The sequence below is a fragment of the Pleurodeles waltl genome, chromosome 1_2 (assembly GCF_031143425.1).
Source record: "Pleurodeles waltl isolate 20211129_DDA chromosome 1_2, aPleWal1.hap1.20221129, whole genome shotgun sequence".
Classification (NCBI taxonomy): Eukaryota; Metazoa; Chordata; class Amphibia; order Caudata; family Salamandridae; genus Pleurodeles; species Pleurodeles waltl.
In genome coordinates this window covers 1028719717-1028863895 of record NC_090437.1, presented here as the reverse complement: position 1 = coordinate 1028863895, position 144179 = coordinate 1028719717, and positions in this window count along the sequence as shown.

Below are 144179 nucleotides of genomic sequence, written 5' to 3'. Positions count from 1 at the left end.
GTTTCGACATCATGTCTGACTATATTCCACCATTTAACTTTCAAATTCCAAAGTCCTATCGAACTGCAGCGAGACAAAAAAATATATACAATATACCTTGTTAAGGTACTGACCTACACATGGGTGCCTAGAGATTTGTCCAGGGTTTGCTTCCCTGACAATATTGTCCCAGCTATTCATCATACTCATGATCAGTTTTCCCATCAACAAAGACTGCCCTGTGATATCTCTGAAACAAACTGCTTTTTCCTCCACCCGCTTTCCCAAGGATGAGATGGGGAAACTTATACATGAGGCTTAAATTACTGGCCAAGCACTAGAAGAGGTGGCAAATCTCACCACAATCTTTTGGAACGTATTTCTGATCAGTTCAATGCACAAACAACTGCCAATCAATTTACAGATTGGCTTTGGATGTCATCCTGGCTGTCAATCGTGGTGCATGTGCAATTGTGGCTTTGAATGTGGTACATTTCTCTTGAATACCTCACTCAGTATCCATGAACAGATAGATTTTATTAGAGATGGTGTTAGTGAAATAAATACTTGGTCTAGGTATGTTTGAGGGATAGAGAATTCATTTTTTAACATAATCCTTTTAGTATACATTCTATTGGTGACCATTTATATTTCCATAAAATTATCCCTGTGCACTACCAGCCAGTGCAATACTTAGGGGGTGATTCTGACCGCGGCGGACGGCGGTCGCCGCCCGCCAAGCGGTTCCCGCCGAAAGACCGCTCCGCGGTCAAAAGACCGCGGCGGTCATTCTGGCTTTCCCACTGGGCTGGCGGGCGACCGCCGAAAGTCCGCCCGCCAGCCCAGCGGGAAACACCCTTCCCACGAGGACGCCGGCTCAGAATGGAGCCGGCGGAGTGGGAAGGTGCGACGGGTGCAGTTGCACCCGTCGCGAATTTCAGTGTCTGCAAAGCAGACACTGAAATTCTTCATGGGGCCCTCTTACGGGGGCCCCTGCAGTGCCCATGCCATTGGCATGGGCACTGCAGGGGCCCCCAGGGGCCCCGCAGCACCCCCTACCGCCATCCTGTTCCTGGCGGGAGACCCGCCAGGAACAGGATGGCGGTAGGGGATGTCAGAATCCCCATGGCGGCGGAGCGCGCTCCGCCGCCATGGAGGATTCTCAAGGGCAGCGGGAAGTCGGCGGTACACCGCCGACTTTCCGTTTCTGGCCGCGGCTGAACCGCCGCGGTCAGAATGCCCAGCGGTGCACCGCCAGCCTGTTGGCGGTGCTACCGCCGACCTCCGCCATGGCGGTAATTACCGCCATGGTCAGAATGACCCCCTTAATGTCTTAATTGAAATAGGTATTGTTCCAACTTTCAAATTCCAAAGTCCTATCGAACTGCAGCGAGACAAAAAAATATATACAAAATACCTTGTTAAGGTACTCACCTACACATGGGTGCATAGAGATTTGTCCAGGGTTTGCTTCCCTGACAATATTGTCCCAGCTATTCATCATACTCATGATCAGTTTCACCATCAACAAAGACTGCCCTGTGATATCTCGGAAACAAACTGCTTTTTCCTCCACCCTCTTTCCCAAGGATGGGATGGGGAAAGTTATACATGAGGCTTAAATTACTGGCCAAGCACTAGAAGAGTTGGCAAATCTCACCACAATCTTTTGGAACTTATTTCTGATCAGTTCAATGCACAAACAACTGCCAATCAATTTACAGATTGGCTTTGGATGTCATCCTGGCTGTCAATCGTGGTGCATATGCGATTGTGGGCTTTGAATGTGGTACGTTTCTTGAATACCTCACTCAGTATCCATGAACAGATAGATTTTATTAGAGATGGTGTTAGTGAAATAAATATTTGGTCTAGGCATGTTTGAGGGATAGAGAATTCATTTTTAACATAATCCTTTTACTATACACTATATTGGTGACCAATTATATTTCCATAAAATTATCCCTGTGCACTACCAGCCAGTGCAATACTTGGGTAGTCATTACAACCCTGGCGGACCGTGTTAAAGCTGCGGTAATACCGCAAACAGGCCGGCGGACAAAAAAAGGGAATTATGACCGTGGCGGAAACCGCCAACATAGACAGCCACTTTAACACTCCGACCGCCACGGCGGTACAGACAAGCAGCGCGGCGGTCACCGCCAACAGACAGGCGGGAGACAATGTACCGCCCACAGCATCACAACAAGCCAATCCGCCACCTTTTCCGGGGCGGATTCACCGTGGATAAAAACACGGCCGAAACAGCTTTTGCAATGGGAAAACGCTCACCTTAACACACTCCACGAGGAAGGAGGCCACCATGGAGCCCGAACTACAAATACTCCCTGCGCTTGTCTTCCTGCTCCTCTACGATCACCAGCAACGTAGGCGCCGAAGACAACGGTGAGTACTGCACCTACGACATAGGGGAAGGGGGAGGCAAAAGTCAGGGGGACACACATGCAACATCCCCACCCCCAACCCGAACCTCACCCACTACAACACACACACCAATGCATTTCCAAACAGCACAGTAACAACCCACAACCCCCCCTGAAGAATGCAAAGACAAAAGGAAATCAGTTCAAACATTGTAATGTATCAAAATACAGTAACCAAATATATACAGATATATATAAACATTCGAAAATCATACATCACGAGTAGTACTGCAGGTATGCACATATCAATGTCCGTGGACCACTGGGCCCAAAATGCATGGGCGAGGCCCACACTAGATACCTGTCCACAAACGGAGAGAACACTGCAGGGGCATCAGATAGAAATACAACAGGCACCTCAGGGGGAAGGGAAGGGGGGGCACCTCAGCCGGATTACAGCACCACGCCAGATCCACGACGGGGCTCCATGCCCATTGATGTATCCTAGGGAGTGCAAAGCCACAGTCTCTCAAGTCTCTACAGTGGGTGGTTTGCCCACTGTACCATCCTGGGGAGTGCAAAGCCACAGTCTCTCAAGTCTCTACAGTGGGTGGTTTGCCCACTGTACCATCCTGGGGAGTGCAAAGCCACAGTCTCTCAAGTCTCTCCAGTGGGTGGTTTGCCCACTGCTTTATCCTGGGGAGTGCAAAGCCACAGTCTCTCAAGTCTCTCCAGTGGGTGGGATGCCCACTGCTTTATTCTGGGGAGTGCAAAGCCACAGTCTCTCAAGTCTCTCCAGTGGGTGGTTTGCCCACTGCTTTATCCTGGGGAGTGCAAAGCCACAGTCTCTCAAGTCTCTCCAGTGGGTGGGATGCCCACTGCTGCATCCTGGGGAGTGCAAAGCCACAGTCTCTCAAGTGGATGCAGGTCTCCACTGGTTTTGGAGGGGGACTGGTGCCCAGAGTGCTTCATCCTGTGAAGGACAGACAGAGTGGATGCAAGTCTCCACTGGTTCTGGAGGGGGACTGGTGCCCAGAGTACTTCATCCTGTGAAGGACAGACAGAGTGGATGCAGGTCTCCACTGGTTCTGGAGGGGGACTGGTGCCCAGAGTGCTTCATCCTGTGAAAGACAGACAGAGTGGATGCAAGTCTCCACTGGTTCTGAAGGGGGACTGGTGCCCAGAGGGCATCACGCTCCCAGTGACGGTCCCAGTTACGTCACTGTCCCAGCTGCACATGGACTAACGATGCTTGATTTGGGGGGTTTTGTCCTGTTCAGCAGTGCTTGCCTTTGCTGTCTCTGGCCTGTTCAGCGGTCTTCACCATGGCGGTCTTTGCCCAGTTCAGCGGTGCTTGCCTTTGCTGTCTCTGACCTGTTCAGCGGTGCTTTGCCATGGCGGTCTTTGCCCTGTTCAGCGGCGCTTTGCCCTGTTCAGCGGTGCTTTGCCCTGTTCAGCGGTCTTCACCATGGCGGTCTTTGCCCTGTTCAGCGGTGCTTTGCCATGGCGGTCTTTGCCCTGTTCTGCGGTGCTTTGCCATGGCGGTCTTTCCCTGTTCAGCGGTGCTTGGCTTTGCTGACTCTGACCTGTTCAGCAGTGCTTTGCCATGGCGGTCTTTGACCTGTTCAGCGGTGCTTTGCCATGGCGGTCTTTGCCCTGTTCAGCGGTGCTCCGTGTCACACTGGCTGCCCTGGTGGCCGGTGCACTCCACACACCTTTAACACGCACCACTGGTACCAGACTTTTTTTGGCTGACGTGCTACTATGGGACCTATGAATTGGAGGGGTGGAGGTGGTGGGAAAGAGGTCAACGTTGCTGAGGAAGAGTTTCTGACGAACACTGGGATGGGAAGCTGGAGGGGGTCTGGGAGTGGAGGAAGAGGAGGTGGTTGTAGGAGGTGTAACTTTAGGTGATTTGGGTACAGGTGCAGGTACTGGAGGCTGTCGTGAGGTGGATGGATGTTGGGTGTGTGGGTTCCCGCGTTTGTGTACATTGGGAGGGGGCGTCACAGACACACTGGGAGTGGACACAGGGGACGTGTAAATGGTAGTGGGGGTGGTGAGTGCAGGTGAGCGGGGTGTGGTGCTGGGTGTTCTGGTGCGAGTCCTAGTGCCTGTAGATGTAGTGCATGCAGGTGAGCGTGTAGACGACACTGGGAGGGAGGAGGGAGATGACGAGGAGGGGGACACAGTGGAGGCAGTGGATGTTGCTGTGTCTGTATGTGGGTGATGCTTGTGTGAGTGCCTGTGGGTTGTGTGGTGCTTATGTTTGCCTGAGCTACTTTTGTGTGTTGAGGTGTGTGCATGCTTGTCTGATGGTGTGCTTGGGATAGGCTGGAGTACAGGGGACTGGGTCTGGGTGGAGGAAGTTGGAGGGGGGAGGCTAGACACAGGGACAATGGCTGCCATCAGTGCTGAGGCCAGAGATTGCAGGGTTCGATGAAGGGCAGCCTGACCAGAATGAATGCCCTCCAGGAATGCATTACCGTGTTGCAACTCCCTTTCTACACCCTGGATGGCATCCACAATGGTAGACTGCCCAACAGTGAGTGACCTGAGGAGGTCAATGGCCTCCTTACTGAGGGCAGCAGGGGTGACTGGGGCAGGGGCTGAGGTGCCTGGGGCGAAGGTGATGCCCACCCTCCTGGGTGAGTGGGCACGGAGCGAAGGCTGAGGGGCTGCTGGGAGGGCGGTGCTGGTAGGGGGGTGGCGGCTGTATACCTATAGAAGTGGGGGGGGCACAGATGGTGCCGCCACCACAAGGGAGCTCCCATCGGTGGACGAGTCCGTGTCGCTGTTTGGTGATCCGGTGACCGACGTGAAGCTCCCCTCACCGTCAGTCCCACTGGTGTATTCAGAGTCTGTAGTGTGGCCCTCCATGGCCATGTGGGATGCAGCTCCCTCGTGCTCCGGTGCCACTGTACCTCCGCCTGATGATGCTGATGCACAAAAGAACAGGGAGACCACAAAAAGGGGGGGGGACGACAGAAGAAAGACAGGTTGAGTGCATGGCTTACCGCTACCGTTGGCGGACAATACAGACACAGCAGCCCCCTGCACTACGCCGTGCTCTTGGCCTCTACAGATGCAATTCCTGGGATCTGGCCTACATGGCTATGGTGGACATCTGCACACATAGATGACACAGGGGCATGTATACCTGTACTTGGCACTCTACAGAGGTGGGGTGGAGTGCCACATGGCCTGCATTACGGAGGGGCCTAGCCTGCGTAACTCGCCCGGGCCTAGGGAAACCCACAGCCCTCTTCCCCCACCCAGACCCCTCCACTGCACGCAAAGTCCGCAGAATGAGAGTGTACTCACCCCCTTGTGTCTACTGTGATGCCCTCAAGCACCCATCCAACTCCAGGTAGGCCACCGCCAGGATCTGGAACATCAGGGGGGTCATGGTGCGACGGGTACCCCTCCCACGTTGGGAGGCCATCCCCAGCTGAGCCTCCGCTGTCTTCTTGCTCCAGCAACGAATGTCCTCCCATCTTTTACGGCAGTGGGTGCCCCATCTCTGGTGGACCCCCAGGGTCCGGACGTCCTTGGCGATGGCACGCCAAATGTCCTTCTTCTGGTGGGCGCTGACCTACATGACATGTACAGGGGAAGAAGAGAAGTCATTACCAACTGCACCGTTGAAGTGAGTGGCCCCCATCCCTACCCTTGCCATGTGGCACATGCATTCACAGTCCTTCATGGTCGCTGAACTCTGCCCCCTTCCTACTGACATCCAGCCCTCTCCACCCAGCATAGCCCATACAACGTGCTCCCTGTGTACTTACCTGTTGGTCTGGAGGACCGCAGAGTAGCGTGTACTGGGGGAGGACCCCGTCGACTATCTTCTCCAACTCCTGAGCAGTGAAGGCAGGGGCCCTTTCCCCAGATGCAGCAGCCATTGTCTCTTCCAAACCGAGGTCACAGCAGCACTTGTAGTGTAGGTCCTCTCCTGTCGAAGATCAGGTATCGAGTGATTGAACAGATAGAAAATGGCGGTGACGTCCGCGGCGGTGCGTATCACCGCCGGCGCACTTCATCATTGGCTCCTGGGACCCATAGGGTCCAATGTTAACCAATGCAGCATTGCGCCGCGGTCTAAGGCCGCCTACCGCAACGGTGTACAACGCCAGCGCAGATACCTCACATCCCATTGGCCCACTTTAGAGGTCAGGCAGCCCCCATTTCAGGGACCCACATGGCTTCATTTACTACTGCGTCACACATACCTAGGCCTACACTCAACACACATACAGGAAGAGTTTTGTATTTGGTGTCGTGTTCTGTGTAGCTGTGGGTACATACCTGGGAATTTGTTGACTCTGTGGTCGCTGTTATCCTTCTTAGGCACCGTTAGCTGGAACATTTGAGGAGATGGCGGAATCCTCCGGTGTACCGACCGCTGGTGGACCTGTTAACAATGGAGGAGCGACATTTGATCATCACCTACAGGTTTGACCGTGCCACAATCCAGGAACTGTGTACCCACCCAGTTAGAGCCAGACCTGATCTCACCAATCCGCCATCCCACAGGAATACCCCCTGAAGTGCAGGTGCTATCAGTGCTCCATTTCCTTGCAAGTGGATCATTTCAAACAACTGTGGCCATGGCATCAGGGATGTCCCAGCCTATGTTATCCAACGTGTTGTCCAGAGTGTTGTCTGCCCTGCTGAAACACGTAAGGAGCTACATCGTTTTCCCTCAGGTGGAGGATTTGGCTACAGTGAAAAGTGACGTCTATGCCTTGGGACATATCCCCAACATCATAGGTGCTATTGATGGCACCCATGTAGCTCTGGTCCCCCCACGCAGGAGTGAACAGGTGTACAGGAACCGGAAGAGTTATCATTCGATGAATGTGCAGATGGTATGTTTGGCTGACCAGTACATCTCGCAGGTAAATGCTATGTTCCCTGGCTTTGTGCATGACGCCTACATCCTGCGGAGTAGCAGCATCCCGTATGTGATGGGTCAACTTCAGAGGCACTGGGTATGGCTATTAGGGGACTCTGGTTACCCCAACCTGTCATGGATATTGACCCCAGTGAGGAATCCCAGGACCAGGGCAGAGGAACGCTACAATGAGGCCCATGGGCGGACTAGGAGGGTGATCGAACGCACCTTCGGCCTCCTGAAGGCCAGGTTCAGGTGCCTCCATATGACAGATGGTTCCCTATTCTACTCACCAAGGAAGGTGTGCCAGATCATCATCGCCTGCTCGATGCTTTACAATCTTGCTTTGCGACGCCAGGTGCCTTTTCTGCAGGAGGATGGTCCAGATGACGGTGTTGTGGCAGCTGTGGAGCCTGTGGAGCCTGTGGACAGTGATGAGGAGGAAGCTGAGGAAGAAGACATAGACAACAGAGAGTCAGTCATACAGCAATATTTCCAGTGACACACAGGTGAGAACAATTATTTTACTATTACATTCACTTTCACACTCCTACCTCTATCCTGTCTGTCAATTAGTAGCAGTATTTGGTAACTAAGTTGTACATTTCCATTACGGTTTCACAGGTGTGGTTACCAACGTGTGTCATCTGCTTGCATCCTTCATGGACTTGTGATGTGGGACATAGGTATGTTGGCATTACATTTGAAAACGCATTTTGTCACTGTCATTGCTATTACACATTTTCAAAATCACAGACTGACTCCAGATTGTTTTGTGGTTCAAGGGTGTTTATTGAAGTGCTAATTATTGGAGGGGGTGGCAAAATGGTGATGGGTGATGGTGGAGGAATGTCCATGGCAGATGCCAGTCTATTAGTCACACAGGTGCACTGCCCATATGGACATAGGAAGTGGAGCTGGGGCAGTTCCAATCGGGACAGGGTAACAAAGTGAGACAGTGGGAGGACAATCAGGGTGGTCTAATTTCCTGGCGGGGGTCTTGCCATCTTGCTCTGTCCTGTTCCTGGATCTCAGGGACCGCTTGCGGGGTGGTTGTCCGTCTGCAGGGGGTGGGGTGCTGGTGTGGTGGTCCTGTGGCGAGGCGTCCTGTCCACTAGCGCCGGCGGAGGTGGTGGGCAGTTCATCGTCCATGCTAGTGTCAGGGGCCCCTTGGAGTGCCACGGTGTCCCTCATGGTCTTTTGTATGTCCTTCAGCACCCCTACGATGGTGCCCAGGGCGGAGCTGATGGTTCTGAGCTCCTCCCTGAACCCCAAATACTGTTCGTCCTGCAGGAGCTGGGTCTCCTGAAACTTGGCCAGGACTGTAGCCATCGTCTCCTGGGAGTGGTGGTATGCTCCCATGATGGAGGAGAGGGCCTCGTGGACGGTGGGTTCCCTTGGCCTGTCTGCCCCCTGTCGCACAGCAGCCCTCCCAGTTCCCCTGTGTTCCTGTGCCTCTGTCCCATGGACCGTGTGCCCACTACCACTGCCCCCAGGTCCCGGTTGTTGTTGAGGTGGTGGGTTACCCTGGGTTCCCTGTAGTGGTGGACACACCGCTGATTGACGTGTCCTGGGTACGGAGGTATGGGCCCGCTGGGTGGGTGCTGTGCTGGTGTTACCAGAGGGTGGAAGGTCAGTGTTGGGCTGTGCCTGTGCAAGGGGAACCGACTGTCCCGAGGCCCACGATGGTCCGGGCTGGTCATCTGGATCCAGTTGACCAGAGCTGCTGTCATCACTGTGGGCCTCTTCTGTGGGTGGAGTGGAGATGTCTGGACCCTCCTGTGTGGTGACGTTACGTAGTGGTCCTGCAGGGGTATAAGAGCATGATTATTGCATGTGTGTGTGTCATGGTGTGCAATGGGTGGGTGTGCGTGTACCCCAGTGCAAGCATTCCTGTGTGGGGGCTTGTATGATGATGGTTGGGGGGTTGTTATGGGTATGTGCAGTGAGCATGCTTTAGTGCTGGGCTCCCATGCTTAGTTGTGTCATGCAGGGCTTGGTGTTGGGATGGGTGGTTTGTGTTATTAGTACATTAGTGAGGAGTTGGAGTGATATGGGAGGGGGTGAGGGTGGGGGTGTGTGATAGCATGCAGGTAGGGTGGGGGATATGATAGTTAAGAATTGACTTACCAGTGTCCATTCCTCCACCGACTCCACCGAGGCCCTCTGGATGCATGATGGTCAAGACCTGCTCCTCCCATGTTGTTAGTTGTGGGGGAGGAGGTGGGGGTCTGCCGCCAGTCCGCTGAATCGCGATGTTGTGCCTGGAGACCACTGAACGCACCTTCCCCCTTAGGTTGTTCCACCTCTTCCTCATGTCCTCCCGATTTCTTGGATGCTGTCCCACAGTGTTGACCCTGTCGACGATTCTTCGCCATAGCTCCATCTTCCTGGCTATGGAGGTGTGCTGCACCTGTGCTCCAAATAGCTGTGGCTCTACCCGTAAGATTTCCTCCACCGTGACCCTGAGCTCCTCCTCGGAGAACCTGGGGTGTCTTTGGCATGACATGGGGTGGTGTAGGTGATGTGTGGGGTGGTGTATGTGTTGATGAGTGTGGTGATGTGTGGTGGTGTGGGGTGTTTTGAGCGTGGATGTTGTATGGGTGATGGTGTTGTGTGCCTCTGTGTGGTGGGGTTGTCTATTGCTGTAGTCTCTGTCTGTTGCCTTCGCCTCTGATTTTGAGTCGTAGGGGTTTGTAGGTGATGTGGGTGTGTGTTTTATATTGTGTTGCGTGTGTGGGAGTGTTGTTTGTATGTGTATCAGGTGTGTGTATTTTGAATTGTCCAATGTGGCGGTGTTTTTGAGATGTGTGTCTATTTTGAGCGCAGCGGTGTGTACCGCCAATGGAATACCGCGGTTGAAAGACGGCCACGAGGATTCGTGGGTCGTGATAGCATGGGCGTGTTTCTGTTGGTGTGACGGTGGAGGTTTTGTTTTCGCCAGTTTATCACTGATCTTTGTTGTGGCGGACTTGTGTGGGTGCCTGAATTTCGGAGGATTACGTGCTGTGGGTCATAATAGCTGTGGCGGAATTCCGCGGCGGTGTATTGACGGTCTTCTGCACGGCGGTAAGCGCCTTTCACGGCCAATGTTGTAATGACCCCCTTAATGTCTTCATTGAAATAGGAATTGTTCTCAAGGACCACAAAGTCAGCTACACCAGAAACCAATGCTGGGCATAGACAACACTGGCATGTGCAAGCCGATGATAAATTTATATTTTAAGATAAAGCTGATGAAAAAGAGAGACTACCTACAGCTGAATGAATTTATCAAAGAGCATGGCCTCTTCATGATGTTTTAAACAGTTTCTGTTTTCATCCCTGGATGGATTTAGCACTGACCAGTACAGAGGATGGCCACAAACAGATCTTCAGATCCTGTTAGATATGTCTGAAGCTTTCAACATAATACATCACTCAATTTTCAGTCTCAGTAGTTTATTTGCTCCCCATGGCATTGGTCTGGTTCTTCTTGTTTCTCTTGGAACAAGACCTAATCATATCCCTTCCCTTGCTTCTTTCCTTTGCTCACCTTTCCTTTTCATGGATTCCACAAGACTGCCTCCTTATGACTTTACCGGTTACAAATTTGCTGCTAGCACCCAGATAATCAGGGAACTATATGAATGGTCAGCTGGAGGTGCCTTAGTGTTAAGATTGTTCGAAGGAGGTGAATCCACTGAGAGTCCCAGTCTCCTCACCTCTCTCCAGAAAGATGTTCTAATGAAGCAATACTTTTGATGGAGATGAGAGGGGAAAAGGGGGAAGGGAAAGAGACACAGGAGTCAGTTGTCAGCTTAAGTACACTCAATCACAGGATCTTCGTACACTATCTTATGAATCCTGGGTAGCACAGCATGCAAAAAGTAGTAACATGATGAGAAGGAAGAATACTGGTAAGCAAAAAGTTATATAATCAAAGATAGGGGTACTGGTGAGTTATATCTACAATATGAGAAAGATGGAAGTCATGACTGACCAAGTTGCAAGGTGGATGTCGCTTTGATAAGCTCTTACACCAACCTGAACTGCTAGAGGATCCTAGGATGCAGAAAAGTCTTAGCAAGGTGCAACCAGTACTAATCACAAACAAACACGTAAGCAGACAGAGACCACTGCTTTCCTAACTAGAGGACCTGAGGGAACTGAAAAGTAGGCAAACCAAAGTGATGGCAAGTCAGGCTAAGTGACAAACTAGACGAAAGTCGAGAAGTCATACAACTAACTGAATCATTTTTGTGTGCCTTGGTACAGGGCTCAGGGGCTCATATAATTACTCTGCCTATTTCAACAAGGATGTGAACACCTAACCCAGAAGTGCTAGTTAGCAGTCCAGTCTAACCTCCCAGCTCCCACTGTCCAATCTTCCAAAGACTCCAACTTCTTCCCTTGTGTCTGTGTGTGGATCAATAAGGGAAGTGTAACAGTGTTTAGGTGTTCTGTGCTTCCTACCATGAGTCCTAACACTTAGAGCTTGGACCCTGTTCTATTATGGTTTATGATTGGATGACTCAGAACTACCTAAATGTGAACACCTGAGACAGTATTAGCAACAAGACGTGTACCTGCATTTTGCATCCTCTGGTATTACATGAGGGACCCTAGATGCTTAAGCAGCCCCTTCTGTAATACTGATAGCGGTGGCACACATGTACCACCAGCGCTATCTTCAGAGGGTGTTCCCTCATTTGCATAGACGTGTAACCCCATGCAAATGAGGGACTCATTTTGACTCTGCTCCCATTCTGTATTATGTACACGGCACAGACGTAAAAATATGCCCTTAAGAGGCACATTGACGTGTCTCACAAAAAGATTGCACACTGTCAGTATGCCCACTGAGGGCAGCCCTGTGGAGGGGAGAAAGTGGGTCCCATAGACCTCCCAGACATCCCCATCAAGGTAGGTGCAGTGCGTGACAGTCTGCACAGAGAAATACCGAGGGGCAGATTTAAGAGCCCCTAGTGTCACCTTAGTGCTACCATATCATAATTGTTTTTACGGCAAGGCGGCGCTAAAGTGCCATTTTCCTCACACCATATTTGTAAATATGGCACAATGTATGCATTGCACCACTTTGTTTACATGTGCGCCACATTATGCCTTTGCCAGGCATTATGTATGCAAGAGGGCATTCCCCCGTTTGGGGGGTGCTGAAAAATGGGGCAAGAAAATATAAGAGATTTCCTTGCACCATTTTCTTTGTCATTTTTAATGCCTGCTCAGAGCAAGCGTTAAAAGGTTAAAAGGGGGAATACCATTATTTATAATGGGCACCCATATACTCTGCAGGAGTAGCAGCAACATTTAGCTACTACTCCTGCAGAGTACATCGATAGGGTAAAAAAAATGACGCTATTGCTCCCTACCCTGCACCAGGGCGTGCTGTATTTTAAATACAGCTCACAAATGGTGGCAGTAGGGGGGCGCTAAGGGGCGTAAGGAAAGTGATGCAGCTCTAGGTGCAGTGCCACTTTTCTTAAATCTGCCCCTGAGTTTCTTTGAAGCCGCTGCTCAATATTTCTCGAAATGCGCTGCCACCAGGGTAGCATAAGTTTGCAGCTGCACTGAGGGCAGCCTATTCATAATAATAGGGCGCAGTGTTCCTGTTTGCACCTGGGGAACCTGCTCAAGGGTAATACAGCCCAGAAAATGGAAGTCCTTACCTGCAGCAATTTGCCACTTTTGCAAAGAACACTTGTTTCTCCTATGACCTTGACTCCTCACTTAGTCTGACAAACTTACTGAGGAACTTGAGAGTCATCATTAACTCATGTCTCACTTTAACACCCAAAGTCAGTGCTGTGGCAAAATTGTCTTTGGATTCTGCAAACTCTATCCTGACTCCAAAATATTTTCAGTTTTTTTAATTTTTTTATAAAGCACTACTAACCCCCATTTGGTGACCGTTGAGAGCTTTGTGTTTGTGTACATTTTAGAAGGAGAGATAAATATTATCTGGTGAGGTACTAGTCAACCATCCTTCAGTGTAAGAGGCTAGTCCACCATCATTTACAATCACAAAAAGATGATAAAGTCCTCAAGGAGCAAGAGCCGTAATAACCTAAGTAGAGGGATGGGTCACATTTAAGCCTCTAACTGGGCAGTACATATGCAATAGTTTACTGTGGAGATAGAATGATTAGATAACGTCGCAGATTGGATGAGGCTCAGCCGCCTAAAGCTGAACTCTGAAAAAACTGAAGTCCTCATCCTCGGCAACACCCCGTCCGCCTGGGACGACTCCTGGTGGCCCACGGCCCTCGGCACCGCACCGACCCCCGCAGACCACGCCCGCAACCTCGGCTTCATTTTGGACCCCCTTCTCACCATGACCAAGCAAGTCAACGCCGTGTCCTCCGCCTGCTTCCTCACCCTCCGCATGCTCCGCAAGATCTTCCGCTGGATCCCCGCCGACACCAGAAAAACCGTGACCCACGCCCTCGTCACGAGCCGCCTGGACTACGGCAACACCCTCTACGCTGGGACCACCGCCAAACTCCAAAATCGCCTGCAACGCATTCAAAACGCCTCAGCCCGCCTCATCCTCGACGTACCCCGCAACAGCCACATCTCCGCACACCTGAGACACCTGCATTGGCTCCCAGTCAGCAAAAGGATCACCTTCCGACTTCTCACCCACGCACACAAAGCCCTCCACGACAAGGGACCGGAATACCTCAACAGACGGCTCAACTTCTACGTCCCCACCCGCCCCCTCCGCTCCTCTGGCCTCGCACTCGCCGCCGTCCCTCGCATCCGACGCTCCACGGCGGGTGGGAGATCTTTCTCCTTCCTGGCGGCCAAGACCTGGAACTCCCTCCCCACCAGCCTCAGGACCACCCAGGACCACTCCGCTTTCCGGAGACTCCTAAAGACCTGGCTGTTCGAGCAGCGATAACCACCCCCTTTGTCCCTAGCGCCTTGAGACCCGCACGGGTGAGTAGCGCGCTTTATAAATGCTAATGATTTGATGATTTGATTTGATAAATGCTAGGTTGAAGAGGTGTGTTTTGGAGATTTTATGAATCTGGGGTGATCCTTTACAGTCTCAGATGAAGAAGCAGGGAGTAGCTGTAGGAAAGTACCATCTTGCCTGGCATGTTACCCCCATATTTCACTGTATATATGTTATTTTAGTTGTATGTGTCACTGGGACCCTGCCAGCCAGGGCCCCAGTGCTCATAAGTGTGCCCTGTATGTGTTACCTGTGGTATGACTAACTGTCTCACTGAGGCTCTGCTAATCAGAACCTCAGTGGTTATGCTCTCTCATTTCTTTCCAAATTGTCACTAACAGGCTAGTGACCAATTTTACCAATTCATATTGGCTTACTGGAACACCCTTATAATTCCCTAGTATATGGTACTAAGGTACCCAGGGTATTGGGGTTCCAGGAGATCCCTATGGGCTGCAGCATTTCTTTTGCCACCCATAGGGAGCTCTGACAATTCTTACACAGGCCTGCCACTGCAGCCTGAGTGAAATAACGTCCACGTTATTTCACAGCCATTTTTCACTGCACTTAAGTAACTTATAAGTCACCTATATGTCTAACCTTTACCTGGTAAAGGTTGGGTGCTAAGTTACTTAGTGTGTGGGCACCCTGGCACTAGCCAAGGTGCCCCCACATTGTTCAGGGCCAATTCCCCGGACTTTGTGAGTGCGGGGACACCATTACACGCGTGCACTACATATAGGTCACTACCTATGTGTAGCTTCACAATGGTAACTCCGAATATGGCCATGTAACATGTCTATGATCATGGAATTGCCCCCTCTGTGCCATCCTGGCATTGTTGGCACAATCCCATGATCCCACGGGTCTCTAGCACAGACCCGGGTACTGCCAAACTGCCTTTTCAGGGGTTTCACTGCAGCTGCTGCTGCTGCCAACCCCTCAGACAGGTTTCTGCCCTCCTGGGGTCCAGCCAGGCTTGGCCCAGGAAGGCAGAACAAAGGACTTCCTCAGAGAGAGGGTGTTACACCCTCTCCCTTTGGAATAAGGTGTTAAGGCAGGGGAGGAGTACCCTCCCCCAGCCTCTGGAAATGCTTTCATGGGCACAGATGGTGCCCATTTCTGCATAAGCCAGTCTACACCGGTTCAGGGACCCCTCAGCCCTGCTCTGGCGCGAAACTGGACAAAGGAAAGGGGAGTGACCACTCCCCTGACTTGCACCGCCCCTGGGAGGTGCCCAGAGCTCCTCCAGTGTGCTCCAGACCTCTGCCATCTTGGAAACAGAGGTGCTGCTGGCACACTGGACTGCTCTGAGTGGCCAGGGCCAGCAGGTGACGTCAGAGACTCCTTCTGATAGGCTCCTTCAGGTGTTGCTAGCCTATCCTCTCTCCTAAGTAGCCAAACCCTCTTTTCTGGCTATTTAGGATCTCTTCTTTGGGGAATTCCTTAGATAACGAATGCAAGAGCTCATCAGAGTTCCTCTGCATCTCCCTCTTACCTTCTGCCAAGGAATCGACTGCTGACCGCGCTGGAAGCCTGCAAAACTGCAACAAAGTAGCAACGACGACTACTGCGACACTGTAACGCTGATCCAGCCGCCTTCTCGACTGTTTTCCTGGTGGTGCAAGCTGTGGGGGTAGTCTGCCTCCTCTCTGCACTAGAAGCTCCGAAGAAATCTCCCGTGGGTCGACGGAATCTTCCCCCTGCAACCGCAGGCACCAAAGAACTGCATCACCGGTCCTCTGGGTCTCCTCTCAGCACAACGAGCGAGGTCCCTTGAACTCAGCAACTCTGTCCAAGTGACTGCCACAGTCCAGTGACTCTTCAGTCCAAGTTTGGTGGAGGTAAGTCCTTGCCTCCCCACGCCAGACTGCATTACTGGGAACCGCGTGTTTTGCAGCTACTCCGGCTCCTGTGCACTCCATGAAGATTTCCTTTGTGCACAGCCAAGCCTGGGTCCACGGCACTCTAACCTGCATTGCACGACCTCCTGAGTTGTCCTCCGGCGGTGTGGGACTCTCTTGTGCAACTTCAGGTGAGCACTGTTTCACTCCACTTTGTAGTGCCTGTTCTGGCACTTCTGCGGGTGCTGCCTGCTTCTGAGAGAGCTCCTTGTCTTGCTGGGCGCCCCCTCTGTCCCCTGACGTAATTGGCGACATCCTGGTCCCTCCTGGGCCACAGCAGCATCCAAAAACCCTAACCACGAGCTTTGCAGCTAGCAAGGCTTGTTTGCGGTCTTTCTGCGGGAAAACACTTCTGCACAACTCTTCACGATGTGGGACATCCATCCTCCAAAGGGGAAGCTTCTAGCCCTTGTCGTTCATGCAGAATCCTCAGCTTCTACTGTCCAGTAGCAGCTTCTTTGCACCCACAGCTGGCATTTCCTGGGCATCTGCCCACTCTCGACTTGATCGTGACTTTTGGACCTGGTCCCCTTGTTCCACAGGTGCCCTCGTCTGGAAATCCATCGTTGTTGCATTGCTGGTTTTGGTCTTTCCTGCAGAATTCCCCTATCACGACTTCTGTGCTCTTTGGGGAACTTAAGTGCACTTTGCACTCACTTTTCAGGGTCTTGGGGTGGGCTATTTTTCTAACCCTCACTGTTTTCTTACAGTCCCAGCGACCCTCTACAAGGTCACATAGGTTTGGGGTCCATTCGTGGTTCGCATTCCACTTTTGGAGTATATGGTTTGTGTTGCCCCTATCCCTATGTGTCCCCATTGCATCCTATTGTAACTATACATTGTTTGCACTGTTTTCTAATACTATACTGCATATTTTTGGTATTGTGTACATATATCTTGTGTATATTTGCTATCCTCATACTGAGGGTACTCACTGAGATACTTTTGGCATATTGTCATAAAAATAAAGTACCTTTATTTTTAGTATATTTGTGTATTGTGTATTCTTATGATATTGTGCATATGACACCAGTGGTACTGTAGGAGCTTCACTTGTCTCCTAGTTCAGCCTAAGCTGCTCTGCTAAGCTACCATTTTCTATTAGCCTAAGCTGCTAGACACCCCTATACACTAATAAGGGATACCTGGGCCTGGTGCAAGGTGTAAGTACCCCTTGGTACTCACTACAAGCCAGTTCAGCCTCCTAGAGTAGCAAAGGGAGGAGCCCTGGATATTAAAGGACCAACCCATGTACCTTCCAGGACTAAACAGTTGGATCAACAGTATGCACTTGTTGGCACTCCAGAGGTTATTGATGAGTTGGTAATGAACAAACTGTATTTTCTAGGTACTTCATTGCAGGGGTATGTAGTGGTTTATGTACAAGGCAAAATGTTTTCAAGGACTCTTTTCTTTGGTATTTAGACAAAATATCAGTGTCAAGAATATTGAGGAAAAGTTTCTGTAGGCAAGCAAAGTTTTTCTATATATGTATCTCCACATATATGTACCCTGACAACATATATATCTTCAAGGTACATAGATGTGGAAGTACGCATGTGGAAATAACCATAGTAAATTCATACTCATCTGTTTGCTTTTACATTCTCAGTATTTTGGTCCTCGATATTTTTGACATGATATTCCATCCACACAATTTTTTTGCTTCCCATATTCTGTCAGTGATCCCTTTTGTTTTAGTCCTAGTCAATGACAGAATCTAATTGCAGGGACAATTTGGTTGTGTTGTTTTAGGACAAACAAAAAGTGAGCTGAATAGTTTTGAACCATCTGGAGCTTTGTGACAAATGTGTGTAGTGTTGTGGTATAAACGTTGTTGTGTGTTTTCATTAAAAGGAGGAGATGAATTGTGACAAAGCTGTGCCTCTGATTCTAGTGACTTAGGCCCTCATTATGAACACGGCGGTAAACACTGCACCGCCGGCGGTGGCAGTAACAACCGCCAACAAACGTGCAGTCCGTACTGCCAAATAATGAACAACTGAAACACAGGCATCCTGAAAACCACTCACCGCCAGCAGAGGAGTGCCGACAAGGACGACAGAGCCTGCCCACAAGCTGACGGAAAGGCCCTACCCGCCCATCAAATAATGAACCACTAGAACGCCGTTAGTACCTGGGCGGGAACCACCGCCACGCAAAGCCAGGCAAAAACAAACCAAACATAAGGAACACTCACTGGAGGCTCACACAACACACCGAAGCAGACATGGATAGAGAGCTGCAGATCATGCCAGCCCTGCTCCTTGCCATATACCTCCACGACCGAGACCGCCGACGAAGATGACGACGGAAAGTACCGCAACCTACTACACAAGGGAAGAAGGGGCTCAGTCACATACCCACCCACTCCACCCACCCTGCAACACTCCCACAACCCTTCACAGGAGCACAAGCCATACACCTCACGGCAACGGGTACTTACCCGACACAAGGCAAATCCAACCTGCCCAAATTACATACATGTGCCCCACAAACAATGAAATGAAAGACCACGGCTCCAGAGTGTGCCTCCTACAACACAGGCCTCATATTAACCTTTATTATGCTCGCTGAGCAACCGAAGTGGATATAAGGCCAATGACCAGTCCTTATGAAGACCAGTCCGAAGGGCCACAATGGCCCCAGCCTGACTCCCACAAGTGCTACGGTACTCCACCTCATAGGGGCAACAATGGGGCATCCAGGCACCTCAGGGAACAGGGGCTGGGGGTTTTGGGGGTGGGGATTTACATCGGGGTGGGGCTTAGATTTTCGTTCAGAAGGTGCAGGGTGTTTGAGTTTGGACTTGGAAGGTGGGAGAGTGTGCTTTGACCGGGTGGTGGCAGATGGAACAGGTTCAGCACGGGGCTTCTTCCTCTCTGGGGAAGGGGCACGGGAATGTAAAGGGCGGACAGGGGCGGACTGTGACGTGGAAGGAGTGGACAGGGCAAGGAGGTGTGCACGTTTAGGGACAAGACGGGGTGGGCCAGTGGGTTGGACACGGAGAGGAAAAGTTTCTTAGGTGCAATTGGAGTGGACCTGGAGGAAGGCGTGGGAGTGGAGGTAGAGGGAGTGGTCGTAAGTGGTGTAGGTGTGCGTGATGTGGGTTATGCTGAGGTGTGGTGGATGTGTGATGGGTGGGTGTTTTGGTGCGTTTGAGTGTCTTGGAAGGAGGGGGGTGGACACAGTGGGACAAGACAGGCTGCCAGTGTGAATGGATGCTGTCTGGGTGTCTGCAAGTCTGATGAGTGTGCTGCCTGTGTCAACTAAAGCAGTTGTGGTGAGTGCAGTTGTGGTGTCTGCGGTGCATGAATGGATGTGTGCTATTGTGGTGACTGCAGGAATAGGGTCAGCAACAGTGAATGAAGGTGAAGTGCCTGGGGGTGTGCATGTACTGGGGACAGACAGGGAAGCAGAAGAGGTGGACACACTGGGGGACGTGGATGTTGTTATGTGTGCATTTGTATGTTGGCTGTGTGTATGCTTGTGGTGGGAGGTGTGGTGCTTGTGTTTAGAAGTGTGCTTCTTGTGGGTTGAGGTGTGTGCCTGCATGTCAGAATGTGTGCTTTGGACTGGTGAAGGGAAAGGGGTAGAAGGGGTAGAGGAGGTTGGAGGGGGGACGGAATGACCAGGGACCCTGGCTGCCGTCCAAGAGGAGGCCAGAGTCTGAAAAGATTTCTGTAGGCCAGACACGGCACAGTGAATGCCATCCAGATAGGCATTGGTCTGCTGCATCTCAGATGCTAGCCCCTGGATGGCATTGACGATGGTTGTCTGCCTTACAGAGATGGTTCTTAGGAGGTCAATAGCCTGCTTCGTGTGGGCAGCAGGGCTGACTGGGGCAGGGGAAGAGGTGCCTCCGGTGAAGGAGACACCCACCCTTCTGGGTGAGCAGGCATGGGCAACTCGGTGGGGAGCAACTGGGAGGGCGGTGATGGTATGGGGGTTGGCAGAACATGACACAGTTGGGGTGGGCCCACTAGGGTCCACCACCACCAGGGAGCTCCCATCGGAGGAGGTATCGGAGTCACTACCTCCAGTGGTAGTTGCCTCCCCCATGGTACTCCCCTCGCCCTCCAACCCACTTGTCCCCTTGGAGTCAGACGACTCTGCCGCCAAGGATCCGTGGGCCGCTGCATCCCTACTCGCCGGTGCCTCAGCTCCCTCGCCATATGATGCTGATGTACACTAACAACACAAGAGAACAGGGATGGGGGGACAAAACAGGAGAGATTTTGTAAATAGCTGAATGGAGGTACAATAGTGGTTCACACATACACCCACCCAGAAAACCCTCCAACAGCCAGGGACACACAGAAATGTAACACAGAGGTCAGACACTGGCCAATCATATACAGATGGCTATACGTCCACTCTGGGATGGACAGTTCAAACTGACTAACAGCAGACACACACGCAGCATGACAGGAACCCTAGACCATCCAGTGTCAGGGGTGCACACATGTATGCAGCCAACACCAACCACTACACACATCCATGGCCCCCAATCCTCGTACTCACCTGTACCTCTGGGGGTCTGTAGAGCTTGGTGTACAGGGGCAGGACCCCGCCCACAAGCCTCTCCGATTCCTCTTGGGTGAAGGCTGGGGCCCTTTCCCCTGCACCACGTGCCACTTCCATGACCAGAGGCAGGACACAGCAGTACACTCAGTGGAGTACCTGCTTGCACGAGATCAGGGAGTCAAGTGAAGTTGGGGTGACGAGTTTGCGTACGCTCCGCAGCGGTGTGCACCATCACCGTTGGCAGCGATCATGATACACTAGGATTCCCCATTGACATCCATGTTAACCAATGAATTTGCGCATGGCGGTAAACACTGCCTTACGCTGTTACGTCAACCGCTAGTGGTATGAGGTCACTTCCACAGCGACAGTTCTGGATTACAGGGGGCAGACAGTTTGCCCAAAACTACGCATTTGTAAAACTCTCATCGGCACAATGAAGGTCCTATTGTTCCCCAAACACCTATAGGCATGTGACAATTAACATTACCTCAACTGACCAGCCCTGATCTATCATTGTGGTCATGTTGCTGTGATGTCACACACACTATGCATTAGTGTCGATGACAATCATGCCAGCAGTGCTGAATGAATAACAATGTGTACAGATGTATGTGTGTTCATCAAACGTGTTTTCAACTCCTCCTAGGTAGAGACCCTTGTGGCGAGGAAGGGCCCCATCGGTGTACATACCACTTGTTGATTTGCAGACCATGGTGGAGCGTCACATCACTATCAATTACAGACTCACTCGTGCAACTATTCTTGAACTTTGTGCATTACTGGATCATGCACTGACACCGGCAAATCGTAATCAGCTTGCCATCCCTACTGAAGTGCAGGTGCTCTCTGCACTCCATCACCTGGCTACGGGCTCATTTCAAGTGACAGTGGGTTGGTGCAGGTTTTTCACAGCCAATATTTAGCATTATACTGTCAAGATTCCTGAATGCATTTGTACGACACCTGCAGTCCTATGTGAGGTTTCCCCAAAGTGCTGACCTCCCTGCCATCAAGTCAGACTTCTATGCCTTTGCCAACATACCCCATGTGATAGGTGCCATTGATGGCACCCACATAGCTATCATCCCCCCAAGAGTCAGCGAACAGGTGTACAGAAACAGGAAGAACTTTCATTCAATGAACATTCAATTGGTGTGTACTGCAGACCAGTACATCACACATGTGAATGCCATGTTCCCTGGTTCAGTCCATGATTCATTTGTGCTGAGGAACAGTAGTGTGCCACACAAGATGGAACAATTACAAGAGGACAGAGGGCGGATCATAGGTAGGTGTTTCTGTCACTTATTGCCACCTAGCAGACAGCCAGGCTGTCTGCCTCTGAGGCCTGTCAATGAAAGTTCTGTTTTTCACCTTTTTCTAGGTGATTCTGGCTATCCCAACTTGCGTTGGCTCCTGACACCAGTGAGGAATCCTGGAACAGATGCAGAGAGGAATTACAATGAGGCCCATGGACATACTAGGAGGGTGATAGAGCGCCCAGTAGGTCTCCTGAAGGCTAGATTCCGTTGTCTACATATCTCTGGCGGTTCCCTGGCCTATGGGCCTAAAAAGGTGTGTAGAATAGTGGTGGCCTGCTGCATGCTGCACAACGTGGCGGTGAGAAATTCTATCCCCTTCTTGGAGGAGAAGGGTGCTGTATATCCAGACCAGCTTCCTCAGAGAGGGGATGAGAGTGATGGTGATGATGAGGAGGGGGAAGATGTGAATTCCAGGACCCAACTGATGCAACTCTACTTCCAGTAACTGTGTGGGACAATTGGATGAGATTGGTGTCTGTGCATCATACTGTCAGTGTGCCTTGTCATCTAGGGTGGTGTTGGGTCAATACTAATTGCCACTGTGACCAGGTCTGCATAGGACAGATTACAATTTAGTCTAATATTTCAACACATATGTAGGCACAACAACATGTAAGGCGTGTGGTGCTTTTCATGCTAGTCAGATACCAATAAAGGATTTATCAACCAGTTGCATCCATACTTCACTTTATTCAAACTTAATGACAGGGGACATTGTAACAGGTGAAAAGGTGTTTCATTTGGTGCAGGGATTAAATTGTGCAGATTACAGTGATGGGAGTGGGCTACTAGTGGTTGTCCAATATGGCAACATGCTTGCAGCATTGTTGGCAGTAGTGGTAGGTCCATCCATGCTTACATGAGTTTGTAGGATTTGTAGCACTGTTTGGTGGTTGATTAAGTGGGACACTTGGAGGACAGTTCCTGTGCCATATCTTGGCCTGAGGGTCCATTTGGGCGCCTGTTGTTGGCCTGTAGGGGTTGAGAAGGATGTCCCATGTGTGTCTTCAGAGGGTGATACATGTGAAGTTGCTGCTGATGCTTTTATTGTCAGGTTTGTATCCTGTGCTGTAGCGAGAGCTTCCTGTTCTGTGTGGGCCTCAGGCTGTGTTTGGACAAGCTGCAGCAGCGCACCGGCAATGCTGGCCATTGTGGCATTGTGCAGTTTCCACTGCTCCATGGCCTCTTGGTGGTGTACTTGCTGCACCCTCTGACTCTGCTCCAGGGTGGATACTATCTGGGCCAATCTGTCCTGGGTATGGTGATATGCTCCCAGGACCTCTGAAATCACGTCATAGGCTGCAGCATCCATCCTGTGGCCTCCCCCATGGACCACTGATGCCCTCCCACTGGGCCTAGCCCCCGTGCCTGTGTCCCCTGCACAGGTCTGGCGGTACCACTTGTACTGGGGTCATTGTCTTCCTGCCTGTTGGTAGGGGGTGACTGTGGCCTCTGTACTTGTGTTCCATCAGTCTGTGGCCTGGATACACAGGTGTGTGGACGGTTGCCCTAGGCTGATGTTATTGCCTGGGTGGTAGGGGTGTCAGTGGTATCCTGGGTGGGGCTGCTGGATGGGGACAGTCCAAGACTGTGTGAGGGGCCAGGCTAATCATCAGTGTCCAGGGTTCCATCTCCAGTGTCCTGGGAGGTGCCTCTGTCTCCTTGTGGGGCACTGCCACTCCTGGTCCTGTCCATCAGGGTGGCATGGGTGGTGGTGCCTGTTGGGAGGAATGGACATGTCTGTTACATTAGCATGGTGGGCGGGTCTGTGCAGGTTACACACTTTGGGGCCATGCAGGATGCTTTGTTGAGGTTAGCATTGCTTTTAGGTTACGATGTGGAGGTGCATTGTGGGTGCTGTAGGCCATTGTGTTTCCTTGCAGGGGTGGGTGGCTGTGCACAGGGGGAGGGATGTGAGCCTGTTAGTGGGTTTGTGGGCATGCAGGGGGGCTGATTAAGTGCTTGTGGGCTGGGTGGGGTAGTGGTCCTGGTGGGTGTTGGAGGGGTGGGGTGGTGCATGCATTACAGGTGTGATGGGTATGAGGTAATTGTAGATGGCTTACCCAAGTCCATTCCTTCAATGAGTCCAGTGAGGCCCTCAGGGTGCAGGATGGCAAGTACATTTTCCTTCTAGTCAGTGTAGTCGGGTGGTGTTGGTGGAGGTCCTCCCCCAGTCTTCTGGCCTGCAATGTGGTGCCTGGATGCCATGGACCTGACCTTCCTCTGCAGGTCATTCCATCTCTTGCGGATGTCGTACCTGGTGAGTGGATGGTGTCCCACTGCATTGACCCTGTTGTCTATTGTCTGCCATAGCTCCATCTTCCTGGCGATGGGTGTGTGCTGCACCTGTGCCCCGAATAGTTGTGGCTCGACCTTCAGGATCTCGTCCACCATGGTCCTTAGCTCCCTTTCTGTGAAGCGTGGGTGTTCGGGGGGTGCCAGGGTGAGTGTTGTGAATGGTGTCTTGTGTGGATCTAGGTGAGGGTGCTCTTGTGTGGTTGGGTGTAAGTATCGTGGATTATGGCATTCGGTGTCTGCTTCTGGTGTTCTCTGTCTTAGTTGGCCTACTTTCATTGCAAAGGCTTGTGGGATGTATCTGTGAGTGTTTTATAGTGTTGTGGATGTGTGTCAGGTGTGTGGGTTTCTAACTTATCCAATGTGTGCACTTCTTACTGTTGGGTCCACGTGCCGCCCGTGGCGGTCTGCACCCCCAATGGTCGTTCAGCTTCCACTGACCGCCGCGGTGATTTGTGCATCATTATTTGGAGGGCGGGGATGTGGCGGGGTGGAAGGTCCAGCATTTCTGCCGACAAGGTCCTGGCAGTGACTGGTGGCAGGGTGATTTTTGTCAGATTCAGATTTTTGAATCATTATATGGCGAGTTTCTGTTTACCGCCAATGGCGGTCTTCTGTTCACCGTTGCCACGGCGGTCGACAGTATTTATCGCCAGGTTCATAATGAGGGCCATAGTCTATCAAAAATCACCTAATGGTCATGGGTGATGGGCACTTGGGAGTTCTTGTTAATATTTTAGTAATGTAGTTTCTACAGAGTCTGACTCAGTGCTTGATTTGGTAAATATTAAGTGCCAAGGTCCAAGGCCCTTCAAATGAACTCCATTCAAGCTGGCACCACCAATAGCCTGCCACTCCTGCCAAATGCCAGGACCAGCATCACCTATGTACTAGATTTATCATTTTTAAATAAACACTGTAGGGCTAAATTCAGCTGAAGCATAGACACACAGCATCACTATGTGGTGTAATCCTATGATAGGTCCTAGTGTTTAAAATTAAGTGGCTGTGCCAAACACCAGAAAACACCAACACAAATTAAGCACTGACTTTTGCCTTCTCCATAGGCTCCAGCAACTCAAACCAATCAGCATGACTCTTAATACACTCTCAGCACTACATCCTGTAGCTTCTTAAAACACTTGTGGCTAATAGTGACATCCCCAAGAATCTCACCCAAGTCATATGCATTGAATTACTAAAAGGAGTCACACCAATGCTCCTCCAGCAAATGTTGCATACTCACAGGCCATGCTGAAGTCATCACTCAAAGTCTCAACTCAAGATGGTGATTGCTCATTTTTGCAAATGTCACATAGTACACATCTTTTTCTCAATCACACAGACAAATGGAGAGCCTTTATCAACTAACACCAGGAAAACCAGAACCACTTTCATTCTGGTAAGCTCTGAAAATCTGAGAGGGCGTGGCTAGTGCTCGTGCACGATGGGGGCTCCCTGCTAGCCTCCAGCAAGCCCACCACACCATCAAGCTGTTTACCCCGGTCCTGAGCAATCCCACAGCTTGCTACTTCTAGCGCCATCACCCCGATACGTAGGGGTGGTCAACCTGTAGCCCCCTGTCACTCTGAATCCATGGATAACCCAGTCTTCTGCGGCTTCTCCGACTCGCATCGGATGACAAGATGGAGCCTCCCTAACCTTTGACTACTTCTCTGCCTGCTGAACCCCAAGCCCTTGACCCGTCGGCTGGGAACTCAAAGTGATCCTGCTCACGAGCAGCAAAGCTGGACATTCATCTGGAGCCACAACTATGCAGCCTCTTGAAACCTTTGACCGAAAAATGGTGAGAATTGAATTCAGTCATGCACCAAATGCTTTACCTACCAGAATCAGAGCTCCTCCAACCGGGTGAGTAACCTTGTTGTGTGGCCATTTTAGTTATAGCTCCATGCACGCTATTTTAACACTCTAGGCCGCTGTGCACTTTCACCTAGGTATCTTATTTGGCTTCGCATTATTATTTTACAATAACCATTTTTACGGTCTTGTTTTATTTTTCATCTGTCTAACTGTTTTGCTTAGCCTAGCACTGTGTTCTCAAACAAGACATTCTTGATCACTTTGTGCTTCATTCAAGGCTACAGTTTGGTACATTGCCGGTGAACGTGGTAGAAGTTTAGTCTCCAACATTCGTAGAAAATATAAATCCTTACGTAGGGACATTTTCTCAGAACATTAGCTGTGCTATTCTAAAAACACTTCCTAGTCCCATTACACGTTAAGAGGGAGATTCCATCCAGGGAACCACAACTGTATGCTGATCGCTGAATGCTTCATTACAGATGTTAATGCAGACTACAGGCCTTTGCTCAGGTATGAGGGTTGATGTCTCCCCGGGGAAACCTGAAAGGCAGAATTAGAACTTAACATGCTGTGCTCAAATTATGACTTAGATAGGAAATAATCCATTGATTATAGTGACAATATGATAACGTTATTCTTATGCTTCACTCTTCTCGTCACCATTTTAATACTGTCATGTTGTGTTGTCCTGGTTATTGCAGCTCACACTTTGCTATCTAAGATGCAGTCGTTTTATTAAACCAATCATTGAAACATATACTGCTTCTGTTTGTCATTTATATATGAGACTGAATTGTGAATGAGAGAACCGGATGCGACCTGAGTGACCACGACTTCCCTGAGAAGGCCAATATGTCATGCGCTTGGCTGCCTAATCATCACTATCCTCTGGTAGAGATGAGGCACTGCTAGCTAGCCGGAGCAAACCCGGATTTGGAGCAACAGGTGTCACCCACAGTGGGTCAGACTCAGTCTCCCTCACCGTGGACAATCTTGCTGCTCAAAATCAAGTAGTCTCATTAGAATAATGAGAGCCTACGCGACATGGCACCGCCAACGTTTGGTCAGGCTCTAATTTTGGGGTCCTCCGGAGCATCTCTGTCTCATTATATATAATGACACCTCAATGCCGTATTCAGAGACGTCCGTGGTGCTGGGGATTTCCACCACAGCTGTGTAGGTGATCCTACTACAGCTGGAGGTTGTTCAAGCTTGAACTTTAAAAGGAAAACCCTATTTTGGTGTGCCTTCTCTGAACTCATAGTGTTACTATCATGGCGAATCCACTACAGGTACAAATAGCGGTTAACATGAGACAACCTCAAACTGCACATTTGTTAGCGAATGCCCTAACGGCCCAGGGGGTCCAGTCACATATGTGGTGGATGCCCATGCAGCTTATAGAACAGAACCTTTTCACTCTTGGGTCACATTTCCAGCAGTTGATGGGAACACGAATACATTTCACCAATATACACCTGCAAATGCGCCTGGACAATACAGAGCATATGCATATTTAGAGATACCTCTATCTTATCAAGAACATAATAATTGGCTTGATGGCGCCCTACCCCACACAATATTACCAGTAAGGTTAGGTCCACTAAGTAATGACGGTCCTACCTCGCCTTTATTGGCCACCTACACACCACATCCTGTGGTTGCAAATTTAGCAGTAGCTGAGGTTTGTCGCTTATACATTGAATTATTAGCGATATATAGACGATTAGTACCAGTTGTGATGCAAACACTAAATACAAACCCAGCACGTTCTGCTCCAGCACACATGCAGCTACGCCAGGTATAAATCCTGCGACAGTACATTCCAATATGGGTAAAGTACCAGCCAAACGAGAGGAGACTCCGTTTTGGTTAGCACAGAAAATGAATACGCTGGAGGCAGTATTTCCCCATACGGTACCTCAGGATAAACATAGAATACTAACAATGTGCTTGCCTTTTGGGATGGTCCCTACAGTAGAAAACTGTAATACCTGGGGCACGGTATTGGCCGCGCTCTATACAACCGCACATGGTACACCAAGACTTGCCAATTTACCGGAAGTGTTGAAACAAATTCAAGAGGAATACGGGGCTGCCCCGGCCCTAGATTTGGGAATGCAATTAATGGGCAATTTTGCCACGGTATCCTCAATCGTTTTAAGTAACTTTAAAGGGGAAGTGGTCGCACTTGCATTGCGCAGCTTCATGACGTTCCACAACAGGATCAGGAACGAGAGCTGCCTATAAAAATAGCTGAGACCTATTTGAGTATTGGTCGAGATAGCTTAGGGGCCAGACCACAAAAAACCACAATTTCAGGGTAAATCGAACAAAGATACCCCCAAGCAAGCACCTGAGGGTAATAAGAAACGCTGGGATAAAAAGCCACAAACTCCTAAGATAGAGAGGGGAGAATCTCCGCCTATGGATACCCCACAGAATAGGTATAATCTCAGAAACAGAGATAATATAAAAACACCTGATAGATATCAATATACTGATACACGCCAATCTCGTTCCTTTCAGGACTCTTCGAAAAAAGAAATGAGAGAGGTGGGCGATTAGAGCGAAGAACAGAGTACGTGAAACCGAGACAAGAATCACAACGCCCTTTGGAGGTTTATGTTAAAAAGGAAGAGAAACCCGCCAAACAAAAACAACAATTTAAAAAGAAAAAAGTGGCAGCGGTTGCAGTCCGCCATGCCACACAGGAAGAGGGTCCTCTTGAAGAACAAGAATTGGGCTCTAGCATTGCTAGACAGCACGGCAGAGGTAGCAATAGTTCGCCGGAATCTTCTAGAGCATCTGGAGGTGAAAGCAACTGATGACTTTATACAAGTAGAGACTGCGGACATGTGTGTCTCCAAGCCTGATAGGGTGTACAAAGTAACGTTACAGTTAGAAGGAGACATTGAATGCACAATAGACGCAATCTTTTGGGATCGCGTAGTAAAACTATATGATGTCTTGTTGGCCGAACAAGATTGGCCACCTGACTTTGTCCGTACCTGCCCATATGGAGAAGAAGTCATTAAGATTCCTTCTCGACCCTTGTTCCAGAGGAACTCGCTGAATCCTGTTCCATTGAATGGGCTTTGGCACAAGCACCTGCATTATATAGAAATCATGTAAGATGGGATAAAGAATCCCCCTACAATGTAATTCCAATCAAAAGTGAACCTCAGTCACAACTGCAGTATCCTATAGAACATGAAGCAAAAGCACCAGTGAGGGAAATACTCACGCAATTAGAGTACCAGGGTGTGATTGAACGCTGTGTCTCACCAATGAATAACCAATTATTCCCCATAGCTAAACCAGTCCATTCATACAGAATAATCTTAGACTTCAGACATTTAAATAGTCATACACGTACCTATGCTATCCAAAACTCCCATAGCACAGCACTAATGAGCAACATAGTGTGTAAAAAATACAAAACAACACTAGACATTTCCAATGGGTTTTTCTGCCAGAATATAGCGCCTGAGAGAAGAGACTTACCAAGTTTCAGTGCACTAGGCTCCCAGAAAAATTCTGTCTTTTTACCCCAGGGGTATAAGAACAGCCCAGGACTGTTCGCAGCTCGTGTCACTGCTATTTTGCATGAGATTGACCCTGAAGCATTGTCCTATGTAGATGATTTCTATCTCACAGATGGTGAATTACTACAACATTTAAGACGGCTAGCCAGCATTGTTGTAGGATTTGCTGAATTTGGCTACAAATTTAATTAAAATAAAAACTAAAATAGCCTTCCTCAGAGTCCTGTTCATAGGATATGAGCTGTCAAGTGAATGGAAGAGCCTAGCGCCACAATTCTTAGAGAAATGCGCACAGTTACAACCACTGAATACGATAAAAAAACTCCAATCAATATTGGGTTTCTTAAATTTTGCCAGAACATACATTCTAGACTATGCTACACGCATAAAAACCTTTATATGCCTTAATACGTCCCGATTTTTCAAGTAAGTTCTGGACAATTGAACAAACGTGCATTCTTCGAGAGTTGCAGACAGATATGCTTGCAGCACAACATTTACATACAAGGGACAACAAAACACATTTGGTCATAACAGTAGTAGCTGGAGCCATCGGTTTCACCTATGTGACATTTAATGAAGGTGAGACGGTCCCGATTGCATACAAATCGCACTTGTACTCAGCGGCAGAACAACGCTTTGCTCCCACTGGGAAAATTCTTACTGCTGTACAGATGGCTGTCATTAAAGAAAGACCTCTTGCCAAAGGAAAACACATTATTGTTGTTTCTCCAATCCCAGCCCTAGAGGCTGTTACAAAAGCTAGTGTTCCAAACACAAAAGCATTACATCCACGTTGGATACAATGGGCTACGTCTCTGACAGACACTGATGTAGACTACATTTTTGAGCCAAAGCTACAAACTCAGGAATTTTTACAATATGAAATAGAATACCCAGTTCCAGCAAATACATTGCCTATTGAACAATATCATAGAGTCATGTACACCGATGGCTCAGAACAACCTGCAATTGGAACTAAACACCAGTATCCTGCTGCTTGAACAGTAGACAGTGGCTGCATGGAGGGTGATAAATTTTGTCCTCTACATACCTTTACACAAACCCTAGGGGATTGAACAGCACAATTGGTAGAGCTAAAAGCTCTGCTGAGTGAACTGGAACACACGGATCCTGCACAGCCTTCGCTGATTGTTTGTGATTCATGTTATTGTGTCCAGTCCTTTAATGACTACCTGCATTATTGGTGCCAGAATGGGTTCAGAGATTCCAATGGCTACACCATTAAACACAAACTACTGTGGAGGAAAGTAGCTGACCTGAAAGAGATGCTATCGAATGTCCATGTTGTACACACACTTGGACACCAGCGCGTTGGAATACATGTTGCTGGAAATAAACTGGCTGATTGTAGGAAAGTACCATCTTGCCTGGCATGTTACCCCCATATTTCACGGTATATATGTTGTTTTAGTTGTATGTGTCACTGGGACCCTGCCAGCCAGGGCCCCAGTGCTGATAAGTGTGCCCTGTATGTGTTACCTGTGTTATGACTAACTGTCTCACTGAGGCTCTGCTATCCAGAACCTCAGTGGTTATGCTCTCTCATTTCTTTCCAAATTGTCACTAACAGGCTAGTGACCAATTTCACCAATTTACATTGGCATACTGGAACACCCTTATAATTCCCTAGTATATGGTACTGAGGTACCCAGGGTATTGGGGTTCCAGGAGATCCCTATGGGCAGCAGCATTTCTTGTGCCACCCATAGGGAGATCTGACAATTCTTACACAGGCCTGCCAGTGCAGCCTGAGTGAAATAACGTCCACGTTATTTCACAGCCATTTACCACTGCACTTAAGTAACTTATAAGTCACCTATATGTCTAACCTTTACCTGGTAAAGGTTGGGTGCTAAGTTACTTAGTGTGTGGGCACCCTGGCACTAGCCAAGGTGCTCCCACATTGTTCAGGGCAAATTCCCCGGACTTTGTGAGTGCGGGGACACCATTACACGCGTGCACTATACATATGTCACGACATATGTATAGCGTCACAATGGTAACTCCGAACATGGCCATGTAACATGTCTAAGATCATGGAATTGGCACCCGAATGCAATTCCATGATCCCCGAGTCTCTAGCTCAGACCCGGGTACTGCCAAACTACCTTTCCCGGGGTTTCACTGCAGCTGCTGCTGCTGCCAACCCCTCAGACAGGTTTCTGCCCTCCTGGGGTCCAGCCAGGCTTGGCCCTGGAAGGCAGAACAAAGGACTTCCTCAGAGAGAGGGTATTACACCCTCTCCCTTTGGAAAAAGGTGTCAGGGCTGGGGAGCAGTAGCCTCCCCCAGCCTCTGGAAATGCTTTGATGGGCACAGATGGTGCCCATCTCTGCATAAGCCAGTCTACACCGGTTCAGGGATCCCCCAGCCCTGCTCTGGCGCGAAACTGGACAAAGGAAAGGGGAGTGACCACTCCCCTGACCAGCACCTCCCCTGGGAGGTGCCCAGAGCTCCTCCAGTGTGCTCCAGACCTCTGCCATCTTGGAAACAGAGGTGCTGCTGGCACACTGGACTGCTCTGAGTGGCCAGTGCCAGCAGGTGACGTCAGAGACTCCTTCTGATAGGCTCCTCCAGGTGTTGCTAGCCTATCCTCTCTCCTAAGTAGCCAAACCTCCTTTTCTGGCTATTTAGGGTCTCTGCTTGGGGAAATTCTTTAGATAACGAATGCAAGAGCTCATCACAGTTCCTCTGCATCTCTCTCTTCACCTTCTGCCAAGGAATCGACTGCTGACCGTGCTGGAAGCCTGCAAAACTGCAACAAAGTAGCAAAGATGACTACTGCGACCTTGTAACGCTGATCCTGCTGCCTTCTCGACTTTTTTCCTGGTGGTGCATGCTGTGGGGGTAGTCTGCCTCCTCTCTGCACTAGAAGCTCCGAAGAAATCTCCAGTGGGTCGACGGAATCTTCCCCCTGCAACCGCAGGCCCCAAAGAACTGCATCACCGGTCCTCTGGGTCTCCTCTCAGCACGACGAGCGAGGTCCCTTGAACTCAGCAACTCTGTCCAAGTGACTCCCACAGTCCAGTGACTCTTCAGTCCAAGTTTGGTGGAGGTAAGTCCTTGCCACGCTAGACTGCATTGCTGGGAACCGCATGATTTGCAGCTGCTCCGGCTCCTGTGCACTCTTCCAGGATTTCCTTTGTGCACAGCCAATCCTGGGTCCCCGGCACTCTAACCTGCAGTGCACAACCTCCTGAGTCTTTCTGCACGGAAACACCTCTGCACGACTCTTCACGACGTGGGACATCCATCCTCCAAAGGGGAAGTTTCTAGCCCTTGTTGTTCTTGCAGAATCCACAGCTTCTACCATCCGGTGGCAGCTTCTTTGCATCCACAGCTGGCATTTCCTGGGCATCTGCCCACTCCCGACTTGATCGTGACTCTTGGACTTGGTCCCCTTGTTCCACAGGTACTCTCGTCAGGAAATCCATTGTTGTTGCATTGCTGGTGTTGGTCTTCCTTGCAGAATTCCCCTATCACGACTTCTGTGCTCTTTGGGGAACTTAGGTGCACTTTGCACCCACTTTTCAGGGTCTTGGGGTGGGCTATTTTTCTAACCCTCACTGTTTTCTTACAGTCCCAGCGACCCTCTACAAGGTCACATAGGTTTGGGGTCCATTCGTGGTTCGCATTCCACTTCTAGAGTATATGGTTTGTGTTGCCCCTACCCCTATGTGCCCCCATTGCATTCTATTGTGACTATACATTGTTTGCACTGTTTTCTATTGCTATTACTGCATATTTTGGTATTGTGTACATATATCTTGTGTATATTTGCTATCCTCATACTGAGGGTACTCACTGAGATACTTTGGCATATTGCCATAAAAATAAAGTACCTTTATTTTTAGTATATCTGTGTATTGTGTTTTCTTATGATATTGTGCATATGAGACTAGTGGTACTGTAGGAGCTTCACTCGTCTCCTAGTTCAGCCTAAGCTGCTCTGCTAAGCTACCTTTTCTATCAGCCTAAGCTGCTAGACACCCCTCTACACTAATAAGGGATACCTGGACCTGGTGCAAGGTGTAAGTACCCCTTGGTACCCACTACAAGCCAGGCCAGCCTCCTACACTGATGAAGCCGCAAAGTCAGCAGTGGCTGTGGCCGCTGTAGCTGCAGTGACTCATTTGAGTTCAAAACTGGACGCAGACATTTGGGCTGCTGTGAAAGCTACGGCTGATGGTACGCCCTATCCTAAAGGATTTCCTAACAAGTATCACTATCGAATGGGAGGTATGCTGAACTCTGAGGTTAAGATACCAGGCAAAGGTGTACGAGACATCCCCAACAAAGACATAAGATCTGTCAACATCAGGGCAGTGCGCGCTCTACGGGCAACGAAAATGCAAAAACCCAGCCTTTATGCAAGAGCATAATTCATGCATTGTGTTTATATGCCGTATGTTAACCTTTTGCATTGCAGACTTTAACCTTGAAAAACACTATTAATGATGTTTGCAATAACTGTTCTTTTGCAAGGTATTGCTACAGACTTACTGAGTGTGTTAGGGTGTGGTCCCTTTCTAGGACCTTCCAGAAGCTTTCTCTGCAGCATGACTGGGTGTGGTTGTGGGCTGGGCCAGACTCTATATAAGGGAGCCAGCCCAGCTCCACTTGCTCACTATTCAGAGGGCCCGGTGCAGAGCAGCAGCAACTTCCTGAGCTCCTGTTCCGGAGGCCTACTTTGACCTTCCAGGCCTTGCCATTCATTGTATTGGTGATCCTTGAATAGGGTGGTAAGACGGAGGTCGGGCTGGGCCCGACCCCGTTTTCAAAGGCATTCGAGTTTTTGGGCCTAGCTTTCATGTTGAAAGAGTTTCCTTGTGCGTGTGAATGTGCTCGTGGTTTCTAGCATTTACATGTTGATATTTGAATCGGCAAGACACGCAATTCATTCTTGGCATTTGACTTTTGAGATTCGGATCGGCAACAGTGTGCGCGACCATTTCTTGACATTTGCATATTGGCTTTCAAATCGGCAAGATGTGCGATTAATTCCTGGCATTAAACTCTTGTAATTCAGTGTACGCTACCATTTCTTGGCATTTGCATGGTGGCATTCTAATCGGCAAGACACGCGATTCATTACTAGCCTTAAACTCTTGTTATTCAGTGTGCGCTACCATTTCTTGGCATTTGCATGGTGGCTTTCGACTCGGCAAGACGTGCGATTCATTCCTTGCATTTAACTCTTGATACTCATTGTGCGCTACCATTTCTTGGCATTTGCATGGTGGCATTCGAATCGGCAAGACGCGCGATTCATTCCTTGCATTTAACTCTTGATACTCATTGTGCGCGACCATTTCTTGGTATTTGCATGGTGGCATTCTAATCGGCAAGATGCTTGATTCATTACCGCATTTAAACCTTGATGTTAGGATCGCTTACAGAGTGTGCGATCATTTCATGGCATTTGCATATTCTTGTTGGGATAGGCAGTGTGCGCGATTCATTCCCGTATTTAAACCTTGATGTTAAGATCGCTTACAGAGTGCGCAACCATTTCATGGCATTTGCATATACTTGTTGGAATCGGCAGTATGCGCGATTCATTTCCCGCTTTTAAACCTAGGTGTTCAGATCGCTTACAGTGTGCGCAATCTTTTCATGGCAATTAAAACTTTGATTCCTAAAGTTCACACAATTATCCAGGGCCTTTGAATTTTTCTGCAAAGTTGCTAAATTCAAGTTGTTACATTCTTTGTGCATATTAAGTCCTTAGTACAATACATATTGTTTTCCAGGGAATGTTTTCAGATTACCTTTTGTCCTCATGTAAAGATGCAATGTTGTTTCTGAAACATTATTCTAGAAGGTTCTTATATTCTTAGAAAGTATGTGATATTTCATGAAAAGTTCACATGAAACATTGTATTAACTATTCTTGATTCCTTTCCAGGTACCCAGACTTCTTGAGGTTTAGTTATTGTCCTTTCTTAAGTTATCCATGGTTCCAGTATGACAACGCTTAGAATCATAGTCTAGTAAAAATCAATGTGATAATATCTTGATATTGTGTTGTTTAACCTTTTGCTTTCCACAGGTCTCCTTCCCAGCTGTTCCCTTCCTAATCCCCTTTTCCCCCGCTTGGACCCTCTCAGGCTCTGTGATATTCTATCAGAGTTTTGGAGCTGTCTAGTGGTGGACATGTTGGGAACGTACGCAGGCCCCGAGGATCTGGTCTCCCTGACAAGATCACAGTTGATTAAAGCAGCACATGAAGGGGTGGCATCTGCCCATGCTGGTGTGGCGGCTACAATTTCGATCTTGCAGGCCCGTTATTGGTGGCCAGGTCCCTACAAAGAGACTAAGCAGAATGTCCTTTGTTGTGACATCTGTCAACAAATCAAAGTTTCCACTGCCAAGCACCCGCCGCAGACACCCCTCTTAATTTCAAACAAACCATTACAATGTGTATACTTGGACTACTGTGGTCCTCTAACACCCGAAAGTGCATACAAATATATTTTAGTTGCTGTTGATTAATGCTCCAGATTTTTATGGGAGTGGCCACAACACTCGGCTGACGCTCGGACTGTTATTAAAGATTTGCGAGTCTTTATCGGTACATATGCAGTTGTGGCTTTCCATTCAGACCAGAGCCCTGCTGTCGCCTCAAGGGCATTCAGGGATGCCATGGCTTTGATGGGGGTCCAACTCCAGTACTCGTCTCCATTTCATCCCAAGGGAAATAGTGTTGTGGAGCGATTAAACCGTTATTTAAAGCAGTCCAGAGTCTTAGGTACGGGTCGTAGTTGGCTTAACCACCTGTATGGAGTCCAGAGAGCACCAAATAATCTGCCTAGAAGGTCCCTGTGGGGGTCGTACTTCATATGAGTGCCTGTTCGGAACTCAAATGTATGTTCCGGATCTTGATGGTCCTGTCGTGGAGGCAGCAGAAACACCTTTTGACATAAATGAATGTGTCACTGTCTTACAGGAATTGCAACAGTTCGTGATGATAATTCTTCCAACAGTGCCGCCTCCACAGGAATTAAGGATGTGCCTATAACATCTACCGGCTGGATTCCCAGAGTTGGGGATCTTATACGTGAGAAAGTCGCTGTGAAAAAGGAATTTGGCCCTTCTTATCGAGCACCAGTCCCTGTACTAGGGATGCACGGTACCAGAACTGTTTGTCTACCACCGTTGGCGGGTGCCAAAGAAAATCATTTTGCCTCCATTGACAAACCACACCATGTGGCCGATCCTGCCCAGCTGACAAAGAGGAACATCCAGTAGTTCCCGAATCCCTCTCACTACTGGCGAAGAAGTTCCTCTACAAGTTGTTTACAGCGACAACTCTCCGAGCTTGGGGAGGGTGGAAGATGATCTTGCATTAGTTCCACTGTCAACTAATTTAGAAACATTTGACCAAGTTAACTCGATTCCAACACAAATGGATGGTGCTATCTATAGTGTGCCACCGCAGGAAACACCAACTCTAACACTGACAATGGCTCCGCCATTTGTACGAACTGCCTCCGGTTATTTTGACGACTTCAACTATGATTTCTCAGACTCATTCGCCTCTTCAACAGCTGATTTGTCAAGTACACGTAAGCTAATAAACTGGTTTAAAGAAACTTATTTTATTCTTCCATGGAACTATCTATGACTGTCTTTGACTGTCCTAGCCTTTCTACTTTGGATTGGTTTTGTCATTACTTTTTTCTTATTAATACATGGTCATTTTCTTCCTGAAAGATCAACAGTTGAACTGGTGGAGGAGATTTTGAAACAACATTTTTCATTACATAAAGTCCAAAGAGGCTTATCTTTTGTGAACATTTCCGCAGTGCCAATTCCTGATGGGATTGTTTGGGACAAAGTAATGTTTGATATATATGCTCCCACGGACGTTATTCAAATACTGTATGTGTTCAAATTATCAATGAATGATATAGTGTACCAGGCATTGTCTCTGATGATTGGGATGTGAAAACAGTTGATTCTATGATGACTGAATTGCAATAATATACTGTTTTTGAAAACAAAGGTGTTTACCAATTTAAGGAAAATTATGGTGCTATGTTTTGTTATAATTATCATGGGCACCATTTCATACATAGAGCGAGCAGTCCTAAAACTGTTTTTAATTACACGCAATGGGAACATTGCCCAACTCCGCCACAAGGGAGTTCCAAAACATAGTCTGAAAAGTTTGCATCTTTTCCAGGCACAATCAAAAGAATGCTGAATCATATTATTTTAAAGTACCACCTACTAAGGATATACATATGTTATTGACCAATACGAATATATATATTTGGAATCCTTTGTTTCCCGGTTAGCGATAGAAGGCTATGAATATTGGTTCAAATCAATTGATTTGAAAAGTGTGTGGGGAACAAAAAATTGGCAAATTAAGGGCAAGGAAACATTGTTTAGAGCATGCCTTATTCCTGTACAAATGAGCTTTTTAAATGAAATGGTACAACAGACAAGTTGTTTAGGCTTAGCTAAAATTAGGGAATTAAACATGCCCAGTATACCTGCCCCTGCAAAGTTTTATAAATGGCAAAAATATACAAATGTAACTGAAAATGAGCTCGATGAGTAGGTCCAGTATGGTACATTTAATGCTTCACTGACACGTCCTGGCGGGTGGTTATTGTGGCCAATCGATACCAATGGGTGTCATCAACGTTTTATTAACTCCTCGGGGTTTTAGGATGAGTAGGCCAGATCCTTGCTATATATCATCAGAGCATGCGGGTATAATTACAACATATAGGTGGTCATTCCAACCCTGGCGGTCGGCGTGAAAGCAGCGGCTAAACCGCCAACAGGCTGGCGGCAACAATATTGGCATTCTGACCGTGGCGCTAACCGCCAACAGAGGCCGCCACTTTAACACACCGACCGCCACGGTGGAACCAACAAACAGCGCACCGTCACCGCCAACAGACAGGCAGGAGTCAATGTACCGCCCACAGTATCACAACCCACCAATCCGCCACCTTTTCCGGGGCGGAAGCACCGCAGATAAAAACACAGCGGAAACCGCTATACCGAAGGGAAAACGCTCACCTCAATACACCCCACGAGGAGCCAGGACAGCATGGAACCGGAACTTCACATACTCCCAGCGATAGTATTCCTGCTCCTGTACCAGGAGTACGAACGCAGGCGCAGAAGACAACGGTGAGTACTGCACCTACGACACAGGGGAGGCAAAAAATTACGGGGACACACATACGCGACACACCCACCCCCACCCTCACCCACTACAACACACACATCAATGCATAGCAAAACATCACAGTTACACCCCCCAAAGCCCCCGGAAGAATGCAAAGACAAAAGGAATTAGTTTGAAACATTTGCGTATATCAAAAAACTAGCCATTTAAATATTTACACCAAAACACAATAATAAATACAGTAATGTACAAGTCCGAGCATTGTAGCAGGCATTGTCCGTGGACCACTCGGGCCAAATCACATAGGCAAAGCCCACACAGGATACCTGAATCCAACGGAGAGAACACTGCAGGGGCATCAGATGGCAAAACTACAGGCACCTCAGGGGGAAGGGAAGGGGGAGCACCTCAGCCGAATGAGTGCACAACGCCAGATCCACGAGGGTCCTCCATGCCCACTGTTCAATCCTGGGGAGTGCAAAGCCACAGTCTCACAAGTCTATACAGTGGGTGGGCTGCCCACTGCTCAATCCTGGGGAGTGCAAAGCCACAGTCTCACAAGTCTATACAGTGGGTGGTCTGCCCACTGTTCAATCCTGGGGAGTGCAAAGCCACAGTCTCTCAAGTCGATGACAGTCTCCACTGGTTCTGGAGGGGGCCTGGTGCCCAGAGTGCCTCATCCTGTGCAGGACAGAGGTAGTGGATGCCTTCTTCCACTGGTTCTGGAGGGGGCCTGCTGCCCAGAGTGCTTCATCCTGTGCAGAACAGAGGTAGTGGATGCATGTCTCCACTGCTTCTGGAGGGGGCCTGGTGCCCAGAGTGCTTCGTGCAGGCCTGCCCGACACAGATGCGACCCAGCCCCTGCCACTCATGGGCCAGCGGTGCTTGAGACGGCGGTGCCCGGGTCAGCGGTGCATGAGACGGCGGTGCCCGGTTCAGCGGTACTTGAGATGAAGGGCCCAGTTCAGCAGTGCTTTAGTTGGAGGGCCCAGTTCAGCGGTGCTTGAGATGAAGGGCCCAGTTCAGCGGTGCTTGAGTTGGAGGGCCCAGTTCAGCGGTGCTTGAGACGGCGGTGCCCGGTTGAGCGGTGCTTGAGATGAAGGGCCCGGTTGAGCGGTGCTTGAGTTGGAGGGCCCAGTTCAGCGGTGCATGAGACGGCGGTGCCCGGTTCAGCGGTGCTTGAGATGGAGGGCCCAGTTCAGCGGTGCATGAGACGGCGGTGCCCGGTTCAGCAGTGCTTGAGATGAAGGGCCCAGTTCAGCGGTGCTTGAGATGAGGGCCCAGTTCAGTGGTGCTTGAGATGGAGAGCCCAGTTCAGCGGTGCTTGAGATGAAGGGCCCAGTTCAGCGGTGCTTGAGATGAAGGGCCCAGTTCAGTGGTGCTTGAGATGGAGAGCCCAGTTCAGCGGTGCTTGAGATGAAGGGCCCAGTTCAGCGGTGCTTGAGATGAAGGGCCCAGTTCAGTGGTGCTTGAGATGGAAGTGGGCAGGTCAGCGGCCCCGGCCATGGCGGGGTGCTCATTTCCCACCTGACTTGTGGCTGGCGGTGTCCTCCTGGGCAGCTGGGCCGGGCCTGTTGGTGGGGTCCTGCCCACATGGGATGGGGCTGGTGGGCCACTCCTGGCCAGCTGGGCTGATGGCGGTGGTGTCGGCCGTGCTGCCCTTCCCAGCCTTCCCAGTTCGCCTGTGGCCCTTCCCCACCTTGCCCGGTGTGGCAGCTGTCTCCACACTCCCTGGCGAGGCCTGGTCGGGGTTTTGGTGCCTGATGTCATCTGCCTCTCCCGCCGGCCACTGCCTATCTTCGGGTGTTTCTCCGGGGGTGGGCTGGCCGTGCCTTGGCTCCGGACCAAACTGGCTGCCCTGGTGGGTGGGGCACTCCACTGTCCCTGGCAGACCTTGATGGCAGGGCCCAGTTTTGTGGGGGCTGAGGTGCTCAATCGAGTCATATGACATGGACGGGGTGGGGGAGTTGGTGGGAAGAGGTTGAGTTTCGACAGGAAGAACTTTTTGGGAGCAGTGGGATGGGTAGGTGTAGTGGTTATGGGAGTGGAGGAAGAGGTAGTGGTTGTAGGAGGTGTAAGTTTTGTGGTTTTGGGTGCTGGGGCTTGGGCTGGAGGCTGTCGTGAGGTGGATGGCTGTTGGGTTCAGATATGTCTTCTTTACACCATGGACAGAGTCAGATCAGGTCCATTATGCAGTTGGTTGGACGCTTCAAACATTGAAGGCGGGTCGCGTCCCATGGCAGCATGTCAGTGCAAGGGAGATATTTTCTTCTTTTAACCTAACGCGACAACAACAACTAATGGCTAAGAAGGAAGCGACTTATGTCATGCTTAACATCGAGAAATTAGAAAAGTTGCCTTTTACAGTAGCAGAAATACCATCGGCTGAGTGGCTAATACATGGGGTTATTAATCTGCCTATTTTCACACTACAATTCACCTCCAGTTTAAAACACATTCCGGTAGGCAGATATGAAAAACTGGGAGATAGTTACATTCATAAGGTGTGGGAGCTACCCTTCTCATACAAATGCTTCAATGGCATGAAAGAGGTCTTTCTTAGCGTTAGTGAATGCGAGACCTCAGTCAGCCATTCGATGATTTGAAAACAGCTGTCCTTGCATGGGGCATGTAACGCCTCAGCTGCAAACTTGGCTTGTTACCTGAAGGGAGTACCAGTCCCTTTCATTAGACCTACGTTCCAGGTGCTTTCAAACGGCAGCTACGCCCTTCTCAATAGTGAAGGTTGTTGTGGCATGCGGGCCGGAATAGTTTACGTTGTTTCGGTCTCTAAGGTCGTTACATGCTGCGGGAACGTACTGTTTCCCCCCAGTAAATTTAAGGAGGTAGCTGATATTTCACCTTACATTGCTACTTCAAACGTGAATTTCGACACGTTAAGTAGACTCAAGGCTTTATTGTTTCAAAAGCATGTGGCCCTTACACGAGACCTGTGCACTTCAAGTGGCAAGGTCATCAGCAGAAATACAGTCCCTGTTAAATACGAACTTTCCGAGACACTTTGGTGAACTCGTGGGACGAATATTTAATGTGTCCATTACAACTGGAATCGCACATTTTTTCAAAGCTGTTGGTTCTGGTTTCGTTCACACCCTCTCCTCCATATTCGGTTTGATACCTTCAGCTATCCACTCAATTTTCTGTAGTATTTTTGGGGGGATTTCCGATAACTTTCGCTTTATTTGTTGGCATCCTGCTGTTGCTGTTGTTTATGCGCAATGGCTGTCCCGCCGCAACAAGGAGAAATGACAGCGCTCCCATCAGCGCAACTGTATCGTGAGCATGTGATGCAGTATTTTGAAGCAACACTCCTGGAGCAATTGGAGTGTGACTGGTCTTTGTCATTCATACCGGTTCTGTATTGTGTGCAGCCTGTGTTTCCGTGACTCTGGTGCTCTTTCGAACATGCACTGGAAGTTTATCTTTAACAGCAGCGCTTGCCTGCAGTAGATGCTGATCTGTTGATGTTCTCGCTGAGGGTTCATTACCAGACATGCGCATTGAAGTTGCGTTTGCTGTGTGAAGCTAATTATGAGTTACCCTTCCTGGAGGAAGTTGTCGATAACTCATCAATGGGCACTCCACGGGATGCCGCCTTGGTTGACACTGGGGCTATGGAACACGCCTGCTCCCTGATCCTTTTTGGCAAGGACTTTCCGGCTTTGACATCTGCCGAAGTGGAAGATCTCCTGTTCTCCATGACTCGTACCTCATTTGGAACTTTTCTAAATTGACATGTTCTTTTAATTCAGTTATAGGTCACATGCTCATGTTTTAAATTGCCACGTAGTATGTTTGTGTGTCCTTTTAACTTGTCCAAATTGACATTCTTTTTAAATATATCTTAGGATGAGCTTTTAGTAATGAAATTTTAGTTTTGGCTTTCAACCACTTTCAACCGACAAGGGGAGGGTGTTGTGTAGCCATTTTAGCTATAGCTCCATGCACATTATTTTAACACACTAGGCCGCTGTGCACTTTAACCTAGATATTTTATTTGGCTTCGCATTGTTATTTTACAATAACCATTTTTACGGTCTTGTTTTATTTTTCAACCATCTAACTGTTTTGCTTAGCCTAGCACTGTGTTCTCAAACAAGACATTCTTGATCACTTTGTGCTTCATTCAAGGCTACAGTTTGGTACACTGCCGGTGAACGTGGTAGAAGTTTAGTCTCCAACATTCGTAGAAAATACACATCCTTACGTAGGGACATTTTCTCAGAACATTAGCTGTGTTATTATAAAAACACTTCCTAGTCCCATTACACGTTAAGAGGGAGATTCCAGCCAGGGAACTTGCTCAGGTATGAGGGTTGATGTCTCCCCGGGGGAACCTGAAAGGCAGAATTACAGCTTAACATGCTGTGCTCAAAGTATGATGTAGATAGGAAATAATCCATTGATTATAGTGACAATATGATAGCGTTATTCTTATGCTTCACTTCTTGTCCGCATTTTAATACTGTCATGTTGTGTCGTCCTGGTTATTGCAGCTCACTCTTTGCTATCTAAGATGGAGTTGTTTTATTAAACCAATCATTGAGACATATACTGCTTGTGTTTGTCTTTTATATATGAGACTGAATTGTGAATGAGAGAACCGGATGCGACCTGAGTGAACACGACTTCCCTGAGAAGCCCAAATGTCATGTGCTCGGCTGCCCAATCATCACTATCCTCTGGTAGAGATGAGGCACTGCTAGCTATCGGAGCAAAACCAGTATTTGGAGCGACAGGTGTCACCCACAGTGGGTCAGACTCAGTCTCCCACACCATGGACGATCTTGCTGCTCAAAGTCCAGTAGTCTCATTAGAATAATGAGAGCCTACGCGACAACCTAAATGTGATCTCAACCTTGAAGTTAATCTTGCTGCATGGCCCTTTAGAAAACCTGCGGTGCTCTGCCAACACTGCTCAAGTGCTTCCACCTGCAAATATATTTGTGAACTTCAATCCTTAAAATTCTCAATGCACTGTAACCTAATCTTGTCTCTGGTCCTTGGTATCTTCAAAGAACCTGCCCTGCTCTACCAACGGTCCTCAAATGCTCCCACCAGACAATATACTTGTGAACTGTGACTACAATCCTCAAAATATTTGACGCAAGGCGATCTAATTTTGTTTCTGGCATGGAAGGTCTATCATGTTTGTGCAGCCCTTAGCCCCACCTAGAGCAAACTCCTAGCGATTTTCAAGCAGAGTACCTCTGGTTAATTACACGCTTTCAGAATGCTCCCTCAGAAGTCTATAATGTGAATGTTTATGCGCCCACTTCTGATGACTCCATAGTGAAATAGCAAGGTATATCGAGGATAGCAAACACTCAGCAGCCTCCCGAATAACCCACTGGGGCTCCCTGAAATGTTTCTATAGAGGCCAAATCATAACACTAATGTCCCCAGAGAACAAGAAAATAACATTTTCCTTGGATCGCCTGACTTCAGAAATTAAAGACAAAGAAAGAGAATGCTAGGAAAGTAATGACAAGGCCATCCTAGTGACATTAAAACACCTTAAATATGAATACAACAGAATAATCAGCAAGCACGCACCCCTACGGGTCCACATCCAAAAGGGGAAAATTATATTTTTATTGAATAAAGCCGGGAAGCCTCTAGCAGCCTATCATAAATTTAAACACACTTTTACTCTCATCCAGATGATTAATGATGAACAAAACAAAGTACAGACTTCTACAGACGCAATCCTTAAAGTCTTTCTACGCTTCTATTCTAAATTAAATACACCATCCACTAATTCTCCCTCCAATGAATGTCTTAATTTTCCCAAATCTCTGCCACTTCAACAGATTGACAGAGATGATCGCATAATCCTAACAAGCCCAATTTAGAAAATAGAGATCATTTAGTCGAATAAAAGCATCCCACCGGGTAAAGCCCCGGACCTGGACGGCTTTCTGATTGAATTTTACTAAACCTTCCTATCCTCATTTATCGATACATTAGAGTCAGCCTTCTCTCATTTTGCCTCCTCGGGCGAGTATCAGGGATGGCCTCAGAAACAACTATCGTAGTCATGGGAAGGACCACTCTGATCCAAAAATCTTCATACTCATCTCCCTCATTAACATGGAAGCAAAGATATATGGTAAAATCCTTGCAAATCGACCGGTCCTCCTGATTCCGAAACTGGTTTATCCAATTCAATCTGGCTTTATTAAAGGCCACTTAGCAAACAACAATATTCGCCTTTCCTCTCACATTATTGAGAAGGCCTCTAACTTGCTCTCAGTGTTGGAACACTACTGTGTTTTGGTGTGTGGGGAGGAGGAACAAAAGGGAAGGGGAAGAATTTGCTTATACTGGGGGCCATTGTATAGAGCGGTTAGTTCTCCAGCTACCTGCCAGTATTTCTCTCAGTCTTCTGCCTGCGCACTGAAGGCACCCCTTTCATCTGGTATTCTTACTTCCTCTTCCATGCTTGGGCTATGTCCTCAGGTACAAAAAAAAGTGTAGGCACTTGTTAAATGTTCAAGGTGGGGAGAAGGAATGTGGTCATTGCAAATTTCATTTTACCACTGATGAACTGCCTCTCTCTACTCCAACTAGGGCAATTGGGGATTCAAGTGGGAACTACATCAACATTTTTACTGGGAAGGGGAGTCATTTAACGTAAAGTGTCGGTCCCTAGGAAAACATCAACAAGACTTATTTGATTTTTTAATAGATGTTAACCCTGATGCTATGTTCCTTATGGAGACTTATGGAGACTTGTTTAAACTAAGCCTCCGTTCCGGATATTGTAGCAGCCTTACCGCCTGGATATCGTATTTTGCATCTCACTGCTAGGTCAAAAAAGGGAGTGGGATTGCAATCATAACAAGGGATAAGATCCCTTGCAAAATAGGGAAGCTTGAGATCTCGGACTGCAAAGCTTAGTGATTCACTATATCACTGACTAAGAAGTTCACCATGTCATGTGCTTTAATTTATCATCTCCCAAGTGCAGCTAGTAACTGGGTTTCTGGATTAATAGAGGAACTGTCCTCTGCTATTCTTAAATGTGCCAATTTCATGGTGCTGGGAGACCTACACTTTCATTTTGACGATAAAACAGATAAGATTGGACTTCTTATGTTTAGAGCTAAATTTGACTAACCACCTTCACACTCATATTGCTGGGCATCTATTGGACCCTATTTTCTCTAATTTAGATACCATTCAGTCGGATAGGCCTCCACCTCTTACATGGTCTGATCATTATGCTATTCCTTGTTCATTCTTAATTGACTCCCAACCTCTCTGCAAGGTTAAACAGTCCACGTCCCATGGAAGATGTTGGACTAAGCTGGATGTTCAGAAATGGAATGCACTGCTAGAGGAGTCGCCGCCCGTCTTTGATAATTCAGTAGAAGGCGCTGCTCAAAAAATAAATAGTTGGCTTAGAGCCTCTGCAGATAAGATGGTGCCCATCAACAGTAAGCACCATCACAGATCCTTACCCCCGGCACCATGGTTTACGGACTCCTTATATAAGGAGAAGAAAGTTTGTAAACAGAGAGAATCTGGCGTCAATCTTATCTTCAAGGTGACAAGCTAACTTATAAAAATGCTTTAAGAGCATTTCAGAAAAACTGTCTACAAGCTAAGGCCGCTCACTTTATAGAGAAAAATACAAAAACAAAAAATTGTCCTAAGACACTCTATAAGGTGGTGAAGTCGCTTGCGAATTCGTCCAAACTAACCCCTACCATATCCCTTTCTCAACTACAATGCAATGAGATTTCTGACTTTATTGTCAATAATGTTGAGTCTATTAAGAACATCTTTTTCATCCACAATATAGGCACATGAACCTACTGATGCCCCCGTGTTAGAACTTTAGTAACTTTTTTTGGGCTTATTGATTTATCTTTTGTACAGCTTGCCTTATCGACCTTGAAATCTGGCTTCCCTTTAGATCTGTGCCCCCCAGATATTTAAGGCAAGCTCTCTCAACAAAATCTAGAGCTAATTGTCAACCTATTAAATCAGTCCCTACTTCATGGGGTAATTCCTAGTTGCTGGAAAACAGCTTTAATTACCCCTCTGCTGAAAAAGCCTAATGCTGATTCATGGATATGGTTCAAGTACAGGCCTATTTCCCTATTATCCATATTTTCAAAACTGTTAAAAAAACATGTGAATCTGCAATTTGCACGACTCATAGAACAGACTGATTTACTCCATCCCTCTCAGTCGGGTTTGCGTGCAGGTTATGGCACTGAATCTGCATTGCTTAGGGGTCACTGAATTCCTGAAACATAAATTGGAAAGTGAAAGGGCAGCTGCACTCCTGTTTCTTGATTTGAATGCATCCTTCAACACTGTCAACCATGATCTATTACTCAGGAGACTCAAAGGTTTGGGCATACGGGGTAAGGCATTTGCCTGGATTGAATCCTTTTTGTAGGACCATTTCTTTCAGGTTCAATCGAATCAATGTAGACATAAGCAATGTGCTCTCATGTCAGGGGTACCTCAAGGTTCCATTTTGAGCCCTTCACTTTTTCATCTTTATATAAGACCACTGGCTAACATTGTCAAGGGTTTTGGCCTCACTCTCTTTTCCTACGTGGATGATACCCAAATTGTGGTTTCTCTGTCTTCAAAGGACCAGTCAACCATGGCTGCACTCCCTCTTTGTCTTCAGCAAGTATCAGATTTGATGTCAGCAAACTTCTTGAAGTTGAACGGCGATAAGACTGAGGTATTACCGGTTGGCAAATCCTCTATACCATTGGGGCCGGCACTTTGGCTATCATCCTTGGATGCTCCTCTGCTCTCTCTCTTGTCGGTAAAAAGCCTGGGAGTGTGGAGCAGTCAATGAAGTAACAGGTGGCTGCAACCTGTTTTGGCATCTTGAAATGTTTGAAAAAAATTATTTACTGTATTCCATTTACACCCCATCACACCGTAATCCAAGCCTTAGTTATGTCAAGGCTGGATTACAGAAATATTCTTTACCTTGAAGTAACAAAAACCTTACTAAAACTTCTGCAAATAGTACAGAATGCTGCGGTGCACCTTCTGCTTCGCCCAACACATTTCACTAGCTCTGCCATCCTACTAAAATTCCTCGATTGGTTGCCTGTGGACAAGCAGGTGCATTTTAAAGTACTCTGCTTCATGTATAAATGTGTTCACAATACTGTCCCTTATTATTGGAACTCTGAACTTACCTACTATGCACCTAGGTGTACTCTCAGCTCAAGCTACCAGAATCTAGCTGTTGTCCCTAGAACTCGGAGTGTTTGCCAAGGCGGTCGTTCCTTCTGTGTTTTGGGACCTAAACTTTGGAACAGCCTCCTGTTACTTTTGAAAGATTGTAACTCCCTTTTGGAAATCCGCAAACTGCTGAAAACTTGGCTGTTTGAGCATTCAAGTATATAGCTCTTGGAGGCCTAGTTGACGATTACTGTAACCTTGGCTAGCGCTAGGAAACCTGATGGGTAGCCATGCACTTTATAAATTATGTAATCAATCAATCAATCAAATATCTTGGCATCTAGTTCTCTAGGGCCTCTCTGAATCTGTCCCCATTAACAAAACTATAACTCAAAATAAGATTTGATGAGTATATAATCACCTAAACATATTTCATGGTGGAGCACATTTGAAACCATTGAGATGATGACATCTCCTTTGATTAACATGTTATCTAGTAAGGTCCCTCCTCATTTCAAACCTAGGCTCAGACTTAAAAAGCAGAGGTCTTCCGTAACAGCGTGGGGGGGGGGGGGCAGTGCAACTTCCCCAACTGAATCTCCTACCGAACTGCCTACCTGGCAACTCAAGAGATGCAATGGTTTGTTACAGAATAAACAAAAGAAGCCAGTATGGCTGTCTGTAGAGGTTTCAATCTACTCCCCCTTCTCATTACTAGCCTCTCTTACAATATCACACCATCCATTGAGCCATTCTCAAAAGATCCTGAAAGACACCATCCAGGCCATACTATCCCTTTACACACTACGGGTTCCAAAGTACGCTCTTCCCTTTTCGCTTGATTTTGGAACAATAAGACGCTGCACATTCATAACTCTTTAACAACTGGTTCAATATGGGTGGCAAAGGGAATCTCAACTATTTCTGATCTGTACGATAATAATGACCCACTTACGTTACCCACTCTACCACACAAACATGGCCTCCTGAACATTGATTTTTATGATTTCTTACAAATCAAAGTCAAGATATCAAAACTTGGCCACCACTCACCCATGTTACAAAAACTACATGTGTTACTCTTGCAAGGCCACACAATGTTGAGAATTTACAAATTACTCACTTCCTCTAAAACACCCCGTCACCCACCCATGAAAGAAAAATGGACTTCTTATTTCTCTGCTAAAAAACATACCCCACTTAACGAGACAGAAATAGGCTCAAATCTTTTGAAATACAAATTGATTCCTTCTCTAACCCAAACCAGGTTCTTTGCTGCACACCTCTTATATTAGACCCCTGCAAAACTGTTTCGCCTTAAACTAATAAACTTGAACGCCTGTTAGTGATGCGACTCCTCACTGGGTGATGAAGATTACATTTTCTTTTCTTGCCCCCATCTACACACCTATTGGCAGGACATTTATAGAAAATCTTTAAAATTATCATTCCATTGTCCTTCTTGCTGATCATACTGGGCTCATATTACGCTAACCCCCAATTGACCTTCTGTACTGCCATTTGTTAAATTTTGTTTTGACCAATGACTTTGTGTTTCACCACTGCGCATATTAGTTGCTCAATGTTCACCAGTAGCACATGGTATGTTTTGTTCAGTTTAGCCGCCTATGGGCTTTGAGATGGCATTAGCCATTACTTTCTGTATTCAGTTTAGCCGCCTATGGGCTTTGACATTGCATTAGTCATTACATTCTGTATTCTGCCTATTGGCTTTGACATGGCATTAGCCATTACTTTCTGTATTCAGTTGAGCCGCCTATGGGCTTTGACATCGCATTAGCCATTACATTCTGTATTCTGCCTATTGGCTTTGACATGCTGTATCCAGTCTAGCCGCCTATTGGCTTTGACATTGCATGCCTATTGACTTTGACATGATGTATTCAGTTTAGCTGCCTATTGACTTTGACATGCTATTAGATATTCTGCCTATTGGCTTTGACATGATATCATATATTACATTTTGTATTCAGCTCCGCTGCCTACTGGCTTTGACATGATATTAGACATTGCATTTTATATTCAGCTCAGCTGCCTATTGGCTTTGACATGATATTATACATTGCATTTTGTATTCAGCTCAGCTGCCTATGGGCTTTGACATGATATTATACATTGCATTTTGTATTCAGCTCAGCTGCCTATTGGCTTTGACATGACACTAGACATTGCATTTGATATCTAGGTTAGCTGCCTATTGCCTTTAACGTGGAGTTAGACATTGCAGTTGAGAATCCAAGCTGTATTTTTCCAAGCTGTGTTTTTGCACCAGAGAACCAAGATGTTTTTCTCACAGTAGACTAGACATGATAAGAGAGAGTACATGGGTGTTGTTTTTTCTTCGCTTGAGCTTGGGAACAGGAGTAGTCTTGGAGACCTGGCCAGTCTCCAAAAGGCTTGCTCAGTTTCCCAGGTCTGAGAGGAGGGGGCACACCTTTGTAACGAATGTAACAGGCTGCAGAGAGTCAGATTCGAATCTGCCGGACCTCGTGCTGGAGCTTGGCGCAGGCTGCCAGCAATCCTGTGTGGGTAGATGAATCTCTCTTTCTCGCGGCTGACAGGGGTCATCAGCTTGCAGACCTTAGAAAGATGAAGCTGTAAATAATTCCCACACGGTGAAGTATTTGTTTTGCTTTGCATTCAATATCTTATAAATATAACCTGCTGTGTATATTGCAAACTGATATATTTTGTTTGATTAACGCGGACTTGAAAGCTACTAATTCGTCATTCATAAATATTGTGGTTGGGGAAGAATTAACAACAATAAAAGTCTTCTTTGACCTCAGAAGTGCATTTCTGTTGTGTTATGTTAGTGCTTAGAAACTAAATAAGAGGAAAGCACTACAATTGGTACCAGAAGTGGGGTCGGTCATTAAGAGGTGATTAAGAGGGTGTTGACGAGTTGGTAGATTTCTAAGTGCACACTTTAAAAGTGTAATTGTTTTTGTTGTTTGGAGAATTACAGAAATTGTTCTGTTTGGAGAATCACAGTAGCACAGCAGACCATGTCTGAGACATGTGTTGATAAACTGCCTGATGGTGCTAAGAAAAACTGTGAATTGTTTTCTGTTTGGGGAATTACAGAAGAAAATGCATGTGTAGCTAAAAGGCCTGATAATGTTTTGAGAAATAATTCCTGTTGTACATATGTAGAAAACGTGTGTTTTGGAAGTAATGATGACAGAAAGGTCTGGATACCTTTATCTGCTTACAGAGAAATGCAGGAGAAATGTAGGAAGTTGGAACATGAAAATAGGAATTTACGTGAGCAAATTAGCCCGACTGAAAGTTATAAAAGGGCTGTTTTGGAAGAATCTTTCTTGTCCCATTCCAGTAATGAGGGGGTTAAGACAGCTCCGAGCTGCACTGAGTTTTCGTGTGAGCCAGGGTTTTTGGCAGACAAAATGCATTCCTTAACTGATAACACGGACGAGAGAGCTCGGAATGTGATTTACGAGTTACCGTTGCAAAATGCACAAGTAAAACGAAGGATTTTAGAGCAAGACACCCCGAGTTTCATTAGCTTGTTTGATTTTTGGAAAAAGAATAGCCCTTATTTGAGAGAAATCCTAACACTTTTGTATATGGTCACTGTGAAAAATTATATGCAGCTGCGCGCTTGTGATTTGGCAAATGAAATAATGCAGACTTTAGGTTTCTGCGCAGTGCAAGAAGGAAATACTTATGTACATGTAACTCAAGAACAAGGAAAGAAAATAGTGCCCCTAGCTAGAATCATACAATGGATCTGGTACTTGCAGGACAGGGCTAGAGTACCACAGATAAAAGAATTACCGGTGAAATTGTGTGCACCATTTGAATTCGTGTCTACTGAAGATAAAAAGCATGTTTGTTTTACTAATGATTCATTGACTGAAATGTTGTTTTCTGGCACAGTAGAAGGAACAGCATTGTATAATGTGTGTCAGATTTTAAAGCAAGAGCTACGTGAGATGTGTCATTTTTACGCTGATTTTTGGTCCATTGCTAATGTTTTAGCCACATGGCTTGTACCTAACTGGTTCAATTACCTTGCAGATGTTAATCAGAAAAATTCAGAGAGAGAAGTGTACACCCAGAATTCTGCCTTAGTGGGGATGGCTAAGTGGGTGCCCCAGAAATGTGAACAGCTGAGAGAAAAGGCCACTTACAGGTGGGCAGAGATGAGAGAGATGCACATTCCCCTAGATTTGATAAAAACTGTGCAGCACGCACAAAAGCAATCTGTCATGCAAGCAGTCACAGAGCAGTTGGGGAGAGGAACGTTACCAGAACAGAAATGGCAAATTGATCAGGTTTTAGGGAGAGTGATTGCTGCAAATTACCAAGGAAAAATCGAAATTATGCTGATACCTAGAAAAGAATCTGATTCATTCATACAAATTGGAGACAGAATGGCCCAAATTGGCAAAAATGCAGTGAATGGAGGTTTGGTAAAGAAGGAGTCTGCCCCAGCCCTTCTGACAGTGCAAGAAAAGGGAAGCTGTGGCGCAGCAGATAAAAACCTCAGTGCTGATGTGTGGGCTGAAGCCCCAAGTGACCCTCCAGAACCTGCAGAGAATATAACAAAGGGCCCCAAAAACGTCCTGCTGATTATAAAACAGGGAAAGAAAGAGGAAGGGTGCAGTTTAAATGAAAAATGTTATTTGCAAGAAAAGTCATACTTGTTTCTTTTGCAGATCCTACCACGTTTCGCCACTGTCCCTGAGTGTGCTGTGTGGTCCCCCTTCCGGTGTGTGCGTGTGGGGTCGGGGAAGGGACCGAACCCCCAACCTGAACCTGGCTGAGTAAAGTGCCAGCACCATGGATCCATTTTGCGCAAACTGCGCCTTCAGTTCAAGTTCAACTTGTTTGATTGCATTCTTCCACTGGAACTAAGCTGTGTTTTTTTTTTTTTTTTCCCTTCTCGTATGGAACTCTGACTTTTGCTTACCTTCCAGAAAACCTTTCAGGTGGACCGTGCATCTTTACATGAGTAGAACTCATGCCACATCAAATTGCTAACACTGTTGAATTAGAGACTCACTCAGAGTATAAAAAATTGCCCAGTCTTTTCTGTATAGATGTATCTGATGTGAAAGGTTATGAAATCAATGTGTTAATTCACTTCTATTGCTTTACAGGGATTGCTTTGATCATTCAAATTTTTTTTGTTTGAAACAAGAGATATGTGAAACAAAAATTCATTGGTCAAAGGGCGGAATGTACTGCCATTTGTTAAATTTTGTTTTGACCAATGACTTTGTGTTTCACCACTGCGCATATTAGTTGCTCAATGTTCACCAGTAGCACATGGTATGTTTTGTTCAGTTTAGCCGCCTATGGGCTTTGACATGGCATTAGCCATTACTTTCTGTATTCAGTTTAGCCGCCTATGGGCTTTGACATTGCATTAGTCATTACATTCTGTATTCTGCCTATTGGCTTTGACATGGCATTAGCCATTACTTTCTGTATTCAGTTGAGCCGCCTATGGGCTTTGACATCGCATTAGCCATTACATTCTGTATTCTGCCTATTGGCTTTGACATGCTGTATCCAGTCTAGCCGCCTATTGGCTTTGACATTGCATGCCTATTGACTTTGACATGATGTATTCAGTTTAGCTGCCTATTGACTTTGACATGCTATTAGATATTCTGCCTATTGGCTTTGACATGATATCATATATTACATTTTGTATTCAGCTCCGCTGCCTATTGGCTTTGACATGATATTAGACATTGCATTTTATATTCAGCTCAGCTGCCTATTGGCTTTGACATGATATTATACATTGCATTTTGTATTCAGCTCAGCTGCCTATGGGCTTTGACATGATATTATACATTGCATTTTGTATTCAGCTCAGCTGCCTATTGGCTTTGACATGACACTAGACATTGCATTTGATATCTAGGTTAGCTGCCTATTGCCTTTAACTTGGAGTTTGACATTGCAGTTGAGAATCCAAGCTGTATTTTTCCAAGCTGTGTTTTTGCACCAGAGAACCAAGATGTTTTTCTCACAGTAGACTAGACATGATAAGAGAGAGTACATGGGTGTTGTTTTTTCTTCGCTTGAGCTTGGGAACAGGAGTAGTCTTGGAGACCTGGCCAGTCTCCAAAAGGCTTGCTCAGTTTCCCAGGTCTGAGAGGAGGGGGCACACCTTTGTAACGAATGTAACAGGCTGCAGAGAGTCAGATTCGAATCTGCCGGACCTCGTGCTGGAGCTTGGCGCAGGCTGCCAGCAATCCCGTGTGGGTAGATGAATCTCTCTTTCTCGCGGCTGACAGGGGTCATCAGCTTGCAGACCTTAGAAAGATGAAGCTGTAAATAATTCCCACACGGTGAAGTATTTGTTTTGCTTTGCATTCAATATCTTATAAATATAACCTGCTGTGTATATTGCAAACTGATATATTTTGTTTGATTAACGCGGACTTGAAAGCTACTAATTCGTCATTCATAAATATTGTGGTTGGGGAAGAATTAACAACAATAAAAGTCTTCTTTGACCTCAGAAGTGCATTTCTGTTGTGTTATGTTAGTGCTTAGAAACTAAATAAGAGGAAAGCACTACACCTTCCTGATTTGGATAGCCACCTACTTGACCTGTTGCACACTATTGCCATTGAAGTGATCTTAATTGACTGAAAATCTAGCAATAATGTCCCATACTATACCTAGTGGGCCTGGGTAACCTACTTGAGAAGCACATATATTAACCAATCTGCCAACAAAGGGTTCCCTACAACCTCCCAACATATATGGGAAACGCTTCCTTGCTTTCGTTCTGACCCTCCTAGTTAATGAGAAATCCAACACTATGACTTTTTCACCTTTTTTCTCCTTTTTCTGATTTGACATATTTACAACCAAACACTTTTCATTTTACTACTCCCTTATACAATCACATGACTCAGCCTTCACCTCACTTCCCCCACTTTTTCCTCCTGCCCCCTCCACACTGTGGAATACTAGAAGGCCTATGCCATATAAGTCACATTTCTTAGATTCTAGGCCCTCACTAAACAAACATTAAATGTGGCTCCACAACTGATGATAACTAGCTCATCAATTTATCGTGTATAACTCTCAAATATGTTCCCTATATGATGTCTTTATCTATACCACCGGTACACTCCCATATTATGAGCACTTGTAATCTGACAATTATGATACTCGTTATGTTATATAGTATATGTGTATATGTCTCAAGATACAATTTCTTGTCCCTCTCGATGATACAGCCCCTCCCCCTCTTGTCTGTATTCTCCCCTTATGTATCATCCTTGTTTCTCTTTCCTAACAATATTGAGACCCTGGCCAGTAATGAGGGCACGCAGGGTTGCCTTCAGTCGTTTTACAGAAATACGTGGAGGGAGAGGAGCCAGAATATTTCTTTAATAATTCTGAGAAGATGGCACAAACCACAGTCTGGCCCCAAGAGAGATGGGGGTGGTATTTAGGGCCCCCCATCAGGGGACCTGCAAGCAACATACCAGGCGGTGAATCCATGCTTGTGGAACAATCACCTTTGAGGATATCAAGAAAAACATTCTAGAGTGTATGGGTGTAGACAGCGAGACATCCTGAATACGTTTAAGGCAGGTAAAGGAGGGAACAAAGGATCCCCTCCCCCGAGATAGAGTGAAGGATTTGGTGGGACGTTAGCTACAACCGGAGATGATGACCAAGGAAGAAATAGTTGAGAAAATATGTTTGTAACAATTCTTAAGTTTGCGCCATCCACCAATCCAATGATGGGTAAGACAACATCGGAGCATCACTTTGGAGTCCACTGTGGAAATAGCCAACGCTTACAGTCAAGTTCAGGACTTGAAAAAAGGAAGGGAAGACATTTCTCTGAAACCAAAGAACACACCTCCCAATCGATCTACAAAGACACAACCTCCCCTAGAGAACCGGACCTTGTACCAGTAGAAATCCCTCCTAGTTCCCAATTTGGTCCCTCAGGACATCAGTGTTACCACTGTGGAGGATGGGGGCACATAGCTAGGGTGTGTCCCCAAAAGGAGGAACCTATGGACATTGGTCTGACAAAAAAATTATACTACACAAATGGAGATACATCACTGTACTATGAAAGTCAATGGTACTCCGGTCTCTGCTCTCCTGGATTCAGGGTGTAGACAAAGTGTCATGCTCCCACAATGGGTTCTACAATCAGTTATTTAGCCCCAGGGAGACGTTATCATTCAGTATATTCACTGGGACAAAAGGAAATACCTCACTACAACCATCAATCTGCAACTTAAAGAAAACCACATGATTCGACTTCGAGTGGTGTTGATACCCCGCCTTCCTGAGCCCCTCATAATAGGATCGGACCGCCCTGACCCGGATTATGTAGTACAGGAATCTAAGAAGGAAAAAGAGATTGGTTAAACACCGCACCTTTATCCCAAGAAGATATTCCGGAGCATCCAAGCCCAAAGTTTAAGAAGCAGAAGAGAAGAAAAATATAGATTTTCTAAAGGATTTCCAGTGTATCAAGAAGACTTTGTTTGCGAGACTGACCAAAATTTCAGAGCAGCACAAAGAGAAGAAGCACAATTCCAGGAAGCTTGGGTCAAGGCCAAAGTAGAAAAATACCCAAAAGAGGTATGTCCATATTTCTTCATTCAGGATGGATTGTTGCATAGGAAAGGAGGGCCTCTCCATCAAAAACAACTATTGATTCCCTCACCAGTCAGAGAGAAGTGACATTATCTGGCTGATAGTCACTTACTTGGAGGACATTTTGGGATAGAAAAGACGGGGACAACCATAATGGAGAAATTCTACTGGCCCGGTATCCATGGTCAAGTAAAAAAATATTGTAGACAATGTCCTGTGTGCCAGCTTCACAATCATACCACTCCACAAAAGTCTCCCTTATATATTTGACCTATAATAGAAGAACCTTTCTCTCACAAATAGGGATGGATATTATAGGCCCACTAGTCTCTTCATGTAGCAGGTCATTCGTTAGCCCAAGGCTTTTCCCTTATAGCATCCAAATACAAAGGGCGTGACCAGAGCAATAATAAAACTCTTATCAAGAGTAGAATTTCCCCAGGAAATCATCACAGATCAGGGTACCCCATTTTACCTAGTGGCTAATGAAACAGATTAAGTCAGCAATTAGGAGTAAAACAAATCCACACCTCAGCGTACCACCCACAAATGGATGGTTTGGTAGAAAGGTATAACAGTACATTCAAAATCACCCTAAAAAATGTCCTAGAAACGGAGGCCAGGAATTGGGAACAAATGTTCCCATTTGCCCTTTTTTCAATAAGATGTCATGAGCAAAGCAGTACGGGTTTTCTCCATTTGAACTCCTTTTTGGATGCAAGCTTTGAACCTTTTTAGACATGGCTCAGGAGGTGTGGGAGAAAGAGAAGGACAATACCACACCCCTACATGAGTATTTTGTGGGCTTAAAAACCCGTTTAAGCCAGTTGCGAGAAATAGCAACTGTAAATTTGAAGGAAACCCAAGAAAAGCAGAAGTCCTTGTACGATAAAGGGACAAAATTAAGAGAGTTTGCAGTAGGGTATCAAGTCTTATTAATGTTACCTAGAAAACAAATTGCTTGGGAGATGGCAGGGTCTCATCACTATTCTGGAGAAGGTATCCCCGGTTACCTACAGAGTAGAAATAAATAATGAAAAAAAGGATCTCAGGTCATCATGTCAACTTATTAAAAAAATGGGAAGGCACTCTTCCTGTTTTGACTAAAGCAGTATTAGCCAATTCCTTTCTTTTCAGAGAATGTTTTGACCCAGATCTAGACCAAGAGAGAAAAATGAGTTAGAAGATGACCTACAACCTTTTGGTAAAACATTTTCTACAACTCCTGGAAAAACCATCTAATAGAACATGCTATCCTGACTAACCTAGTTAAAGCCATACAGAATTTCTGAAGCACGTAGAAAAGAAGTAGAACAAGAAATACAAAATATGTTGCAAAGGGGGGTAACAGAACCCTCCAGTAGTGAATGGAATTCTCCTATCATATTGGTGCCAAAACCTAATGGTTCCATCCATTTTTGTATTGATTTTAGAGAAATGAATAAACTATCGAAATTTGAAACATGTCCCATCCCGCACATAGATGAAATGATAGAAAAATTGGAGCAGTACCTGTACCAGTACCCTGGATCTTTGTAAAGGGTATTGGCAGGTCCCCCTCAGACACCAAGACATACAAAAAAATACCTTCTCCACCCCAGGGGGCCTGTACCACTTCACAGTCCTTCCCTTTGACCTTCATGGGGCTCCTGCCACCTTCTAATGCCTCTTGAAAATTATTTTACAACCTCACAAAACATACTCAGCTGCATATATTGATGACATGTAGACATGTTGATATATAGTCCTTTCTGGGAAGAACATTTACTACAAATAAAAGCAGTCTTGACATCTCTGGATGCAGCTAGATTAAAAGTAAACCCAAAAAAGAGTCTGCTGGTTTCCCAAAAGGTTAAGTACCTAGGGTATGTATTAGGAAAAGGAATGATCCAACCGCAAAAAGAGAAAATAGAGGCTATAATGCAAATACCCTTCCCCAAGACACGTAAAGAACCAGAGCATTCTTGGGATTGGTTTGATACTATAGAAGTTTAATTCCAAATTTCTCCCATGTGGCAGCTCCCTTAACAGATTTGTTAAAGAAAGCCAAAGAGCAAGATCTAATGCTGAAACACCCGGAACCCACGCTGCTAATTGCTTTCCAAACCTTACAACATAACCTTACATCAGAACCTGTCCTTCGCAGTCCAGACTTTTCACAACTCTTTATACTCCAGCAGACACTTCGGGAGTAGGTGTGGAAGCTGTTCTTTCCCAGAAACACCCACAAGGGGGAAAAAAACATATTATACATGAGTCAAAAACTATTTTCCCAAGAGGTGGGGTATTCAACCACAGAAAAAGAAGCCTTTGCTATCAAGTGGGCCACAGAAGCATTGTGATATTATCTGGAAGGAAGGGAGTTCGTGTTATATACGGATCATGCCCCTCTAGAATGGATGGCCAGAAACAAAGGCAATAATCTGATAATACAGATATGGTTCCTAGCTTTACAGCGATTACATTTTACTATCCCCATAGAAAAGGAAAAGACAGAGGCAATGCTGACTATCTATCCCTGTACCCAATATTCTGTTTTCTTCCAAGGAAGAAAGTATGGGAAGATGTATGTGGTGTGACCCCCACCCATGCCACACACTTACCTGAGACTTCCAGGGAGGAATCCATGGTGCCACATCTGTGGAACAAAACAAAAAAATCAGAGGAAACATCAACCTTGACCCCGGATGTTTTTTTTTTCAGAACGAGGCCTGCTCTAAGGAAGAACCGAAAGAAGAAAAGAGAGGATGGACAGAGAGCAATAAAGAGAGGAAGAAGCAAAAGGAGTGGCGCTCAGAAGGTGGAGAAGAAGGAGAAGCCAAAGACATCAGGCGAGAGGAGCAAGAAGTAAAAACTGGTGAGCTACAAAAAGGTAAAGGAGGAACTGGAAACCAAGGAAGGAAAGAGCGAGGATGAAAAGAAAGAGCAAAGCGAGAACGAGAAGCAGACAAGACGAGAGCAATACCAGGTCAAGAAGCAGACAGCCAGAGCAGAGAAGAGGAAGAAGACAAGGAGGGAGAAGAGTAGTTTGAAGCAGAGTTCTGGAACTCAGCCGAAGAAGCCAAGGTGCCCGCCACAGTTCTGGAGAACCATGGCATTCGTGGTGAGTGACCCAGGCTAGAAAAGAGAAAAAGAGGGGGCTATGAAAACAAGAAAGCTCTATCATAACGAGGTATTTTGTGCACAATATGAATAAAGAATAGCAAAAGGGGGAAAGAGGGCTGCTGGCCTGAATTAAATTCTGTATATTTTTTCCTCCTTTTTGAGTGTGTAAACTGAAATCTCTCTAGTGAAGAGAAGCACTCTGCAGAGCTTACCCACCTTTAGAATAGTTTGTTAAGGTGGGCAGGTGAGCAGGTGAGCGAACAGTCCTTTATTTGTTAAGGTTCTTTGAGGTATGTCACGAGCACCTCTTCTACTATATCAGTTTTTTTTCCCACTCTCATCTGTTGTATGATCATTTCAACTCACTAAGGTACTCACTTCAGGGGTCTTGTATCAGTAATCTTTCCTGATATACTTACCATGGGATTTAGTTTTCCTTTTCTCTCTCGGTACCCACGTGGTGAGACTACGGTGGTAGTCACTACTCTCGCCTGCACCGGTACGCCTAAAAGGGAAAAAGAAAGAAGAGAAAGATTAGAACTTCAAGGACCAGAACAACTTCAGAAGCTTACATCACTGTCACTACCAGTCTCTCTGTGAAGAAATTCCTGCAGTTTACTTGTCCATTATTTTTGCACAACTTGAATAAATTTAAAAAAGCCAAAATTTCACACCATGTCAAACCTCCGAAACTTTATTTCTGACCGGTCTCCCACAAATACCGATAAAGATTTATTAAACAAAAAAAAGCCCTGAAAATCTGATTATTACCTTTGATGGTTCCTGACTCACAGTGTACCGCACTAATGAGCGCCCTTGAAAGTAGATTTTGGAATCTGAGCTGCTCATGCACACACTGTGCAGGGTGAGACAGAGGAAGTATGGTTTCTAAAGTGTTCTTGTAAGATCTCCGCACGTATGCTTGAAATGCCACTCAGGATCAGAGTGTTCAAGGAAAGTATGCTCGGTTTCATCTAAATCTGTCTGCAATGCTGTCATGCTTAGAAACATTGACAAGTCCGCTTCTGCATGATTAAATCATAGTGTAAGTTTTCCTGCACCACACCTAGCCTTCCTTACAGAAGACAACCTACCCACACACCTTTCTGTCCATGCATGCAGGCACACCCATTCTTCCTTACCACAGCACAAACCCATAGTGCCAAAATCTGAGCATGTGTCTAGGCTCATTCACCACATCATACCCTTACCCCTATTAACCTCTAGTTCCTCTGTTAGGACCCTGCTCTTTAGATCAACCTAATACCTTCTCTGTTACACAATAAGGCTTAGCCGCAGGAACAAGCCTGCTGTAAAACAGTTGGAGCACATCTCCAGTCCTCCCTTATTGCACCTAAAAGTTTACAGTATACTTTTGTTGGAGCATGCATTTTAGCAAATGTTTTTAGTGACCCAGATGTCAGCAGAAGGAGGCAAATTATGTTTAATGTTTAACAGCCTTAAGTAGAAAAGCTGCATTGACACGTATTTTAAAAGTGCTCATGTTTTCATTTGTGGTGGTCACAATTTGGCCTATCAGATTTAACAATGTGCTAATAAGATTTAGATAATACCAAAGTATATTTTAGACTCTAGATTAATTGCTAGTATCAAAACAAATTTGTTTTTCTACTGTTTAATGTGTGATTTGTGAGTTTAAAGTTATGTGCAAATGAGAAAAATGCACTTCTTTGTTACATCCAACGTGATGCATTAACAAAGTCTTACAATTTATAATGAAAAATGAAATGCTTTACGTATTCTGATGGTATATTATTAATGCTGAATTGACAAGTTTTCATGTTATGTGTGTTTATTAACAAGTATATTAATCCATTTATGTTTCTTGTGTTGGCACGACTAGGCCTGCAGAGTTCGTATTTTGCAGTCATATAAAGTGTTGAATCATTGTTCTTTCTAACGTTTCCTCTAGGTTCCGTTCCCATGAGTAGCAATAGGTTGTTTGTTCAATTGCACAGAGACCTTTAGTTTAGTAACCTTGAAAAAGGAACAGCCAGGCCTGTGGACATAACGTGAAATAATTTGTTTCCATTTGCGTGTGGATAAACTTTTTCCTAGTTGATGTGGTGAGAATTTGGAAACACTTTAAACTCAAAACCTCATATCCCATGAACCTCAGTAGTCCAGTGTCCTGCCCAATCAAGGGACTGCTGCTTGTATATATGCTTCTGTAACCATAGTCCTTCCTTTTTCTTTGCAACTGAATGATAAATTTTGCCAACCTGAATACAGTGAAAAACCTCTGGAACCACCACAACTCCATCACTAGGATGAAGACAACTCCGCAACTGACGGAAGTTTACAACATCAGTAAGACCACTTCATTTTTCGAGGCCAGGCCAATCATTCACATGGATTTATTGTCCGCTACGAAAGGAAAAACAAATGAAGGAGAATAACAACTAATCATGTATGCAAAATCAAATCAAATTGTGTGGGAAACTGAAAACCATCAACATATCAAACATCATTGTAACTTATTCAATATTCATCATACTATGAATTACCAGGTACTACAATACTGTGAATTTCATACGGGTGGGATAATCCTCGCCTCTGTGTCCTTAAAAGAATTCAAAATTCTTGACGTGTCAGCTAGAAAATGTTTTATTCTATATCAGGACCAAAGGCTTTGTTTTATGGTAGTTTAAAGCTGAGCCACTACCACGGATGCCACATCAATAATTGGTTTATGATAGAACACCTTGAACATGTCTCTAAACTAGAACCCGTACAAAAAGCCTTAGAGACCATGGCTCCACGCACAGAGCGAGGTCCGAAAACAAAGATGTCAATTCCAGCTTCTCCCAACAACCATTTGACCTTCAGATGCATTCCTCATACGTTTCAAGCACTTCACCACACTTAACTTTTCATTATGAGGGAAAACTGGGTAGCAAATACATTGTGAAGCAGTTTTTGTGCGTCTAGAAATGGAAAATGAAACCCCAAATGGAGTAAAAAAATCCAAGGCTTGCACATCACAGACATGTCTACAGGAAATTAGACATAGGAGAAACTTCTGCTTTGCGGACACCTGTTTGCAAGAGAGATCACCATTTGTAGGCCAAGCCCTCAAAAAAACACAAAAGAACGTCAACATCCCATAAAATAGTATACTTCAGTTGTGGAGGACTAACCATCCTAATACCCCTGAGAAGTTTACAGACCAAGGGATTCTGCCCTATCATCTTGCCATCTAAATGAGGATGGCCTGTGAAACAGCAGATCTAAAATTGTTAACCGTCCTGTAAGCCAGACATTCAGAGGCCAATTCCGAAAGAAAGTTTACAATCATATGTATCTCTGGCTCCAAGGGATCAATACTATGTTCACCACACCAACAACTCCATATCTTCCAGAACACCTCATATCACTTATTAGCAGAGGGAGCCCAAGATTGGGACAAAAAGAACATTGCGTTCTCTGAAACTTCTGGCATTTGCCAACATTGCCAGAAAGTCTCCACGCCATGAGGGACAACCGATTTGTCATTACCAACAGATGAGGAAGACCCGATGGGTCGGAGAGAGAAGTTGGGAAGGACTGAATTCGAATTGGAGGAGCATAAGACAATGACATTGCTACTGGAAACCACAGCTGGGGTTTCCAACATGGAGTCACCAAGATAATCTTCACCGCTTGGCTCCTCACCTGAAAGAGTACTCTCTGAATAATGAAGAATGGGGGAAAAGCAGAGCTTTAGCCCAAGATTGAAGGAATACATTGGAGCCCACTGCTAATGGCTCTGGTCTCCAACTATAGAAGAGAGGGAGTTGAACATTCAGACGAGATGCAAACACATCTTTCATACATGGGCCCCACAGCTGATTCAAGTTGTGAAATACGTGGGGACAGAGTTCCAGACGCTGGTATCCCACAGGAAGCGAGAATTCCAATCCCCCACTACATTGGAGCACCCCAGAATATATTCAGCGGTCACTGAAATCTGTTACTGGAGACAATAATGGCAAAAGTCCTTGGCACTCTCGACCAGCATCCGAGACTTTTTTTCCCCCTAGTCGATATATATATTGGAATGCCGATATGTTGTCCATGCGGAAAAGAATATAACATTTCACTTTGCAAGGGGAAGGGATTGATTTGCAAAAGCTCCCGCTAGTAGCTCTAGGCAGTTGATGTGTAGATCCCAACTGCTGGCATCAGATTCCCTGACAATTTGCGGAAGTGATGCAAAAATGGGTTTGCTGTTCCACACATCCATGTGGTCTAACCGCCAGGCTATCTCTGTCCTGGCTTCCTCCGATAGTACTATCTGTTCTGAGTATGTTAATCCCTTCTGAAGATGCAAAATCTTTAGGCGTTGGGGATCCCAATAATGAAGGGGACAAGGAAATGTGGTCTGGATGAGAAAGGTAAAAGCCCTACTAGGCGTGCTAGGATCTTTTTTTTTATGGAGATGCATTCCAACAGTTAATTATAACTGGGCTCTGATGGAGTTCACCTGAAAGCCTAAAAATTCTATGGTTTGGGATGGACTCATCATCAACTTGTCTGAGTTGATTACAAAACCGAGTTCTTGTAATAGTTGGATAGTCCCTGAAAGTTGTAGAAATACCATGTTTTCGCTTCGAGCCATGATTAAAATATTGTTGAGATATATAATGAGACGGACCCCTCTATCTCTGAGATGCTGAACTACCGGCATTAGCAGTTTGGTGAAACACCATGGGGCTGACAAAAGAACAAAGGGAACTTGTACTACTGGTTTTGCCACCAAACTGAAGAAATCGCCAATGAGGGGAGAAAATGAGGACCGTTAAGTATGCGTCCTTTCGATCGAGATGCACCAACCAGTCGTCTTCCTGCAAAAGATCTCAGAGAGGATGAATGCCCTCCATTTTTAAATGGTGGTACAATATCCTAGAGTTGAATGTTTGGTGCTTCAGGACCAGGAGGGAGCTGCCACCTTTTTCTGAACCAAGAAGATTGTACTGACAAAACCTAGAAAATGAGAAGAGGTCTTGACTATCGCTTGCTTGAGAAGCAGTGAGTGAATTTTGTCATCTATGAAACTGCTCTCTGCTTGGGAAAAAAGAAGAGGGAAAGGGAGATTCCCTTGACAAGGAGATGAATAGAATTCCAGTCTGTAACCCTGCACTGTTTGCAGAACCAACTGATCCCATGTAATTAGTTCCCAAGCATGTAAACGAAACCTTATCCTCCCCCCTAGAACAACATCTGATAATAGAATCATTTTACCTGAGTCAGTGGAATGAGAGGCATTGGAACCTCCACAGTATCCACCTCAGCGGGCTCAACCACGATCCTCTCTGGCATGAGCCGGCTAGAAAGTGGATGATTTGTAGTAGGTACCAGTACCTCTTTGGGGGTATCCTCTTGAAGCCTGGTTAAATCCACAGCCTGACGCTAGGCTTCAGATGCATCCAGCCCTCACAAAAAAGCTACTATTAAACATTTTTCCATGGATGTCTGGGCTTTGTCAATGCGGAAAATGTGGTGACATATTTCCCCAGATCTTTCACAAAATTTTCCCCAAGCAAGAGACTTTTTCCCAAGCTGCCTGCCTCCATAGATGCCAGTTCAGCCAATTTCAGATCGATGCATATTAAATTAAAAATTACTTAAGGCGTTCTGTAGACATGGTGCAGTTGGCATTACTCAAGAGACATACAGCTGTCTGGGCCAATTCCAGGATTGTTTCCTGGATCTAATTGAGAACCTACTTCTTTCACCTGGACTGCCAGTTCGAGAATCTTTGTAATGGGGCCAGAAAGGTCCAAAAGTTTGTCTTGGCAACCTCTCTATGACCTATCAAGGCCCTTTTAGGGGTCCTTCACAACTCTTTTAATGGAGGTAGCCATATTGGGATCCAGTTCTGGCATTTCCACCACCTTCCCAACGAGAGAGGGACAAGGGCATTCCAACCTTAAGATGTTGCCCACTTCATGCTCAAATCCTTTTCTCAGCCTGTCTTGCATATAATGTGCCACCTCCATACATGTGACCCATTCAGAGGAGCCTGGGTGAATAATAATTTCTGGGTTGAATAGCAGATTTCGCGGTCCGGGGACCTCAACATTCAAATGGTGAGTTTTGCGTTTTTGCTTAGTTGCAGGTTTAGGGTCTACTTGAGCCTGGTAAGAATCAGAGGTTTGTGAGGAGCACGTGGGGAGACCCCTGCTACTTGAGAAGTAGAAGTGGAGAATGTTCTGAAAGGGTCTTGCGGAGCAAAGCTCCCATACTTGTGGTCTTTAAGGACGGATGCAGCTAAATGCGCAAGTATTTCTGCAGAGGAAGTGGCCAACTCAGGATTTGACCATCTGCCATTTCTGAACAAGACATCAGGAGGGGGGTACCCTCATCAATTCACATTGGCTAAACCTGATCAATGGCTGAGTGAATGGCTTCAAAGACTGATTCACAGAATCCTGTTTCTTGGCTCCACAGGGCCTCCACTAGTTTCTCCTCCATCTGGTGCTCATAGGGCACCTCAGACATGTCCTGAATAGCATGCTTCCTCTTCAGCATAGTACGCCATGGCCATGCTTATACACAAGGACATGGAAGAGTTCATGCGGAGGGGACATTTGCCCCAACAGGTATAAATAAACTCATATAGAGAAAATGAGAAAGGGCACTGTCTCTGTCAGTAATAGGGTGTGGAAGGAGCACCTGTTTGAATTCCCTAGGACAAGGCCCTGAAAACATTTATTCAGCCCTGTCTGGCATTCCAGGAAAAGCGGAGCACTTTGTACAATCACAGCTGCATGTGAAGTCGATTGGGCATAAATTAGCACCCTGGTCAGCTTCGCTTGCACATGCGCGATGTAAGAAACGTAAGAAACAGAAAGAGGATGCGGTTCTCAAGGAATAAAGTGTGTTCGCTAGAATGATCCCCGCTCCCACTCCACTGCTGATAAATACAATGGGGTAGTCATGTGGAAACCCTCAAGGATGAAAGCCCAGTCACTAAGTTTAACAAATTGAAATATGTGTAATATGTGTAATACTATATATGTAATACATTCAAGGTAGTAAAAATGCACTTATCTGCGGCTGCTACAGCAACAAAGAAACAGGAAGGACTATGGTTACAGGAGCATATATATAAGGAGCAGGCCATTGATTGGGTAGGACACTGGACTACTGGGGTACATGGTATTTTTGGTTTTGAGTCCTGACATAAAATGCGCATGGGATTGAGACAAGTCAATTTTACACCCTGGAAAAAATTTAATTGTTGCAAGTGAAAGTAACTGGTAACAAAACTGTTTGGATTCACACGGAAAGAAGAGATGACTTCAGACCGAACCCTGAGAAAATACCAGACTGTTCCAACCTGACATTTTATTGTCCCTTTGATTGGATTATGCCCTTTTTGTGTGATGTGAGGCCACTGAACTGACAAATCAGAGCCATTTGTGTGTTTTTTGTAAGGGATGGACTTTGTAAGTTTCAGTCAGTCTTTCCTCAGCTCTTCAGCCCCATTTACCACCTAGCTCTCTCTCTGCACTTTCCCTAAAGGCATGTCTGACTGGACTTTGCTGCTGATCTAATGCTTGCTGAGGAAGAATCTTTGAATGCTGTCCCTTGGAGAGGTATATCCTTCTCTGATTGCCATTTACCTTGACATGTTAATCTTTTCTGGAATAGAAGCTAGCATGCTGATGCTCACCTCTTTTATTTTTCTATAGCCCTAGATATTTTCTTTCCAAATCATTTTTGTTCCTTTTGTATTTTGCCTGCATGTGTTTGTCACCACACATGCATTTCCTAATTTGGTTAGCTGTAGGGACAATCTATGTCCAAGCCAAATTTACATACTCTGTTTAATTGAACTTGATTAATGTTGATACAATCTGACCTGAGATTTGTTTCTGTGTTTCTAATACTTTCCTTAATGATATGTATTGTTCTTCATGAATGCTTTATTGTGTTAATGCTAATTCGATGAAATTGGGCAGCCAATAGTGTTGACATATCTGTACAATTTGATTTTGTGTACTGTCTTCATGATACTAACTTTGTGGTTGTAAAATAAAGCTTTGAGACTTTTCATTGATTGGAGTTTTCTCTCTGTGGCCACATGGTGTCTCAATTGTTTGGGTGGTGTTAATGTGGATTTGTTTTATGGTTCACCACTCTCTTTCTGGGTCAAAAGGTCCATCGACCTAAGTGAAGGTTTGATTACTGTGAAGGATGAAATATGCGCTCGCACTTACTACTCATACACATCTCTAATCATGCAGGTTTCAGCCTGCATTCCATGCAGAATAATTTAACAGTGCTGTGACATTAGAGGCAGTTGCCTGCTACATAAAAATTAGATGACTTAACATTCCACATGTGAGTCTCGTGAAAACATATTGGGTCAGATATACAAAGCACTTTTGTATTTCTTAACGATCCAAAACGGTATTTCAGGCCATTAAGAAATGCAAAACGACCTTTTCTTAGGTACAAAGGCCATTAAGCTGTAGAAATCGCAATTTGCAATTCCCAGAATAGGAATTTCCAAATATGGATTTCCTATTTACAATTCCTATTCTGATGTGCAAAGCATTTCCTAACTGCGACTTGGGCATTTAGGAGATGCAATTACTACCGACTTGAAGTCGGTGGTAACCAGGTGCAATTTAAGAACAAGCATTTGCAATGCAATGGGTCTTACATTTGCTCGAGTTGGAGCTATTAACGTTGTAAACTCCTAACCAGACTTTTCTTGCCACATAAACTGAAAATAAAAAGTAAAATAGTTTCACATAAGCGAGCTGACGGCCGCCATAAGCTTGAAGGAGACACAAAAGGAAACAGAAGTTCGCTTGCAGTCAAACGTATCGGCAAAAGTGCAATTATCCATGTAACCGGCAAAAAGTGCAGTTATCCATGTAACAGGATTCTTTTCATGCAAAGTGCTCGACTACTGCCCAGCTAGACCACGCTGCAGGATCTCACTGGGCAATTGCGTAGGAATTGTTTTTTTAAAGTATTCCAGAAATCAAATTGAAAAACATGGAGCCTCTATGGTTTCAGTAGCTTGCCAGTGCTGTCAAGTAGGACTAAACACCAGAAAAGGCATGACATATGCATGCCTTTCACAAATAAAATCAAGCGAATTTTAGGAAATGCAAAACCGGCCTATTGACTAAAATGCAATGTTTTTTTTTTAATACCGATTTCGAAATAGCGGTTCCTACTTTGTAGGAATTGCTATTAGGAAATCGGTATCGCTGCACATAGCATTTTGCATTTCTTAAATAGCGATTACTATGAAGTGCCTATTTAAGAAATGCAAAATTGCATTTTTGTACATCTGGCCCAATGTGTTTTGCGTTACACAGACCAGTTGATGGGAAGGCTAGGGTATAGCTGCATAACCAATTACCATTTTAACAAAAAAATCTGTCACTTAGGAACTGCACAGTAGTTGGCTTTTCCTTTGACTTTTCCTCACTTTACTATTTATTCTTTCTTTAGTAAGCCTGTAACCATCTTAGCTGAATGCTATTTTATTTAGTTGTGAGTTATTTGTAATGGAAGTCACATGATTGGATTCTTGACTACCATTTAGTACTATGATGTTAGTCTTCTAGGCCAAACTGCACGTGTAAACCTTAAAGGTTTCAAAAACATAAAATATGTTTCTTTCGAAAAATGCTATAAATATGTCAGGAGGAATATGCATAAAAGTCAGTTGTTTCTGCTAGTGCTTTACAACTGCAATGCAGCCGGTTAATTGAGAACGTATTTTGCTCGTGAGCCACAACGGTTTAATGGAGAAAATAGGGTCTGCGTTTCTGGGTAAAAATGATGAAGTTCGTATGGTATGCCCAATCTTCTCATTATTTAATCAGAAGGCATCCTATTGTGGCGTGCACACCAAAACATTCACATGGTGTTGCGGTAAAACAGGCCTGTAGGTTTGCACAAATTCATATGCACAATGTTCGTATAAGCCGTGTGTAATTAGTAAATAAATAAATAATCTAGGGTCGGGGTTCAACGTTTTACTTAGGACCCCATCACCAGCACTAAAGAGTGCCTGGGTTGTCGAATACCCACGCTGCCTGGGTTCCGCCTAACACCTAATTTCACCATCCTTCCTATCCAGTATTTTTTTATCTCCCTCTTCCAGGTTCTTTTTTTATCCCAGCTTTATTGATGTGTCACATTTTTCATATCTTTTCCTCCCTTCATATTTCTCATTTTTTGTGGTCATTATCTCTTTTGCTCTGTGCCACGTACATTCGGACAGGCAACGACCCTTGAGTGCATTTACATAAAATAGATATGAAATAAAAGCAAAGAATGGAAGATTTAAAAATAACATACTCATAGTACATACACCATAGATTCGATAAACATTGACACGATTGTATGTCATTTAGCATACTTTGTTGCAAAGTGTAAAGTTCCCTTGTTCTTTTTCCAATCAATCCAGGCAAATCTAGGTAGAACAATCAATCTCAGAAAGGTCTGACTGGTATCCCTTGAGTCCAGAATTCTAGTTTCCACTCACGAGGATTTAATAAGTAATGTTATTCCACCTGCAGATAGTGGAATTCATGGCATGTTTCGTCAACTTGCTGGATGGATATTTTAACCAAAAGGCGGGTATTTCACTTGTATTATACATTAAAATGTATTAAGGACACTTTTAACAGAAGAATGTAGGTAAAAAAAAAAAATTCGATCCCAAAAATCTTTATTTGGTGCACTCTTCACAGTCCACAATACCACTGTCCTGTCAGCCATGGGTACCCCTTAATTCTATGCTAATTCTTTGGATATATTTGCCATATATTATGTCTTAGTTTATGGATGCTTGTTAATATATATTATATAATGCTTGGGTTGTCTGATTTAGTCGACAGTTTATGATTGGTGTAGAAAAGTCATCCTTTTTGCCCTCATCAGCCCCATTTTTTTACTGATGCTGGTGGGTACTGTTTCTGAAAGTGCCCTGGGCTTTGCTTACCAGGCCCAGGGCCAGTGCTATGTCCTTTAAATGTATATGGTAATTGGTATACATCTACTTGGGCAAGACAACCTATATGTAAGCCCCAAGTATATGGTAGGGCATGAAGGTTTAGAACCCCCTGTGAACTTAATGCACATAAGTGTGCACTGCTGTGATGCCCGGTGCCATTTTAAAGCCAGACCTGCCTTCCAGGCTGGTTTTAAAATAAAACTATGCCCAAATTTGACTTTGAAATTAAAAGTACTGCCAAAGTCCCAAACTACCCTACCTTTTTATACCCTATAAGTCACCCCTAAGGTCTGCCTTAGTTGCCATAAGGGTAGGGTGCATTGTTATAAAAAGCAGTTATGCAATATAAAAGATGTTGTATATTTCCTGGTAGGGAAAAACAACCAAAGTAATTTTTACACACTGTAGTGCTGCTAGCCCCATAGGCTAACGTGGGAAGGATTTATTAAACTTTAATAAAGTCTTGATTGGAGTTAGCTAGCCACATGATTCAAAGTATCAAAATAATGGTTACAATAAACGCAACAAGTTGCCAAGGTCAGATTTATTATATCTATTGCTGGAAAGTAGTTTTAGAACTTACTATCTTGAAGTTACCTAAAGCAGCCCTATAGCACCCTCTTACGATTGGTCAGCCTTTTGCAGCCTAAGTCACGTTGCTCCCTGAGTAGGTGTGAAGGGGCCTGTGAATGAAACAATCAGCCATTTGTTGGGAGGAGATCCTCTTCCTGAAGAAGCTAGGGACAGGGAGGGGGCCTGGAAGATATACTGGACTTCAAAGGTAGAAGCACAGATATCACTGGACCCAGGCCAGCCTCCCACTTCCTTGATCCCCAGCCAGATGGGAGCCCCCCTTATTAGATTAGGAGAGAAACTGAAAGGGTAGTATAGGGAAATGTTAGCCACACCTATGGGTTGGGTTAGCCAGACCTGCAGTCCAAGGAGGGAATTTCTCCATTTTGATTTTTGTGCATTCTGAGACAAAAATATGCCACACTTCCCAGGAAGTGGTCATAACAGATGACGCTAACTTGAAGCCCATAGGTTTGGGTGCCTTCCCCTCTTGCCAGCCCATAATGAGCAATAAATATGGCAGATCTGCAGGAGCTCTTTAGATCCCTGCCTCAAACACTTGTAGAAGAAGGACTTCCCTCCTGGACCCATGGACTCCACCATAAAAGGTTTGCACCTCCTGCACTCATAAGGCTCCAAACAAGAAAGGACTGGGCCTGTTGTAAAGGTTAGAAAGTGGCCTCCCTGAGCAGCAGCAGGTAGGAAATTACTGGAAGAAGCCACCCGAAACTTCCACTGAAAGGATTACTCTAGCTGACCAGCTTCACCTGGATTATCCTGGGTTGACCAGGTGCATTGTAGGAGATTGAATCCCAGATCCCAAGAGGCTAACCAGAGGTTCTGAACCCTTCGTTGGTGCTGCTGTATACTTTCTGACACTCAGGAAACCTTTCAGAAGAAGACCTGAAAGCTTGGGAACTTTTGGCAAAGTTTTGGTGAAAAGCTCCAGAAGCAGACAGGCATTGATGATAATAGTCAGTTTGGAGATGCCAAACGCCAACTCAGCCAGACCGCATTGGTTTGCCCACTGGAAGCTCCGGGGCTCCTCGCAGTCGACACCAATGACAAAGACCTCCAGGACTTACCAAGGCATTGTACTGTAGGTCTTGGAGGACCTGCTAGTTCGGCATTGAGAAGAAAAGATCCGAAAACTTTGACTAAGTGCAAAGGTAAGATCTTGACCGAGCCCAACCGCTTAACCTATCCGACCAACGTCCGTTACGGTCAGCATAAAACTTTGACTTTGTCATGGTTCAGCACAACCAGATAGCCACGACTGGTGCTTCATGACTGTTGGAGCTAGGCATTAAATTTGTTGTCATTTTGGTGTCATTTTAATGATCAGTGATGAAGAATTAAACTGTCATCTATAATGATGGTTGTGCAATATGTATTGTGTTATATTATCTATGAAACAAACAACTGATCATATTATCTGTAGATAATTGGACAGTTAAATGTCCTAGTAGTTGGAGCACTACACCCTATGATCAGGTATATGGATTTGATCTGAAATCATATATGTGAAATTTGAGATTGATATAACACATGAGCATGTATATTGGTGATATTTGGACCTAGATAATGATGACAGTGTAAATCACGATGAAGTGTAGTAATGTGTAGAGTGTATTTTGTCAATATAATGCCTGGTTATTTTTAAACTTGTTGTTTTAGTTTTCTTTGTCACAGGAATTTGGTGGGTGTAAGTAAGTGCATTGGTTTGGTGTTTACAATTGATTGTCTTAAGTTTTTCATTCAGTATATGCATACACTTTGCGGACGACATATCCCAGAATGCCACATAAAGGCATGACATGGAGGATTAGCATAAATAGGGCACTTAATGGATTGTGTAATCACCGTGATCAAGACCGTGAAGGTCGAAACGCGTTGGTGTTGGTTTGTTTGGGATCATTTCATACATTAAATGAAGATTTGTGCAATCCTGTGAGTGCCGCGTTTTTGACATAAGTGTCAAGCTGGTGTGAAGATTTATTAAGGGAAAGGTCCTTCCCTAGCGCAGGCACCGACATAAAGTAAGCGCGCCTTATCTGGACCTCTTGGGACTGGGAGATCGTAGCGTATATATATTCTATATTAACATGAAATGTATATGAACTAACGTGTGATAATGCAGCATAGAAAATATAATAATGTACTTTGCTAAACCATGCGCTTGAAATGTGCCCACAGGGAGTGGCCGCCAATATATACAATGACTAATGAAACTGATTAATAATGCTGAAAAGTTATGTTAGAATATGATTTTGCACTAATAATAAAAGGTTATATGTAAAAGTTCTGCTAATAAATCATTAGGCCTTAGTGTGCTGACTTGTTGAAGGACATGAATTCTTGTTTTTCTCCAAACTAGAAGATGAATGTAACTGTAGTAGATCCGTTCCCATGAAATTCAACTGGCTTAGTGAAACATTCTTGCTGAACACAACAGTGTAGACTACTTTCAGGTACAAGGTCGCCTGAACCGGTTCAGACAATGGAGCCACTGACTAAAGATGCAAAGAAGACCACAAGAGTATCAAATCATACCGGACATTCTACCCACTGAAGACGTCAATCATAAAGACCAATAAACTACTTGGGAACAGTTATGGGGTGACAAATTCCATGAAGTAATTGAAAATCTATTGGATAGAGATAGTGGGGTGCAACCCCTCAACCAATGAAGAATTAGGGGACTGTACCACAGAAAAGGGATAAAAACCCTTGACACAAGGAAGTAAATCAGAACAGTAGAGAATAGGGGTCCAGGAGAGAGTTAGGGAGATGCTGATGTGATTTGCTATGACCCAGACACTTTGTCACTCTGCATAGAGACTTTGCTGTTTGGTTCTTAAAACCATCCTTGCCTTATATTGCCCATTTACATTTTACCTCCTTATGAGGGAAGTGCCCCCTTTTACCCGACTTGCTGAAATCCTGATAGCGAATCAACTGATGTCCTGAGGACGAAGACCGAACCTGAATGCTGACCCAATACGGAGGGTAACTATATGACAGTGAAATTGTAATTGTCTGTTTGCTTTTCCTTTCTAGGTACCAACTGCTTCTTTTGACAGAGACCCTAGTTAGATGTTTTCCAAATTGGTGTTACTAAATTGTTTTGCATGAAGCCCAACATGCCAATGCTGATTTGAGGTTAGATGAGGGGTTCACTAAACTGACGCAAATAGACAAATGACTGAATCTATGCTTTGTTGAATAACATGATGATGATGCTCTGCTAAGGATAACCTATGTTGACGCCGTGCTATGTTCTAATATTCGTGATTCTTGCTTTGATGAAATCTTATCAGAGTTGCCATATTGTGACTATGCTAATGTGTTTCTTGGTTTTGAGACTAATAAACATGCTAGTAGAATTGTAATCAATAGGGAATAAACTTCATATAATAGTACTAAACTGGTGTGGTTATTCATGACTGCAAGGTCATGGTGGTTTCTGAGTTTTATTAATGTCTTTAACTAATTTTAATTGTTGTATTACTGTGAAACTTGATGAAGTTATTGACATATTGATTGACATGCTGATTAGTTATCTCGTCCTAAGGTGTCTTCAATCAGGTTCAAAAGATTCCTTGGCCTAAAACGAGTCCCAAAGTGAGTAAATTAGTCATAAAGGGACGCGTTAGCAGTTCTGGTAGCAGAGCGACGGTTTAGGCCCTTTGGGGCCCTAGGACGAAGGACCATTGTTTAAAAGTGTTTTTCGAAATAATGCAAATTGGAGGTATGATGCGTTTCTAAATTCCCCATGACTTTCCCGGAATCTCGGAGCTCGCCTAAGTGAGTTGGGTATGTTCTCTGCGTTTTAGCATGTGTGGTGTAGCATTTGTGCTTACTCAGCTTATGCATATTGCAGGTGTTTTGTGGAGTTTGTGTGGATATAGGTCCGATAATGTTGTTTTAGTAGGAGTGGGCGTACTCTGCAGTATGAGAGTAGGGAAGTCGGTGGACATCATGTGAGTGTGGCGCTTTGTGCTCAAAATTATCCACGTGGTTGTTGGTGATGTATGGACCCGTCGTGGTCTAAGACTCCGGAGTATACTGACAAGTGTAGGAGACACTTGGGTTTATGTTGTAATTTGTGCGGTTTAATAGGTCAATCGGGCGTGGTTGACAAGTCGAATTTGAGTCAAATTGTATGAGTGAAACCTTCGATGGAGATTTGGCAAGTTCTAAAGTGCACTGGAACAAACCATTGACAAGTCGAGAGTAGGATTTGCGGGTCGAATTCTGCTTGCGAGTGCGGGAGCTGAGAAGGAGAGAGTAGCGGCCGAGGCTTCAAGTGAAATCTTTGTAAAGTTCTGAAGCGATTGTGTTACCCTTCTTGTAGTAAACCGGCAAATTTTGGGTTTTGTTGTTGAAGGTGCTTGCAATATATCGCATTAGTTTTGTGAGAGGAGGGCAAGCCAAAAGACTTTGTCAGCCGCAGTGTGTGTGAGTGTGACGTCAGCAGTGCTGCGCTGGGATAGGTCAGTTGCTGAGAGGGGTCGCACTCAGATTGGTAGCCGTCCGTGAGAGGCAATAAGTTGAGAAAGGTGGGTGAAGAGTGTTCTGGGAATTAAAGTCACTTCCTGATTAGATTCTAAACAAAATAAAAGACGCAAAAATGAAGTTTTTCAAGGCTCTAAAGAGTGCTTTGAGGGGAGACGTATATATTACAGCGAGTGTGGGGGAGCCTACACCGCCTGAGGGTACTCCAGCTTATATTGTAATGGAGGAGAAGGGAGTCGCACCATGTCTTTGGATAAAGCAGTGGTGCAAATTGACAGAAAAGGAGGGATGTTTAGCGTTCCCGGAATAAGGAACGTTTAATACCAGAATTTTGGAGAACTTGCGAATGATGTTAAGTGTGCAAAAACCGCATCCCAGACCAGCTCAGTATGAGTCATTAGCAATCTGGGATTTGATGGCCATACGACAGAGACAGCAGAAATTTGAGAGGAGAATGAAAAGAGCAGAAAAGACTTTAGCCGAGGCTAGATGGGCTAATGAGAGCAAGATGTGGAGAAGGGAAATAGTTTACGGACTTAAATTTTTCCGGCCATAACACAAGAAGACGAGACACAGGGAAAGAAGGCTACTTGTAAGACAGACAAGGGTTCTGATAAACCAAAGGAGACTCAGAGATCTTGGGCAGGCGCAGATGATTCAGACGATGAAGAGTTTCTTAATCAGTTGTTACATGATCGCCCGCCACCATATGCCATAAATAATAACGTACATAGCACTAGTGTGAGTTCTGAAGACCCGGCACAAAATAAGGGCATTACAAGTACAGTGCAGACAAGTGATACAGTTTTGATACAGAATGGTGTCAGAGTACCCACTGCGCCAGACACACAGATACAGTTGCAGCCACCACAGATTCAAAGGATTGATCCTGATGTTCCAGTATTAGAAACAAATACGAGTCTGATGGTGCCGCCTGATCCGATATATACGAGATCAAAGTTAGTGCAGATCGAACCAACTCCGCAATTGCTGCCCCAGCTGCAGCAACAGCTGGTTCCGAGTTACACTTCAGTCGCAGGACCACAGTCAGTAGCTACAGCACCTATGATGAATCAAGCTATGGGAGTTAATGCTCCACAGGGTTCAGGACTTGGACAGTCACCAGCTGCTATAGCATTGCCAATTACGGTTGGTCCACCAGTACCGCTGTATGCGCAAGGTAAGCCTGGCGTATGCGATCAGGCGGTAATGACCCAAGAGGCGATAAGAGGAGGGTTCACAGGAACTTCCCAAGGAATGACACAGGCCGTTGAAGGATCTAGGTCTTTGTTAGACTTTAGTCCGATTGGGGTTCCTTCGGAGACGATGAGGAAAGCAGGGTTGGGAACACTAACCCCACAGGTAATGAGTACAAATAGGACACAGACACCAATGGTGCAGTCTGGAAACAATTTGTTGCAAGGCTTAACAGCGCAACAATTGAACGAGTGGTTAGACAAACTCAACACTCCGCAGACTACTGCAGTGACTGCAGAGAGGTCAGAAAGGGAAGAAAACCTGAATTTTGTGAGGCTGGGTGTAGAAGCTATGGAATTAGTGGAAGGAACAATGGGGGTAAACAGACTAGATTCATACACGGAAGCAGAATTGAGGTATCTGTGCCCCAAAATAACTAGAGAAGTGAGGAAGGTGCATCAGAGGTTGGCAAAGAGTTACCAATGAGGGAAACAGCCGAAGGGGTGCTAGTCCATGTACCTTGGTCTAGGGCTGACATTCTGTCATTCACAAATGACTACCCCAGGTTGAGGGAGAAGCCGATAGAGTGGTACCAGCAGACAGACAGATTTGTGAAGCTTACGAAATGTCTCTGGGAGGACTTGAATACCCTGTTTGAGATTATAGTTCCACCAGACTTATGGCTTGAGTGCAAGAGGGGTGTAGATTGGCCGACAGAGGAGCCGGCAAGGGATAAGGTTACTGGAGCACCATCCGCAGAAGTGATGAGGTATTATCATAAAGTGACTGAGTTTTTGAAGCAGAAAGTGTCGCCGAAAGTGACTGATTGGCAGAAAATCGATCGAACATCACAGGAAGCCAAAGAGTCGATTCATGCCTACTATGAGAGATTGTTGAAGGCATTCAAACACTACAGTGGCACTGAGGTCATAGAGCCGAAAGATATGAATCACCTTGTGTTCAGGTTTGTTGAAGGGCTGAGGCCAGAGATTAGCCAGATGATTAAGAATCATCTGATCTGTTGGGTAATCGAAGCCGATTAATGAGGTGTTGTAGTATGTGAAATACTGTAGTGATGAGATTGAGTTGAAGCAGAGAAAGTTGAAAGAAAAGGTGATGGTGATGCAGGTTAAGGCAGCGCAAGCAGGGATGCAGGGAAATGGAGTACAGCAGGTGATACAGCAGCAACCACAGGGGAATAAAGTGTTTCAGGCACAACCAAGAGGTCGAGGACGAGGAGGTTTTGTGAACTGTATTCCAGACTTGAATACTGTTGTGGTTCAAAATGATGTGCAGGGGATGAAAAAGGTGTCACCATGTCATGTGTTCAGGGGCGTGGGGTATTGGAAGCGGGGATGCCCAATGGTGGTGCAGGATGATGTTGTTCAACAAGGCAATGATGTCGGTACCTTTCAGAATGTGAGAGGTCCAAAAATGAGAGGGCAGAATCAGAACTTCCAGAATAACATGGTACAGATGCAGGGTTTACAGCCCATGCAGAAGATGCAAATGCCGCGTGTTCAACCAGCACAAATGCAGCAGGCACAACAGCAGATTCCCATGGTACCTAGACAGCAAATGCAGATACCATTAGCTCCTATGGGACAGCAACAGGTGATGCTTCCTCAACAGGTCACAGGTCAAACGATGAGTCAAAATAACACAGTACAGCAGTTCCCATTGTGTGGTGAGGATGGAATAAACGATGACTGGTCGGATGATTGTTCAGACAGTGAGGAGTGCAGTCTTGCAGCATCCCTAGAAGTAGATCAGAGGGGACCCTATGTAGAGGGGAAGGTGATGGGTCATGAGGTGTCATTCCTAGTTGACACAGGAGCTACACGCTCTACAGTTAGAAGTGCAGAGGTTCTGAAATTACCACTTTCGGAGCATACCATAAGGGTGGTAGGAGTAGCAAATCAGTTCCTGACAAATCCAATTACAGATCCGGTCCAAGTTGAGATTCGCAACTTCCAGGGATTACACAAATTTGTAGTCTGTGATTCTAGTCCCGTATCCCTACTGGGAAGAGACTTACTGTGTAAAACGAGGTGTTCGATTACCTGTTCCAATGAAGGGATTGAGGTGCAGACGAACAGTGATGATGAAGGGGACAATGGCCAGTTTCTAGAGTTAGAGACGGAGACTGCAAGTGAGGAATACCATTTGATAACCCTATTCCCAATGCTTACAGTGAATGACTTACCAGCTGAGTTGCAGGGAACAGTGACAGAGAAAGTGTGGGACCTGACAGGAAAGGAAGTGGCACTGATAAAAGGAGTAGAACCGGTTAAAGTAGAGGTGAAGCCAAATTCAGTGTTTCCCCAGGTACCGCAGTACCACATGGCACAAGATGTCCTTATCCAAGTAGCACAAATAATTGCAGACTTTGTGAAGCAAGGGGTTCTGAAAGAAGTGCTGAGTAGCCCGTGTAATTCACCAATAATGGGTCTGAAAAAGCCTTGTGGGAAAGTTCGAATTGTTCAAGGCCTGAGGAAAATAAATGAGATTGTGGTAAAGTGTTGCCCCATAGTGCCAAATCCAGCTGTAATCATGTTTCAGGTTCCGTGTGATGCAGAGTGGTTCACAGTTGTGGACTTGTCTCAAGCATTCTTTTCGGTGCCTCTTCATGAGGATAGCCAATTTCTCTTCAGTTTCAAATTCCTGGACAAGGTGTACAGTTGGTGCAGAATTCCTCAAGGGTTTTCTGAGTCGCCTTCCATCTTCACTCAGATACTGAAGAAAGACTTGGAGTCATTAGAACTGCCTTTCAGTTCGACCCTAGTGCAGTACATTGATGATTTGTTAATTGCGTCCAAGACAAAAGATGACTGCATATACAACACAATTGCCTTACTGAACCATTTGGGAAAGAACGGACATAAAGTGTCCCCAGAGAAGCTGCAATACTGTCAGAAAGAGGTGAAGTACTTAGGTCACCTGATTGAGAAAGGGTCGAGGAAAATATCCAAGGAAAGGGTGACAGCCATACTGCATATGAATCCCCCAACAACAAAGAGAGATGTTAGGATGTTTTTGGGAATGGTGGGCTACTGTCGTCAGTGGATTCCCAACTTCTCGATCATCTCTAAGCCCTTGATAAGACTGACAGTCAAAGAAGTTCAGGATGGCCCGGGTGCTATAACCATGTCCGGGAAAGATATGAAGGCATTCATGGAGTTGAGGGAAAGTATGTGCAGGGCATCAGCTTTAGGTATGCCTGATTACACAAAGCCTTTTGTACTGTTTTGTCATGAACGTGATGCTTGCTCTTTGTCTGTCCTGACACAGGTCCATGGAGGTGCAAACCGCCCAGGAGCATATATTTCAGCTACTTTGGACCCAGTTGCTGCAGCCTTACTGGGTTGTTTGCGTGCAGTTGCAGCAGTTGGTCAAAGACTCACACAGTGTGAAGGAATAGTGATGGGACATCCTTTACCAGTAATGGTCCCCCATTCAGTTAAAATCCTATTGACCCGAACCAAGACGCAGCACATGACAAATGCCCACCTTGCTAAATACGAGACAATTATACTGGGATCTCCGAATGTGTCCCTTAAGAGATGTACTGTATTGAACCTGGCAACTTTACTTCCTATTTATAATGCAGACATTGATGATGCTGAGGAAGTAGAACATGATTGTCTTGAGGTAACAGATCTGTGCACCAAACCAAGGCCTGATATTAAAGATACTCAACTGGAAGAAAATGATTAAATTATCTTTGTTGATGGTTCATGCTTGAGAGACTCAGTAGGAGTACTGAGAGCTGGATATGCTGTGTGCACAATCTCTGGTATCTTAGAAGCTTCCTGGCTCGAAAGAGTGTACTCTGCTCAAGTGGCAGAATTAATTGCTCTTACAAGGGCATGCACGCAGCTGAAAACCTGAAATTCACTATCTATACTGACAGCAGATACGGATTTGGAATTGTACATGATTTTGGCCAGTTATGGTCACAGAGGGGTTTCATGACCTCTTCTGGTTCTCCAGTGAAAAATGGCGAGAAAATTAAGGATTTGTTGCATGCGATTCAGTTACCTCTTGAAATTGCCATGGTGAAATGCAATGCTCATGTGAAGTCACAAGATTTTGTGACAATGGGAAACGGCTATGCAGATCAAGTCACAAGGTTTTGTGCATTGAACTGTATATCGTTTCGAGATCAGTGGGAATTGTTACCTGAAACTGAAAATGAAACATGCTTAAACTTTGCAATAAGGGTGGTTGACACATTAGATGAGCTAAAATCACTGCAGGGATGTGTTAGCAAAGAGGAGAAACATTCCTGGCAGAGAATGCAATGTGTACAGAGGTCTGATGACTTATGGGTCTCAGAGGAGGGAAAAATGGTTTTGCCAAACCGTCTTTTGTCACAATTTGTGAGGTTTTACCATGGTCAAGCACATGTTGGGAGAGACGCAATGATCAGGCTGTTCAAAATCGATTGGTTCAATCCAAAATTCAGACAAGCTGCAGAGGTTATCTGTCACAGGTGCATCATCTGTCAGCAGATGAATGCAGGGAAAGGGACTGTGGTGAATATGAGCCACGTTGGGAGAGCTGGAGGTCCGTTTAGCAGGATGCAGATGGACTTTATTGAGATGCCTGTGTGTGGAGGTCTGAGTTACGTGTTGGTGATTGTGTGCATTTTTAGTCACTGGATTGAAGCTTACCCTACACGTAGGAATGACAGTCTCACAGTAGCAAAGCTGCTGCTTAGAGAGTTAATACCACGTTTCGGATTCCCGATCTCTTTAGAATCAGATAGGGGCAGACACTTCGACAATGAGGTGATTAAGCTCTTGTGTGCCGCATTAAACATTGAGCAGAAGCTGCATTGTAGTTATCGCCCTGAAGCATCAGGACTAGTGGAGCAGATGAATGGTACCTTGAAGCCGAGAATGGCAAAAATGTGTGCAGCTACCAATTTGAAGTGGCCAGATGAATTGCCCTTAGTACTGATGTCAATGAGGAATACACCTGACAAGAAAACAGGACTGTCTCCCCATGAAATTCTGATGGGCCGAGCTATGAGATTGCCCACAGTACCTGCGAATGCTCTTGTGAATATCACGGATGATATGGTGTTGGACTACTGCAAGGGTCTGGCTGACGTGGTCCGCTCTTTTTCTCACCAAGTGGAGGCTACCACATTGCCACCAATAAGTGATCCAGGTCACACCCTGAAAGCCGGTGACTGGGTGGTTGTCAAGAAACACGTGAGGAAATCGTGTCTGGAGCCACGTTGGAAGGGGCTGTATCAAGTGATACTGACAACAACTGCTGCTGTGAAATGTGCAGGTCTTCCGAATTGGATACATGCCAGTCACACAAAGAAGGTGACGTGTCCAACTGATGAGGAACTTGAAGTTTCCAAAACAACAGCTGCAGAGAAGGAAGTCTCAGGGCCGGAGAGTATTCAAAGGGGAACTGAGACTGAAGGAGAGCCCGCTGAGAACGGCTTAGTCACTCAAACCGTAAACGAGATCCAGAGGGGTGACGGTGAGCCTATCTCAGCTGGGGCATCAGGGGAACCGATGCAAAGAGAGGTTCCCCCAGAAGTAGACGGATACAGGTTTGAAGTTGAGCCCATAACTGACCCTGAAGGTGAAGGGAGTGAGGCAGAAGAAAGTCGAGGTGTTCTGACTCCTCCTGAGCCGCTTGCAGGTCCATCAAGAGAAAACACCATAGCACAAGAGCAGGGCGCTGTTCAACGTCCTGAAAGGCCAGACAGAAAGAAAACACCTAAAGGAGATAACTGGCCGGAGCTACAAGCTGCAGGGGAGAAGGTGATCCCTAATGAAACAATAGAGCGAGAAGTTAATACAACCAGAAAGAAGATCTCAGTGAAGGAGAGATGCAGGGTGAATGCAAACTGAAAAGTAAAAGAGTTGCAAACAGAAGGTACGCAGGTCCGGAATGGGCATATGCAACATCAGCTGAATGGCAACAAGAATTCTTGGCATTCTGTTTTGATCGAGAGGTTCCAGGTCAATACTACGGCACCTGTTTTAAACCTTAGAAAGAGACTGTGTTAAATTGAAATTGAAATTGAAAGCTGAAAAGCTGAGAAAAGAGACTGATAAATTACCGGATCTGACACTGTTAACCTGAATTGACTCTGAAAAACTGATTATGACAAGCTGCTAACCTGATTTGACAAAGGGGTCCTGTAGTGAGAGAAATGCTGTAAATACTCGCAGAGAGAGAGAGAGAGAGAGACTTTGCACAAGAAAAAAAAGTTGCTTTTATATCGTCCTCAAGTTGATTGTTTGCTTTGTATTATTCTGCTACCTGATTCTTTACAGATCATGAGTTACAATAGAGATAATAGTAGTAAGGGTATGATGTGTGGTTGGTTGAGTGCTATTCTGGGTATTGTTTGTGCAATAATAATTATAGGTGTGATTGTGGGAATGCCATTGGTGGATAAGAAAGCGACTAACAATGCTTCAAATTCTGAGACTGCTACACTAACTCCATGGGAGAAGTTTGAGCTGGATGCAAAATATTTGCATGAGGGAACTAATCCAAAAGGGGAACTACCTACTAATGTTTTCTATCGCTTGCTGAATGAGTATGTTGACACAATGGATGCGAAGAATTGCTATGTGTGCACAAAGATTCCTTCATCAGTACAAGAAGGGGTTACTTATCATAGTCTGCCATTAACCTACAGGATAAGCTGTATTTTGCTGTTAACAAGATTCTATGATCAAGAACATGTTCAATACTTCTATTCTAATTTAGATGTAGTGTTTTCCTTTGTGCCCGTAATTGAGTTTTTAAATAAATTAGCTAAAGAACACAGCATAAAATTAGTTAGGTTTTTTTTTGAGCCGACACTGACATTTGGGACAGCTTATGCGCACCACAATAATCTAACCTGTTTACTAACACCTGTAGAAAAGAGCTTCTTAGACCACACTGATGATAGATGGAAAGCATTAAAAGAAAGGCTAGAAAAGGATTAGAAAAATGCACGCTTGCAAATGATTATGCTTACACTGCTATTAAGACACAGGGCAAGTTAGCTATAGATGCATTACAAGTAGGAAGGCTTTGTATATACAGGCCAAAATCTGAGCATGACACTTTATTTGTGGGAACGAGTGAGTGCAGGCATGTGTTTTTGTTTCAGAGTAAATGGACATTCATTTTAAATGGACAGGATTCAGCAATCCCTGGGATCTATTATATATGTGGGCTTAATGCTTATTACTGTCTTCCAAAGGGATGGTATGGGACATGTTATTTGGGAATAGTTTTCCCAAAGATCTACCAGATTGATGACTTAAAGCAAATTCCTAAAATGTCTGAATTACAACATACTAGACAAAAGAGAGAGACAGCGGCTGCTGTCGTTGGTGACATATTTGGAGCCATAATTCCTTCAGTGGGGGTTATCGTAAACTCCATAAAGATTCGAAAGTTGTCTACTATGGTGGATAACATGCTGACAAACTTCACAGGGGCTATACTCCTGATGGATACTGAACTTGCTGCGGAAAGAGCTATGAATCTTCAAAACCGGCTTGCTTTAGACATTCTTTTACCAAAGAGTGGCGGAGTCTGTAAAATACTTAGTGAGCGCCATTGTTGTGCATTCATTACAGATAACAGTAGAAAGATTAAAGGTATGCTTACTAACCTAACAAGAGATCGTGCAGATTTGAAGGAGCTGAAGGAACCTGGAGTTTGGGAAAAAGTTGGGAAAGGAATCACCAAAGTAGGGAATTGGTTCAGTAATATTTGGAACGGGGTTCTTGCAAAAATATTAGGGGGTCTATTGATTGTCCTGATTTGCCTATTGGGACTATGGTTCTCATGCAAAATTAATAAAATAATCAAAAGAGATTTGGCAAAATGTAATAAAAGGAAAGAAGAACAAGAAAAAGAGGAAATGTTCAAAGAAATTTGGGAAAGATCCCATAGGAAGGAAGAGATTGAGATGCAAAATTTAAAGAAGATGAGAGGTTGTGAAGGGAAAGGTTTTGTGTGATAACAAGTGTCATCAGAGGAGGGACTGGGAGAGTGTAGCTTATATATATTCTATATTAACATGAAACGTATATGAACTAACGTGTAATAATGCCGCATAGAAAATATATTAATGTATTTTGCTAAACCATGTGCTTCAATTGTGCCCACGAGGAGTGGCCGGCAATATCTACAATGACTAATGAAACTGATTAATAATGCTGAAAAGTTCTGTTAGAATATGATTTTGCACTAATAATAAAAGGTTATATGTAAAAGTTCTGCTAATAAATCGTTAGGCCTTAGTTAGCATGAGTCGAGGCCTAGCTGCCCGGTTTCATATTAAATGTGTTTTTCTAACGTGCAGTGTGCTGACTTGCTGAAGGACAAGAACTCATGTTTTTCTCCAAACTAGAAGATGAATGTAACTGTAGTAGATCCGTTCCCATGAAATTCAACTGGCTTAGTGAAACATTCTTGCTGAACGCAACAGTGTAGACTACTTGCAGGTACAAGGTCGCCTGAACCGGTACAGACAATGCAGCCACTGACTAAAGATGCAAAGAAGACCACGAGAGTATAAAATCATACCGGACATTCTACCCACTGAAGACATCAATCATAAGGACCAATAAACTACATGAGAACAGTTATAGGGTGACAAATTCAATGAAGCAATTGAAAATCAATTGGATAGAGATAGTGGGGTGCAACCCCTCAACCAATGAAAAATTAGGGGACTGTACCACAGAAAAGGGATAAAAACCCTTGACACAAGGAAGCAAATCAGAACAGGAGAGAATAGGAGACTAGGAGAGAGTTAGGGAGATGCTGGTGCAATTTGCTATGACCCAGACACTTTGTCACTCTGCATAGAGACTTTGCTGTTTGGTTCTTAAAACCATCCTTGCCTTATATTGCCCATTTACACTTTACCTCCTTATGAGGGAAGTGCCCCCTTTTACCCGAATTGCTGAAATCCTGATGGCGAATCAACTGATGTCCTTAGGACGAAGACCGAACCTGAATGCTGACCCAATACGGAGGGTAACTATATGACAGTGAAATTGTAATTGTCTGTTTGCTTTTCCTTTCTAGGTACCAACTACTTCTTTTGACAGAGATCCTAGGGCCAGATGTAACAAACGTTTGCGACTCGCAAACGGGCCGATTCGCAATTTGCGACAGTGCAAAATCAGGAATGGGATGCAAAAAGCCCATTTCCGACTCGCAAAAAGCGATGGGACCCGTTTAGTCGCAAAAAGCCCAGTTTGCATGTCCCATTTACCACTAACTCAGAGCAGGTGGTAACCATTACCAAAGTATAAAAGGGGACCCAGAAGGCATCTGGGTTACTCAAGATGGCGGAGATATACCTGATAGCAGTGAGGAGGAGAGTCTACGCACCCCAGCAGAGGAGGAGGAGGGGCCACAGACAGGAGAAGATATATAGAACCAGGCAGACTCTTTTTCAGCAAACTGAAGAGGAGATCTATGACAAATACCGCCTTAGCAGCGCAGCCATTCTAGAATTAATAGATTTACTGAAACCACAGCTAGAACACAAGACTCTGCGTGGCTGCGCCATCCCTACGCATGTGCAAGTGCTATGCGCACTGCACCTCTTGGCCTCAGGGAGCTATCAGGGGGTCATTGCCGTGGCAGGTGGGGTGTCCCAAAGTGCAGTGTCAAGGTTCCTCAGGGCATTCCTAGATGCCTTAGTCACGCACATGTCTCACTTCATATACTTACCAAGGAATGAGGCAGAAATTAACAGCACCAAGCTGGACTTTTACCGCATTGTCCACTTTCCTCATGTCATAGGGTGTGTAGATGGGACACACATTCAAATATGCCCCCCTGCTAATCTGGAACACATTTTCCGCAACAGGAAGTGTACCCACTCACTCAACATACAGGTTGTTTGTGATGCCCATTATGTCATCACGGACATCGTAGCTAAGTTTCCTAGCAGTACCCATGACTCATACATTTTTAGGCATAGTGGGATACATCAACGCCTGGAACGTGGGGAATTTGGAGACGGTTACCTCCTAGGTAGAGCCACAGACACTTGCAGACATACACACAGGTCACTGTGCACGACAATCTGGACTTCCTAACCGTGTACTTTTGTGCCCAACAGGTGACAGTGCATATGCTCTCAGGCCTTGGATCATGACTCCGTTTTTAACACCCAGAACTGAATCAGAGAGGCAATACAACAGTGCGCATAAGAGGACCAGGAACCTGATCGAGCGCACCTTCGGACTGCTGAAGGCAAGATTCAGATGCCTCCACCGCAGTGGAGGCGCCCTCCAATACACCCCCATTACCGCTTTCAAAATTGTGGTCGCATGCGCCATCCTCCACAACATAGCCACCCGACATGGGCTACCTCTCACCCCTGCAGACCCAGATCCTGATGATGAAGAGCAAGAACAACCACATCGCCATCATGGGGATAGGAGTCTAGCTAATCAAGGCAGACTGAGACGGGACCACATTGCAACGCAATATTTTGGACGGTACGTGTCAACTCCCACCATACTCACCTATTAACCATTTGTTAAGTGGAACAAAAATAACTGTTTTATTAATGTCATGAAGAAACTATATACAAGTTGAAATTGTCCATGGGCAGGAAAATGCTAACCAGTCATGTGGCACATTAACGCCATGTGCCACATGAATCTGTCCTGGCTGTTATCTATGATCTCCTGCCCCTCCTGCCAGCCTGGCTGGTCCCTGCTGCGTCCATGGTGCTGTGCCTACCACTCCTCAGCACCCTACTGTGAGTGGCAGAGACACTGCTCACTGTTGAGCCCTCCTCCCAGGTGTATTTGTTAACTTCCTGGCTGTGATGTCATAATCATGTGCCAGGAAGTGTTTCCAGGGTGTTCTGGTATGCTTTCTGGAGTGTTCTGCTGCATCTGCAAGCAATTTTGAAGGTATTCGCAATTTGCGACACCCACTCGCTAATTGCGAGTTCGTTTTTTGCACACTCGCAAACAGCGACCTCGCAAACTGCGGACTCGCACACAGCGTTGCGAGTCCGGCTGCGAGTCGCAAAATCGGATCGCTTTTTTTTCTGGCATTCCAATTTGCGACTCGCATTTTGCGAGTCGCATCAACTCGCAAAATGCGAGTCGCAATTTTTATTTTTGCTACATCTGGCCCCTAGTTAGATGTTTTCCAAATCGGTGTTACTAAATTGTTTTGCATGAAGCCCAACATACCAATGCTGATTTGAGGTTAGATGAGGGGTTCACTAAACTGACGCAAATAGACAAATGACTGAATATATGCTTTGTTGAATAACGTGATGATGATACTCTGCTAAGGATAACCTATGTTGACGCTGTGCTATGTTCTAATATTCGTGATTCTTGCTTTGATGAAATCTTATCAGAGTTGCCATATTGTGACTATGCTAATATGTTTCTTGGTTTTGAGACTGATAAACTTTCTAGTAGAATTGTAATCAATAGGGAATAAACTTCATATAATAGTACTAAACTGGTGTGGTTATTCATGACTGCAAGGTCATGGTGGTTTCTGAGTTTTATTAATGTCTTTAACTAATTTGAATTGTTGTATTACTGTGAACCTTCATGACGTTATTGACATATTGATTGACATGCTGATTAGTTATCTCGTCCTAAGGTGTCTTCAATCAGGGTCAAAAGATTCATTGGCCTAAAACGAGTCCCAAAGTGAGTAAATTAGTCATAAAGGGACGCGTTAGCAGGACTAATGATTTTGTTCAAGGCAGAGCCGGAAAGTGAAGAGATGTTATCTGTACACAACTTGCAGCGTAAATAACTGTGGACTCAAACCGGAAGGTTAAATTCCTACTTTTAATAGGGGGAATTGTGCCATTGTGAGAGAATTACTATATCTTGAAAAAGGAAAAGAGTTGGATTATCTGTAATGTGGCTGGGAAAGTCGGAGAAAGATACTACTGGCCCGTGACTGAAACGCGTACCGAGGACACGTGTTTTTGTACTAGTGAAGATCTGCAAACATAGCGGGTAAGGTTAATCCTTTTAAAACTATGAAATAACTATTAATTAAGTATAAAGGCATGTACTCTCGCTTCCCGCACGCAGACACGTCTCTTCGAAGGTGCAATATCTTTGAAATAGGGTGAACGAGCGGCCGCTGAAATCGCTAGTAGAGCGAATTTTAAAGTGAAAATCAATACGCGGTAAGCTGTTCACAGTGGCACGCTGGCGGTGTTTGAGTCCAGGAAGTGTATCGCACTTGTTTTTAGAAGACACGCGCCTCTTTGAATAAGAGAAATATCGGTGGATTCAACAGCGAGTGAGGAACAGCGCAAATCATCGAGGCATTTCGGTGTAAGCGGTAAGCCTTAGTACACCGCAAATATTTATTTCCGAATAGATATTGATGGAAATGGAACTACGGAATACCTTGGAAGAATAAACTTGTTGGAAGTACTGAACGGAGGCGAACTCCACTGAACCCACCAGGCATACGAACAGTAATCATTAAAGAGTGCTTTGGAGTGTCAAATATATGAAATACGTACATGTAGAGCGGCACTTGGTTTGAATATTAACACAAAGGCGAATCTCTCAGCGTGCTATGATATTTAAGATTTGGTTATACTATCTGACGAGTGACTGAAATAAGAGGTCTAAGGAGGTATTGTTTACAAGTCTTGAATAAAGTATAGTATCTCTCGAGTGGCCAAAGGGAATAGAAGTATTCACCAGAATAAAATAAGAAATAAAGGGAGTGATTTATCCCTGCTGCATTGTTTGTGTATAGATTCATAATTGGGACAAAGATGGTATCTGTCCTACCAATATATGTCACTTTCTAATGGTAGTTACAAGACATAAGGAATGTGAGGCCTTGTAAACTACACAGGATTAAATATCTTAATAAGGAAAAATTGCAGTGAATGATACTTTAAAAAGAGGTTGAAATTGGGATTACTCTACGATCGTTACACAACAAATCCTTTTTAGCTTTAAGTTGAACTTATCTGGCTTTGATATGGAAGAAAGACTGCCCAAATCTATTCAGAGAGCAGAAACAGCCTTTGGTTTTACAAGCAGTGCTCAAACTTATGGGCAATCGTCAACAAATGTAGAAACAGTTCCAAAGAACAATGTTAAACATTTATACTTGCAACTAGAACGTCTCATGAAAAAAGAGATCTCAAAAAGTTGGGAAATAATGACTTTACAGAAATATATACAAGTGGGTAGAGTGCCAAGAGGATTGAGAATTTTTACTTTGCCAAACCATTCGGACACAAGTCCAGAGATGCTTGAGGAATGGGGAATGAACACTATGGAATGTTCTTAATGTATGATGGAGATTATAATTAAATATGCTAAGAAAGATATTGAGAAACTAAGGCAGAGCATTAAAGAACTGGAGGAACAGATTCGGATGATAGATCAGCAAGAAGAGAAAAAGAAATGTAAAAAGACTATGAATATCTTTTTGGATAAATATGAAAATCTAATAGAGGAACGTAAAAAGAGTAAGTTCCTGGGGGATGCACAATATTATGAGACAGGACGTATCCTAACCTTTGCAAAAAGATTTGATATATTGAAACAACTGTTTTATTCAGGACATATTGATTTGGAACAGACCAAGAACACAGAAACGAGTGGGTCTGAAACAGATCTGAGTGAAGGGGAAGGTACGAGCAATAGTACAAGGAAAACTACTTTTTTAGACGAAATGAAACTAGTTTACTTGGATCAAACAACACCGAGAAACAGAGGAAAAGGAGAAAGAGGCAGGGGTCGGGGTTGGCGAGACCCCAAAGGAAGAGGAAGACGAGAAGAGGAAAAAGGAAAGGATTACATGCTACGCAGTCGGAAGGAACAATAATTTCCAAGATACCATTGGGACAATCAGAAAATGTGATTGTTAATTTATCACATTATGAACTCAACAAGGTGGAAGAAGTGGTGTTACAGAAAGGTTTACGTTTTTGTCCAGAGAAACATCAAGATTTTGTACAAACAAGAATTGATTTATATAAATTTGTAAGAAAATAGAAATTGGCTAAGTACTTTTTGAAAATGGGACCAACAACGATATCTGAAGAAGTCTCTAGTACGTGCAATTTAGATTTAACTATAGAACAGAGCTCTGATTTTAAAACAATACATGATTTGACTTATAACTTGAGAGATGAGGATATGACTGAAACACAAATATTAACTACATTGGATATTGGTATAGGTCAAAAAGAAATAACAAAGTTTAAACCCAAGTCGAAATTTTGCCCAGCTCGCTCTACAGGCAATAAAATTGACATATTTCATGTTCTTGTCATTAATGATCTAGAGAAATTACAGCCTGTCTATAAGCAAAAGAAAGAAAACTTGACGAAAAACCAACGAGAAGCATTGAAGGGCTTGATGGAAAATCAATCAATAGTAATTAAACCTGCGGACACAAGAGGCATCATTGTGATTTGGAACAAGAATGATTATATAGAGGAGACGTATAGTCAGTTGAATATGGATTTGAATAACTGTAAACTGACTAAGAACCCCATTAATGAATTAGTATTGGATTTGAATGAGAGATTAGATAAGTGGTATTCAGAAGGAGTGATCAGTTTTGATGAGAAGTCATTTATGATTAATGAAAATCCAATCATGCCGACTACATATTTTCTGCCCAAGATCCATAAAACCTTTGAGAAACCACCAGGTAGACCTATAATATCAAGCTGTGGCTCATTATATGAGGGGGTGTCAAATTATGTAGATTACTACCTTGCCCCGATGGTTAAAGACCTGAACTCATATATACAAGATTCTGGCGATTTCTTGAGGTCATTGGATGGAGTAGTATGGCAATCAGATTATTTGCCAGTGACCATAAATGTGGTATCACTATAAACCCCGCTCTCACATCAATTGGGTATAAATGCAGTGAAATTTTTTTTAAGACAGAAAAGTATCCATTCTTTAAAACATTCTGAGATGTTATTGGAGATGATAGAATTATGTCTCAACAATAATATTTTTATGTTCAATCATCAGGTGTACAAACAGATTTGTGGGACAGCGATGGGAGTTTCCTTTTCTCCAAGCTATGCGAAACTCATGATGGGGTGGTGGGAGAAATGCATAGCTTAGGGTCAAGGTAACGACCACTTTATGGACAAAGTGGTGATGTGGTTGCGATATAAAGACGACCTATTTCTGATCTGGCATGGGACTGAGGAATTATTCAATTCACCTATAAGACAAGTAAGAGTTCTATTGATTTTTTAGATGTATTAGTGTACATTAAAGCAGGAGAATTACAAGCTACACTACATAGAAAATCTACAGCAACCAGCAGCATCCTACATGGTACAAGTTTCCATCCCAGGTCATTGATTAAGAGTATTCCGTATGGGGAGTTTATTTGCATCAAAAGAAGTTGTTCAACTGAACAAGACATGAATGAAAAATTTGGTGAGACCAGACAGAGATTTATAAATAGGGGATACAAATTAAAGGCAATAAAACAAGGTGAGACCAAAGCAAGGGAAAAAACACGAGCACAGGTATTGGTCAAGAACAAAAAAGTACCAGAGGAGTCAATGAGGGAAAAGAATGAGATAAGACTTGTTTTGGACTATAGCAAAGAGAATCAACAGATATTGAATACACTAAACAGATATTGGTATCTGATTCAAAGAGATAATGATATTGGACAAAGAGTGGGTACTCACCCCTCAATTACATATAAGAAAGTGCTATCATTGAAAGATATGTTAGTGAAAAGCCATTTTGAGACTCCTAAAATATCTAATTGGCTAGCAGATGGAAATAAGGGCTTTTTTTGTTGCAAAAAGTGCAAAGCATGCAAAATTGGTTGCAATAAAAAGGCTATAATAGATTTTAGGTGTAAAGAGCTCATGATCAGAGAAAGAATTACATGTGACACACATTTTGTGTTATATGTTTTAGAATGCCAATGTGGCCTTAAATACCTTGGTAGTACTATATGCTCTTTAAAAAAGCGTATTTTGGACACATCAGAGCAGTGCAAAATGGGGATAATACGTATGCTATGACTAAGCATTTGAAAACTCACCCAGAATCAGATTGGTTGTATATGAAATATTATGGCATTGCTATGATACAAAAACATGAACGGGGAGGTGATAGATTTCAGAAATTGAGACGTTTGGAGTCCAGATATATTATCAGATTAAAAACTAAGATTCCGTTTGGGATTAACTGTGATGAAGAATTATACTGTCATCTATAATGATGGTTGTGCAATATGTATTGTGTTACATTATCTATGAAACAAACAACTGATCATATTACCTGTAGATAATTGGACAGTTAAATGTCGTGGTAGTTGGGGCACTAGACCCTATAATCAGGTATATGGATTTGATCTGAAATCATATATGTGAAATTTGAGATTGATATAACACATAAGCATGTATATTGGTGATATTTGGACCTAGATAATGATGACAGTGTAAATCATGATGAAGTGTAGTAATGCGTAAAGTATATTTTGTCATTATAATTCCTGGTTATTTTAAAACTTGTTTTTTAAGTTCTCTTTGTCATGGTGGGTGTAAGTAAGTGTATTGGTTTGGTGTTTACAATTGAGTGTCTTAAGTTTTTAATTCAGTATATGCATACACTTTGCGGACTACATATCCCAGAATGCCACATAAAGGCATGGCTTAGAGGATTAGCATAAATAGGGCACTTAATGGATTGTGTAATCACAGTGATCAAGACCGTGAAGGTCGAAACACGTTGGTGTTGGTTTGTTTGGGATCATTTCATACATTAAATGAAGATTTGTGCAATCCTGTGAGTGCCGCGTTTTTGAAGTGTCAAGCTGGTATGAAGATTAATTAAGGTAAAGGTCCTTCCCTAGCGCAGGCACCGACATAAAGTAAGCGCGCCTTATCTGGACCTCTTGGGACTAATATATATATATATATATATATATTGTATGTAATACTTACCTCTAGTTTTTACCATGAATATGTCTTTATCAACTATGCCTTCACTACGAAACTTTCGTGGTAAAAGCATATGCATTGTAAAAACATTTTGTGGTAAGTGCATGAGTGGTAATGACCGTACATTGTACTTACCGGGTTGTAAAGGCATGCGTTGTAAGTGCATGCGTTATTCCATCATACAACCAGTGTATGCTGTTCCCTCAGGTTCTGAGAGCACTGGACTGCCGAAAAACTAAGTTTTGCAGGCAGTACTTATACAAGGTAATGGGATAAAGGATGTCACCCAGTTGTACAACATAATGAGAAGCACAGCTGATATGCAGGTGACTGATTGTAATTATAAAAAAATATAGTGCTTATTACCCCAACGAGGCACTGAGGTGCTTTACACCAGGCAGCTCGTTGCTCCAGGAACCCAATGTTAGTGGTTAGTGTGCTGTTAGACTTCATTAGAAGAGTGACCTATTTAACAACAGCTGTGGCATTGAATATGGCTTGTCAGCCTTTCTGCTTTCATGTTTACCTCAAGATTACCATTCAAAGGAATCTTATAATCAAGTTGTTGGAGAAATGTCACATAACATTAAGATGTAAGCAAGCTTTGTTTTATCCCAGATTTATGGTCATTAGGCTCAATCTCTTGATTGTCCTCTTCCAGGGACACTTTGGACAATCAAAGACCTCTCTGATGCACTGGGCCACTTTCTACTTTTAACGTTATTTGATGTTGGTCCACACTTCCTGCATCTCTGTCAATTTTGACATAAGCTCAATGTCAGTGGGTAAGGCTTAATTTTTTAGCAAACGTTCAAGGGCAGGTAATTCTATGTCTTCTACACTAGGTTTGTAACTGACGCCCAAGTTTCTTTCTGTCAGTTTTAGTTTCCAAGTGTGATTTCCCCTGAAACCTGCCTTTCCCACCGAGAATGATGAATTCAAAGGAAAATGTGTCTTGAAGCTCCTTGTTTATATATTAATCGCAGACATTCACCGTAATAAAATTGGTTCTGCCCATGTAATCCATCCGGATTTTGATTTTAGATCACTTGATTTGGGATGTTTTTCAGTAGGTGAACCTCACAACTGGTGACACACCACAATATACACAAGGCAAACGGACCCTGTGTGTTTACAGCCGGTGTCCACCTTTTAAGATAAGGCCGCTGTGATGCAGTAAGGGTAAAGAGCACTTGGCTGGAATACATGAACACTTGTGCTCCAATGTGAGCACACATGCGAGGTCTATACATGTCAGACTACTGTTGTGCACAGCCCGAGAAGTGTGTAGAGGTAGTCTGGTGCAGAGGGGAATCTGCAGGGTTAGATATTGACCTGGTTAGCCTCATAATAAAGGTGGACCCTCAGAGGAAAAGTAATTATGGTTTACTGTTTTGTCTATAGTGACACCAGTGCTTAATTTGTAAATAAAAACATGCCAGTGTCCAAAGCTTGCCTCTGAAACACACGGCTGCTGCAATTAAATGTGCGAGCACGGAATGCTGAGGCAAGGTAATCCTTAAGCCATATCAGACCTCCTTAATCCATTTACAGCTGCTCCTTGCCCCTTTAGCTCACTCTTGCAGGTTTCTGCTTTCTCTCTTTGTGATGCTTTTTTGTTTTATACATCCTCCGTCTTTCCCACATGTGTCTTTTGCTTGCAGTAAATGCTTGAAGCAGAAAAATCAGTGCAGGACCGCAAAAAATAAGTGCTGGTGTCCTGCACCGGAAACCAACGGCTCAAATTAAGCACTGAGTGACACTATATTGTACACAAAAGGCTTAGAGTGCAGTTTCGCTTCCTTATGGCCTACCTACAAAGCCCATTAACATATCAAAATGGGGTGAAACATGCACCAAGATCAAATATGCAACTTCCAAGAAGGTATCTGTACAACTTATGTGTCATCCAGAATTGTCCTATTTCTGAGACTCAGGTTAGGATCATAGCCCAGTCCTTTTGTCACCCTGCTGGGCCAAGTTAATTATATTGATCTCCAGATATAGGAACAAAGGCCACCCCACACAAAGGAAGCACAAGATACCCCCGGGGTGGGCCAGGGTCCAGTGTCGATGTAAGTAGCATGAGCAAGGCTGAGCTTGGTTAGGGGGCAAGCATGGGGCCCCCTTCCAAGAGCCATCGAGGCCCGGCAATCCAAACAATCAGCTAGATTAAGCACAGGTGGTCTGAGAACCCAGGTCTGGGCTCCCATGGAGATCATGGAAGTGGGAGTGCTGTTGAGAGCCCCCAAGATGCAAAGAAAGGGGCCAGGGAACCCATGTCTCAGCCACCAACAATTCAGTAGAGCACTGTCACACCTCTCCAAATAAGAACAAAGGGACCCAGGATCCTTTCTCTGAGCCGCCACCAAAAGGAGGAATCAGGGGAGTACTGTTGTGTCCCCACCAATAAGCAAGATAGAGGCCTAGGGCCCCATCTCTGAGCCTCCAAAGTAATTGGTGGAGGAGAAGCACAATCGCATTTCAGTGTGACGACGCTGTGGTGGGCCTGCCCCGCTCCCGCTGCTGGTGTCTGGGTGGGGCAGGGCCACCACACGGAAATTCAGACAGGAGAGAAGAGCTGCAACCATGACAGCAAAGAAAATGCTGCTCACGCAGGGAGACTGCTGGAGCAGCTGCAGGTGGGCCCCCCGTTGTCCCCAACGAAGCAAGCCGCAAAGGGTGCTCAGGTGTGACCAGGTGCCCCCAAGGATACAAAAAACTAAAATGAAAATGAAAAGGAAATCTGCCTGGTGTGATGCTGCACAACACATCAAATAGTCAACAAAGTGGCTGGGTCAGCTCATTGCACATTCAAGCTTCCCATGAGAGAGTGCCCCAGGCCATTTTAACCTAAAGTTCTTCAGCAATATGGTGGCACTAGGATGGTACAGACACCATCAACAAAGAAACGAGAGTGTGAGGGTCTGCAGGAGTGCAGCAGCTCCGCTCCCCCACAGAAATCCAAATGGATTTTCAGCACCTACCCTAGGCTTGGAAGGATCAAACAAAGGATGACCACACTAGGATTTTCTTTAATTTTGAAGCACTCCGAAGGCTGGAGCTTTACCTCTATAGTTGAGAGTGCAGTGCTCTCTATGGGATAGTTCTATCGCTCAATTCTTTGTTGCATGAAGATGTTTAAGAAAGGCACAATCACATGGTTTATATTTAAACAATATTTAATTTAAATGTGTTATTCACAATGCTTTAAACAATACTTTATTTAAAAGTGTTATTTGCAATGCTTTATTTAAAGGTGTTGTTGCTGACAGTGATGATTATTCCTGAAGGTCTGCAATATTTTTATATTTAGAAACTATGCACATGGCTGCAATGCTTTGTTACTTACAATGATTGCAGATGGATTGTGCTTACTCAAGTCATTGATTTCATGATATATTATTACACGTGATTCTTGTCTTTAAGGGTGGTAACACTGACCTGATTTAAAGTGACACCCTCCCACATGGTTATTTGTTGTAATGCACGTGGAAGGGGTGCTGTGATTTTTTTGAAGTCATGATCTTTTAGTGGTCACATGTAATGTGGCTAAAGGTATTTCCAACAACCTTATATATATTTGTAAATTTCTGCTTAGTATTAACTAGTGTGTGTGTGTGTGTGTGCGTGTGTGCGTGTGTGCGTGTGTGATAAACATATTTTTCCTTTTTCTAAAGAAAAAACACAGACTGGACAATCATCTATTTACTGGTATTATTGTGTGCCATCAAATGTTGATTACTAGCCCACACTACCTTGCTTGAGTAGGCCTTTGACTACTCTGCTTCTCGATCCTGAGAGTCAAGCACTACAATAAGATGTTTGGTTCCCAGTGAAGAGGTGAATGTGGATCCATTACTTGTGCAGGACACACAACTAACAGCCCACTTCCTTACATCCACCGTTTTCTACAATTATGTTAGGAACTCACAACCGGAGGCTAAGGACAAAGGAGAAAAGTGTCTGCAGCTCTTGAACAAATCTACACTGCACTCATTTCAAAGTAATCTATGTCATCCTGGGCATGCCATGTTCTTCTACTTTCCATCTCCACATATACATTGCCCATTCTGGGCAGTTATTTAATGTTTCTAGCTGCAGATAATGGTCTGCTTTTAAGTCACAGGACTTCAAGGCAACTTGACTCACATTTCTCACCATTGTTGAGCCTGTGACATAAAGAAGGTGAATTAATAGGGATGCCACCCTTACACAACACTGTGGACCAGATCACAAAACATTTTGACTGGCACTAATTCATCTGCTTGGTGAGAGCTTAAGGTAATCTTTGCTTCAAACAGCCTTTAATACTGAATTATGAAAACATGATTCTGTAGGTGGTAATATGTGACAAGAACGTTTGTGCAGATTTGTTATGTTTCATTTTGTTGTTATGGTGTGTTTTATTGGTTTCTTTGCTGCTGCAATTTTTTGTGATCCATTTTTTGCCATGTGATTTTGGTGTATTTTAATGTAGTGGTATGTTGCACTCTGTTTTTACTTATTTGTTTTTAAGTTATGTTTTAAATGAGTGGTTATATTGCTTTGTGTATGTGATTCCGTTACATTTGATATGTTAGCAAATGCAATGGCAGCCATTTATCACTGTCCACTATCACTGCTGAAGCTCTTTAACTCCTTTAGATACCAGTCAGCTCTCATTTGTAGTAGAGACTGTGTCTAACCTTAGCACTCGTTTTATGTGATAGGGAAAAACAGCATAAATTGTTATTAAGATCGCAAATTAGTGATGATCATTGATGTAAACAAAGACTCGAATTTGTAAAGATTGTCAGGTCGAGACTTTATATCGTGCCTATTTTCCGTGTGTCGGATATGGGTGATAAGCTCTCGACATAAGTAGGAAGCTGACTGAAATCAATAAGCTAACAAAACGTGCACATGATGAAGTTCATACCTCTGGTGCTGTGCCTGCAGCATGTCCTAGAACGGAGGGCCATCTTTATGAACTTCTCACGAAGCACAGCAAGACACCTTGCTGTGCTGAGATACGTGAAAGGGAGAAGTTAGGAATGCGCCATATCTGTCAAAACATTGCACATTCCTGCTCTCTTCTTGCGCTGGTGCACTTTTGGCTGCCTATCACCAACGCAGGCACAGCCTCCTGTACAAAACAATCCTCTGATGCTTTTTCCCTTTTTCTATGTGGAAGAAACGAGCAGAAATAAACATATTTCATCTCCTTACGCGTCCCCAGGTAAGGCGTAGTATTTTGACACATTTCCACATCTACCACTTATGGTAAATCTGGGAATGCAAATAATACTGCCCTTTCCAATGAAGGGCAGGGGAAGTAGAGAGTAATTATAGAGCTATACATTTGCACTCTCGCTACTAAATATCACTAACACAAATAGAAAATGAATCCCTTCTTTATGCTCTCATGTGTGAGAGCAACTCATCCTTTTGAATGTTCAGGATGATTTTACTATCACAATTTTTGTATGTGGGATCTAGACAGTATTTATAACAATATACAGGATGGCCTCACACACCCCCTGGGTGTCATGCTTCATCGCCGGCCATCTCGCGCTCACCACGAATCCTCGTTATGTGCTTGGGGTGTATGCAGGTATAAAGGAAGGAGTGCGGGGGAGGTATCCAGATAAGGTGTAAAAATCCCGGTGACCTACCCAAGGTTGATTTACACTTTATTAGGATGGTGATGTGGGGAAGATTAAAATAAAAGGTGGGACGTATGAGGCTTCATTATGCGGCTTGTGTCCATTCGGGTTGACATGTTTCAGTCTGGGAATGGCCCATGACAGGGTTCAAGGCTTTCCATAGGACCAGAATCCTGCTTTTCACTCTGTTCTGTCCATGTATATATAGTCACACCCACTCAGTGCAACTACATATATACAGTACCAGTTTCTAATTGCTGGCAGTTGGAAAATGCTTTGCTCTTCACTTTTGGATGGTCCCTAACTTTGGGAAAACCACACCTCATGGAGAAGTAAATAAGGGGAGCCTTGTATTCACACATTCATCAAAGGTCTCACCATGTTGCGATACCTAATTTGGTGTTTGTAATCTCCTCCCGATGCTCTCTAACTAATGTCAGTAATGCAGTCCCTATTTATATTACATGTTTTAGTTCATCTGCAATCTCTTAAGAGTATCTGCTTTTTCCAGATGTTGTGGGTCTGTAGTTTTTAAGTAACAAATCACTCTTGTATTGTGCATAAATTGATGAAGAGGAAGGAGCTGATGTGAGATTTGCACATGGAGGGTTTCATAAACATGTGATGAAAAAGAGGGTGTGTCTAACGAAAAGTGAGAGCACAGTGACTCTAGAGGAAAGTGGTGTGACAGAGGGAGGATGCGTGATGGACTCTCCAAAGACCACTCCCAGTTCCACATACCTTAGTAATGGTTAATTCACATTCTCATTTCTCAGAATTGCAAAATTTTCAATTCTAATTGTTCAGAAGAATATCACTGTGTTTGCTATTGCTAATATGCCTTGGCTTGTTTTAGGCATATATTTCATTGTTATGTAATGTGTCTAGACGAAAAAACAGAAAGCTCACACAAGGGCATAAAAATGCTGCTCTGTAGGAAAGCTGAATGACACACAAGATTTTAGTTCACATGTTTTAATCCACTTCATTATTTTAATAGGCCACACCTCTTTGAAAGGATTCCTGGCTATTCTTCTTTGGCTGTACCCCCTTTAATGATCTCTACTTTTTTAATCCTACTTAAAGCACTGTACACGGGGTTATCTAGATGCTAAAATACACATACAAACAACAGTTAAACAGACAACATTCTGTCACTCAACATATATACGGGCAGATGCAGACAGGTGGATTTCAAGATGTATGGATCAATAGGTGGATGGATTGATGGTTGTATGCTTATATACATGAATAAATAGATGGATGAATAGTCACAAGAATATAGAATGTTGGATAAGTAGATGGATAGGCGTGTCTGCTTAGCCGGGTTGATACAAGTGTGGAAACTGGGCAAACACAAGCTTATCGTGTCACTCCCTAACACCAGACTAGAAAGCATCCCACACCTTATTGCACCAGCTCTTGAGTTTACAAAGGATGATTGTTGGGGATTTATTTTCTTCAGATAGTTAATGATCCATTGTAAATGAAACACATATACACAAGACCTTCTGTTGGCATTCGACCCAACCACTTCCAATACATTAGGCCTAACTTTGTCCCAGCTATAACCCAATGGTCTAGCAAATCTGCTCTAATCTGCAAACAGAGGGTGTGTCAGGCAAAACATGGAGGAAGGCTATAAAAAATTTATAGAGATCACCAAGGGCCCAAGATGAAACAGGCTAACAGAAATAAAATAAAAAAACACATATTAATGGCAGAGCACAAAGCTAGGAAAGCTTTGAAACAGGAATGCTGATTGCAGGGCATTCTCTTCCTATCCATAAATAACCAAGCCCACAGAACAAGCATAGTGCAAACAAACAGGCACAAAGCATTATGCCTCACACTGTAGCATAACACAACGTTCAAAATGATTGACCCTTGATAACATTGATGGGAAGATTGATCTTTGATTGCATTAAGGTTGTCTAGCTCTGGTAACTGTGAGAATAGGATGATTTGTGGGTTCTGAAAAACAGCATTTGAGTGGTTAGGATACTTTAGAGGTAATGGCTGAGAGAAAATGTAGTAGTAAAATGTCACATTAGGTGTAAAAGGTGTGCATGAGTATGATGTCTCCTTTGCTTGACAGAAAGCACAATAAGGTCCAAAATCACTCTTGGAGCAACAAGAGCGTGTGTGTAGAACCCTTTTAGGAGCACAATTCACATTTATGTGCAAAATCACAATTATGTGCACAAACGTGACATGTAAAATAACCCTTTCTAAGCAGGACTGTATTATTGTGTGTAATTGTTATTACATTTCAATAGAGAATCATTCCTATTATGAGGTACCAAACTATTTTATGTGATGGCTAGCATGCTACACTGTTTGGTTGGAAGGGTGTTGTATTTATAGTGAGATTTATGTGTAAATTGCTTAGTGCTTTGCATGATTTGCAGAATGATGCTCTTACCCTATTTTACGCCACTGTTTAAAATGTGGTGGTAAGAAAAGAGTAAGATCTAAAGCATGCCCAGTTGATGTTAATCTGTCCCTGTGTTTTACTAGGCAGGTCCCTTAAGGCTTAAGGAATTCTTGGAAGACTTAGACGACAGCTGAACCATCAACCCACATCCTATTCTGGAGGCAGCAGTCAAGACAGAATCTCTGTATATTTCTGGGAGACTACCAGGGAAGAGGGCCAGAACATGAATGCTCTGAGATGAGCTTGGTGTCAACTTGCCTGAGAGAAATAATTTGCTACTATGTTTCCCCTCTGTATGCACCTAGATCAATCTCATGCTGTTCCCACGAGGATTGTCAAGTGCCTGAAACCTATTGCTGCATTCCTCCAGCCACTGACATGGGAGCCCACCTGCTCCCACAGCCATATCTTACTTTTAAGGCACACTGCTCATTACTCCCATCCACTTCTGATCTTCAGCAAGACTATGAAAACTGTCCTATTTTCCCACCTACAACAGTTAAGGCCCTAAAAGGAGCCCCATTTGCTCACTGATATGGGAATCCACCTACACAGGCTATAGAGGAATCTCCATCTCCTGTATAAGGTACCAGCAGACTGGGAGGAACCATGTTCTAAACTGCATTTTAATTGAAGGGTTCGCTCTACCCAGATCTTAATTTCAACTCCCCAAATTTTATCCTGCTTTTGATTGTATTTTGAACTCAGCTAGCAGCCTCCGTTTAAAATAAAGTAGTTGCTTTCCTCCCTATGCAATGCTTGGCTGCTACCCATCAAGGATGCAAACTTTCTCAGCTTAAGCTCAGGCTGCTGAATTTACCAAATGCCACCACTCTGCAGTACTATCATCAATCCCATCTGCTGATAGCACCACCACCTTCAGTCACCCATGACTTGGGTCCAATTATTAAAGGAAAGGCGATTAAAGGAAATATTGCAACTGATTATGGCATCATTGTCCCATGGTTAGAGTGAAGGCAGATGTTTGCTTCATTCAGCACATTAATCTCAGTCTTACCTCCATTTGTGCATAGCAAGCTCTTTTTTCATGGAGTGGATCATGTGGTCTACCCAAGTAGATCTGTAAATTGGGAAATGGTTGGCTGATGCTGGCTTTGCATTTCAGCCATACGAGTTGCTTAGATGGCAAGAGACCATGTAAAGAGGTTCCTGACGTGTTTTCTCTTGGTTATGCCAGTTTTGTAGTGTTATAGACATGTCTATGAGCAAGTTGCTGAGAATAATGTCAGTGTAGTGCTTTGAAACCTTTTCCTTGCATTTGTGGATAATGGCAATGATTGGTCAGAGAAAGAGTAGTTCTTTAAGCAAATTTCCCTCTACTGTATACATGGAATAAATATGAGTTTGTTTGGCAGTTCTTACTATATATAAAATAGTTTCTTATCCTATTGAGTGAATACATAATGCAATTACCCTTCATTTCTCTAGTGTCTGTGCCATGCTGCACTACATTTCCTTGACTATTTGATTGTTCCCATCCCTCTAAAATGTCAGTTTAGTTACGCTCACCTACACTGTTCAAGAAACCAGGATGCAGACCTCCCTGGAGACACTTTGATATTCCAATTCTTTCCATGCAAGCTGTCCCTTCCTCACTCGGTCAGTCACCTCCAAGGATGACAAGCCAAGAATTATCTAGGTTGCCTCCTCTAATGTAGTAATAACACCCTGTCAATAGAGAGCTGCCATTGCACAGTTGTCCCAGTGTTGGTAGGTTTTTGGTGCATGGAGGATGTTGTGATGAGCAGGTTTTGGTCCCTATTCTGTGGCTGCCAATGGTCCCTGTATGTCTATTTGTTTTACCGTGGAAGAACACTGAGCTCCATTCCATTTCCCATAATATGTGTCTGGACAGATCCCATCTCCCTTTGGAAATCCCTGTACTCTGATCCAGCTAGACTGTATGAGAAGAGCACACTAGGGCCAAGCAAGGAGATAGGTGTAAATCGAGGGTGTGTAAATTAAAGGTTTGAGGTGTCCTTGGGGCATACTAATACCACAAGGGTCTTTCCAGAACCTGAAGAGTCAGTGTGCGACTACAGCTCTGACTCACACCATGCTGGTTCTTAACGTTATTGGTAAAAGCTAGTTGCTTTCACCCAGGTGCAGGTAAAGGCTATCGTCGAAACTACAGGGAGTGCAGAATTATTAGGCAAATGAGTATTTTGACCACATCATCCTCTTTATGCATGTTGTCTTACTCCAAGCTGTACAGGCTCGAAAGCCTACTACCAATTAAGCATATTAGGTGATGTGCATCTCTGTAATGAGAAGGGGTGTGGTCTAATGGCATCAACACCCTATATCAGGTGTGCATAATTATTAGGCAACTTCCTTTCCTTTTCCTTGGCAAAATGGGTCAAAAGAAGGACTTGGCAGGCTCAGAAAAGTCAAAAATAGTGAGATATCTTGCAGAGGGATGCAGCACTCTTAAAATTGCAAAGCTTCTGAAGCGTGATCATCGAACAATCAAGCGTTTCATTCAAAATAGTCAACAGGGTCGCAAGAAGCGTGTGGAAAAACCAAGGCGCAAAATAACTGCCCATGAACTGAGAAAAGTCAAGCGTGCAGCTGCCACGATGCCACTTGCCACCAGTTTGGCCATATTTCAGAGCTGCAACATCACTGGAGTGCCCAAAAGCACAAGGTGTGCAATACTCAGAGACATGGCCAAGGTAAGAAAGGCTGAAAGACGACCACCACTGAACAAGACACACAAGCTGAAACGTCAAGACTGGGCCAAGAAATATCTCAAGACTGATTTTTCTAAGGTTTTATGGACTGATGAAATGAGAGTGAGTCTTGATGGGCCAGATGGATGGGCCCGTGGCTGGATTGGTAAAGGGCAGAGAGCTCCAGTCCGACTCAGACGCCAGCAAGGTGAAGGTGGAGTACTGGTTTGGGCTGGTATCTTCAAAGATGAGCTTGTGGGGCCTTTTCGGGTTGAGGATGGAGTCAAGCTCAACTCCCAGTCCTACTGCCAGTTCCTGGAAGACACCTTCTTCAAGCAGTGGTACAGGAAGAAGTCTGCATCCTTCAAGAAAAACATGATTTTCATGCAGGACAATGCTCCATCACACACGTCCAAGTACTCCACAGCGTGGCTGGCAAGAAAGGGTATAAAAGAAGGAAATCTAATGACATGGCCTCCTTGTTCACCTGATCTGAACCCCATTGAGAACCTGTGGTCCATCATCAAATGTGAGATTTACAAGGAGGGAAAACAGTACACCTCTCTGAACAGTGTCTGGGAGGCTGTGGTTGCTGCTGCACGCAATGTTGATGGTGAACAGATCAAAACACTGACAGAATCCATGGATGGCAGGCTTTTGAGTGTCCTTGCAAAGAAAGGTGGCTATATTGGTCACTGATTTGTTTTTGTTTTGTTTTTGAATGTCAGAAATGTATATTTGTGAATGTTGAGATGTTATATTGGTTTCACTGGTAATAATAAATAATTGAAATGGGTATATATTTTTTTTTGTTAAGTTGCCTAATAATTATGCACAGTAATAGTCACCTGCACACACAGATATCCCCCTAACATAGCTAAAACTAAAAACAAACTAAAAACTACTTCCAAAAATATTCAGCTTTGATATTAATGAGTTTTTTGGGTTCATTGAGAACATGGTTGTTGTTCAATAATAAAATTAATCCTCAAAAATACAACTTGCCTAATAATTCTGCACTCCCTGTATTTATGGTTCTAGACCAAGGAGATGGAGACAGAAGTGCCCAGGGAAGGACATGTCCAAAGGATAGTGTTAGTGGTCCATCACCGGCAATTTACTCTTTATGAATTTTTGCGTCTTTCTAAGTGGGTAACCAATGAAAGCTCTCTTTATTAATGTATTTATTTATTAATTTAATTTTAGTTTTTCTGAAACATGAACTTGACTCAGAGAGGCGTTGGAGAACTAGACATAGGTAGTCAAACAAATACAATTGGGAAGAGAAGAATATTGCAAAAAAAACAGGTAGCGTCAGAGCAACAACAAAGACTGCTGATCACACAATAACATAACTGGAAAGCTGGCTGAGAAGAAGAAAAAACATAAACCTCTACGCAGGGACTCATGGATATTACTATAGCCGCTGATATAATCTTATGCTATAGTAACAGAGTCATCCTAAATATAGAAGTGATACATCAGCTGGTTGTATGTTGTAACCGAAATGCAATCAAGCAGAGACAGAACAAGGCTAGGCCTATAGCAAGCCAAGAAGGCCATCCACTTAAAAGCGACGTGGGTGCATGGAAGTTCCCATGGAGCCCTTTATAATTGTGACAGCATCACTGACTGTCAAGCATTATTTTGTTAACACTTATGTTTTAATGGCATATTCGGAAGTACGAAATGACAGAATACACAGTCGGGGATGCATGTGCAAAGTATGTAATAAAACAGCAATATTAGTAAAGTTGCAAGCATTTCTTATTTTCCTGACATCCAGAGTAAGCTTTCGTGCATGGCCATGTCTCATTTTTGCACCTACAGTGTTCTGTAACGGACCTTAATGTGACCCAGACTACATGGAATCTAAATTAGGGACCATTTCCAAAACGGGGGGACCCTCGAGGTACTGTAGGGGAACGGACTGCTATAACCTTCAGTGATCACTGAAGTCTCTGACCATAGGGAGCCTTTGAGCCTACGACAGACCCCACATGCCTCCTCCCACATTAGTGCTCTTTATTCAGCTCTGGCCCACAAAGTGACGTTTTTGATCCTGTTTCCACCCTCGGACCTCCAGTGAACGTCCAGGCCATTGTGATGCGTTGCTTGGCCAGGATCAGTGCCAGGTCAAGAAACCTGTTCCCTTCTTCCTTAGGTGTGGGTGTAGGGAAGGCACCCAAGAGGCATACTTCAGGAAAATTCTCAAGAGTCCTACTCAGGGTCCTATTAAGATTTGAAATAACTTCATCCCAGAAAGGCCATGGCAGCCCCATGTCATATGTCCAAAGTCTGAGTCTAGTGCTGCACAGTGGGGGCATCCCTGGGGTCACCTCCATAACTGGCCCTGATCCTGTATGGTATCAGGTAAGACCTATGTGTGTTGTTATGCTGGATGTGGTTGAGACATGAATTACAGGAGACTTTCTGGGGATAGGCCAACACCCTCCCCCATTCAGTATCTGTCAAGTCCCAACCCAATTTTTTGACCCAGCGAGCCCAGAGAACATCCAAGTGCATTCCAGCCAAGCCATTTAACACTCTATAAAACCATGTGACCAAATGGCTGCTGGAGCCATTGTCAGTAAAACTTGGAGGAACCCGGGTGTCCGGGTGTTACAGCTGATCCCCATAAGTCCTGAAATGTGTGTGTGGGTTCTTCATAATTGAGGAATTGGTCCTGAAGTAGGCCAGTCTGCTCCGATAAATGTCTGAAGGGAATAAGGTTGCCTGCTTGGAAGCAGTCACTCATAGTCACTATCCCAGCTTCCATCCAAGAGCACAGCTACTCTGCTGTGAAGAAAGTCAAGGGGTCATCGTGGGGCAGTTACACCAATGGTAGCTGAGGGGCATAAGGCATCACTCCCCCTGTACGTCCCACACAGTGCCACCAGGAAAACAAGGCTGTAGACAGGAGAATACCGGTGTGAGGACTACTCAGAGCAAGCTTTAGTAGTTTGGCCAACAGCATCCCTTGATTGGGCTCAGAGCCCCCCAGACCACGTTCTACTAATCCCCACTCCATCTAACCACCTGGTTATCCACTGCAGCAGTGCTGCCATGAAATACAATTCAAAGTCCGGCACTCCCAGTCCCCCCTCAAGTGAAGGGCAACAGAGGGTAGCAAGTGCAGCCCAGGGGCCGCCACCATCCAAGATCTGCTCTCGAAGGAGAGCATTAAGCCTCCAGAACCATGACGCCGGGACCCTCACCAGAAGATTCATGTAAAATATAGAAGTCAAGGGAGCATGATCATTTTGGAGAGTGCTATCTGTGTCATGATGGGCAATTTAAGAGACCTCCAAAAGGGTACACAAGACCTGAGTGATCTAAATGCTGTCCCAAATTACCTTTGCGTAGGTCCGTGATGTCATGGAAAATCAGTATGCCCAGGTATCTAAAAATGAGAAGCACCCAAAGTATATCAGGCAGGCTTGTGATGGGGCAGGAGGCTCCACTGACCACTGGAAAAACACAGGCCTTGCGCCTGTTCACCTAAAGGCCGAAGTACAAGCTAAACTCCTCCAGGAGCCTCAGTGCTTGGGGAACATCCCTGTCTCATGCCACAGAACACTTCATAAGACTCAGAGATCATTCACCACATCCTGACCCTTGCCATAGGTTGGGCATATAGCAGTCACCCATCATATCCATCTAGCTCCCAGCCCCATTCACTACATGGTGGCCTCTAGGAAGTCCCACTGCACCATGTTGAAGGCCTTCTCCAGGTCCAGAGACATAATCATACCAAGGAGATTAATAGCCAGTTCAAGGGTATAGAGGACAGAGTAGAGCCAATGGAGTTTAAAGGAAGTGTTGTGAGTTGTTATGAACCCTTTTTGATCTGTGTGGATCAGGTTCTGCATATAAGGCAATAACTGAGAGGAAAGCACTTTACTAAGTATTAAGCATGGATAGGGGTTGGAAATCAGTAACCATCACCTCTGGGGAACTAGACCTGGGCAGAGGCACCATCAGCTCCTCCTTAGTTGTGGCTGGGAGTAATCCAGCAGCGTAAGCCTTCATGTATTCTTCTTCCAGTCTCGCTGCCAATTCTCCCACAACTACAGCATAAAAGTCAGAGGGGAGCACATCTGGGCATGGGTATTTACCCATTGCCATGGCCTTAATAGCACAGTAAATGTCATGGGTTGTGATCGGGGCACCCCAAGCCTCCCTCTCCACTGTGGGGAGGCTCCTTTGGGCCAGATGGTCTTGAAATGGGCCAAACATCATCAGGGGGCTATCCTCAAGCGGTCCATAGAGGGAGACATAACATTCCAAAAACAGCCCACCACTGCCCCGCGGGGAGAAGAGAGTCAGTGCCTAATTTGAGCTAGTGGTTTTCAGTAGGGGGCACTAGCACTTACTTTTGGGGGCAGCACTAATTTTTCTGCAGCAGTCATTTACTGCAAGCAAAGACACAAATAGAAAAGATTGAGCAAAGAAAGACAGAAAAGTGTCAGAAAGGCAGAAAGCTGCACGAGTCAGCTGAAGAGGCATGGAGTGGCTGTAAATGGATTAAAAAGTCCAGAGATTGTGTTAGGATTATGCTGCCTCCATATTCTGTGCTCATACATTTAATTGCAGCTTCTCTTGCTGTCAAACACTTACGAATCACTCAACGTTTAGCAACTAACTGGGTGTGTTTCTTTTACAGCTTGAATAGCAATTACCATCATCGCATTGCAGAAAAAGATCTTCTCTAAAACTGGGCTATAAAGATAAAAGTTTCTCCAATGGTCACATGTAAATAAAAATCTTTGAAGAAGAATATCAAATTTAGTGGTGTTCTTCCCCTTCTTTTTCAGTCTTTTTTCAAAAATAAAAAAAACAGAAATACAACTGCATATTGAACCAAAGAGGTAAGCCAAACTTGAGGGGCTATTGTGTAAGAATCACTTTTCCACCTCTTTTTCCATTTTCAAAAACATTATTTTTTGGTTACAGTGTCATCCAGTTCACGGTCCTGAGGAGAACCCTGAATTGTGGGGTTTGAAACGTGTCGACATTTTAAAACTAGGTAGATGGTTTAACCCCTAGGGTGCCCAGGACGAGCTGGTCTCGCCCTCGGCAACGGTTGCCCGGTGCCGAGGACGAGACCAGCTCGTCCTGCTATGGGCCCCCGGGGGGAGCACTAGCGCTCCCCCAGATGGCCAAGCACCCCCTCCCCTGGGCAGGGATGGAAGGGGAATCGCTTCCCCTTCCACCCCTGAACCCTCCTGACCTCCCCCGTGGCATCTGATGACGTCAGCACGCTCTTGTACGCTGACCTCATCAGAGGGCTCCCCTCCGCGCTGGAAGCTCAGCTTCCAGTGCTGATCGGAGGAGAAATGCAAAAGCATTTCTCCTCTGATCACGTGGAGGTGGGCAGAGAGGCATGAAAGTAGAGGAAAGGCCTTTCCTCTCCTTTCATGTCTCTCTGAGCATTTCTGCTGCCCGATCGCAATGGGATTGAAGAAATGCCCACTTGGGCAAGGGCCGCTCCCCAGGGGGTCAATTTTTTTTTAGCCTATTTCTGTCCCCCGGGGGCAGATCGGCCTATTATAATGCAAAGGGGGCAGAAACCCCTAGACACCAGGGATTTTTTTGCATCAATTTCACGCTAGTGGAGCGACCCCTTAGGCAAGGGTCGCTCCCCTTGGGGGGCATTTTATTTTAGGCCATTTCTGCCCCCTTCGGGGCAGGTCTGGCTATTTTTATTAGGCTGATCTGCCCCCAAGGGGGGGGGCAGAAACCACTGGGCACCAGTGATTTTTTTTCCACCAAATTCACGCAAGGGGAGCGACCCCTTAGGCAAGAGTTGCTTCCCTTGGGGGGCAAATTCATTTTAATCTATTTGTGCTCCCCTTGGGGGCAGATCAGCCTATTTCTATTAGGCCGATCTGCCCCCGAGAGGCAGAAACCACTTAGGCACTAGGGATTGGTGTGTGTGTATGAGTGTGTTTTGTTTGGGGGGGCAGCCCCTTGGGCAAGGGTCTATCCTAATGGGGCACATTACTGTTGGGCACATCTGCCCCCCTTGGGGGCAGATTGGCCTATTTGTGGAAGGCCCATCTGCCCCCAAGGGGGGCAGAAAGCCCACCAGAGACCAGGGAAGATTTTTTTTTCAAAATAAGAGGGTGGGGGTAAGGCCATACCTCCACCCCCAAATAAATGGCGCCAAGGTTGTTCTGCCCACCAGTGGACAGATGGGGCAATTACCCTTGATCCACACCCCGGGGGGGGGGGGGCAGAAAGTGCACTAAACGCCAGGGATTTAAAAAAAAAAATAGTGTGGTGGCGGCTATCAACCAGTATGGGCATGGTTATGCCCCCACCCCAACTGAAGGGGGTAATAGTCTTTCAGCTCCCCCCGCATACTAAAACATCTTATCCCACAGCAAGCAAGTGGACATTTGATTATTTGGGGTTTTGGTTTTACATTTGGGCCATGACAGCTTGGCTAACTCTCAAAATCGTCCCACTTGGAATGGTGAGGGCTGCACCTTTTGGACTTTGGGACGCTGCCATGTAGAAAAATCCACAAGACCTAGACACATCTGAAAACTAAACATCTGGGTGAGTCCAAGGTGGTGTGCTTCACATGCAGCCCGCACCATTTTCTTACCCACAATGCCCCGCAAACCTCCAACTTTGCTGGAAATCACACATTTTTTCCCCATTTTTGTGATGGAACATTCCGGAGTCTGCAGGAATCCACAAAATTCCTACCGCCCAGCATTGTCTCATCTATACCGATAAAAATTCTGCTGCACTTGTCAGCGTAGTATTGGTTTTTTTCAAACTGCCCTTTTGGGCCCACTTTGGTTCCCCCTCAATTTCGACATGTTTTTGGCTCTTCCCTGTTACAAGCACCTGGCCCACCTACACAAGTGAGGTATCATTTTTACCGGGAGTCTGAGGGGAACATTGGGTGTTAGGAAATTTGTCCCGGTGCGGTGCTCCCACACAGAAATGTGGGAAAAATGTGATTTGAGGTTTGCTGAGGATTCTGGGTAAGAAAACATTGGGGGATCCACGCAAGTCACACCTCCCTGGACTCCCTCAGGTGTCTAGTTTTCAGAAATGTCTGGGTTCGGTAGGTTTCCCTAGATGGCTGCTGAGCCCAGGAACAAAAACGCAGGTGCCCCCCTGCAAAAACAGGTCGTTTTGTATTTGATCATTTTGATGTGTCCAGATAGTGTTTTGGGGCATTTCCTGTTGCGAGCCTAAGGCCTACCCACACAAGTGAGGTGCCATTTTTATTGGGAGACTTGGGGGAACACAGAATAGCAAAACAACTGTTATTGCCACTTGTCTTTCTCTACATTTTTGCCTTCCAAATATAAGACAGTGTGTAAAAAAGACGTCTATTTGAGAAATGCCCTGAAATTCACATGCTGTTATGGGCACCCCGGAATTTAGAGATGTGCAAATAACCACTGCTCCTCAACACCTTATCCTGTGCCCATTTTGGAAATACAAAGGTTTTCTTGATACATATTTTTCACTCTTTATATTTCAGCAAATTAATTGCTGTATACCCAGTATAGAATGAAAACCCACTGCAAGGTGCAGCTCATTTATTGGCTCTGGGTACTTAGGGTTCTTGATGAACCTACAAGCCCTGTATATCCCCACAACCAGAAGAGTCCAGCAGACGTAACGGCATATTGCTTTCAAAAATCTGACATCTCAGGAAAAAGTTACAGGGTAAAATGTAGAGAAAAAATGCAGTTTTTTTCCCCTCAATTTCAATATTTTTTTATTTCAGTTGTTATTTTCTGTAGGAAACCCTTGTAGGATCTACACAAATTACCCATTGGTGAATTCAAAATGTTGTCTACTTTTCAGAAATGTTTAGGTTTCTGGGATCGAGCATTGGTTTCACACCCATTTCTGTCACTGACTGGAAGGAGGCTGAAAGCACAAAAAATCATAAAAATGGGATATGTCCCAGTAAAATGCCAAAACTGTGTTGAAAAATTGGGTTTTCTGATTCAAGTCTACCTGTTCCTGAAAGATGGGAAGCTGGTGATCTTATCACTGCAAACCCTTTGTTGATGCCATTTTCAGGGAAAAAACCACAAGCCTTCTTCTGCAGCCTTTTTTTCCCATTTTTTTTAAAAGAATCAAAATTTTCACTGTATTTTGGCTAATTTCTTGGTCTCCTTCAGGGGAAAAAAGATTTTACTCCTCCAGTTTTCAAACAGTGAACTGGGACATTTTATTTTAGTGAATATTGATTTGCTCATTTTGTTTTGTTGTATTATTTGGTGTTTAAGGTAGCCATTGATGCTAATGTGAATGCTATTATTGATCATCCATGTTTCACAAGAGAGTATTGCTTATACAAGCAACTTAAATATGGTGGTACCGTCCTGGTTGTTGCTCCGAAGGGTATGACGTTTTGTTAAATTCCTTTTAATCTTAATTTCTATGAAAAATTTAAATAAAAAATCTGCCCGCAAGAATTGAATTCTGTACCATCACCAGTTCAATATGGTATTAACTAGTGTCACTTAAGGTTCTCTTCAATAGTGTTTAGCATACATTTAATTGCAGCAGACGTATGTTTCAGAGGAGAGCTTTGAGCACCGACACGTTTTTATGTACTAATTAAGCACTGAAAAGAGAAATCCCTCCCAAGGTCAGCAGGCGGGTAATGGGCCCCTCTGCTCTCTGGGCAGACAAGCCAGGCCAAAAGTCTCCCTGACTTCACTTCCTCCTCATGAACTCGACACACTTAGGCCTCATAATTGTTGCATCAGAGACATTCTAGGGCCACATTGTATAGTTCTCGGGCCTCCAGCAGTTACGGGAAGGCGTCAGAGCTATGTTCATTACCCCGCTCATGTAGGACATCTTCCAATCTCCTGAGTTCCTGGTCAAGGTCCCGACAGACCTATTGACTGGCCTAAGCAATGTTTCTTAACCACTACCTTAGAGGCCGCCCACTCCAGTCACCAACTTGACGCTGTCCCAGGATTCGTGGCAAAGCACTGAGTCCCCTACTCCGCTAAGGAGTACCAGAAGGTGACATCTTCAAGAGCTGCTGATTTCAGATGCCACATAGGTATAAGAGTGCACTCTTCGTTGGTTGGAGAATCAGCAGGAGTGGGCTGTGGCCAGAGAGGGTGCAGTGTGCGAGTCCCGCAACCACTCAAGGCCCTTGAGCACACAAAGCAGTCAATTCTGGTGTGACCCCGATGCAGGCCAGGGTAAAATGAGTACTCCCTGTCAGCTATGTGTTATGTATGCCAGGGGTCTTCCTTGTCCCAATGTGATAGCAATTACTCAAAGTGGCAGCTGCCCTGTGGCTCACTGCCCTGGGCAATGTGGGAGTGGAGCGATCTAGTGTGGTATTGAGTACACAGTTGAAGTCACCTCCAAGAAGCAGTATCCCCCACTAGGTGGCTCAATCGCATCAAAAGAGAATGGAGAAAGGGAGCCTGGTCCTGATTTGGGGCATATATGCTACCCTGGTGGAGCCGTCCCTCTTCCAGGACTTATCAGCCCTCTCTGTCAGCATTAATTGCCAGGGCCTCAAAGGGGACACTGGTTCTCACCCAGATCAATGCCCCCCTTGTGAAGGCTGAATAAGTTGTAGTGTGTATTTATTCACACCATTGTTCCCAAAGGCTCTGCGTCAGTGCTCATGAGGACCCCCCTGCCTCTTAAGGTGCATCAGGATTTTGTGGCGCTTGGACGCCAACCCCAACTCATGACATTCCATGTCATCAGTATGTAAGTTGTAAGTGTGAAGGTCATGGTGGGTGCAGAGCCACAATTAAAAGCATGACAGCTGACCGCCAACCTTCCCCACCACCCGGCAACTTCCTGCAAAACACATTCACTCCCAAGACAGCATTGAACAATTGAACAATAAAAAAACAACAGTCCCAACTCCCCAACCCCAGAGCTGCCTAGCAACGGTTGGCCACCCAAAATATAGTGTTTGAAAGTGCTAGAAGCACACTGCAATAGCATTCTGGTATCACTGAAATGGCGATACAGGGTGAAAGCAAGAACTGGTCAGTTTTCCAGCCTCTGACTGCCATGCTGGCACTGGCATAGTACTCGATGCTCTCACTGGGTAATGGACATATCTGGAAGAGCGAAACACTCTAAACAAGCTCCCCTGCTGTCTGTGGGGGTTACAGTCAGCATTTCATCTCTCCCAAGATGTAGCGAATTTGAGTCAGAGGAACTCGAGCAGCACCCTGAAGTTCTGCTGTTGTCAGAGTTAGAGTCCCTCACCTCGTGATTGCCACCACCTGTAGGAGTGCCACCTTGTCCATATCAGACTGTGTCTGTGTGGGCTTCATCAGCCCCCCTTGCTGGGGAGCCTCTAGTGACCAGCATCTCCTCCAACGCCGGGGCTGTGCATCCCCTATGCTGTCCCACAGCTGGTCAGTCCCGGTCCGGTAGTTCTCCAGCCAAGACCAGAATTGACAAATACTTTTTTAATTACTGTTGGCCACCCTTCTGATGCACTGAGGTGATCACTGCTGGCACTCCTGGACATTGTGGTTACTAATGTAATCTTGTTTGATGTGGTCACTATTACAACATTAATAATATTGGCAGATCACAATGATATTCGATTAACATACGTAGCTCTTATTACACAAAAGGAGGGGGCCCCTTGGAGTAGACTAATCACTGCACACAGTGAGAGAGAATCTGGAGACATTTGTGCCAAGATAACCACAATATCCCGAATTTTGCACTTGAACGGTGGAAACATGTAGTATTGCTATGTTATTTCCCATTCCAACTCGCGAGTCTTGGAAGGATGCAGTCAGCCATTCAAAATAGTTTGTTTCGATTATAGTGGTTACAAAAGACGCAAAATTCAATCCAAAAGTAAAGGCTCTGCTGTCCGTACAATTAATGTTTATAGTACACAATACACAGAATAAAGAACCCTGCAAAGCTGACGTAGCACCTAATGCATCCCCCGTTGACAGTGTGGTTTGTTTTCTCTAACCTATCTCTAAATGTAATTGTATGTCATTCAGATACATTTTCCAATAGAAAAAGAGCGTAATGCGAGTTTAGCTGTAGATTATAAAATGCTAGTCTTCTGGTGCAAACCTAAAAGAAATCAGTATGGGGCCCAAAATGTCTTTCCTTAAAACATATATACAAAAAGAGAAACAAAGATTCAAGTTTGCTTGTAGATCGAGTCACAAGTGCAGCATGAGACATCTTTCCAGACACTCTGCCTTAGGGGAAGTTTAACAACCCAACACGAAAACCAAGCCTACCAAAATGTTCCTTTCACGGATACAAGGAATCTTACATAAATACGGATTCCAGTTGAAGTCGTTTGAGGTAACAATCGTGTTAGGTATTGGTGTTCACGTGTCGTCATTTTATGCTCTTGAGAAGACCGAGAGTAAACAATAATAGAGATCTTTTGTTTGTAAATGGATCCCTCCTGATGCCTCAAACGCTTCACTACTGCTCAGCCACTCAAATAGTCTGCACAGGTCGTACTTCCATAGCATATTTCGAGCATTATCTAAATTCAAAACATCCCCGTGCGTGGAGAAATGGCCATAGGGGTGTTTACTATGTAGGAAGGCAATCGGAGCATAATGGCACGATTCATTATGTCATCCAGGTAAGGAACTCTCATCTCACGATGCATTTTATTAGTGGGTGCGACTCCTGGAGAAAAAGCACTACTGCTCTTGCTTTTATAGAGGCTCAATTTGGCGAGTCTATGAGTGACACCCTCAAGTTCCTAGCAAGTTAATAACTCGCAAACTCGTGGCACACTTCTACATAGTGACATTATGACTGAAATTACGTCTTCTAAGAAGGAGTCATTTCCCCCTGCAATTATTTGTGGGCTCTTTCAAGTCTTACTTTCTACATGCAGCCTCACCCCATGACTTTCTCTTCTACCCAATTTGCCTTGTCTAATAATTTGCTTAAAATAGGCCTGTTTGACCCCTGGTGCCCCTGGCCTGGTAATCTGAACAAAGAAATCAGCCTAACATCATCAGACTCGTGGTCCAAGCAGCGTAATATCTCAAGAAGGGCTGTTCTCCCCACTCAGCAAGAATGAATAGATCAACCTTATTAGATACTGGACCTCAATACGACTTTGGCGGTCGGCAGGGAAGTGGCAGTCCAACCGCCAGCATCACCACGCCAAAAGGACGGCACATGCCGTATTACAACTCGTAATTCAGGGTGCCGGTGTCCTGATGGTGGGGACCTGTCCCTCCTGGACAACCTCCTCGGCGGATGAGGTAAGTGATCATCCTACAGGGGAGGACGGTTGAGGTGTGTGTGTGTGCATGTGTGAGTGCATGTGTGAGTGTTGTGAATGCAGTCACAGGTGGGTGCATGTATGTTGGTGAATGCGGATGGTTGGAGTGTGTGTGTGCAGTGCAGAAGGGGGGAGGGAATGAGTCCATGTGGTGCGGAGGGGGGTGAATGGATGCATGCAGGGGAGCGGGGTGTGAATGTGGGTATGCGCTGGAGGGGGCAGTGGGGAGTAAATGTGTGTGTGTCAGTGGTGTTTGGGTATGTATGTCAGTGTGAATAGGTATGTCGCCTTTGCGTGGGTGAGTGGGGGGGTGTTTGTGTGTAGAAGTGTGTGAGTGCATGCGTGCAGGTATGTGGAAGTGTGTGCGAGTGTATCCTGATGACAGGAATGCTTATTCTTGTCACCAGGATTCAAGAGCGCCAGCTTTATCTGGTGGTGCGACCGCCAAAAAAATGCTGATGGTCTTCTGCGTCATAATACCGCTAGCGGTATTAAGGCGTCTGCCGTGCTGGAGGTGCTCACCTCCAGCCCGGCGGACTGCAGAAAAGCAGCGGGACGGGCAGAGTATCGGCAGTTTGGCTTCAACCAAACCACCAAACTCGTAATTTGGCGGTCTTCACCGCTGACCAGTTGGCGGTGACACCGCCACCGCAGCCCTGGCGGTCTTTGGACTGCCAGGGTCATAATGAGGGCCATAGTCTTGGTGGGGTATGCGAGTGCCACAGTATCAGCAACCTGAGGATCCTTTTTTGATAGACTAATTTCTAAAACCAAAGAATTATGCTCACTTTCAACACCGCTTACCACATCAAGTGAAGTAATTTAGGCAAACTGCATCCCAGAAATCTTAATATAGTCTAAATTAGTGATTACATTTCTATCTCTACAGGTTGGCCAGGCGGGTTGATCAAATAGATATCCACTGGTGCAGCTATAAAAGTCAATAGTTCCATAGGATATAATGGACTCGTAATACGGCGGGCGGGATATCTGTCACATTTGGGACGGACTAATACCCTTCGCCAAAGTTGTAGTCAGGCCCAATGTGTTTTAAAATAAAAAATGAAAAGTTTCATTTTTATTTTTGAAGAGTAGAAGGTGGTCCGTGGGACCACTGCCTGCTTCTAAAAATGTTGTATTCTTGATGAAGGGAAGTGGAGCACCACTTGGGGCACCGTTCGTGGTGCGACAGATGGCACGAATGTGGCAGTGTCTTATTACTGCTGTACTTAAGTGTGCATTGTTTCATTGGGAGCTGTCGATCTGGATATTATCACCAGTCCGACAGTTAGCCACGAATATGTCCTTCATTTGACAGCAATGGCATTGCTGGAACCTATAAACTTTTTTGATATACAAGACAGGTTAACTGCTCCCAATATACTTCCCCCACAGAAAGCCAAAATTTGTATCCAGGAGATGTGAAAACTTTGCAGTACCTAGATCTCCCGTAGGCAGATGATGTGTTTTGATGCAAGAGACCCACCCTGTATCTCTTACTCTAGTTTTCAAGCGTGCAATGTTCCAGAAAGTTATTTTAGAAGTGCATGAAGGACAAGACAAAGAACAGTGTCCATACCATATTTCTAAGGTACCCTCTCCACCCAAAATAATCTAAGTTATAAATCCAATTTTCACAATGCAGGCACTATGCATCTTTAGAGGCATACAAATTAATACAATTAAATAAAAATAATGTGAACCACATTTTCATTGGTGAATGTCAACGAATTCATCAGAACCGGTTTCAGAGCTGTGCCAAACAAGCACCTGGTTCAGTGGCCTCAAAGGACACATTAATCTGCCTTAAAGGAACATCTTTCACAAAGAATTCATATGTTACAACAGGAATTCTAAACGATTTGTTTAAGAAAGGCAACATTAGACCGAAAATCCAAGTACATTTAACTGGACCTGTTTCCTTAAGTGGAAGGGCGAGACTTTAGCCAAGGCATGTGTTTACGAACTGGCTTGAGCAATTCTGTTTGCTGTTTTTTCAGACCTTTCTTGGAAGAAGCTCTCACACACCTGACTTTGATCCTTTGAACACACCTGTATCGAGTACAAAGACGTGAGGGCTGGGCGTCCACACCCAAACTCTAAATGCACAGTGTAACACGTCAAGCAAGACGACATGCCCTGCAGCGTCCTGTTTTCAAGTCAAGCTGCTCTTCAGAGTGTTAACTCTTTGCAGGGATCCTGTTTACATTGTCGGAAACACCTTCTTTTTAAAGGGACCTCATTCCTTTCCTCTGAGAAGACTCTTTAACAATCCACAGGTGGGTTTCAGCGACTTACTCCTGACAGTGCTAGCCCTGGGCGCTTTATTCTGCTGATGATATCCATGCCCCAGCACATCCTCAGGGAGACAGCAGCCCATCCCTTGCTGCTCTAACGAGTCCACCTTTGACCTTCAGTGTCAGGTCAGTTCAGTTGTTACAGGTCACATTGGAGGTAATCATCTGCAAATTACCAGAAAAGCAAAACTCCTCCAGGCCTAATCCACAACCTGTTTTGGGAAACTATGTAAGTGTGCAAAACCAGTACAATGAAAACCTAATATCCAAATTCAGTTTCACCTAAGTAGTTACTGGAAGGGAACCAAGACTGCAACACTAAAAAAGCATTAGATTGTCACACAAAAGTTTGAGACTGCAATGAATGTTTGTGATGATATGTAATTAGATGGCTGCCCTATGGGCGGAGCATCCTGCAAAAGCATGAAGAAACTCACCAAGTAGATTTATGAGCATTAACATATCTCTTTGCAGGTATTTTCAAGCCTGGAAATGTGCACAGATTTTCTCCTATCAAACGCAGTAGTGTGTTTCCAATGTGGGTATACAGAACGAGCAACAACACATTTAGTGTGAATGTGAGGATAATGATTACTCCATAGAGAAACATAGCTTCCCAATACAAAAAACACACACACAACACATGCATTTAAGTCTCATTTATCCATGCAGAAGTTTACACCTGAGTTCAAGTTCCACATAAGTTATTGTTTCTCATCGGAGTACTTCTGTGGTGATACTCTGTCACTATTTTCCATCTTACATAATGTTAGACCTGACAGCCTTTGGTTGGTCACTCCCAACTTTTTGCCTGCTCCCTCCACTTTTTGACACTGGCTTTGCTGGTTCAAGGACTCAGTGCACTTTACCACAGCTAACCAGTGCTAAAGTGCATCTGCTTTCTCCCTTAAAACATGGTGACATTGGCTCACACCCAATGGGCATATTCAATTTACTTGTAAGTCCCTAGTAAAGTGCACTTCATGTGCCCAGGGCCGTAATTTAAATGCTACTAGTGGGCCTGCAGCACTGATTGTGCCACCCACATAAGTAGCCCGTTAACCATGTCTCAGGCCTGCCATTGCAAGGCCTGTGTGTACAGTTTCACTGCCCCTTCGACTTGGCATTTAAAAGTACTTGCTAAGCCTGAAATTCCCCTTTTTCTACATATGTCACCCCTAAGGTAGGCCCTGCATAACTCCCAGGGCAGGGTTCCATGTGGGTAAAAGGTTGGACATATATACGTGTGTTTTAGATGTCCTGGTAGTGGAAAACTCCAAAATTCATTTTCCACTACTGTGAGGCCTGCTCCTTTCATAGGCTAAAATTAGGGCTACCTTTATATACTGTTTGAGTGGTAAGTTCTGATCAGAAAGGGGTAGACAGGTCATATTTAGTATGGCCTGAATGGTAATACAAAATCATGCTGACTGGTGAGGTTGGATTTTATATTACTATTATAGAAATGCCACTTTTAGAAATTGAGCATTTTTCTGCACTTAAAATCATTCTGTGCCTTACAGCCTGTCTCCAATCCACGTCTGGACCGAGATGGTTGAGAGCTCCCTTATGCATTTCACCCAGACAACCACAAACACAGGATGCTTAGTCACACTTGCACACATCTACATACTGAATGGGTCTTCCTGGGCTGGAAGGGAGGAGCGCCTGAAACTTACATTTTAGGGGACAGTGGCCTGCCCTTACACAATGGACTGCCAAACCCCCTACTGGGACTCTGGCAGACAGGCTTTTACTGAAAGGGGACCTTGTGCACTTCAAAACCACTCTTTGAAGTCTCCCCCACTTCAAAAGCACTTTTGGGTATAGAAACTGGGTCCCTGACCCTACGAACTTAGACACTTCCTGGGGCAGGTACTCTGAGCCAGACCCTGCAACTTGCCAAGAGGAGCTGTCTGGCTGCCCAAAGGACTCACCTGGACTGCTTTGGTGTGCAGAACTGCTGCCTTGCTGTTGTCCTGCTGCCATGCTGGCCTCTGGCTCTGCTGAGAAGTGCTCTCCAAGGGCTCGGATTGAGCTTGCCTCCTGTTTCCTGAAAAACTTCTTCTCTGCAAGGAAACTCCTTGTGCAGCGAAAATCGATGCACAGCCTGCTGGAATCGACGCACAGCCTGGCCAGTGGTGAAAGAATCACTTCATCGCCGAACCGGAATGACGCACCTCGGCTCCCTGAGTGGAGGTCGATGCAGCTCCAGCATTGCGACCGGTACTTCGACGTACATCCCATCAGATCGACACATCGCCGAGCCGGAACAACGCAGCCTGACTTCCTGTGGGTAGGGATTGATGAAGCACCTGCCGTGTGACAAAAACTCTGATGCATTGCCCACCAGATCGACGCAGCACTTGTGACTTTGTCCTGCACGCCCAGGATTTCCACGCATTGTCTCTGGGTGTCAAAAGACCCCGCATCGCAATGAGGATTCAATCCTGATCGCCGCAAAGTCCTTGCCGCGTGGAAAAGAATCGACGCATCATCTGTGTGTGGGCAGAAATCCAACGCACACCCTTCATTTTCCATGCATCTCCTCATCTGTGGTCTCCGTGCATGTAATTTTGACGCATCCCAGGTATTTTGTTCTTGCAAGAGACACTTGTTGCTTTTTAAACACTTAGGTGGTCATTAAGATTTTGGCGCAATGCCTGCCACCAACCATGCCGGGGGTCAATGAAAGACCGCCAAATAATGACCCATGGAGCCTCACCGCCATTGATGGCGGTGAGGGCTGCCATGCGCCATGCTGGCGGTTGGTGGCGGCGGTGGATGCTGCTCAACCCTCACCGCCACGTCAGACAATGGAGAGGCGGCAATAGCGGCCGAGCAGCATCCAGGGAGCCCGTTCTCTCCCAGAGCAGCGCAACGGAAGTGGTAAGTGCTATCCAAGAGGAAAGTGGGGAGGGTGTGTGTGTGTGAGTGTGTGAGTGCATGGGGATGTGCATGAGTGTATGTGGGGGGTGGATGTGTGTCTGAGTGCATGTATGCGTGTGTGCATGTAAGTGACCGGGTGCATGTGGATGTGGGGGGTTGGGCTTTGGGGGTACTTGTATGTAGGGGTGAGGGGTGGGGGATGGTGAGGGTCAGGTTGGGGGGACCTACATGGGGTTTTGGGGGTGGAGGGTTGGGGGGTCAGTTTTTTGGGGCTTAGGGGGTGTGGGGTGGGGGCTGTTCTAGGGGCTTGGGGGTGGGTAGGGATAGTGGAAAGGGGGGGAGGGACCTGACATGTCTCTTATAGGTGACAGGGATGATTATTTCTTTCACCTGTATGCTTTCTGCCAGGGATTACCTGGCAGGGTAACTCGCCAGGGAATCCCTGGTGGAAATGGGATCATAATCCCACCGCCTGTCTGGCCTCCACCACCGGGTCGAATGTGCCCACAGTCGGACCGACAGTGGAATCTGGCCTAGCGGTGGGTGGTAGTGAATTGGCTGCTCTGCAGCCAGTTGACTACTGAGTTCAGAATATGGCGATCTGGACCGCCATGCCATTGGCAGTAATAACCGCCACCGCCACGTGGCGGTCCAGACCGCCATGTTCATAATGAGCACCTTAATCATTACAAAAGTGATATTTCAACTTGTACTTATCAAATCTTGATCGTTTTGACCTTAATTCACTCAGATAAATATCTTATATTTTTCTAAACCTGTGTGTTGTGTTTTTTGGTGTTTTCACTGTGTTATTGCATGATTTATTGCACAAATACTTTACACATTCCCTTCTAAGTTAAGCATGACTGCTCAGTGCCAAGCTACCAGAGGGTGGGCACAGGATAATTTGGATTGTGTGTGACTTACCCTGACTAGGATTGTGGTCCCTACTTGGACAAGGGTGTACCTCTGCCAACTAGAGACCCCATTTCTAACATTGGTGATCAGCGGTGAGGATGGGACTTGTATTTGGGCAGTAACATACAATAGCTATGTGTACACTACCTACCCATAGTTAAAGGTCAACTTGATTTTTTCTCTTTTTCTGCAATTTCGATTTTCAGCTTGACATCTTAACCTAATCCTCAAACATCATGTCTCTGGCTGGGTCTCAAGTAGGAACTGGAGAGTTCGACCTAGCCAAGCTAAAGACATATACTGTCAGCCAGCTGAAAGAGTTCTGCAAGGGGATGGTAGTGCCTACACGGGGTGCCTCTAGGAAGGAGGAGTAACAAAAGATGCTGATGGCCTGGGCAGAAGCCCATTCACAAGAGGATGTTGAGGTTGAGGAGCCAGAGAATGGCCGCTCAGAGGATTTACCACCAGCAGTGGGGGATGTTTCCCCTGGAATTGTGCCCCCTGCTAAACCAGGGAGCAGTGTCTCTAGCCATGGCCTGACCGCAGAGGAAAAGAGGGAGGAGAGAGAATTTATTTTGCTAATGGCAAGGTTAAACATGGAGGCAGAGAGGAGGAAGGCTGAGAGACAAGCCAAGCAAGCTGAGGCTGAGCGAGCCTTGGCTGAAAAGAAACGTCTTCTGGCTCACAAACTGAGTCTCAAAGAGCTGGACCTCAAGTCTAGGCAGTCTGAGTCCAGCAGTGATGGTGGCAGCATACATGCAGGACCTGCTGGAGAAAGGAAGGTTCGTAGTCCCAAAGAAGTAGTGCCTGGTTATGTGGTGGGAGATATCAATGATAAATGATTTGCTGCATATGAAATTGCACTAAGGGCCCATGGGGATTCTGAAGACTAATGGGGGACGGGTCTGTGGAAACATGTTACAGCTATTGGGAGGGACACACTCCTGACATTAGACCCAAAGGATTAGAACACATACTCGCCCATGAAGGAAATTTTGATTGCCAAGTTTGGGCTGACCCCTGAGAAGTACCATCAGAGGTTCAGGGACAGCAACAAACTCTCCACACAAACTTGGGTAGACTTTTTTTATTTTACCAATAAGGCACTGAATGGATGGGTTTGGAGCAGTAAAGTAGATGACTATGTGGGGTTGTATAATTTGATCCTGAGCGAGCATATGCTCAGTGTTTGCTTTACATAGTTACGCCAACACCTAGTTGACAGTAAGCTGACGGATCCTAGGAAGCTTGCTGAGGAGGCGGACCTCTGGGTTAGCACCAAAGTGTCCAAAAAGGTATCTCGGGGTAGGGGGGACACCCACAAAGGTGGTTAGGGTTCCCATCAGAAGAAAGAGGGAGGAGAAAAACTTAAAAATATGGAGTTCTCAAAAGGCCCCCAAAACAATTCCCAGGGGGGTGGTGGTAACCAGTTCCAACCTGATTCTTTAAAGAGCCCAGGCTTCTTTGACAAAAACAAAGAGAAGTTTGTACTGAAATGCTTAGAGTGCACCACGTATGGTCACTTCAAAGGCGACTCCAAGTGTCCTTTGGAAGGCACAGCCCCCACTGGAGGGCAGACACCGGGGTTGGCTAGCATAACACTGGGGAAAGAGGTATTCCCAGATAGCTTTGGGGAACAGATGGAGGTAACCCTAGTGTCCCTGGGAGATGAGGAAATGGTGCCAAAAGCCCACATGCCGGCACAAAAACTTCCAAGTATAGGCAGTGGATCACCATTAATGGGCAAAGGGTGGAGGCTCTGCGTGGCACAGGAGCCAGCATGACTACTGTCAGGGGTCAGCTGGTGTCAGCAGAGCAGGTCATCCCCAATACATTCCACCAGGTTATAGTCGCTGACAATCGTGACAGTCACCTACCGGTGGCTCTTGTTCCCTTTGAGTTGGAGGGTGTCTTGTACTCTAAAGGTAGCTGTGAGTCCTGCCATGCCTGTAGATTTCCTGTTAGGCAACGACCTTAAGCATACTACCCGAAAGGAGGTGGAGCTCAGGTCTCACCTGAAGATTTTAAGTTTGCCTGAGTGGGTCTGCATGACCACAAGGTCCATGGCTCCTGGGGAAGGGAGTCAAGGGCGTCTGGAGCAATGGCCCAGACAGCTGCAAAAGAAAGGGGCAAGGGAAACCAGTCCCAGGAGTTCCCGTAGTGGTTGACGGGGCCCCAGAGGAGGAGGCCCCTGAGCCAACTGGGGAGGAAATTGCCACCCTGGGTAACCTGTTTGAGCTTGCTGGCTGGCAAGCTGAGGGTGGGCCAACCAGGAATAATTCTGCAAAGTGCAGAAAGAGTGCCCCACTCTTGTGGGTTTGCTGTGACAGGTTGAGGCCCAGGCAGCAGGTGAAGCCTCTGTGATCACCATATCTATTGGGAGAACGATCTCCTTTACAGTGAGCCCATGGTGCCGGAAGCTGGGGCAGCACGCGTGCTGGTGGTCCCCCAGTGCTACCTGGCCTTCCTACTAGGTTTGGCTCACGACATCCCCCTGCTGGGACATTTGGGGCAAAACAAGACCTTTGCCAGGCTTGACACCCACTTTTATTGGCCCTGAATGCGGGTGGCCTTAGATGCTTTCTGTAGGTCCTGCCCAACCTGCCAGGCTAGTGGGAAGACAGGGAAAAGGCTCAAGGCCCCCCTGATCCCAATCCCCGTCCTTGGCACCCCCTTTGAAAGGGTGGGCATCGACATCATTGGCCCCTTGGATCCTAAAACCACCCTAGGCACTAGGTTTATCCTGGTTTTGGTGGACCATGCCACCACATAACATATATACTAATCTGCACTGTAGATACAAACATGTAGAAGGTGATTTTCACACTATAGTTGACCATAGTTAAATTGTTCATGTTAAATTAGTCGTTAATAGTGAAAGTCCACACCTGTGCCAGAAACAGGCTGACACAATATATCGTCCTGCTACAAAATCTCTCTTGAAGATCATGCAGCTCAAAACTTCCATTGTGCTATGGGCTGGGAAGAAGGGTAAATCCATCTTTATCAGAGAATGTTCAATCCTGATTGGCCAACTCTCCCTGAGAACCTTGGGGAGTGTTGCTACTTGCTGAGAATTTTATGTTTTAATTGTGCATTGCGGAGCTAGTTAGATCAGATGCCCTTTCCACTTTCTTGCAATCAGATGCCTTACTTTGCTCCTGTTCAAAGAGTTAGACTCCTGAGCAAAACAATTCTCACTTGCCTGACTGAATATTTGAGTCTGTCTTTTAGGTGGTTCAATTACTGACACCTCCTGCTTGACTTCTCTGACGAATTTCCCCAATTTTATATACTTTCGCAGAGTAGGGAATCTTCCCTTTGAGGGAAACCTCATTCACTCTATTTTCTTTATGACAACTTTTAGCATTTTGCTTTGAATTTGCTAATCTTTAATTTATTTGAATTATACAACAAATGCATTTAGGATCTGACCATTTATCTTTGCTGACTTAAAATGATATTACTTTATAACTTTGTTAATCTGCTAATAAACCTACATGACTTTCAAATCTGCTACTCTGTCAACCTTTTGGTGCCTAATGCGATTCACTGTTATTGATGACCATTGATTTATTGAGGTTAAACCTCAGCCTGGGATTAAAGATTGACTGCAGCGTAACTTGAATTTGCACCACTTTAACAGCAGCAAATCTATGACTGCCAGAAATTTCTCAGAATAGTTTGGGGCTCCTTTGTGAATCCCTAAGAAGTTGGTCACTTACGCTAAAGCACTCCTAAGAGAGCTGATTGCCATTTTCCATCAATGAAACAGGCATTAAAATGCATGTTGTGTATATGGGTTGGGGAAATAGTATTAAAATCTTTGTAGATGATTAGGAAAAAAACAAGAGTAATTTCCCAAAGCCTTTAGCCAGACAACTTTTCAAGTGGTTCGAAAAATTAATTAAATTGGGCCTTATGATTGTAGAAAGCATTTGGTAAAAGTGGTCACAATCTGTGCACCGATTTATGGGAAACGTCCTTTATGCCGAAGTTTTAAGAACGAAGTTGTGGTTAACGAAAGCGGAACAACGCTTTCTTTAACCATGACTCCGTTATTTTGTGCCTTAACTACGCATGTTCTGAACATCGAACATGCGTGGTTAAGGTACAAAGAAGGGAGTCAGCTAAGGAGGACGACGCAGGTGACGAGGGGACGACTAAGGTAAATGGGGGGTTTTAGGTGTTGGGGAGGGGGTGGGGGTTCAGGGGGTTTTAGGTTTTGGGTTGGGGTTGGGGGGGTGGGGCGTTTTAGGTTTTGGGGAAGGGTGGGGGGTCAGTGGGTTTTAGGTTTTGTGGTGGGGTTGGTGGGGTGGGTCGTTTTAGGTTTTGGGGAGGGGGTGGGGGGTCAGGGGGTTTTAGGTTTTGGGGTGGGGTTGGGGGGGTGGGGCGTTTTAGGTTTTGGGGAGGGGGTGTGGGGGTCAGGGGGTTTTAGGTTTTGGGGTGGGATTGGAAGTCAGGGGGTTTTAGGTTTTGGGGAGGGGGTGAGGGGTCAGGGGGTTTTAGGTTTTGGGGTGGGGTTGTGGGGGTGGGGTGTTTTAGGTTTTAGGGAGGGGGTGGGGGGTCAGGGGGTTTTAGGTTTTGGGGCGGGGTTGGGGGGGTGGGGCGTTTTAGGTTTTGGGGTGGGTTTGGGGCGTTTTAGGTTTTGGGGAGGGTGTGGGGGGTCAGGGGGTTTTAGGTTTTGGGGTGGGGTTGGGGGGGTGGGGCGTTTTAGGTTTTGGGGAGGGGGTGGGGGGTCAGGGGGTTTTAGGTTTTGGGGCGGGGTGGGGTTGGGGGTGGGGCGTTTTAGGTTTTGGGGAGGGGGGTCAGGGGGTTTTAGGTTTTGGTGTGGGGTTGGGGTGAGGGATGCAGGATCTATGGTGCCTATTACTAATGCTTTTCTCAGGAATGCCTTTACAACGAAATATCGTTGTTAAGGCATTCGTGGTAAAGGCATTAGTAATAACAACGAGGTAGGTGTTCCGACCTCGTTGTTAAGGCACTAGTTGTTTCGGAAGTAGGTGTTCCGTCGTACAATCCCGATTTATACCAAATGCATTGGTTTTCTGCGAATCAACATATGATCAAACATGTTTGTTCTCAAAATTCTGATTAGTAAGGAGTCACAATTTGACCTACCTCATTAAGATTCATTAGTCGTAAATTAAGACCCACTAGACTCGCTGCCTTTACCAGGATGGAGACCTGCTAGGGACAGCAGACCACAACGTCGGTGATCGCCTTTAAATAATGTGGCCTTTTTTTTTTTAATACAACCTTTTTTCCTTGGAGGAAAACGGTTTACGTTTTATGAAACAGAAAAGTTTCAGAATTGTTTTTTTTTACCAGTAAACCATGGATCCCCGAGATCACTTTCCGCTCCTAATTTTTTTTATTTACAATAACAAAGGGGAAGGGATCAGCAAGCAGCCCCATTCCCATTTGTGAGTGGGTTAGCGCCTCCTTTGAACAGTTAGCAACCTATCAATAGTTTGCAACCATAATTGCGGCTGCTTAACACTGGTAAATTTCCATTCGAAATCACAAATTAGAAGGGACACCCTAAACCTGCCTCTTTCAATTTGCGATTCGTAGTCTCAAACCTATTTTGCAATTGGGTAACAGGTTACCGAATCACAGTTTTATTTCTGAACATACCGAAAAGCTATTTTGCAAACGCTATTGCTTGAATTTTACAAATTGGAGCCTTTAAGATCGCAAAATAGATTTGGCAGAAGGCCAAAAATGAAACTAAATAGAAGATTAGAGAGGGCAAAATCCCCAAGTACTTTTTATGTAACATCAACAGAATCAATTATTCTATACAATAACATATTTATTTGGTCTATACTAATAATTTAAATGTGCGTTGTCCTTCAGCTTTGACCCCTTACAAGGGCACCCAAGCCAAAGGAATTCCGCCTTCCAACTACCCACTCTCACGTCTGCAATTATCATATAATCCCCGTTAGCGCCTCAAATTGTGCCCTGGTGGGGTTTACCACTATGTGACAGGCACACACCAATCAATTATTAATTTCCTTCTGCCTGTATTGAGAAAAAGTAGTAGACAGCGTGGGGCATATTACCACAATAAGGGTCTGCAAGTACACCAGGCCCTGATAATTAACTGACGAATGTCGTCGGAGTGAGTGACGAGCCATTGCGTCAATTCAACAGCGTGTAAACTACTTGCAGTTCCGGTTGAAGCGCAGTTCCAGAGCCCCGTGCACTTACCTGAAAATGTTCTGCAACCCTCAGTCATAGCCTTCTCTTTTAACCCCCACGCAGTAGTTTAGAATATGATCTGTGGTTTCAGGCTGTGACTGTCAGAAGAAAGCCTCGGGCAGCTTCAAATGCCTGCTGGTGAACTGTAGCAATTCTGCGAGAACGTGCTCGAAACACCATGGCTCTTTTTATTTTTTAGGTATTATTTATCTGTTATTGTGTTTCGCTTAAAGCTAACATGCTACATTAACACCCACGTCAGAGCACCTTCCCTAAACAAGATGGATGACCTCAGAAGATCTGATAGGGTTGAGGCCAACAGTTTCTGAAGGCATGGGCGTAGGAAGTGTGGGGGGACGCAGGGGATGTATCCCCCCAGATTTTGGAGGGTGGGGGACACAGGGGACGAAGGTGGGGGGGACAAGGGGACAAACTAATTTCCCCTCTCACATCTATTATTCAGAGGGCCATTAGCGCACAAAAGCGCTATTTATAATAGCCCTGTACCGACCATCCTCCAATCTGATGGGAACAGAATGAAGGTGAGCCAGGAGGCCCCCTGCGCCCTCTGCCCTTTTGTTTGTCCTGTTCACAGCTGTGGGCATTAAGGGTGCTCATAAGAACAAAGAGCAGGAGGAGGAGAAGAGTTTTGGATTATTACTGTCTGCATCACCTGCCACCTTGAAGAGGAGCACTGCAGTAGGCCTTCAAGAGGAGCTGCAAGACAATGAGGAAGATCTAAAGAGGAAACAGAGTCCCACTCACCCTGATGCCTGCAGGCTAGAAAGGAGATTCTGTGAAACACAATATTTGTATTTGACTAAGATCACACCAGTTGGTGAAACAGTGAAGTCGAGATTGAGCCCAGATTTTACCTTTTCACACAACAATTTAGCTATTAGAAGGGTATATTTTTCTAACATTTATGTTTAATGTTTTGTTATCTAGGTAATTAAGGGCTTGATTATAGCGTGGCGAACAGGGAGAAGCCATATTTCATTTTGGCCCATTATGCCTAGCGTTATTATTTATGTTGTTGTTATCGTTACATACTTAAGCATATTGAAGTATATTATCTTTTCTCTATCTTTTCTGCACTCTACTCTGAAACAATCTACCCTATGCCACTGCACCCTATACCTCTTTTCTCCACTCTGTGCTACTCTACGCCACTGCAATCTATGCTGTACCACTCCACTCTACACAACGCCCCTGCAATCTATGCTGTACAACTCCACTCTACACCACTCTACTCTTCAGGACTCTACACTACGCCACTGCAATCTCTGCTATTCTACTCTAACAATTGCACACTACACCCTTGCACTCTACCAGCCCACTCTTCACCACTTTACTCAAAGCCAATGCACTCTATGCCACTGCACTCTATGCCACTATACAATAGACCACTGTACTCTGTGACCCTCTAATCTGCAATTTTGCACTCTCTGCCACTGAACTCCACGCCACTCTACTCTGCACCACTGCACTGAATGCCACTGTACTCTTTTCTGCACCACTGCACTCTAATCTACTCTACACCACTCCACTGTAGGGCACTTCACTCTACTTTGAATTTATCTCCTCTATGCCACTGCAATCTACGCAACTCCACTCTATGTTATGCCAGTCCAATTTACCCTTTACCACTCCAATGTACCCTGCGCCACTCCAATCTGCTCTGCACCGCTCTATGCTACTGCACTCTACATCACTATGCTCCACTCTGCAACAATCTACTCTTCACCACTATACTGTACTCTGCAGCAATCTACTCTATGCCACGGCACTCTATGCAACTCTAATCTACTTTGCACCACTGTACTCTAAGCCACTCTTCTCTACTCTGCATCACTCTACATCACTGCACTCTACACCAGTGTCTTTTATGCCACCCTACTCTACACCACTGCCCTTTATTACACTCTACTCTGCAACACTGCACTCTGCCACTGAACTATACTCCTCTCTACTCTGCACCACGGCACTCTACTCTGCACCGCTCAACTATATGCCACTCTACTGCACTCTACACCAATGTACTATATGCCACTACACTCTATGCCACTCTACTCTGCATCACTGCACTCCACCACTGCACTCTATACCAGTCTACTCTACCTTGCACTACTCCACTCTACCATGCAACGCATCACTCTGACACAGCACTCTGAACCACTGCAATCCATGCTGTGCCACTCCACTCTGCGCCTCTCGACTCTTCACCACTCTGCGCTACTGCACTGTACGCTAAACCAGTGCAGTCTTCGCCAATGCACTCTACACCACTTTACTCAAAACCAATGCACTCTATACCACTACACTCTACACCAATCTACTTTGCACCACTGTACTCTATGCCACTTCACTCTAGACCACCCAACTCCACTCTATGACATTACACTCCATGATACTAGACTCTGACACTCTATTCCATTAAACTCTAACACTTTCTCCACTCTGTAACTCCCTACACAACTCCCTATACGCCACTCCATTCAACTTTACTCCACTCTGTGCCACTCCACACCACTCTATGCCACTTCAATCTACGATACTCTACTCAACGCCACTGCACAACCCTCTGTGCCACTCCACTATACAACAATGTACTATGCTCACTGCAACACTCTACCCAACTTTCTCTATGCCACTTCACATTACTTTACTTCACTCTACTCTAGTTCACTCTTCTTTATGCCTTTCCACTCTACGACACTCTGCCACTCCACTCTGTGACACTCTATTACACTCTGACACTACTCCACTCTACTTTATGGCATTGGCGCTTGATTAGAGATTCAGATCTCCGTTGATTGCCTTCTCACTCATATGAGACGTGAGTCAGATTTATCTTCGCCATTTTGGTTACAAGCACTCTGTAATCCTTTTAGCTCAAGCTTAATGAAGGTTTAGGATGATCCCGATACTTGTCTAGGGGATTGAAATATTGTCGGCCAAAGTACCTTGACTTGAATTTGTGATATTTTACATAAGTTGGCATAAGCATAGGCACTATGAGCTAATTACTTCTTGATTCACTATTTGAGTCATTCTTGTAAAAGTCGGTGTATAAAAGCTTGTAAATCATTATTGTGGATGCTAACCTTGTAGGAAAATAGCCTCTTTCTAGCTTGGTTACCCCCACTTTTGGCCTGTTTGCCAGTGTGTTTGAGTGTGTCTACTGAGATCCTGCTAATCAGGAACCCGATAGTTATGCTCTCTCCCTGAAATTATGGTTGTTGCATACTGGTAACCCAGTATTTCACCCAAAATTGGCATACTGGTGCCCCCTTATAAATCCCTAGTATATGGTACTTAGGTACCCAGGACATTGGGGTTCCAGGAGATCCCTATGGGCTGCAGCATTTCTTTTGCCACCCATAGGGAGCCCATGCAAAGGCTTCTACAGGACTGCCATTGCAGCCCGCATGAAAATGTGCATGCACCCTTTCACTGCCAGTTACACTGCACCAGGTCACTTATAAGTCACCCCTATAGCAGGCCCTCCAGCCCTGAGGGCAGGGTGCAGAACACCTGTGTGTGAGGGCACCCCTGCACTAGCAGAGGTGCCCCCATGACCTCCAGGACCATTGTCCCAGACTTTGTGAGTGCGGGGATGCCATTTTACACGTGTACTGGAAATAGGTCACTACCTATGTCCAGCTACAATAATGGTAACTCCGAACATAGGTATGTTTGGTATCAAACATGTTGGAATCATACCCCAAGGGTTTTGCAAGCATTGGTTGTATGATTTCATGCACTCTGGTGGCTCCTTAGAGGACCTCTAATATTGCAATTCCAGCCTTCTGAGGTTTTCCAGGCAGCCCCAGCTGCTGCCACCTCTCAGACAGGTTTTTGCCCTCCTGTTGCTTGAGAAGCTCAAGCCCAGGAAGGCAGAACAAAGAATTTCCTTTGGGAGAGGGGTATTACACCTTCTCTCTTTGGAAATAAGTGTTACAGGATTGGGAGAGGTAGCTTCCTTCCCCAGGCCACTGGAAATGCTTTGAAGGGCACATTTGGTGCCCTCCTCGCATAATCCAGTCTACACCAGTTCAGGTACCCCCAAGTCCCTGCTCTGGCACGAAACTAGACAAAGGAAAGGGGACTGGCCACTCCCCTGTCCATCACCACCCCAGGTGTGGTGCTCAGAGCTCCTCCAGAGGGTCCCTGGGTTTTGCCATCTTGGATTCCAAGTTGGCAGCGAACTCTGGGAGCATCTGAGTGGCCAGTGCCAGCAGGTGGTGTCAGAGCCGTCCCCTGATAGGTGCTTACCTGTTTAGCTGACCAATCCCCCTTTCAGGGCTGTTTAGGGTCTCTCCTTTGGGAGGTTATTCAGATTCGGATTGCAAGACTCCAGCAGGAATTCTCTGCATCCTTTACTTCACCTTCTCACCGAAGAAATTGCATCTGGACCCTCCAGGAACTCCACAAACTGCTACAAAGAAGCAAAGACGACTTCTGCAACATTGTATCTTCAGCTCTTACCAGCAAATGCAACTGTTTCCTAGTCGTGCATCCTCAGAGGACAACCTGTCTTCAGCCTGCACCAGAAGAATGAAGGAATCTCCCTTGGAGTGAAGGAGACACTTCCCTGCTTCAGCAGGCACCTCTCTGCAATGATGACCATCTGCGTGGGTCCCCTCTCCTGACGAGTTGCATGGATCCTGCATCACGGGTGGTGGACTGAAGTGGTCCCGATAGTCCTGACGTCCTACTGTCCAACTTTGGTGGAGGTAAGAGCTTGCCTTCCCATCCAAGACAGTAACCCTGTGCACCACATGTTTTTCAGTTGCCAAGGCTTGTTGGCATCCTTCTACGAAATTCTTTGTGCACAATGTAGCTCCAGTCCCCAGCACTCCTTCCTGTGATGCACAGCTTCCTGAGTGGTTCTCTGGCGGCGTGGGATCCTTTGTTTTTGTGCTGCGTGGGCCTCCTTTTGCAACTCCTTTGTCCCCATGCTGGGGGACTTCTGTTTGTGCTGCCTGGTCTTATGTGGGCTCTGTGAGTTGCTGAGAGCCCCCTCTGACTTCCCCTCTTGGGTAGAGTCCACCAGGTTCCTCCTGGTCCCGGGCAGTGCCATTTTCTGCTAACCGTGACCTTTGCGTGTGCCAAGGCTTGTTATCGGAATCCAGCGACACAAACCGCACTGCAATCATCCATCCGGTGTGGGATATCATCTGCACCAACCAGTAACTGGCATTCATCTTCTTGGGTGCAGTACAGACTGTTGTTCTTCACCAGTGGTTCTTCTTTTGCACCTTGATTTGGGTTAGCAGGGGCTCCTGTCCTCCCTGGACTCTTCTGGGCTTCTTGGACTTAGTCCCATTATTCAACACCTGTCCTCCATGGACTCTTCTGGGCTTCTTGGACTTAGTCCCATTCTTCAACTGGTCTTTAGGTCCAGGAATCCACCCTTTGTGTCTTGAAGTGTCTTCTGGTTCTTGCATTATCTTCTTTCTTGTGTTCTTGTGTGTTCTAGGAACGTTACTGTGATTTTCTCCTGCTTTCCTAGGCTCTGAGGTGGGTTCTATTACTTACCTTTGGTGTTTTCTAACACTCCCAGCGTCCCTCTACACATCACACTTTCCTAGGTGGGAAACCGGCATTCGCATTCCATTTTCTTAGTATATGGTTTGTGTTCCCCCAGGCCCATTTCTAACCATTGTGATTTTCACTAATTGCACTGTTTTCTAACTGTACAGCTATTTCTGCTTACTAGTGTATATAATTGATGTATTACCTCCTAAGGGAGTATAGTCTCTATGGTATTTTTGGCATTTGTATCTCTAAAATAAAGTATCTTTATTTTTGTAACACTGAGTATTTTCTTTCATGTGTGTGAGTACTGTGTGACTACACTGGTATTGCATGAGCTTTGCATGTCTCCTAGATGAGCCTTGGCTACAGCTACCCCTAGAGAGCCTGGCTTCTAGAAACTGCCTACATTTCACTAATAAGGGATAACTGGACCTGGTATAAGGTGTAAGTACCATAGGTTCCCACTACAAACCAGGCCAGCCTCCTCCAAACCACTGTACCATATAGGTTACTTTTTACATTTTTCTTGTAATTGGTGACTTTGGGTCATCCAGATAACTTGTGTAGTGCCCGAATACTAGTCTTTCTCGATTTTCCCTGTTGATGTTTTCCCACTACATTTGATCTTTTATATTTTGATTGAATAAAAGCATGAAACATTCCATTTGCATATTACTTTAATATCATTGTTTATGGGAGTGGTGTTGCATTTTATTCAAGGGACCCCTGTTCCTTTAAAGTTAGTTTACTGCTCCATTGTAGAACACTCTACTTACTCCATGACACTACGCCACACCAGTCGACGACACATCATTCTCCTTTATGCCATTAACTTCGAGACATGCTGAATAGTAGTCTTACTAGTGTACAGCATGGCTAAAACACATTGGCAAAGGCAATAGAACTTGCATAGGCGAGACCTATTGGCTTTGCCAATGCTTGTTTATAAGGTATGAACTTCAAGGTAACTTGCAATATCCTTATGTACGCAGGGGGCATTTTACCCCATATAATACATGGTCACACCACCAACTTTCCCACAAACCTCTTAAAACCTTAGAGCATAGCTTCTGTCATTCCAAGCTATTAAAGTAGAGCAGAAGAAAGAAAAGCAACATTCCATTTTTTGCTTTAAACAGCTGCATTAATTATGCTGTGTGACCTGACTTGCCATTCACCTTGGCTGCTAGCTCTGGCAGAAGGCACTGTAATGTCAGAACTCGACTGTAATAAGCCTATCATAGTCATTTTCTGATGTCTTTTCTTTATAATCAGTGAATGCCTTTTTCTTTATACGCAGTGACTTGGTGCATCACAAACAGCCGATTCTAAAGAAATTAGTGACTGCAGTTTATACAGAGATGAAAGAATCCATGTTTATATAGCCTGTAACTCCAAGAGCTTCTTCAGTTGAAATGCTTCTAGTTATGACTGATGTGGAGCTGAGCTTCCCAAGATCGCACACAGGAGTAGACGTGTTATTAGAACTATGGTTTCTGAGCACAGTTTACAACTGTTGCACCTAATCGCTTTTGATATCTAAAGTGCGGTTCCAATTGGCATGAGGCGAAGGGCATGATGGGTGTGGGGCACAAAGGGTATGTTCTTCCTTTTTAACCTCCTACCTTTATTAGCTTGGTGCATGAAGATGCAAGGTTAATCAACATGTTATTTTCACATTTGAGCTAATTACTTTGTGAATGAAAATAACAATAAAAGATACTTTCAGACTGTGAAAACATGCCTTCCTTTCTCCCTATTTCACTTCCAATATATATGATTGTGTATATTTATCGGAGCCCGCAGTTCGCAAACAAGCAATTTGTATAGGGTTGATTGAACGTCCCCAAGGCTGTCCCTGTCCCCCCCAGAAATGTATTGTCTCCTATGCCCCTGTATTGGTGGGCCCAAAGGGGTTACTGTAGAACATAAGCAAGAATGATAGAGACATGTTTACTTTCAGTTCCTGCTACTACTTTCATGATCGTTAAGGAACAGCAGCTGCATTGTCACTGAAGATAAAGCCTGGGGGTGATCCCTAAATAATCTATGTACTTCGTGTTCATATAGTGGGAACCTAGGCAGAGGAATACTGTACGGGGTCAAAGGCAAAGACATATGCAGAGTGATTGCAGTGGTAGCTGGGTTGTGAGAGCATGAGTGGGCTTTTCTGTGTCAAGATGTAGTGCTCTTTAAAGATGTGTGTCCTCAGCTGGTTCCTAGCGTGAAGTAGGGTAGGGATGTTCTGAGGAATACTGGAATGTCATTCCACATATTCTGAGCTTAAATAGAAATGGCTGATGCCTTTTTTTCCGGACTTTTCCGTCTAAAGTCTGCTGGTCTCCTCTCTGTGGATGTACAGAGAGCCACCAGAAGTATTTAATTTGTTGGCCAGATAGGCAGGGGTTCTGGTTGTGAATGCTTTGTGAAAGATACAGCAGGTTTTACAAATGGTGCTGGCTAATAAAGGGAGCCAATGCAGTCACATCAGAGTGATATGCCCATTTTCCTTTCAAGACCTTCATAAAGTGGAATGCATGGCTTTGATTAGTGTAGCATGTGTAGTGACACTGAGGCTAAAGGATATGGAAGTCTCACTGCACTCCAATTACTTCTGCCTTTCATACCCAAACAGGTGTTAGAGGGCCCATTTTCCTATCTTGCATTATAGCTCACAGTACATTTACTACGCCCTCAATGAGGCTGGCTACCTCATGCAGGATGCAGGATACCCTTTAGGGGAACTAAGAGGATGGATTCATAAAGGATATGGTGCAAGTTATTGCCTCCATCCAACTGTAATAGGGCCTGACAGCAGTTTTCACTTCTCTTTCTCTAAGAAATAGTTTCACTTTCTTTAGCAATGCGAACTAGTACCTGGTCACCTTGGTTTTCATGGTGATGTGTTCCTTGATGTCAATGTTGGTGTCTGGGATGAATGTGGGTGACATTGGGTAGAAATTGGGGTTCAAATCCATGCTGCTAGCTACCCTACGTGAATGACTGTCCCATGTTATACCAGGGTAATGTCTATTTTGACTGCTGTCCTACTTGAATGATGGGATAAAAGGGATGAAACACAGGAATGTTTCCACCTTTGCCTTGTGAGAAATTTCTAATCCCATTTACTTTTCAATTACAATCAGTAGGATTGTCTCTGAAATTAATAGGGAATTAGAACTCTGGGAAAAGAGTATGCGAGGTTTTATGTAAAATGATAAAGGAGAAGGTGCATGATGATGTGATAGGCCTTTTTTTTTACAACATTGAGGTTTTATGGAGACCACAGAGGTCTGTAGAGTAGATAATTAATCTTTAGTGAAAACGAAATTATTGTCTGTCGTGTTTGTTTTATTCCTTTGAGATCTTGGTCTCACTGCAACACTGAATCAGCATCGATGTGGAGACAATGAAGGAAACTGGAGTGGCACCTTAGAAAGGGCGTATCGAGAAGAAATAGAGGGCAAAGTCTAAGGGAAGCCCCATCAACTGGCATTGTTATGGGGAGGCGATCCTAAAAGGGAAGTTCACTTATTGTGGAATGATTGACTGGTGTTCCTTAATGAAAGTTCTCTTGTATCTTGTGTCTGCTTCCACACATCTAGCAGTCAATACTTAAAGACGGCAACGTTATAGTTTGTCAGTGTGCTATTTTAGGAAGTTCATGGAGGAGAGACCAGTTTCATTGAAGTGGGGACTTGTACCATTATTTCTGTGAGAAGCTGTAAGGTTCTCTGAGTTAGGAGACTTTTGACGTTTTCTGATCTGGATATGAATTGACTGGACTTTCAGTGGCAAAGCAGAGGTTCTTCCAATGCATGGGACTGCATGGCAGATGGCTCTTCCTCTATACTCTTTCCTTTTAAACTCATCTTGCAAAGATACTTTGGTGTGAATACATCTGGGATTTACAACTGGAATATATCTGAGAGGCATGTTTAGAGCATGTTTTCATGTCTATAACACAACTAATACATGCTGTATATTTTATACTTTTAGGGCAGTTGCTTCGCCACTTGACAAATTAAATTACTAAATAAGGAACAAGTATCCCAAAATGGATGCATTTGGCTGAAAAAAAAAACTGGTTTCCAAATTTTGGCAAGGGATTATTTCTCCATACCAGTCACTGAATGATTCTAGAGTCATAATCCTTAATGTGGTTGTATCTATCTGTCATCTGACTACCTGCAAGAGTGTATATAGGGTTCATCATGAGCCCAATACTTTAGGCATTCTTCACAGCATGACTACTGTGAGAAAATTGCCCTTCTTGCATGGTCACATCCTTTTGTTTGCTGAATTTTATTGCTGGTTTTTAGACTCTGTACACTGTTCCCAATGTATGTGCTCTGACCCCTAAAAAATGTAGAAATTGGATAATCTATGATTGGTGCATTTAACTTTTTTAAAAGACCACAGTGTAGCGAGTAGAAACTGCACCTGTGGCATAGAAAGTGAAATGCCACCTGTAGACTGTAGCACTTACTGTGCAACCCGCTAGTGTGACAAGGAAAACATGGCTTCAGGCCTACCACTGTAGCCTAACTGTTGCAGTTCAAACCTGCAGGGCAACCTGTAAAAATAAATCTTTTTCACAGATAAAACCTCCCTTTCAAATCTTAGTAAGTCACACCGATATAGGCCTTGTAGCCCACAAGGTAGGGTACATGACATTTAAAAGAGGAACATGTAGAAAATGTATGTTGACATTTCCCCACAGTGACAAGGTCCACAAATCTATTTTCACTGTTGCAGGCCTAGCTGTCCTATGTAGAAAACCAGAGTGTAGATTAAAATATTAATACTGTTTATTCTGGAAGGAACCAGATAGAAAAATAGCTTAAAAACAAATTCAATGGTAAAGTCTGATTTTTAAAAAAATATTAAGGAAAAGTCACTTTGATAGATATATCCATTACCTACCTGAGCTTTCAGGAAATTAGCCTACATTAGCTCTCCAGCTACGCCCAGACAGTGCTCAGCATTTTACGAGAAATTAAATTCCTCTCAGCAGCACATAATAAGCTGACCTGAATGGGCATGGATGACTCCTCTGAGCTCAATAGAATATGCAGGGTTGTAGCTGTGGCCCCCCTTTACCCGCCTAGTGTTAAATCCTGCATGACAGGTCTGTCTGAATCACATTTGAGAGATATGTGCCCTTTAAAGGGAACAAAAAAGATGGTAGGACAATTCCTGTGTATCACCTGTCTGGTTGCTGATGGACCCTGCTTTTGTCCTTCCAGATGTCTGTCTCTGTGTTTCTTGTGGATTCAGTGCTTGATTTAAACTGGATTTTAGTTTTAAATGTTGGAAGACCGTAGGGTTAATGTAAGTAATTGGGTTACGGTTGAGATGGGTGAAACCACAGACCTGGTCAGGGTGAAGTCACAATCAAACCCCAAATTAATCTGTGCTCAACGCTCCCTGGTAGCATGGCACAGAGTAATCAGGCTTAACTTAGAGGCAATGTGTAAAGTATTTATGCAGCACTTCAAACAGTAATAATGTGAAACACGACACAAGAAAAATCACACACCAATTTAGAGAAAAAGAGTCAAATTTAATTAAGAGTTTAAGACCAAAACCACAAAAATGCAATCAGTAGAAACGGAGATATGCAGTTTCAAAGATTTACGTGAAAATAGCGGCGAAAAGCACAAAGCATCAACTGTGGATAGTTGATCAATGTCACAAGTTTAGGCTGATCGAGATTGAGCGAGGGACAGTTACAGGGACCCAAATAGGCCCACTGAACAAGAGTACCCTAAATCCTGGTTGCTTGTGTCAAGGATGCGTCACACATCAGTGGTTCCTGGGAACTACAAAGCTATAATGCAAGATCCTGTGTCATTGTCGAAGGTGCAGTTGATGAGGGGCTTGCAGCGGACCTGATGCAGAGTTTGATGATGCGATGCTTCACGCACCGGCTCCAATGCTGAGTTTTTGGTCAGAAATGAGTAGCAATGTCAACCCAATGCGTTGATTCTGCTGGGCCAATAGTTGGGATTGGTAAAGCACCTTCCAGAGGTTGGGACTGGTAGAGCACCTTCAGGCCTATTTCCCAAGGTTCAAGACTCGGGTGGCACCACTTGGGGGGCTAAGACTCAGAGCTGGCAGAGTCCAGGCACAGTCCAGGTGCTGGGTGGAAGACAAAAGATGTCTGCTCTGTCCCTGAGACTTCTGATCAGGAGGCCAGCCAGCTAGCCCTCTGAGTCATTCTGGTAGTCCTGGGTTCGATAGGCAAGTCCAGTCCTTAACTCATGCAGGAGAGCAACAGGACAGCACAGTAGGGCAGCAAAGTGGCAGTCCATCCTGCAGCAGAGCAGCACAGCATTCCTTCTGAGTCCTCCAAAGGTCCAGATGTACTGAAGATTTGGGGTCTGAGGTCCAATATTTATACCTGGTAATCCCTTTGAAGTGGGAGAAGCGACTAGATGTTTCCATCCCTCAGAGGTGCTTGGAATTTCCTGCCTTCCTTCCCTGGCCCCAGGTTGTCTGAGGTCACAATAGACTAGTGTCAAACCCTTTGTGAGAGTGCATAGGCAGGGCATTTATGATGTGCAAGTTGGGTAGGTTACAGCTCCTCCCCCTCATTAACTCAGAGTGGCCCATCCTGCCAACAGCTAGCTTCCCTTTGTCTCACTGTATGGGAGCAATACACAAAGACCAACTGCCAATCACACCTAGTCATGTGACCCAGGCAGCAAACACCAAATGGTTGGAACAACGAAACGCCAACTTTCTAAATGTGGCATTGTCACACCTGTGACTAAAACTTAGATTTTACCATTAAAGAGGGCATATAATTACAGTTCTTTAAACACCAAACTGAAGCTGTCTACCTGCTCCCAATTGAAAGATATTTCCTATTAAATGTAATAAGGTAACCCAATGTTATCCTATAGGAAAGCTAGACCTTGCAGTAATGAAAAACAAATGTAGGTGTTTTTCACTACCAGGAGATGTAAAACTTAAAGGTATGTGTCTCGCCATTTAAATACATTGCACCCTACTCTTTGGGAAGTGTAGGGACTATCTTAGGGTTGTCTTTATTGTATTAAAAAGGAAGCTTTGGGCCTGACAATAGGTTTATCATGCTAGGTCTAAATGGCAGTTTACAACTGCATACACAGGCTATATTGGCAGGACTTGCAAAAGGTTACCGGGCAGACTGAACCTACGCACTTTTTATCTGTGACCTGTGAGAAGGATTTGAGAAGGTTGGACCCACTTTCACTTGAAATCAAAGGACATAAAGATCTCCAAGGGTCATAAGGCAGAGCCACTGGGTGGCTCCAGATGCATAACAAAGCAGAACAAGACATTCATGTGAAGACTCTCCGCCGACCAGTGGCAACTGGACCTGGACTGGACTTCACTGTTGCTCTTTACCTGACAACCTGGGAGTCGCTAAATGCTTCCCATGAGGTCCTGGGGCCTTGGAGGTGTACCCCAATGTTTCTTTGGGCACCAAAAGGAATTTGGGAATTGTTTTCAAACGCTTTGCTCAAGGACCGACCGCAAAAAGTAGTAAACCAGCAGTTCCATGGCATCAGATTGAAGTGTAGGTTTGTCCCACGAGCAGAATAGTATTTCCTCAGAAAAACTACAAAGTAAATTTCCAGATTGGGACTCAAAAAACTTTTTCGAGCTGCTCTACTTCCACACTGTAGCTTGCCCAATGTACTTGATGGGTTTGACTCATGCTCCATTGCAGTCAGCCTCAAATCGCACCTAGGTCCTGGTCTACCGTGATTCTTGACCACAATTGGTCCTTTGTACTTCTTGGCACTATTTTCTCTTAAATCTTGTAAAAAATCATATCTCTGGTTCCTCTCATTGGGTATTTATAGTTTTCTTTTTATTTTGTCTAATTTTATAAATAAGAGTGGGATTTTATTGTGCTGTGTTTTCTACTTTTTAACTGTTTTGGTACTACTAAGTGCTTTGCACATTTTCTCTAAGTTAAGCATGTCTGCTCTGTGCCATAGCTACCAGGGGCTGGGCTTAGGTTGAAATTACTGAAACCTTGTACGGGACCTAAAAAGACAGTGACTTTATTATTTGTGGTGGACACCAATTCACACCAACTATTAAACTACTTTCTCAAAGGTACGTTGTGGGAATTGAGGTTCCTATAATCAGATACAACTCATCTGGCTTGGCAAAAGAGAAAAGTTGTGTGGTCATTGTAGAATGACAGCAACAAATGTATAGAAATAATAATGAAAGTTCTTCGTTCTGTGCCTCCGCTGTGTCAATGCTTCTAGGAACTATACATATGGGCAACAGACAGAGATATTTATCCATATAGGATAATTGCCTTCCGCAAAAACAATATAAATATTATCAATGGTCGTTACTGCACATTTATACTCATAGCGCTAAATAATGTATACATAAATAAGTGTCTGTTAAAACAAAACACTTTAAAAGAATTGCTTAGCGTTTCTCATTGTACTGAAACTAAATGGGCTTATAGGTGGTCATTACGACTTGGGTGGTGTTTTTCCAAGACACCAAAGCTGCTGCCGTCAAAAGACCGCCACTGCTGGCGGTCCGAAGATGGCCATATTTTGACTTAGGAAGGATTTCCATAAGTTTACTGGCAGAAATCCGACCCATCAGCCTGGCCGATGGAGGAAGAGAGGTGGGTCCACAACCAGCGCTGCCACACCAACAAGACTTTGCCCGCCGTTTTACGATACGTAATACTGCATGGCGGAGTCCTGTCTGCGGTGTGGTGCTGCCGGTGGAAAACACCAGGACCCATCCCCTTCCGGACAACCACCTCGCTGGAAAAGGTAAGTTGATCATCCAAAAAGAGGGTGTTGGGTGCATAGGGGTGTGTGTATGTGTGAGAATGGGTGTGACTGGGGCGTGTATGTGTGTGGATGGAGGTGTCTGGGTGTGTGTATGTGTGCAGATGTGGGTGTTTGGGTGCATGTATGTGAGCGAATGGGGTGTCTGGGTGCGTGAATGGATGCGGTGTCTGGGCGTGTACATAAATGTGGAGCGGGAGTGCGTGTGCATGAATGTGGAAGGGGAGTGCGTGTTCATGAATGCGGAGAGGGAGAGTGCGTGAATGGATGCGGTGGGGGAGTGCATGAATGGATGCAGTGGGGGAGTGCGTGATTGCGAAGGGGGGTGCGTATGTGTGAGTGCGAGTGGGGGTGTGTGTATGGTTGTATGCAGTTGAGTTGGGAGGGTGTGTGCATCTGCATGGAAG